Here is a 134501-nt window from a genome sequence, read left to right on the forward strand (position 1 = left end):
ATACTATTATAATATCTGTCATGACCTCAGTAATTGAATTTATGGAAGTATAACTAATAGTTACACTACAAAATTAAGGATGCGAGAAAGGGTTCTGAGGTGTTGGTCTTTTGAAAAATTAAAGCGAAATACAAAAACTGTTATAGGATACAATGAATGTGAGTATATGCCTTCACATAATCACATAGGTGAAAATTAAGTTTAACAACGAGTTAGAAAATCTAGGTAATTGACATTGTTTTCCTCATTTGCCTAACAAACAACAGTAGAATTACGATAAAATATTGTCTAAAATCTTTGGTGAATTATAAGAAAATCCAGGTAATTAATCTGTTATAGGATACAATGAATGTGAGTATATGCCTTCACATAATCACATAGGTGAAAATTAAGTTTAACAACGAGTTAGAAAATCTAGGTAATTGATTTTGTTTCTTTATTTGCTTAACAAACAAGAGTAGAATTACGATAAAATATTGTCTAAAATCTTTGGTGGATTTTGAGAAAATCCAGGTAATGATTCTGTTATAGGATACAATGAATGTGAGTATATGCCTTCACATAATCACATAGGTGAAAATTAAGTTTAATAACGAGTTAGAAAATCTAGGTAATTGATTTTGTTTTCTTCATTTGCCTAACAAACAAGAGTAGAATTACGATAAAATATTGTCTAAAATCTTTGGTGGATTTTGAGAAAATCCAGGTAATGATTCTGTTATAGGATACAATGAATGTGAGTATATGCCTTCACATAATCACAAAGGTGAAAATTAAGTTTAATAACGAGTTAGAAAATCTAGGTAATTGATTTTCTTTTCTTCATTTGCCTAACAAACAAGAGTAGAATTATGAAAAAATATTGTCTAAAATCTTTGGTGGATTATGAGAAAATTCAGGTAATTAATCTGTTATAGGATACAATGAATGTGAGTATATGCCTTCACATAACCACATAGGTGAAAATTAAGTTTAACAACGAGTTAGAAAATCTAGGTATTTGATTTTGTTTTCTTCATTTGCCTAACAAACAAGAGTAGAATTACGATAAAATATTGTCTAAAATCTTTGGTGGATTATGAGAAAATCCAGGTAATTAATCAGTTATGGGATACAATGAATGTGAGTATATGCCTTCACATAATCACATAGGTGAAAATTAAGTTTAACAACGAGTTAGAAAATCTAGGTAATTGATTTTGTTTCTTCATTTGCCTAACAAACAAGAGTACAATTACGATAAAATATTGTCTAAAATCTTTGGTGAATTATGAGAAAATCCAGGTAATTAATCTGTTATAGGATACAATGAATGTGAGTATATGCATTCGCATAATCACATAGGTGAAAATTAAGTTTAACAACGAGTTAGAAAATCTAGGTAATTGATTTTGTTTCTTCATTTGCCTAACAAATAAGAGTACAATTACGATAAAATATTGTCTAAAATCTTTGGTGAATTATGAGAAATCCAGGTAATTAATCTGTTATAGGATACAATGAATGTGAGTATATGCATTCGTATAATCACATAGGTGAAAATTAAGTTTAACAATGAGTTAGAAAATCTAGGTAATTGATTTTGTTTTCTTCATTTGCCTAACAAACAACAGTAGAATTACGATAAATTATTCTTTAAAATCTTCGGTGGATTATGAGAAAATCCAGGTAATTAATATGTTATAGGATACAATGAATGTGAGTGTATGCCTTCACATAATCACATAGGTGAAAATTAAGTTTAACAACGAGTTAGAAAATCTAGGTAATTGATTTTGTTTTCTTCATTTGCCTAACAAACAAGAGTACAATTACGATAAAATATTGTCTAAAATCTTTGGTGGATTATGAGAAAATTTAGGTAATTAATCTGTTATAGGATACAATGAATGTGAGTATATGCATTCGCATAATCACATAGGTGAAAATTAAGTTTAACAACGAGTTAGAAAAACTAGGTAATTGATTTTGTTTCTTCATTTGCCTAACATACAAGAGTAGAATTATGATAAAATATTGTCTAAAATCTTTGGTAGATTATGAGAAAATCCAGGTAATGATTCTGTTATAGGATACAATGAATGTGAGTATATGCCTTCACATAATCACATAGGTGAAAATTAAGTTTAATAACGAGTTAGAAAATCTAGGTAATTGATTTTTGTTTTCTTCATTTGCCTAACAAACAAGAGTAGAATTACGATAAAATATTGTCTAAAATCTTTGGTGGATTTTGAGAAAATCCAGGTAATGATTCTGTTATAGGATACAATTAATGTGAGTATATGCCTTCACATAATCACAAAGGTGAAAATTAAGTTTAATAACGAGTTAGAAAATCTAGGTAATTGATTTTGTTTTCTTCATTTGTCTAACAAACAAGAGTAGAATTATGAAAAAATATTGTCTAAAATCTTTGGTGGATTATGAGAAAATTCAGGTAATTAATCTGTTATAGGATACAATGAATGTGAGTATATGCCTTCACATAACCACATAGGTGAAAATTAAGTTTAACAACGAGTTAGAAAATCTAGGTAATTGATTTTGTTTTCTTCATTTGCCTAACAAACAAGAGTAGAATTACGATAAAATATTGTCTAAAATCTTTGGTGGATTATGAGAAAATCCAGGTAATTAATCTGTTATGGGATACAATGAATGTGAGTATATGCCTTCACATAATCACATAGGTGAAAATTAAGTTTAACAACGAGTTAGAAAATCTAGGTAATTGATTTTGTTTTCTTCATTTGCCTAACAAACAACAGTAGAATTACGATAAATTATTCTTTAAAATCTTCGGTGGATTATGAGAAAATCCAGGTAATTAATATGTTATAGGATACAATGAATGTGAGTGTATGCCTTCACATAATCACATAGGTGAAAATTAAGTTTAACAACGAGTTAGAAAATCTAGGTAATTGATTTTGTTTTCTTCATTTGCCTAACAAACAAGAGTACAATTACGATAAAATATTGTCTAAAATCTTTGGTGGATTATGAGAAAATTTAGGTAATTAATCTGTTATAGGATACAATGAATGTGAGTATATGCATTCGCATAATCACATAGGTGAAAATTAAGTTTAACAACGAGTTAGAAAAACTAGGTAATTGATTTTGTTTCTTCATTTGCCTAACATACAAGAGTAGAATTATGATAAAATATTGTCTAAAATCTTTGGTAGATTATGAGAAAATCCAGGTAATGATTCTGTTATAGGATACAATGAATGTGAGTATATGCCTTCACATAATCACATAGGTGAAAATTAAGTTTAATAACGAGTTAGAAAATCTAGGTAATTGATTTTTGTTTTCTTCATTTGCCTAACAAACAAGAGTAGAATTACGATAAAATATTGTCTAAAATCTTTGGTGGATTTTGAGAAAATCCAGGTAATGATTCTGTTATAGGATACAATTAATGTGAGTATATGCCTTCACATAATCACAAAGGTGAAAATTAAGTTTAATAACGAGTTAGAAAATCTAGGTAATTGATTTTGTTTTCTTCATTTGTCTAACAAACAAGAGTAGAATTATGAAAAAATATTGTCTAAAATCTTTGGTGGATTATGAGAAAATTCAGGTAATTAATCTGTTATAGGATACAATGAATGTGAGTATATGCCTTCACATAACCACATAGGTGAAAATTAAGTTTAACAACGAGTTAGAAAATCTAGGTAATTGATTTTGTTTTCTTCATTTGCCTAACAAACAAGAGTAGAATTACGATAAAATATTGTCTAAAATCTTTGGTGGATTATGAGAAAATCCAGGTAATTAATCTGTTATGGGATACAATGAATGTGAGTATATGCCTTCACATAATCACATAGGTGAAAATTAAGTTTAACAACGAGTTAGAAAATCTAGGTAATTGATTTTGTTTCTTCATTTGCCTAACAAACAAGAGTACAATTACGATAAAATATTGTCTAAAATCTTTGGTGAATTATGAGAAAATCCAGGTAATTAATCTGTTATAGGATACAATGAATGTGAGTATATGCATTCGCATAATCACATAGGTGAAAATTAAGTTTAACAACGAGTTAGAAAATCTAGGTAATTGATTTTGTTTCTTCATTTGCCTAACAAATAAGAGTACAATTACGATAAAATATTGTCTAAAATCTTTGGTAGATTATGAGAAAATCCAGGTAATGATTCTGTTATAGGATACAATGAATGTGAGTATATGCCTTCACATAATCACATAGATGAAAATTAAGTTTAATAACGAGTTAGAAAATCTAGGTAATTGATTTTGTTTTCTTCATTTGCCTAACAAACAAGAGTAGAATTACGATAAAATATTGTCTAAAATCTTTGGTGGATTATGAGAAAATCCAGGTAATTAATCTGTTATGGGATACAATGAATGTGAGTATATGCCTTCACATAATCACATAGGTGAAAATTAAGTTTAACAACGAGTTAGAAAATCTAGGTAATTGATTTTGTTTCTTCATTTGCCTAACAAACAAGAGTAGAATTACGATAAAATATTGTCTAAAATCTTTGGTGAATTATGAGAAAATCCAGGTAATTAATCTGTTATAGGATACAATGAATGTGAGTATATGCATTCGCATAATCACATAGGTGAAAATTAAGTTTAACAACGAGTTAGAAAATCTAGGTAATTGATTTTGTTTCTTCATTTGCCTAACAAACAAGAGTACAATTACGATAAAATATTGTCTAAAATCTTTGGTGAATTATGAGAAAATCCAGGTAATTAATCTGTTATAGGATACAATGAATGTGAGTATATGCATTCGCATAATCACATAGGTGAAAATTAAGTTTAACAACGAGTTAGAAAATCTAGGTAATTGATTTTGTTTCTTCATTTGCCTAACAAATAAGAGTACAATTACGATAAAATATTGTCTAAAATCTTTGGTGAATTATGAGAAATCCAGGTAATTAATCTGTTATAGGATACAATGAATGTGAGTATATGCATTCGTATAATCACATAGGTGAAAATTAAGTTTAACAATGATTTAGAAAATCTAGGTAATTGATTTTGTTTTCTTCATTTGCCTAACAAACAACAGTAGAATTACGATAAATTATTCTTTAAAATCTTCGGTGGATTATGAGAAAATCCAGGTAATTAATATGTTATAGGATACAATGAATGTGAGTGTATGCCTTCACATAATCACATAGGTGAAAATTAAGTTTAACAACGAGTTAGAAAATCTAGGTAATTGATTTTGTTTTCTTCATTTGCCTAACAAACAAGAGTACAATTACGATAAAATATTGTCTAAAATCTTTGGTGGATTATGAGAAAATTTAGGTAATTAATCTGTTATAGGATACAATGAATGTGAGTATATGCATTCGCATAATCACATAGGTGAAAATTAAGTTTAACAACGAGTTAGAAAAACTAGGTAATTGATTTTGTTTCTTCATTTGCCTAACATACAAGAGTAGAATTATGATAAAATATTGTCTAAAATCTTTGGTAGATTATGAGAAAATCCAGGTAATGATTCTGTTATAGGATACAATGAATGTGAGTATATGCCTTCACATAATCACATAGGTGAAAATTAAGTTTAATAACGAGTTAGAAAATCTAGGTAATTGATTTTTGTTTTCTTCATTTGCCTAACAAACAAGAGTAGAATTACGATAAAATATTGTCTAAAATCTTTGGTGGATTTTGAGAAAATCCAGGTAATGATTCTGTTATAGGATACAATTAATGTGAGTATATGCCTTCACATAATCACAAAGGTGAAAATTAAGTTTAATAACGAGTTAGAAAATCTAGGTAATTGATTTTGTTTTCTTCATTTGTCTAACAAACAAGAGTAGAATTATGAAAAAATATTGTCTAAAATCTTTGGTGGATTATGAGAAAATTCAGGTAATTAATCTGTTATAGGATACAATGAATGTGAGTATATGCCTTCACATAACCACATAGGTGAAAATTAAGTTTAACAACGAGTTAGAAAATCTAGGTAATTGATTTTGTTTTCTTCATTTGCCTAACAAACAAGAGTAGAATTACGATAAAATATTGTCTAAAATCTTTGGTGGATTATGAGAAAATCCAGGTAATTAATCTGTTATGGGATACAATGAATGTGAGTATATGCCTTCACATAATCACATAGGTGAAAATTAAGTTTAACAACGAGTTAGAAAATCTAGGTAATTGATTTTGTTTCTTCATTTGCCTAACAAACAAGAGTACAATTACGATAAAATATTGTCTAAAATCTTTGGTGAATTATGAGAAAATCCAGGTAATTAATCTGTTATAGGATACAATGAATGTGAGTATATGCATTCGCATAATCACATAGGTGAAAATTAAGTTTAACAACGAGTTAGAAAATCTAGGTAATTGATTTTGTTTCTTCATTTGCCTAACAAATAAGAGTACAATTACGATAAAATATTGTCTAAAATCTTTAGTAGATTATGAGAAAATCCAGGTAATGATTCTGTTATAGGATACAATGAATGTGAGTATATGCCTTCACATAATCACATAGATGAAAATTAAGTTTAATAACGAGTTAGAAAATCTAGGTAATTGATTTTGTTTTCTTCATTTGCCTAACAAACAAGAGTAGAATTACGATAAAATATTGTCTAAAATCTTTGGTGGATTATGAGAAAATCCAGGTAATTAATCTGTTATGGGATACAATGAATGTGAGTATATGCCTTCACATAATCACATAGGTGAAAATTAAGTTTAACAACGAGTTAGAAAATCTAGGTAATTGATTTTGTTTCTTCATTTGCCTAACAAACAAGAGTAGAATTACGATAAAATATTGTCTAAAATCTTTGGTGAATTATGAGAAAATCCAGGTAATTAATCTGATATAGGATACAATGAATGTGAGTATATGCATTCGCATAATCACATAGGTGAAAATTAAGTTTAACAACGAGTTAGAAAATCTAGGTAATTGATTTTGTTTCTTCATTTGCCTAACATACAAGAGTAGAATTATGATAAAATATTGTCTAAAATCTTTGGTAGATTATGAGAAAATCCTGGTAATTAATCTGTTATAGGATAAAATGAATGTGAGTATATGTATTCGGATAATCACATAGGTGAAAATTAAGTTTAACAACGAGTTAGAAAATCTAGGTAATTGATTTTGTTTTCCTCATTTGCCTAACAAACAACAGTAGAATTACGATAAATTATTCTTTAAAATCTTCGGTGGATTATGAGAAAATCCAGGTAATTAATATGTTATAGGATACAATGAATGTGAGTGTATGCCTTCACATAATCACATAGGTTAAAATTAAGTTTAACAACGAGTTAGAAAATCTAGGTAATTGATTTTGTTTTCTTCATTTGCCTAACAAACAAGAGTACAATTACGATAAAATATTGTCTAAAATCTTTGGTGGATTATGAGAAAATTTAGGTAATTAATCTGTTATAGGATACAATGAATGTGAGTATATGCCTTCACATAATCACATAGGTGAAAAATAAGTTTAACAACGAGTTAGAAAATCTAGGTAATTGATTTTGTTTTCTTCATTTGCCTAACAAACAAGAGTAGAATTACGATAAAATATTGTCTAAAATCTCTGGTGGATTATGAGAAAATCCAGGTAATTAATCTGTTATGGGATACAATGAATGTGAGTATATGCCTTCACATAATCACATAGGTGAAAATTAAGTTTAACAACGAGTTAGAAAATCTAGGTATATAATTGATTTTGTTTCTTCATTTGCCTAACAAACAAGAGTACAATTACGATAAAATATTGTCTAAAATCTTTGGTGAATTATGGGAAAATCCAGGTAATTAATCTGTTATAGGATACAATGAATGTGAGTATATGCATTCGCATAATCACATAGGTGAAAATTAAGTTTAACAACGAGTTAGAAAATCTAGGTAATTGATTTTGTTTCTTCATTTGTCTAACAAATAAGAGTACAATTACAATAAAATTTTGTCTAAAATCTTTGGTGAATTATGAGAAATCCAGGTAATTAATCTGTTATAGGATACAATGAATGTGAGTATATGCATTCGTATAATCACATAGGTGAAAATTAAGTTTAACAATGAGTTAGAAAATCTAGGTAATTGATTTTGTTTTCTTCATTTGCCTAACATACAAGAGTAGAATTATGATAAAATATTGTCTAAAATCTTTGGTGGATTATGAGAAAATTCAGTTAATTAATCTGTTATAGGATACAATGAATGTGAGTATATGCCTTCACATAATCACATAGGTGAAAAATAAGTTTAACAACGAGTTAGAAAATCTAGGTAATTGATTTTGTTTTCATCATTTGCCTAACAAACAAGAGTAGAATTATGATAAAATATTGTCTTAAATCTTTGGTGGATTATGAGAAAATCCAGGTAATTAATCTGTTATAGGATACAATGAATGTGAGTATATGCCTTCGCATAATCACAGAGGTGCAAATTAACTTTTTTTTTATAGGCAAAATATTATAACTTTTATTGAGAAATAAATATCACATTACATCAGCAGCTGCCAAACAGAGGTGCAAAAACATCCAAACCAGCAAAAAGAGAGAATTGCTCAACCGGAGAGCCAAAAAACAGCAGCAGCAGAAACATCGCTTGAATGATTGTGGACGTCCTAGATTCCATACCAGAAATCCAAATGATTAGTAAACCCAAAAATTAGGATAACCTAACCTATCCAACTTGAGGTCTCCACGAACCAATCGTGGCAATTGCAACCATGAATCATACACTATATTGGACTTTAACTCAGTTCCAACCTTAGATAAGCGGTCTGCAGGCAAATTCGCTTGACGATAACAATGAGTGACGGATTGAAAGAAATGCCTAAAAGTGAGCAATTGGTCCAGCTCTCGTTGCAAGCCCCAGGGACATCTACTAACCCCCTTAACCATTTGGACTAGAAGTAAAGAATCTGATTCCAAATGCAAGCAAAAGAAACCTCGTATAACACAAAAGCTTAACTCCAAATAACAAAGCCTTCAACTCTGAATGTAAACTCGACATGACACCCCAATAACACGCAAAACCTAACAAAAATATCCCCGAGCTATTCCTCAAAACCCCCCACCACCACTCCTTCCCGGATTACCAAGAGAACTACCATCAGTATTCAGTTTACATGTCGTCAAGACCGGAGGGATCCACCTAACCAGGATGAACTTAAATGTTTTTTTCCAACTCACCAGTGAAGAGTATAAACATGGCCACGAGTACCTTCCAACTCCTATGTCTGTAAAATGTAATTGGAAAATATCATAGAGATCAGAAAGAACAAAAGCATGAATCTGCATGACCGACAACACCTTGCCTTCCCAAACCGCAGTATTCCTAGCTTTCCAAAGATGCCAGCAAATCAGCGATGGCAGCAGCTGGTAAACCAGTTTAAGCTTCATGTTTTTAGCTGGCCGCAACCACCATTGAATGACTGCATGCTTTACCGTTGAAGGAGTGACAAACTCGCCAATCTCTACTTGAAACGATTACCAAACTTGGCGAGGGACTTCACCTGTACAAAAAACATGATCAATAGAATCAAACCAAGGATTTTGACAGCAAACACAACGAGATGGTCCGCACACACCAAAGCGCTGCAACACATCCTGTACCGGCAGTCTCCAAGATAGCATCCTCATCATAAAGAATGAGATTTTTGCTGGCAAGGCTTTCACCTAAATGTTAGATGAAAAGATTGATGTGTTGGCAACGTTGCGGACCACCTTATACGCTGAAGAAAAGGAAAATGAACCAGAAATTTCTAAATCCCACACCATCCTATCAGGTTGATTAGAAAAAACATCAGGGGGAGTGATTTGTAGAATCGTAGATACAATATTTTCTAGGAGCCATTGTCGAAGCATTGGAATGTTCCAGTGACCATTTGAAACAAAATCCGCCATTGTGTGATCTCCAAAAATCTCGATTTGCTGACATAAAGGACCTGTACCAGTCCAATTCTCATACCAGAAGTTTATCAAGCCATTCTGCAACACCCATTGAATATGGGAATTTGCCAAAGACTGATATGTAACCAATCTCTTCCAAGTTACCGATTGTAATGGCTGAAATTCCGCTTCGCAAGCATGCAATTTATGTAAATATTTAGTGTGCATAAATTCTGCCCAAAGGGACTGACGTTGCCTTAAAGACCACCATAACTTCAATGAAAAGGCATCAAATACATCAGTCAAAGCCCTCACTCCCACACCCCCTTCGGCATACGGCTTACACAATGAACCCCATGCAATCCAATGATACCGAGACCCTTTTTAAGTTGTACCTCATAGAAAATTTGCAAATGCTTTCTCAAGGGTGCGGAGAACACCCTTCGGAGGAGTTGTAGCAGCTAAGACATGTATAGGCAAAGATGATAAAATGCTTTTGAGTAACACTAACCTCCCTCCAGACGACAAAAGCTTCTCCTTCCAAGATAAAACTCTCTTAGCAACTGAAGTGCAGATATCTGAAAAATAACTGCTTTTCCTTCTCCCTGAGTAGAGAGTATAGCCAAGATATCGAAGAGGAAGTGACTTAGCGTGAAAACCAGAGATTTGTGAAATGACACGTTTATGAGGTAAAGTCAAAGCATCATGATCAACAAAGCAGCTTTTTTGAGAGTTAAGTTGCTGACCAGATACACAACAATAGTTCTCCAAAACACTCATAACTTTCTTCAAAGTACGCTTAACTGCACTGCAAAAAATAATCACGTCATCCGCATAAGCTAGATGCGTGACAATAGGGCATGAAGGAGGGACCTTAAAGGGAAGGAAACCTCTCTGTCCTACCAAAGAATTCAGCAATCTAGATAAAACCTTTGCCCCAATAATAAAAAGAGCCGGCGAAATGGGATCTCCTTGGCGCAGACCCCGAGTTGACTGGAAAAAACCACATGGGGAGCCATTAATAAGAACCGAAAACCAGACATTAGAAATCAATCGCCAAATCATATCGATCCACCGCTCACTAAAACCAAAGCGTCGCAGTACTTGCAACAAAAAGAACCATAAGACTCTATCGTAAGCTTTGGCCATATCCAACTTCAAAACCACATTCCCTCCCTGATTAGACTGTCGAATTCCAGAAATCAGCTCTTGAGCCAGCAAAAAATTATCTAAAATTTGCCTTTCTCTGACAAATCCACTCTGCTGAGGAGAAATAATCTTAGGAAGGAGACAAGACAATCTATCTAACAAAACCTTTGAGATCACCTTGTTGATAAAGTTACACAAACTTATAGGACGAAATTGTGTAAAGTCTTGTGGAGAATGCAACTTTGGAATCAACACTATTGAAGTTGAAGAGATACTTCTAGGCAAAACCTCCCCACAGAAAAAACTAATAACTGCCGCATATACATCCTCAGCCACAATGTCCCATGCAAAGGTAAAAAACTTTCCCGAGAAGCCATCTGGACCAGTCGAGCTATCACCATCCATAGAAAACACCACCAACTTAACTTCTTCCTTGGAAGGAATTTTCTCCAACATCTCATTATCTTGTGAAGAAATTAATTTAGGGATAATCTCAAGAGTTTCAAAGGATTGAGCATATGATTCAGCCGTGAACAAACGTTTAAAAAACGATTCAGCCTCTCCCTCAATATCAGATGTACTATCCAAACACTTCCCAGTAGACGACTTGATGCGATGGATTAATGATGTACTTTGTCGTTCCACCACTACAGAATGAAAATACTTGGAGTTCCTATCGCCATCCTTTAACCACTTAATCCTAGATTTTTGTTGCTAGAACATATTCTCAATAGCATGTGAACGCCTTAGTTAGCTGGGCTTGTGCTTCGTGTAATACAACTAAATTTGGCTCAGACGGATCAGCATCATAACTAAACTCAACATTGAGAGCACGTTGTTCTGCCACCTTTACAGCTTCAAAGATATCACCGAAAACCTCGATCGACCACGTTCGTAATGCCATGTTTACATTCCGAAGCTTGGCTGCAAGGACCTTTAATGGTGGGCCTGAAAAATTCCCATTCCAATTGTACCTAACCACGTCCAACAGTTCTGGTTTAGATGTCCAGAAATTCAAAAAACAAAATGGCTTTGGCTTGTTATCAAATTTTGTAAGAGCCGACAATAACAATGGAGCGTGATCTGATGGGTCTCTACACAAATGTTGTACGGCAAAACCTAAGCCTAAATTGGAAGAAACCTGATTCATAAGCAACCTGTCTAATCTCTTCCAAATACGCGCCCGATCCTATCTATTGTTGCACCATGTGAAAATAGACCCTGAATACCCCACATCAAAAATCCCAGCTTGAGACATAAAGTTCAAAAAATCCCAACCTTCCTCTGGTCTAAACGGCACCCCACTCCTTTTCTCCTTCTCCGAGACAATGACATTAAAATCCCCCACAAGAAGCCAGGCAAACTGAGTCGGTTTGTCCACAAGAAGGCTATTCCATAATTCTACTCGTTGAAGGGCAGTACACTTGGCGCGGACAAATGAAAAAATAATAGGGACAACAAATATTGCAGAATCAATTTGCAACGACAAATGTTGATTAGATTCTCCAACTATACGACACAAAATAGTGGCTTTATAAAAAATCCAAATATCACCCGTACTACTAAATATAACGTGGTCCATATTAAGTCTCATCCTGATCGAATGGATCTCTGCAACTTGAATTTTTTGTTCACAAATAGCTACTAGTTGAATGGAATGGTGTTTTACCAAATACCTCAATCTTCGAAAATTTGGGGCGTGAGATATACCTCTAATATTCCAAAACATAAACTTAATCATTGAGACAAGGAAGAGGAAGAGTTTGAGGAAACCTTGGCTTTCGATCGCAGCGAACGATCAGATGAAAATTTAGCCCTGACACCTTTCGGTTTGCCATGCGTAACCACCTGTAAACCTTCCTCATGTTGGAGCTTTTCACTGACTTGTTGAATGATCGGGTCAAGATTAAAGATATCCGCAACTGCAGCTGATAAGAGTTTATTTTACGTATTTTTAGTGTGTTTTATTAGTTAATTTTGGTTTGATTATTTAGTTTGATAACTAAAATAACTAAGGTTTTGGTAAAAAACTACATTTTATGTTAAAATGGCTAAACATTACATTTTATGGATTTTTATGATAAAAACTTCATATTTTGTAGGTTTAATGATTCAATCATCAAATGAAGTGCATTAAGAAGATATTTGGATGATTGAAGATGGATTAAAGTGGTGAAAATAAAATATGAAGTGTAAAAAGGAAAAATGCAATTTGAATCAAGAAAAGTCAGGTTTTGACAACTCTGACACGTTTTGGTATTTTGACTATATCTGGAGCTACACTGATCGGATCAAGGTGATCGTGGTACCATTTTGAAGCTAAGAGATATATCTACATTTGGTATGAAGACATCAAAGTCCAATTCAGCCGTTTGCATAGTCCAAAAGTTGAAATACCGAAATTCAACTCAGCTGTCCAAAGTGGAAAACAGAGTTCTGACCAGTCTTTAGTATTTTGGTCATATCTCAGGCTACAAAGCTCCGATCTGGATGATTTTTAGAGCATTGGAAAGCTAACTCAAAGGGCTACAACTTTGGTGTTTTGTACAAAAGCCAGTTCAGCCTTTATGATAGAGAAAATTGCAGTTGAAGTAAGGACAAAGTGAATACGCGAGTACACAAAACGTGACTTGTAACCGCGTTTTGTGTAGGCGCGTTTTCTGGCCGCAATTCTGCAATTTGCTCAGTCAATTCTCTTATGTTCAAACTACTTTCCAGCTACAATCTGCAAGAGAATTCGGTGCACATGCTTCAGAAGACAAAAGGGCAGACAAGGTGGCTTATTTTCAAGTCAAAAATAATGGTTTTTGACTATCTTAACAAAAGGAGATTTGAAGAATCATAGCAGCAAATTTGGACTGCTGGAAAGGAGCCTCATATCAGTTTTATATAGAGAACAACCAGAGATTAGGAATCATACAGGAGAAGCTTGGAGTCTGCACAAATGTAGCTTTTCCATTCTCTTAGTGTTAGTTTAGCTTAGTATAGAGTAAGATAGTTCATCCATTCTTGTTATTAGCTAGATAAAGAAGAAGATGGAGGATGAAGAAGGCAAGGAAGAAAGCTCATGTGACAAGGGTTGTATTCCTTCCAAATCTTTATCTTTTGTACTTGTTTCCAAGTTTAGTTAATATACAAATTCTGGATTTTATATTTAATATGTGTCTTTAAAGTCTATACCTTGGGTTTGGTTGAACTTTCTATGATTGTTAGTGTTTATCATTTGGCTATTTAACTGCTATGATTTGAGCAAGTTATTTAGCATTTTAGCTCTTTAAATCATGATTAATCTGGTACCATTAATTGTGATTATCTAAGGTGTTATTTCTGCAATGAAAATTGAGATTTAACATTAGTTCAAGAAGTGCTAAACATAGGGAGTACACTCACGAAAGTAGAGGTGCACCTATGTGGTTTTTAGTGATTCATTTCATGTAATTTCACTGAAGAAATGAACTTGTAGCTAATTTCATAACCATGAGATTAGGTATGGATTAGTTATAAGTATAATTGATTCACTACGAAAGTAGGATTCAAATGCATAAGGAAATTACACCATAATTAGCCTAGATGTAGTACTCAATGATCCAAATATAGCACTTGCATGAGTAGTTAGGGATACCACAACCTAAGGAGCTTTTATTTGTTAATTTCTTGTCTAAGTGCAGTAGGTTAAATTTCTTATCATTAATTGATAGTCTAAATAATAAAGAAACTTTAGTAATACCGGTAATTGTTCACTCTTCCTTGTGGGATCGACCCGATATATACCCTAAACTACTAGTTGATCTGTATACTTGCAATGAACGGGTGTAATTCGGTATTTTTTAGCTTGCACGTATGTAAAATACCCGTCAAGTTTTTGACGCCGTTGCCGAGGAAGATTTGGCAATATCGGTGTGAAGAGCAACTTTATTAATTTAGACAATTTTTCTTATTTTTGTTGTTTTTGTTGTTTTTGTTGTATCTTATGTGTTTTATGTCATTTTTTTTTAGTCAACTTTTATTTTTATTTTATTTTTGTTTTTGTTTGTGTCTTGGAATCTATCATTCTTAACTAATCTTACTTTTGAGATTGTTTAAAAGCAATTTTAGGTAATGAGGAGGATAGATCAAGTTGGAGGACAATGCTTGAGAAATGGAAGATTGGCAATGGATGGTTACCAAGTGCAAAACTCTTTCAATAGAGGTAACCAATAAATTACCAAAGGTATGTCTTCTGAAGATGGTTTGAAGTGCTTAAAGGCAAAATTTGATGTAATTATGTTACAAGTTCAAATGGACACAATTATACATGAAATTGAGCAAGTGAGGAATGTTAATACTTTTAATTCTTATCATGTGATTTGTGACTTGTGTGGAGGTTATCATGCAACTAATACATGTATGCAAGCACAAAATGTGGATTACTATGATGAATTAGAGCATTACAATCCTTATTTTGATCAATACAGTGCTAATTGGAGCAATTCTCTTTCTTATGATTGGGAAAATCAATGTGCATATAGTGATTATCCATATTTTTATGATTACCAATCTGAAAATGTCCAATATAAAGCAAAACCATCTTGGGAGTTAGCTATAGAAAAATTAGCTATTGTGACTTCCGACCGTTTTGATAGGATTGAGGAAAGACTAGACGAATTAACTTCTCACTTTGGTAGAATACATGAGCAATTGAATGTATTGTGTGAAGTTATTTCTTCTAATAATTTGCAACATGATCCTAGCATGAATGGTGGGAATGTTGTATGTGAAAATGGGTTACATTTTGATGAAAATGATGAATCTCAATTGTGTTTCAATGAACAAATATCCATTTCACATGATAATACCTTTGAAACTAATTTTGAGCCTCAAGAGGTGAGTTTTAATGACTCATTTTTCACCCCTCTTGAGGAGTGCAGTGAAAGTATATGTTCTAAAGGTATTCCTGCCCAAGATACTCTCATGACATTTTCTTTGGTGAATTCTCAAGTGGTGCATATTCAAGGTAATATTTATGAAACACTTGGGATAGGTAAGTCAATTCCATTTCTCACATCATTAGATCATGTGACTTTTGCTATAAAGTCACCTTTTAATGATCCACCACGGCCTAAAATGGTGGATTATTCGTTAACTAAGCCTCCTTGAAAAATAAGGTGAAATAGTCAAGCTATTGACTTTAAAGAAGCGCTTATTGGGAGGCAACCCAATGTGTGTTTAAGTTTATGTTATTTTGGGGTGATTTTATGTTTAAAGTATGTGTTTGAGTTATTTTGTTATTTTTTATTTGTAGGTATTGGAAATGGAAGCAAAAGTGACCAAATGAGGTGAAAAAGGCGAAATTTGATCAAGAAACTCAACCCCTCGATTTGAGTAATTGTTGTTTTTGATCCATTAAAAGGGGCTAAAATGCATGTTTTTAATGTTTTACATGTGTGCACATTGATAAATTTTACAAACAAATGATTTATGATGCATTTTGAGTGATTGGGGTATTATTTGTAAATTTTCAAAAGTTGAATTTCTGCTAAAATTCGCAGCAGAAAACGCGTTTCTCAAGAAAACGCGCCTCTGAGTCGCGTGTTCACAGCATCGCGTTTTCAATTCTGCACCTGCAGAATAGAAACGCGCCATTAAAACGCGACTTTAAGTCGCGTTTTGAAGGAAGTCGCGTTTTGTTGCCTGGATCAAAGATGAAAACGCGCCATTGAAAACGCGACTTTAAGTCGCGTTTTCTCACGGAACCGCGTTTTCAGTACTGCAACTTTTGGGAAGAAACGCGCCTTCAAAACCGCGAGTTAAAGGTGCGTTTCTACTCGCGTTTTCTGAGCATTTTTTTTTTTGAAAGAAAAAATGCAGGTTCCTTGGTTCTCTTTTTCTTCTTTTCCTCATATATTTTCTTGTACCTTGAGTTGCTTATTGTGTATTTTTTATAGGTACATCACCAAAACAAGGGCTTGAAGTTACGGATAGCCGTTTTGATGTCTTAAGCCTTTGTTATCATTTTGGTTTCTCATTTTCCATTTTTAGGTTTATATCACTAATGGTTATCCAATGGAACTCATGAAGCGTTGGAGATACACGAACAACGTACCTTGAAGCTTCATATTCAATCACATCATAGGGGAGTATTACTTTCTTTATCTTGATTTTCCTTTTTACACATTGAGGACAATGTGTATGTTAAGTGTGGGGGGAGAATTGAGATTATATATATTGTATGTGATTGACTTATTAGTTGCAAATATTGGACTTGTGTTAAAATTCAAAATTTTTCCAAAATCTTGTCCAAAATTGCAAACTTGCCTCAACAATATTTAAATTTTTTAAATTTCATCCAAAGGGGTAACAAAATTCCATACCATTAGTAGTTCAAATTCCTTCTACATTTGAGATAAATATATATGATTTGGAAACTTCTTTTCTCATTTAACTTGGAAATGACTATTATGTGATTATAATTTTTGCATTTGTAGGAAAGTATATCTTTTAAAGTGGAGAAAATTATGCCTATATTTTTTTTGCATATTTGATGAAATTTCTTTTCTTTATTGGATTTTATAAGTTAAGTGATAAATATGGTCAATAAGTGCAATACTCTTCTCATGATTATTTTTTTTAGAAAATTATTATTCTCTTTGCTATTAAAAAAAAGAGAAAAAAAAAGAAAAAAAAAGAAAAAAAAATAAGATTTATTCTACTCCAATGATTCTCGTACTTAGTAACCGGGAGTCTTCATCTACAAATGTCGACTTTCGCGTAAAACGGTACTTGAATTAAGAGTATGCAAAGCAACTTGAGTATGTGAAGTGTTGAGTAACCGGTGATCTTCATCTAAAAATGTCGATTCTCACGTCAAAAGGCATTCTCACAACTTAAGTAAAATTTAGCTATGTTATACGAATAAATATCCTTTTAAGTAGAATAAAGAGATGATCATGAGTTTAGGAAGCATTATTATTGACCATATGAATTACTTGCTTGTGAAATTGGGAAAGAATGAGAAATTGAATTAAACTTGTTATAATTATGGTATAATTGGCTCTCCTTTACTTGATATTATGAGTACTTGAGGTTAATTGAATAATTGTATAATGGTTATTTACTTTGTTTTGAGGAAATGAAGTTGAAATGCTACATATGTTTATTTTCAAATTTTGGATCATTATTGGTTTGTATTTTTTATTGCTTGAGGACAAGCAATGGTTCAAGTGTGGGGGTATTTGATAAGAGTTTATTTTACGTATTTTTAGTGTGTTTTATTAGTTAATTTTGGTTTGATTATTTAGTTTGATAACTAAAATAACTAAGATTTTGGTAAAAAACTACATTTTATGTTAAAATGGCTAAACATTGCATTTTATGGATTTTTATGATAAAAACTTCATATTTTGTAGGTTTAATGATTCAATCATTAAATGAAGTGCATTAAGAAGATATTTGGATGATTGAAGATGGATTAAAGTGGTGAAAATAAAATATGAAGTGTAAAAAGGAAAAATGCAATTTGAATCAAGAAAAGTCAGGTTTTGACAACTCTGACACGTTTTGGTATTTTGACTATATCTGGAGCTACACTGATCGGATCAAGGTGATCTTGGTACCATGTTGAAGCTAAGAGATATATCTACATTTGGTATGAAGACATCAAAGTCCAAATCAGCCGTTTTCATAGTCCAAAAGTTGAAATACCAAAATTCAACTCAGCTGTCCAAAGTGGAAAACAGAGTTCTGACCAGTCTTTAGTATTTTGGTCATATCTCAGGCTACAAAGCTCCAATCTGGATGATGTTTAGAGCATTGGAAATCTAACTCAAAGGGCTACAACTTTGGTGTTTTACACAAAAGCCAGTTCAGCCTTTATGATAGATAAAATTGCAGTTGAAGTAAGGACAAAGGGAATACGCAAGTACACAAAACGTGACTTGTAACCGCGTTTTGTGTAGGCGCGTTTTCTGGCCGCAATTCTGCAATTTGCTCAGTCAATTCTCTTATGTTCAAACTACTTTCCAGCTACAATCTGCAAGAGAATTCTGTGCACATGCTTCAGAAGACAAAAGGGCAGACAAGGTGGCTTATTTTCAAGTCAAAAACAATGGTTTTTGACTATCTTAACAAAAGGAGATTTGAAGAATCATAGCAGCAAATTTGGACTGCTGGAAAGGAGCCTCATATCAGTTTTATATAGAGAACAACCAGAGATTAGGAATCATACAGGAGAAGCTTGGAGTCTGCACAAATGTAGCTTTTCCATTCTCTTAGTGTTAGTTTAGCTTAGTATAGAGTAAGATAGTTCATCCATTCTTGTTATTAGCTAGATAAAGAAGAAGATGGAGGATGAAGAAGGCAAGGAAGAAAGCTCATGTGACAAGGGTTGTATTCCTTCCAAATCTTTATCTTTTGTACTTGTTTCCAAGTTTAGTTAATATACAAATTCTGGATTTTATATTTAATATGTGTCTTTAAAGTCTATACCTTGGGTTTGGTTGAACTTTCTATGATTGTTAGTGTTTATCATTTGGCTATTTAACTGCTATGATTTGAGCAAGTTATTTAGCATTTTAGCTCTTTAAATCATGATTAATCTGGTACCATTAATTGTGATTATCTAAGGTGTTATTTCTGCAATGAAAATTGAGATTTAACATTAGTTCAAGAAGTGCTAAACATAGGGAGTACACTCACGAAAGTAGAGGTGCACCTATGTGGTTTTTAGTGATTCATTTCATGTAATTTCACTGAAGAAATGAACTTGTAGCTAATTTCATAACCATGAGAATAGGTATGGATTAGTTATAAGTATAATTGATTCACTACGAAAGTAGGATTCAAATGCATAAGGAAATTACACCATAATTAGCCTAGATGTAGTACTCAATGATCCAAATATAGCACTTGCATGAGTAGTTAGGGATACCACAACCTAAGGAGCTTTTATTTGTTAATTTCTTGTATAAGTGCAGTAGGTTAAATTTCTTATCATTAATTGATAGTCTAAATAATAAAGAAACTTTAGTAATACCGGTAATTGTTCACTCTTCCTTGTGGGATCGACCCGATATATACCCTAAACTACTAGTTGATCTGTATACTTGCAGTGAACGGGTGTAATTCGGTATTTTTTAGCTTGCACGTATGTAAAATACCCGTCAGCAGCTGATTGTTTTGCCTGCAAATCCTCCAGCACACCACAATGAGATATATCAATGACAAGTGCATTCTGCTCCAGCTGACAAGAAGAACTGGCTTGCTGGTTTTCCTTTCCATCCATAAGTTCCAGTCCATCAACAGTGGGAGCCACCGTTATAGTATCTTCCAGGCCATCAAGATCATGCTGAGACACCACCGCCTGAGTATCAGATGTAGCAGGTTTGGTGAAAATCCCAGTACAAACATTTGCTTCTTGTACAAGAGGAGTCGTGACTTTAGGAGTTTTTGAAGGCCCTTCCTTATCAACCACACCCACATCCTCCTCCGTAGTAGCAGGCACAATGATTGGATGCACCTCTTTCCCAGATTGATCATCCTGTTTGCTGTTTCCAGAATGATCATCCTGTTTGCCTATTGTGCCCAAGCCAGGTGAAGAAATAGGTTGAAAACGTGTATGACCATCCTGTTTCTTGGAAGCTAACGGTCTCTGAATTTTAAGATCCGGATATAGCATATGATAGTCCTCTTGGATATGTCCCTGCTTAAAACAATGGGAACAATATTTAGGCAGGCTTTCTGGAATTAAAGCTTGCCAAAAGCCCTCATGATCACCATTACCAATCCACACCCTAGGAGTAAGAGGTTTTAGCAAGTCTACTTCTACACACACCCTAGCAACACTTGGCCTAGAAGCCACCATGGTTGCAGAATCTACAAACAGAGGATTCCCTAAAATGCCCGCAATTTGGAACAAGCATTCTTTGTTAAAGTAATGCAGCGGCGGTTTTGGTAACTTAAACCAAACTGGAACCACCGAAGGCTCCTTGTCGACATGGAAAGCAGGAGACCATTTAAAGACACGCATAGGAGCACCATAAACATACCATATACCTCTAGCCCAAATCCGATGAAAATCCACCTCATTCCCCAAGTTAATCACTACATGTCTGGAGTCTAAAAGACCAACCTTAGCAGCCTCTTTTAGATCAAGAGATAAGAAGAATTTCCTGAGATCCTCCATAGAGGGACGACCCTTAGAAAATTTACCAACCAAAGCAAATTTGTATGGAGCAGCAAGTGTGGCCAAATCAGTTTGAGAAAAAAGAATCGCAGGTTCCCCCCGATGAGTCGAAGACACTGCATTGATAGTCAAAATGGGCTGAGCAGCTGCATTACCAAAGAGTTCAGAAAAAGATTTCTTTTGGAATGTGGGAGAAGGGCTGGAGAGCAGCTTGACCTGCCATCAACCTCAAGATCACCAAAAGTTATATTGTCTTTTTACACAACTTTGCACAGCTTTACACCGAAAGTTGAGAGAAAGTTATATTGTCTTCACCGAAAGTTAGAGAGAAGGGAGAATGAGCATCTAGTTACTTTTCACAATCTTCCTTTATGAAAATTAAGTTTAACAACGAGTTAGAAAATCTAGGTAATTGATTTTGTTTTCTTCATTTGCCTAACAAACAAGAGTAGAATTACGATAAAATATTGTCTAAAATCTTTGGTGGAATATGAGAAAATCCAGGTGATAATGTCTGTTTAATTAACAAAAATAAAAAAAAAGTTGGTGGTCATTTTCTTCTACTTACCAAGTTAATTATAGATGCCAAGATAGAGCACAAATGAAACATTTTATCAATAATTTTCTTTAAGAAATAAAGATATTTAATTAATAATTATCTTAAACACACATAGCCTTGGGTGGGTGTATTGGACCCTTTTTTGATTTTTTGCATGTGGGAGGTTTTGAATCCAGAATCTCTTACTTATAATTCAGGTGATTAATTTTGTTTTCTTGAAGGAACAAGAGCAGAATTATGAGAAAATACTGTCTAAAATCTTTGGTAGATCTTTAATTTATAGCAGTAAAGGGCAATTGTATAATGCTTGTTTAATTAACAAAAAAAAAAAAGAAAAGTTGGTGGTCATACTCTTCTACTTACCAAGTTAGTTACTGGGGCAAAGACAGAACAGAAATGAACCACTTGATCAATAATTTCCTTTAAGAAATAAAGATATTTGATTAATAATTATCTTAAAAAACACGTGGCCTTGGATGGCTGTATTGGACTTGTTGTTGTCTTTTAGTGTGAAACTGACATGGGAATTTCATTTTTTTTAACAGTATAATGGGTGGGTTGAAGTGGACAAAATTGAAGAACGGACAAAACATGAAGAAAAGGATTGGATATTAAGAGATAATCTTAAATTATGTAGGCCACTAGACTGGAATAATATGAACCCCAAATAGTTAAAGGAAATATGATATTCCATCAGCATCAACTTTTTTTATTAGACTTCCTTCTTTTTTTTTGAAAGAAGTTGTTTTTTAGTTTTGAATGTGTTTTCCAAATATTCAATTTTCCAGACTCTTTTCATTTGTTAATCATCTTTCACTACAGGTTTAAGAGTACATGAAGTTGTATTTTTGAATATATTATCTTTCTTTAGACTAATTTTATCTTCTAGAGTTTTAGAAAACGAATAATTGGCAAAACTCTTCTTTTTCATTTGGAGGATTTGGTGAAAAACTTTTAGTTGTGGTTTATAATCTGTAAGAGCTCAGATTGAATGTTGTGCTGAATTCAGATAAGATACTAACATTTTAGAATCAAATTCTTCATTTAAGTTTCATATTTACTAATTAATGCAAAAATTTAGGCTAAGAATATCATTTTGCATTCAGCAACACAATTAAATATTGTAACACAAATTTTGAAAATTCAAATGTTTATTTATATAGATGAACTATTGTTTCAATTAACTATTCAAAAGTAGTTTGAGAATGGAAAAAATGATATACTATATGTAAAACTTAAAATGAGCCAAAATTTGAAAACGATATGTAATATAAATATGAATCAAAATGAGAATTAGATAGGAGCACTAAACAAAATTTTGTAAACATTTAATATAAAGTAAAGGTAATTAACCAAATTAATGATGGCCGAGGAGGCCTTGGTCTAGATGTTGAGGTTGATACTTTAGAATTTAGAGATTTTGGCTTTTAATCTCCCTTCCCTCTCTTGACTTCTTAAATTCCATCCTCCCTTGCTATAAAAAAAAATTAAAAATACAAATTAACGGTGAGCAGAACATAATAAAAATTGAATCTAAAATTAATTTTGAGACCAATATATAGTCTAATAGACCGATGCATATATTGGGGCAAGAGCAATAATTTCCTTAAGAAAGAAATAAGTGTCATAAGGCGTGATTATCCAAATTTTAGTAGTAGTAACTTTTAACATATAATCAAGACAAATTATCATAATATAAAACATATATGGAAAGAAACACACACACACACACACACACACACACACACATATATATATATATATATATAAGAAAACTATAAATTGATTGCTAAAAAGATTTTGTAAGACATAATTAATACGAATGTATATAAAGCAGAACTAATAAAGTGATTGAAGGTCACTATAAATAAGAAAGTGTAAAAGGAAGGGAATTTGCTGTTATAAAAAAAATAGAAGCACAATAAAAAATAAAAAATAGAAACTCAAAAGATGGTGAAAAGATAGATAGATTGTGAATTTGGCATTAGGCTAGAATAGCTAACTTAGTAACCTACTAATATTAAAACTGAATATTGTTATATATATATATATATATATATATATATATGATAGAGATATTTTAGTACAGCTAAACACATATGCACTAGCAGTGAGATTCAAAACCTTTTCTTTTAATTAATTTTTCCTTCCTAAGATAGTTAATACAACTAGCTAGTAATAGTACTAGTATTTTTCTTCATGTTATCCAGCAAAATTAGTAACCCTTTTTGGTTTAATTCTCCATGTGCATTATATCGTCCAAGTATATAACTGAAACATTCTTTTCCCCACGGAGAAATAAAATTGTTGTAATAACATTTTGCGTTTTTATGAGTGTCTTAAATCTCAAGCAAACACAACAAATTGTGTGTACATGATCAAATTTCATTCCATTCATCCTTAAAGATCACATTTTGTCATATGGAATCAGACATTACAACATGATTTGCTGGTAGAAATTTGTCCGCTAGATAAACTTTTCCAACATGAACTTTTCTTATTTTGTTCTGTGATAATACGACAAAGAGCAATTCCAAATTATAAGTTGATCCGATCCATAAGGGAACTAAATTTTGTAAAGGAATGAGACCATTCGGCCAAAGAATGAGGAGCAATGATGAAAGAAGATGAGGAAACAACAAGAAATTTGCTAATATCGTAGCCAATAATCTGATTTAGGGATTAATTAAACTTCAATTTTGGAGCAAGTATTATTGGCTTATGTCTGCATTATCGTTATCGTATTTGCTATAGTATTTGAATATACAATCACATAATATTATTGGTTTGTCAATTCCAATAAAAAAATCTCTTTCTAAAATACTTAAACCCTTAAGATACTCTTGGTTTGACTCAATTTGTTCATTCCTATTCATGATCTTTCGTTCTTGACTCTTTATGAAGTTTTATTGCCATAAACTTAATGAGTCTGAATTCGTTAACCAACCGTTATAGACCATCTTGAGCAAACTTTAGTTTCTAAGAAGGAAGACCACCATTCTACTCGTACATAGTGTGTTTGGATAGTAGATTATTTGGAATAATTTTGTGAAAAAATACTATTGTACTTTTTTTAATATGATATATGTGAGATAAAAAGATAGTTGAAAAATGTGTTTAGGTAGAGTTTGATTTTCTATGATCTATATTTAAATCTAGATCCAAATCAGATCATACTCAGACCTATTCATAAACAATATAAATATTAGTAAACTTTTGCATCCTTTTTCAGCATTTCCTCCCGCTGAGTACCTGAACAAGATGTCCCATATATCAGAGGGATTCTGAAAAAATAGAAGCATTTTAATACCATCAACAGGAAGAAATTAAGAAAAAGACATTTTTTTTTAATATACAGAAAGAAAGTTTGTGCCATAGAAAGGTCTTTGTACTGCCCCATAGAGCTAAAGATAAGTCAGCTAGCCCATTTGATAAAACAATCCCAAGGAAGAAAACCCCATGAGAGTTACTCTGCCAAAATACACATCTTGCTTAATGCCCTTTATGAAGACATCACATTGGTCATTAGAACACAACTGATACACAAGATGCTAAAACGGAGGGGGATGATAATTCTCACCAGAGCTTAACTCATGAGAGGAGTTCACCCGGACTGACGATTTCCCATGCACTTCCGGCTGTAAAACTAAGCTACCTGTCATGCCTGGATTGCTTTTACCACTTGGTGTGCAATTTTCTCCCGTGAATGGCCTTGAAGTGGTCTTTGGCATGAAGGTTGTTGACCAAGATCCCCCACTGGATCCTGCTAAGGCCATTATAACATCTGCCTGATATAGATTTTGATGCCAGGGTTCTCAACAGCATCAATGATAAGTGACTAATTTACGTAATAATTGAATGACATTTTATGTTATTTTTAGTCACTTTGGTTATATTATTGGAAGAAAATGAATCATTTTGACTATAACTGGGGAAAAATGTTCTTAAGTGATTAAATGAGGTTTTTATCACTTTTACTTGCATTTTGTGCATTTTTGACAGTTTTGACACATTTTCGTATTTCTTGAACCAATTTGAAAATAAGAGATAGATCTACAACTTTGATGAAGACATCGAAATCCAGTTTGAAGGTTTTCTAGGTCAAAAAACCGAATTACAGTAGCCAATTTCTATTGGTCGAAACTGAAATAGGGCCGTGAGCAGTCAAGGGTATTTTAGTCATTTATCAGTTTACACAAATCCAAATGAGGTGATTCTTGATGCATTGAAAAGCTAACTCAAAGAGCTACAAGTTTTATGTTTTGGTCAAGAGTTAAATCAGCTTCTATCATCAAAAAAAGTTCAGTTGAAGTTGAGTCAAAATCGGAGTAGAGCTGGAAATTGAACAAAAATTGCACAAAAAGTCACTGTAGCAATCCGGCCGGAAATTGGCCGGATTGTGGTCAGAAAAGGCTGCTCTTTACACGGATAACTTGATTTCACCTCCAACAAGTCACATGTAATGCTAGACATGTGGCAACCACTTTGCAGTTGTAAAAGGGAGGTATAAGCCTCATTCCTTGACCATTTTTTACCTTTATATAGCCAAAACCATTGCAAGATTGAAGGAGAGAGACATACGGGAGAAAGCTTGGAGTCTGCAGAAATGTAGCTCTTCCATTTTCTGTGTGTTAGATTAGTTTAGTAAAGAGTGGTGTAGCTCATCCACTCTTATATATTGGCTAGATTAGGATGAAGATGGAGATGAAGAAGGAGGAGTTGAATCTTATGTGACAAGGGTTATCTCTTCGCCAACTCTTTATCTTTTGTATTGGATTCTTAAGTATCGTTAATATACAAGTTCTGAATTTTATGTTTCTTATGTGTTTTTAAAGTTTATACCTTGGGTTTGGTCGAATTTCCTATGATTGTTAGTGTTTATTATTTGGCTATTTGATGCCATTATTTTGAGCAAGTTATTTTGCACTTTAGCTCTTTGAAATCATGATTAATTCGGTACCATTGATTGTGATTATCTAAGGTGTTGTTTCTGCAATGAAAATTGAGATTTAACATTGGTTCAAGAAGTGCTAAACATAGGGAGTGCACTCACGAGAGTAGAGGTGCACCTATGTGGTTTTAGTGATTCATTTCATGTAATTTCGCAGAAAAAATGAACTTGTAGCTAATTTCATAACCATGAGAATAGGTATGGATTAGTTATGAGTATAATTGATTCACTACGAAAGTAGGATTCATATGCATAAGGAAATTAGACCATAGCTAGCCAAGATAGTAGTTCTCAATGATCCAAAAATAGCACTTGCATGAGTAGTTAGGGATACCACAATCTAAGGAGCTTTCAATTGTTATTTTGCATAAGTTCAGTAGGTTTCATTTCTTATAATTTATTGATTGTCTAAATAATAGAGAAGCTTTAGTAGTGCCGGTAATTGCAATCTTCCCTGTGGGATCGACCCTTAATACCCTATACTCGCTCACGATTCGTATACTTGCGATAAATCGCGTGTGCGGTAGTTAGAAGTTTATAAATATAAAACTTGATTGGGATGAGCTTAATGTTATACGTATACCCCGCGCACGTCAAGTTTTTGGCGCCGTTGCCGGGGAATAAAAAATTATTGAATTGTTAAAAATTTCATTGTAGAACACGAATTGGAGAGTGTGTTTCAAATTGGGGTCAAACTGAAAATTGCAGAAACTTGTGCAATAAGTGTAGATTCAATGGATTCGAGCTCGGATCCTCGGATCCACTTCTGCAATCAGAATTTTTTTTGCAGCATAATCCGGCCAGAAATTCTGCCAAATTTTGGTCAGATTCACGGCCGGATTAACAGGGAAGGACGAAAAATTTTTTTTCTGGCTCACTGTTCAGAATCCCTCCACGAATCCCTCCAATTTCTGGCAGGATATGAACAGTTCCAGCATAAGAAAAATCCTTGAACGGATTCCTCACAATGTTTCTCCCGTCTTCTGCAACCCCACTCATACACTAACACCTCAAACACGCACCACTCACTAAAACACCACTTTTCACCGTTTAATTTTCAAATAACCTTCACCAAATCACTTTCTCCAATCCTCTAGAGTGAATTTCATAGTTCATATTCTTTCAAAAACAACTCTAAAGTGGTTTCAAACTTACCATTAGTTAGGGTTGTATCTTCTTGAATCACTCAATTAAGGTCAAATTGGAGTAAGTTTTTTGGGGATTTTCACATCATATTCATCTCTAAACATCACCAAACCACCTTGAGGTAACAAATCTTCACCTAACTTTGTTATTTAAATTTTGCCATGATTGAATATTTTCTATTTTTAGGCAATTTTTAATATGTGAAGTTAGGTGTATTTATTTGAACTTATTGATGCTATTGGTGATTGTTAGTGATAAATAAATTTTGTGATTTGCATTTATTGTATTTATTTGGTGAATTCTTGCTAGTTTTATGCTTAATTTGGCTTGGTAACAAAGTTGCATATTAAGTGGCCAATGTAGCATTTTAATTAGCTTAGTAGGAGTTTTTGATATTCATGTGAGTAATATAGATTACCTAATGAATGAAAAGATGCTTGGTTAAATGACTTCTTGAATTCTTAGGTAATTCTAAAAGAAGAGGTGAATTGAAGATGACTTTAATTGATGAAATTCATAAATGCACTTATAATCTTTATGGTTCAATGATTTTTAGTATTTCATGAATTTTCACGAAGGTCATTTATATTTTGTGTTGGTGTGTTTGCCTCCATTTTGAGATTACTTTTGTACTTGAGAAGACTTGATCATTGATGACAAAATGTATAAATGGAACTTACTTTGTTCATAATGGTGCGCTTATTTTGTGAAATTAGCATCCCTTTGCTTTGGATACTAATGTATATATTTGATTAACAAAGATTAACTCATTTCATACTTTTATCCCTTGAACATTGTATGGTTCCATATGCTTGATCATTTTTTCTTTTTCCTTGAATTGCATGTTTTTTTCTTGTTGATTGCAATCTTTTATTTTTAAGAAGTTGATTTTGTTTTTTTTTTAGGGTGTAATAATTGAACTCTCCATTCTTTCTCAAATAAGGTTGAAAATTCATCACTTGGCCATGGATTCGGATTGCACAAGTTCATATGAGCAGTATTTTCTTTACTCTTTATTTATTTTTCTTTTCTCACATTGAGGACAATGTGAAGTTTAAGTGTGGGGGAGGAAATATTTGAATTTGCACTTTAATGCTATGTGATGATATTTTGTGGATTTAAATGATTAGAAATGTTGGAATTGTGCTTGAAAATATTGCCATGTGGATAATTTGCTTGAAAATGGGTTTGTTGATAGGGAGTTTTGTCCATTTATAAGGGAAAATTCTGTCAAAATTTTTCTAAAATCTTATCCAATATTTCACTATGGCCCAAAAAATTCCTCAAATTTTTGCACTTTTATTTAAAAAGGGCCAATTTGTTCCAATTTTAAATGTCTAATTCTTCCATTTGTTGAAATGTTATATGTATTTTGGAAGGTTTAATCCTCATTTAACTTGAAAATGGTTATTATGCAATTAGGATTTTTGCATTTTTTAAAGTAGATCCGGTAAAGTAGGGAGAATTATGCCTATAATTTTGCATTTTGAATGAGATTTCTTCTCTTTACTTAATTTTGTAAGTAAGTAATTGATATAGTCAATAAAAGCTATACTCTTCCTTTGATTATTCTTATTTATTTTCTAAGAAGGAATATCTATTTATTGTCCTTTATTTTTGAAAAAAAAAGAAAAAAAAGGAAAGAAAAAAAAAGAATAAGAGTTTTTCTTCTACTCCAATGATTCTTGTACCGAGTAACCGGAGGTTGGCATCTACAAATGTCGACATTCGCGTAAAAAGGTATTTGAGTTAAGAGTATGCATAGTAACTTAAATGAGTAAAATGTTGAGTAATCGGGGATTTTCACCTAAAAGTGTCGATTTTCGGGTAAAAAAGGCATTCTCACTATTTAAGTAAATTTAGTGTAAATAAATCTCTCTTAGTTGTAAAATTTTGAGAAAAAGATGATTATAAGAGGAGGAATGCTATAAATTGACTATGTGATTTACTTATTTGTGAAATTATGTTAGGGTGAGAGATTAAGTTTAACTTGTTAAAATTAGGGCATAATTATCTTTCCTTTACATGATATTATGAGTATTTAGTGTAATTTGAACAATTGTATAATGATTGTTCGCCAAGTCATGAGGAATTAAATTTGAAAAAGTGCATATATTGTTTCACCTTTTGAATCATTGTAATTGATTATGTGTGAATTGCTTGAAGACAAGCAATGGTTTAAGTGTGGGGGAATTTGATAAGTGACTAATTTACGTAATAATTGAATGACATTTTATGTTATTTTTAGTCACTTTGGTTATATTATTAGAAGAAAATGAATCATTTTGGCTATAATTGGGGAAAAATGTTCTTAAGTGATTAAATGAGGTTTTTATCACTTTTACTTGCATTTTGTGCATTTTTGACAGCTTTGACACATTTTCGTATTTTGGCTATAACTTGAGCTACAATGATCAGATTGAAATGATTCTTGAACCAATTTGAAGATAAGAAATAGATCTACAACTTTGATGAAAACATCGAAATCTAGTTTGAAGGTTTTTCAGGTCAAAAAATTGAATTATAGTAGCCAATTTCTATTGGTCGAAGCTGAAACAGGGCAGTGAGCAGTCAAGGGTATTTTAGTTATTTCTCAGCTTACACAAATCCAAATGAGGTGATTCTTGATGAATTGGAAAGATAACTCAAAGGGTTATAAGTTTTATGTTTTGGTCAAGAGTTAAATCAGCTTCTATCATCAAAAAAAGTTCAGTTGAAGTTGAGACAAAATCGGATTAGAGCTGGAAATTGAACAGAAATTGCACAAAAAGTTACTGTAGCAATCCGGCTGGAAATTGGCCGGATATATGCCGGATTGTGGTCAGAAAAGGCTGCTCTTTACGCGGACAACTTGATTTCACCTTCAACAAGTCACATGTAATGCTAGACATGTGGCAACCATTTTGCAGTTGTAAAAGGGAGGTGTAAATCTCATTCCTTGACCACTTTTTACGTTTATATACCCAAAACCATTGCAAGATTGAAGGAGAGAGACATACAGGAGAAAGCTTGGAGTCTGCAGAAATGTAGCTCTTCCATTTTCTGTGTGTTAGATTAGTTTAGTATAGAGTAGTGTAGCTCATCCACTCTTGTATATTGGCTAAATTAGAATGAAGATAGAGATGAAGAAGGAGGAGTTGAAATTCATGTGACAAGGGTTATCTCTTCTCCAACTCTTTATCTTTTGTATTGGATTCTTAATTATGGTTAATATACAAGTTCTGAATTTTATGTTTCTTATGTGTTTTTAAAGTTTATACCTTGAGTTTGGTTGAACTTCCTATGATTGTTAGTGTTTATTATTTGGTTATTTGATGCCATTATTTTGAGCAAGTTATTTAGCACTTTAGCTCTTTGAAATCATGATTAATTCGGTACCATTGATTGTGATTATCTAAGGTGTTGTTTCTGCAATAAAATTTGAGATTTAACACTGGTTCAAAAAGTGCAAAACATAGGGAGTACACTCACGAGAGTAGATGTGGACTTATGTGGTTTTAGTGATTCATTTCATGTAATTTCACAAAAGAAATGAACTTGTAGCTAATTTCATAACAATGAGAATAGGTATGGATTAGTTATGAGTATAATTGATTCACTACAAAAGTAGGATTCATATGCATAAGGAAATTACACCATAACTAGCCAAGATAGTAGTTCTCAATGATCCAAAAATAGCACTTGCATGAGTAGTTAGGGATACCACAATCTAAGGAGCTTTCAATTGTTATTTTGCATAAGTTCAGTAGGTTTCATTTCTTATAATTCATTGATAGTCTCAATAATAGAGAAGCTTTAGTAGTGTCGATAATTGCAATCTTCCCTGTGGGATCGACCCTTAATACCCTATACTCGCTCACGATTCGTATACTTGCAATAAATCGCGTGTGGGGTATTTAGGAGTTTATAAATATAAAACTTGATTGGGATGAGTTTAATGTTATATGTATACCCCACGCACGTCAATCAACTTTATATATATACCAAGTGCAGGCAAGAGAATGCATTCTATAACCAAAAGTTTTACTAGAAAGCACATATAATGGCCTAAAAAAACCCACAGACATCTAAGTTCCTACACATACTACTTTCAGTGGATCCCCGTAATCAAGTACCAGAAATTAAAAAATTGAACTTTTTCACGGATGAGTTACCATCTAAAATGTTCCATCCTTTATTGGGAGGAAAGGTTTTAAATGAAAAGCAAAAAGTAAAGGAAGTCAAAGTCTAGGTTCATAAGGCTGTCTAACACGGGCCACTATTTCTTGGGAAGAAGGCATAAAACTTCTATAATAGGATCAAAAGTTTATTTGCATATCATATGCACATAACTTGTTGATAAATGCAAAAATCAAGAAATGAAGATGCTCTGATCCTCCAAAAGGACACTGGAACCTTCCAAATGTTTTTCTATACCTTTCTCTGCAGAAGTGCACCACAATGCACAAGCATAAAAAAGAGGAAGAAAGCCATTTCAGATGAATACGAGACATCTTCTCACCCATTTCCTATGCTAAATATGTTTGAAAAGCAGGGCTACCCTCTGACTCTCATCACCCCCCGATTTTCCTTTCTTTACGGATGACTTATCTGCAAAAGAAAGAGGGTGCACTTCTTTCTTTCTTTTTTTTTTAATCAAAAAAGGCAGTAAAAGGAGATTATATGCTCAGATGAGACTAAGCAGCCATTAATCATTCCGACGCGACCTTGACCTATCTAGATTAAGACCAAAAACCTATCTAAAGTGGAGCATTGTTTAAGCTGTCAAACAAACGTGGGCCATTAGCTAATCTGTTTTGTTCTATTTTGCTTTCTTTTTTGATATAGGAAGCACCACTACAAGTAACAAACAAATGCAGATAAGATAATTTATTTTTTCTATATAGCACTGTGTTCATAAGGAGTGACATTAATTATAGATGAGAAAACCAAGCTATAAGGAGGCCAGATCTTTTGATTTAAAAAAAAAAGAAAATCAAACTGTAGATTTGAGATGGAAATAACCTTCCAAGAGCTACATGTTAAAAAAACAGATACATACAAAGGTTTGGAAACAACAAAGACATAAGGTTGGTATTGTTGTTAAATAATTACAGTACGTAGAGACTGCTCTGTGTAAGATATGAAAATTAAACTGGAAAGGAGTTTAGATGTTTACAAATGAATGGCATAACATATCATAAGAAGCAAGGCTTGATTAAGCGCAAAAGTTACAACAAAAGAGTCTCAATCCGCAAGCATCTATCCCCTTCTATAAATTTTGGTTCTTAGAGAACATCCATAAGTACATGCCTCTTACTTAGCGGGTCATGCTGTGGCACTAAAACATTAAATAGTCACTATAATAACTTAATCCAAACATGGAAAAGGGTGTTGTAGAATCATCCGACGCCCATTCATTTTTGTAAGAAGTTACTTAACACGAGTTCCTAAAAAGAGAGAAGGCAGTAAACTTCTGCATGAACGATCACATACATTCAAAAGAGCATTTGGAGGCAGAGGAAAGAACATGGTTAAGCAAATTACGCTAGAGCATATTATTCTGAGTTCAACCAATTTTAATTGATGTAGAGTCCTCAATCTGTAAAAGTTAAACTCCACCGGACATTGCATGAAGACAAGGCATGGCTTAAATGGCAAAGGTGTCACTGTAGAACCATAATATCAAAGAATTTTATGTCTGTGGCAGATTGGTCGATGCTTTTGATTTCATTTTCGGGACTTCCGTAGTGAACATGAATTATATGTGCCTTTTTTGCTACTTTAAGTAACACATAAAAGCTATTTTGGAAAGTCACTTTCTGTGGATTGTGCTATGTTAGAGTATCAGGCCAACTATTTGAGATATGAAAAACCAACAATAATGTGAAACCCCGATCTAGACAACCAAAACACCATGGCTTAGGCAGCGGAAATTTGACCCAACTAATCCCTAGAAGTCACGAACAATTTTGATATTATCTCAACCCGTAACTACTCGAATTAACGAACCAAATTGGAGGTAGTAGAACGCCACAATCAAGGAGATACTCGATTGATAAGTTCGAGTGAATAACTTGAGAAGATTCTCAAGTATTCAAAGGAAACTCTCTTGCCAAAGAGAAAGTGAAAACTCATTAATTGTATTTAATAGCCAAAAACTGATCCCAAAACAAAGAGGAAGTGGGGCTATTTATAACCCTTACAAGCATTAACCCTAATCCAAAAATTGACCAAACTACCCTACATACTTAAGGAAGATTTTGGGCCTCACTTGCTAACAAATGGGCCGCAATTAAACTAGCTCAATTACCTAGACTTTCTAAAGCGAGAAATAACCAAAATCAACGAGGAAAATCAAATAATCCTACTAAACTCAAGTATTCGTGCAATCAACTGGTCTTTACTTGAATCTTCCAATTTTCCATGTGCTTGAATGGGTCTTGGTCTTTATATTCTCATCATTCCCCTCCTCTTAAAGGCAATTTGCCCACAAATTGAAGCACGAATGGTGACAAGACGAGTTACATGCCTTCAACTCAATCTTGTTATGATGGCTACAGATAGCATCCAATTCAAAACCCATGTGCTAAGTTGGAAAATAACCCTTGTCGAACCTTGAATCTCACAAACCATCTTCAATGTATGCTCAACTTGATCGTTTGTGGTCATGAGGTAAGGGTCCTCAAAGTGGTATGAAGTGTATCCCATGAAATCGAACTCCGGCTCGAATACACTTGCAAGGCACCAAGGCGGATTTGGTGATGTTGGAGCTTCATGTGGACTAAGAGCGAGACAAAAATCATAATGGTCATTGAGGTACTTGTTCTTTAAACGAACCCTTGGTACACAACCATCCCAAAATATGGAGTGTTCCCTTCAAGATGAGCTCGAATCAACTCCCCTTTGGTGTGGACTGACAGCTGTTGACATTGTTCCATGAATGGATACCAACGGGGTTTAACTCTTGGAGTACCAACTCCATGGAGGCTTGCAACGTCTACAATTGATTTTGGACTGGAACACACCAAGATCAGCTCAACTTGCCTTTGCTTGATCTGTATAAAAGAAGAAACACTAAACAAAGCAAAGGTAAGTTCGTTAAGAAAATAATAGGCCTTCACCGGGTTGCTCAAGATCAGCCTACTTTCTCTCTTTTCTTCCTTTTTACCACCCATCTCATTAGATTTTTTCATCTCTTTTTCTAGTTCAACAGCTGACCCTTTCATCTCATTACTTTCAACTCCCTCGGATTTTACCTCTGCAGGCACAATTCCCTCATCTAGCTTTTTCTCCATTCTATAATGCTCAAGCTCACTTTTCATGCATGCTAGATCAATACAAAGCTGGTCATAAGTAAGTGATACAAGTGCCAAACGACGACTATTAAAGAAGAAGGAATACTTATTAGTATGTCCGTCATATCTAACTTCTCGCCTCGACATCCATGCTTTGCCCAACAACACATGTGTCACTTGAATTGGGACTACATCACATAACACCTCATCCACATATTTGCCGATTTGAATAGGTACAAGTGTGTGTTTAGTAACCCAAACATCACCATGAGTGCTCGTCAACTTGTATGGTTGAAGATGATCAATGGTTGGAAGATTTAATTTCTCAACCATGATAGCACTTGCAAGGTTGACTTCACAACTCCCATCAATGGCCAAGCTACAAATTTTATCTTTGACACCGCAACGGGTATAAAACCAACCAAGCAACTGAGATTTGACGAGGTCCAATTGCTCATCTATACCACGTAATGCCACTTCTTTGACTCCTTTAGGATCAGGAAGACAATGTTGTGGGCTAACTTTTATGCGTCTTGTATTCGCCATGAAGTATGAGGGAACCTGCAAAAAGTTAGCAACGAAACCAAAGATATTGCCTTTTACGCTCCCTTACATGTATCCACTCGTACTCGTGTATATGGATGTCACTCTAAAGCTCTCCAATGGACTTACCAAACACCTTTACCTGTTGGGTTAGGTAGTTTGAGAAATGCTGTTCAAGCCCAAATAATTGTCACCAACTTCTTTCTCAAGAGTAATCACGGAGATGTAGGAGAAAGTGTAGGGAAGTGTTCCTAAAAGTTAGGAGAAAATATAGGAGAAAGTGTAGGGAAGTGTTCCTAAAAGTTAGGAGAAAATATAGGAGAAAGTGTAGGAGAGTGTTCCTAAAATCTAGGAAGAGAATATAGGAGAGTTTCCTAAAGTGGATGAGAGAATTTAGGAAAGTTTCCAAAAAAAATGAATGAGAGAGTTTGGGAAAGTTTCCTAAAAAGGTAGCAGAGAGAGTGTCCAAGTGAGTACAAAGAGTTATCCAAGTGCTTTACTTAGTTTCCTAATTGATTTTGGAAACAAGTTAGTTTTTGGAAACCCTTTGAAAATCCTTTTCCTCTTGAACAACTTTTGGTAACCTTCTTGAAACAACTTTTGGTAATCTTCTTGAAACAACTTTTGGTAACCTTCTTGAAACAACCTTTGGTAATCTTCTTGAAACAACTTTTGGTAACTTCCAAATTCTACTCCAAGAAAGATTGCACAAATCAGATTTGGTTCCCTATTCAAAACAATTCGGTTGCCATTTTCTTTCCTTTCCTTTTTTTTTTTTTGCCAACCGATTCCTCTTTCCTTTCTTTTTCTTTTCGTTTTTGTTTTCTGTTTTTTTTTCTTGACTACAACTATCAACCACGACACAAAATAAGGAAGTCCACAAATAATAACTACCAAGATCTTTCAAGAACTTTCAAGGAAGTTGTCAGGAACTTCAGAAATTTCAAGATTGTGATCAAGAATGCAAGAAGTTCAAGATTATTGTAAGTTTTCTTCAAGATTCACAAAATTCCAACAAGTTTTGCCAAAATCCAGATTTGAAAACCAAGTAAACAAGTTGGATAACACAAACAACAAGGCTGGACAGATTTGTATTCGGATGAACAGTAACTATGAACAGTGACTCTTTTTTTTTTGGTTCTAAACAAATAACAGATTGGGATAAACATATATGACTCGAAATAAACGAAAAAAAAAAGATATAACCTGGTGGTTGTCGACTAGCTCTGATACCAACTGATGTGAAACCCCGATCTAGACAACCAAAACACCATGGCTTAGGCAGCAGAAATTTGACCCAACTAATCCCTAGAAGTCACGAACAATTTTGATATTATCTCAACCCGTAACTACTCGAATTAACGAACCAAATTGGAGGTAGTAGAACGCCACAATCAAGGAGATACTCGATTGATAAGTTCGAGTGAATAACTTGAGAAGATTCTCAAGTATTCAAAGGAAACTCTCTTGCCAAAGAGAAAGTGAAAACTCATTAATTGTATTTAATAGCCAAAAACTGATCCCAAAACAAAGAGGAAGTGGGGCTATTTATAGCCCTTACAAGCATTAACCCTTATCCAAAAATTGACCAAACTACTCTACATACTTAAGGAAGATTTTGGGTCTCACTTACTAACAAATGGGCCGCAATTAAACTAGCTCAATTACCTAGACTTTCTAAAGCGAGAAATAACCAAAATCAACGAGAAAAATCAAATAATCCTACTAAATTCAAGTATTCGTGCAATCAACTGGTCTTTACTTGAATCTTCCAATTCCCCATGTGCTTGAATGGGTCTTGGTCTTTATATTCTCATCAAACAATTTAATAGAAAACAAGAACTAGCACGAATAATGAGTCATACACAAGAATTAATGTAGTTCGGCTTAATCACCAAGCCTACATTCTTGGAGAGAAAACCTGTTGTTATTTTGAGAGAAAAATACTACAAGATTACAACTTGAATCCCAAACTCAACCCTTGTATAACCATTCTCTCCTATCAAGAACCCTCTCATCCCTTTTCTTGTGTGTCTCTGTAGAATGCTAATCTATCTATTTATAGAGAATGTTACTTGGCCAAGAACCAAATAACAATAGGAAACAACTATGAATTTCTAAACTTATAATAAATAGGAAATAGTTTCTAATTCCTAAACTTATACAAAATAGGAAATAACTTGGCAACTACTTCAAGTAACTAAACAATTAGGAAACTAGTTATTTCCACACAAAGCAAGGAACCTGCCCAAAGAAATTAAGCCAATTTCTTAACATGCTGTATGACACTCTGCTGCATATGTTTAACATGCTGACCATTTTAAACTTCTGTGCTTGTGCAATATATTGTCAGTTGAGTACTATATCATTCTGGGAACTTATTTGATTGTTTAATTTTTACACAATTGATATATTCTTATCCTTCATTTTTTGGTTGTATGTAAACTTGAATAGTTCCAAAACGCCATCACCGGCCCCACTGGCCAAACAAAACTCGTTGATTCCATGAAGGGCATTCTGCAGGGGATTCAGCAGGTGCCAGTGTTATTATTTTTCATGCATGTGAAGAAAACATCAATTTAGCTTGTCTGTCTTACAAGTCAATCAAATGCTTCACAGGCTTATATTTAGTTGCATTGAAAGACCTTAATCATTAGTGAACTATCGAATTTTTAAATCCATCTTTGCCCAATAAAAGAACTTAAGGTTGCAAAAAGCCTTCTCAGCTAGGAAATATTGCTCACAGTAAAGTTATAAAGAAACAAAGAAACATGAGAATCAACAAATTATGTTTTCCTACTGACTTTGTTCAGCGGATACTAGTATGGGGAATATGTGCAATCTTGGGCAACTCTGTGCCGCTTCCTTTATTGCCTTCTCAGCTATGAGCCTTTTTGTTTGTTAGTTTTCCGACTGACTATGTAGTTTGCATTTTATATTTCTTATTCCTTTCATTGTGAGATTTTGAAGTAGTGAAGGGCCTTTTTGTAATTTAACTGGCTAGGTGTATTCTGAGACCTATTGTTACCCTTTTTTGTGGGTACTCTTTTTTCCAAGTTTGATCTTTCTTGCTAGTTCTGTAAGCATCATGGGCATGTTCCTTGCCAAACTGATTTTTCTATAAGTATCTTCAATGGCAAAAGAGGTTAACTGTTGAGCACAGCCTGAACCTGAAAACCTTGATAATACTCAACCCTCGTCGGTTTCGGAAACTTCAATAACATGGAAACTGTAATGTTATTTAACTTCTTCTGGTTTTGTCTGTTGGACTGGTTTCATTTAGCCTACTTTTGCATCTCCATGGCCTTTAACTGCTTGTTACAGAAAGAAGTGAAGATGTAAGAGCTGAACACTTTAATATTGAAATACAAATTTAAGTGCCTAAGATATGGTGTACGAGGATTTAGCTTTTTATCTCTCTTGGCAAGCTGAGGTGAAAAGAATTTAATTGTCAGCTTTAGTTTTTGATAGTCCAAGCTTCTGACAGTTATGCCGATGGGATCTTTTGAATTCATGCTTTACAAGTCTCAGTATGAAGGACTAAATGTAAAAGAAGTTCAATCCGTGTATAAATACTTAAGGAACTATGCACTTCTGAATTTGGCTAGTCTCACAATTTTTTGGGTGGCTAGGGGTATGGTATCATTTAAAATGTCTTTGCTGGGATATAACTTGATTGCCTGAATTAGGGGTTCCATGACTTGTAGAAATCAAGCACTTCCATCATTTATAGCTAGTTTTCTTTGCAGAAACTAGAAAGAGTGCAATTAGCGTGCGAATCTGAACAAAAGGCTTGTGAGGCTCTAAAAGAGAAGCATAGAAAAGCTATTTCAGAGCAAAGACACTACTACTCTCTTTTTGAAGGCTTTCCAGGTGAGGAGTTGAAGAAAATCTCTGTTGTTATCAACATAAGTAGATAACGTGCCAACACCATTCAGCCAAAAGTTTCGTTGTCCTCTCACGTGCCGCGCATGTGGGTTGAAAAGCATTATGTTATTCGCGCATCGCGCGAGGCCTTCCACTCTGTTCTCGTCTGCCAGTATCCCATGTGCCTGTGTTTCTTTTTTTCTGTGCTTTTACTGCATTTCCTCTCTTCCCGCTGGCTTCTTTTCTCCAACTACATTCTCTCTCTTTCTTTTTTTGGACAATGTTGCTTTGTCACTTATCCACATGCTCCGAAACCTATTGCAAAAGTTTGTTTAGGTGTCCGATTCTACCAAGACCATTGTCTTCTTACCGCCCAAGGAGCTGCCATCTTCGCCGTGGGCTGCAGCGGTCCAGATCTTGTGCCATTCGTTTGGTTCTCCTCCTCCTTCGTTGTAAGCTTTCTTCTTCCTTTCCAGTGAGGTCCGATCTTCTCTGCAAGTTTCCTCTGTTCTTTTTTTTGTTTAAGGCTAAAATTCATATATGTTTTGTCCTTTGTCCGGTAAGGTGCAGTTTTCTGTTTTTGCTCAGCCACTGTCTTCTTACTGCCTAAGGAGATGCCATCTTCGCTGTGGGTTGCAGTGGTCCGGATCTTGTGCCGTTCGTTTGGTTCTCTTCCTCCTCCTTCATTGTAAGCTTTCTTCTTCCTCCTGTCCAGTGAGGTTCAATCTTCACTGCAAGTTTCCTCTATATATTTTTTGGCCTAGAATTCATATGTTTTGTCCTTTGTCCAGTGAGGTGCAGTCTTCTGTTTTTACTCTCCGGAGAGGTACATTCTTGGTTTTGGTGAGCTGTATACTTAGATTTCTTCCTTTCTGGTTGCGCTGTGTTTGGGAACCTTGTCTTTCCTTTGTGGTCTTGTTGTTCCGGTATCTGGACTAGAAATGCCTGCTATTTGTCCTCCAAAAAAACCCTATATGTCTTCTGCCTCAAAAAATTAGGAAAGGACTTTTCTATGTCTTTGTCTCCTTTGTTCGTATCTACTGTTTGTAGCTTGTCTTCTTAAAAAAAGTGCCCCTATAGTGTCTGCCTCAAGATAGATACCCCTCCGTCGCTTTTGCTTCCAATCATCTCCTTCCTTCTTTATTATCTTTGTTTTGTTCTTCTGTTTTTCTTCTTCATCTATCTATCTACATAATAGAAAACTTGATCCTTTTCTTCTCCTCGGCCACCACTCCTCAAATCCCCCAATTCCCCCAAGCCCCAACAACAACCACCACCACCGCTTCAATTCTTCCTCGGCGTTGATTTTGAGAGGGGTCAGGTTTTGGTTGGACGGCTTGCTTGAGGTATTGACTTGTTCTTGTTTTTTTTTTTGAGACCAAAGGTCTTGTCCTCGACTATTTTCCACTTCTTGGCTAAATCGGCTTTTGATTGCTGCTTGTTGACCAAAGGTCTTTTGTTTTTTGAGAACAAAGGTGTAGTTGTTGATCAAATTATGTTCTGGATCTGTGCTTTTCTAAATTGTGCGATCTTTTGCCATGCACAAATTTTAGACATATATGTTCAAGTATGATACTGTCCATGGACAATGGAAAAATCATGAGGTTAAGGTTAAGGATGACAAGACCCTTCTTTTTGGTGAAATGCCAGTCAAAGTCTTTGGTCTCAGGTATGGTATTACCTGAACTTAGTTTAGTTTCTGTAATTTGGTCCGAAGATTTGACTTTTTTCATCAAAAAGGTTATGCATTAAGTGATTTTCTGGTGTGTGTTTCGGGAACCCCGAAAAGATCCCTTGGGGTGTTCTTCTTTTTATGTTTTAGAACAGAATGTTTCTGACCTTGTTGCTTCGTTTCTCTAGAGGATTGCTTGTATGCAAGTTAAAAAGTTGTCTGTCATCATTTTGTATTGTGTATTGAGAAAATTTTTGTTTTACCATTTTACCTTTTCTGTGATTTTCGATAGGCTGTGCAATTGGCGTAATTGACGATGATGCTAAAATTTATTGAGTTTTTTTCATTGCTGAACACTTTTGAAAAATATCCTACTATATATAGTTGTTTTGCATCAAATTTTTTCTTTTCTATTTGTGGTATTTGAAATATGAAAGGTGCAATTCCCTAAACAGTCTTTCTGCTTGTTTAGTTTACAGATGAAAATGGACAAAGGCAACATGTGTGGCAGACATCATGGGCTATTAGCATGCGATTTGTTGGAGGTACTATCATGATTCATGGGGATGGCACTGGCTTAATGCTTCCACCTAAACTGGTACCTGTACAGGTATTTAAAAAGGTCTTCTACTGGTTGTTCATTTTATTTCTCTGATACTAATGTTTGCCTGTACTCTGCTTTACGCTAGCCTTTGCTTGTTTTGCTTTTAGATTTAGTAGTTTATGTGACTTTGTACTGGTCTTGAGTGCTAACTGTGATTTACAAATGCCTACGTTGGCCTTGAACTTTTTTCAAATCTTTGTTGCACAAGAGCTTCTCTTTTTATTAATTTTTCATATTCATTACATGCATGGAGAGGAGAATCTTCTTCTGACAAAGACTGATTAATTGTTTCTGAGAATAGGTATCTTGGAGGAAAAATATCTAGTCACCGTATTATGAGTGACCAACTAGTATTTATAGGAGAAAAAATCTAACACACTATTTACAAGAATACTCTTACTAATTTATTATCTATAAGAATACTTATATTCTCCTAACACTCTCTCTCAAGTTGGAGCATATATATCATAAGCACCCAACTTGTTACAAATGTATTTTACCCTAGAACCCTCTAAATTCTTGGTAAACAAATCAACCAATTGATCTACAGACGGTACATGAGATATCTTGATAACTCTGTCCCACAATTTCTCTCGAATGAAATGACAATCAATTTCAATATGTTTTGTCCTTTCATGAAATACTGGATTAGACGCAATATGAACAGCCGCCTGATTATCACACACTAAATTCATAGGCTGTTTATGCTCAAACCCAATTTCAAGTAACATGCTCTTCAACCAAACCAACTCACACACAGTGTGAGCCATAGTACGGTATTCAGATTCTGCACTTGATCTAGAGACAACTGTTTGTTTCTTACTCTTCCACGACATTAAATTACCACCAACAAACACACAATATCCTGTGGTCGATCTTCGATCTGAAGCAAAACCAGCCCAATCTGCATCACTATATCCTTCAACATCAGTGTATCTATGATTTGGATACAGCAATCCTTTTCCAGAAGTACTCTTAAGATACTTGAGAATCCGTATAACAGCATTCTAATGACTAGTACGAGGGGTATCAAGAAATTGACTCACAATACTCACTACAAACGAAATATCAGGTCTCGTTACAGTGAGATAATTTAATTTACCCACAAGTTTTCGATATTACTTAGAATCATCTAGTAATATACTTTGATCTCCTACTAATTTTACATTAGGATATATAGGAGAATCCACAGGTCGGCAACCTAACATTCCAATTTCATTCAGCATATCGAGTACATATTTTCTTTGACATAAATAAATCCCATATTTGGACCGAGCTACTTCAATACCCAGAAAATACTGTAGATGACCTAAATCTTTTGTTTGGAAGTTTGCCTACAGATTGGATTTAAGTTTCTGGATCCCCACAACATCATCACCTGTAATCACAATATCATCCACATAAACAACTAATAATATTTTACCAACATTAGAATACCGATAAAATACAGAGTGATCTACTCCACATCTTGTCAGACCGAATTCCATGATAACACTACTAAACCGGCCGAACCAAGCCCTCGGAGACTGTTTCAATCCATATAAGAATTTTTTCAAACGACAAATCAACCGCGAATTCTCTCCCTGAACAACAAAATCAGGAGGTTGTTCCATATATATCTCTTCTTCCAAATCTCCATGTAGAAATATATTTTTCACATCCAACTGATGCAATGACCAATTATAAGTTACTGCCAAAGAGATAAGAAGACGAACCGAGGTAATCTTTGCAACAGGAGAAAATATTTCTATGTAGTCTATTCCATACACCTGAGTAAATTTTCTAGCTACCAGATGAGCCTTCAATCCATCAATAGAACCATTAGGCTACACTTTTATAGTGTACACCTATTTACAACCAACAACAGACTTACCAGAAGGAAGAGGGACTAGATCCCAAGTACCATTGTGTTCCAAAGTAGACATCTCTTCTTGCATAACTAATCTCCAACCAGGATGATTAAGAGTATAGGTAATAGACTTAGAAATGGAGACAGAATCAAGGGAAGCAACAAAAGAAGAATATGACATAGAGAGACAAGAATAAGAAACAAAATTAGAAATAGGATGTGAAGTACAATGCCTCTTACCTTTGCATAAAACAATAGGAAGATCTAACTCAGAGGAGGGCGTCATACCTAGATTTGAAAATTGAGAGTTAATTGGTGAAGTGCATGGCATATCAGGAACTTGCTCAACCATGGAACGACGAGAATAAATTTGAATATTAGGACGAGATAATCGAGCTATAGAATCTGATGGATTAGATAACTCAGGTAATAAAGAGGAAGGGACTGGTAAAACAGGAGAGGAAAAAGAGGGACACTAGTCTAACTCACAAGGCATACCGTATTTCATAAAATATGGAGTGGATTCAAAGAAAGTAACATCAGCACAAGTAAAAAATCGACTTAAAACTGGACTGTAACATCTATACCCTTTTTACGCTTGTGCGTATTCTAAGAAAACACACTTAATAGCACGACGATCTAATTTATCCACCCCGGAAGAAAGTTGATGAATAAAACACACACATCCAAAAATACGATGAGGTAATTTAAACACAGATTCATGAGAAAAAAGAACGGAGTGAGGTAATTGGCCTCCAAGAATATTAGATAGCATGCGATTAGTTAAATAATATGCAGTTAGAACTGCATCACTCCAAAATTATTTGGGCACATTCATGTGCAACAAAAGTGTCTGAGCAACCTCAATTAAATGTCCAATTTTTCTTTCAATAACTCCATTCTTTTGTGGAGTGTGAGGACAAGAAGACTGATGAATAATACCGGATTTAGTCATAAAGGTATTAAAAGAAGTGAAAAAATATTCTTTCGCATTATCACTGCGAAGTACAAGCACACCAAATTGATTCTTTATTTTTGTAACAAATGCACAAAAAATGGAATATAGTTCTGAACGATCTTTCATTAAATAAAACCATGTAACTCTTGAAAAATCATCAACAAAGATTACAAAATATTTAAAACCTAACTTTGAAGCGACTCGACTAGAACCCTAAACATCAGAATGAACCAGCATAAAGGGTTCAGAAACCCGTTTATTGACTCTAGGAGCAAAAGAAAACACGATGATGCTTTCCTAACTGACAAGACTCACATTCTAACGAAGATAACTGACTCAAAATAGGAACCAATTTTTTCAAATTTTGTAAAGACGGATGACCCAAACGACAGTGAATTTCAAGAGGAGAAACAGTAGCAGGACATGAAATCGGACCATTGAAGTTGTGAAAATAAAGATCATTATACTCATGCCCTCCACCAATCGTCCTCTTTGTTTTCAAATCCTGAATAACAACAAAATCAGGAGAAAAAGTAACTGAATACTGTAAAGACTTAGTGAACTTACTAACAGATATTAGATTAAAGGGCAAATTGGGTACGTAAAGAACAGAAGACAACGGAAGAGATGGGTTAACTTCTACAGTGCCTAGTCCTTTAACTTTAGTGGTAGATCCATCAACTAAAGTAACATGAAAAAAGGAAGTAGACTTTTGAAAATTATCAAAATTTTTAGAGGTACCTGACATATGATCAGTAACTCCGGAGTCACTAATCCATGAGTCATTACCTTTTTGTGCTAAAGAAGCAGAGGGAAGAGATGCGTGATTTATAACTTGGTACTGTAGGAATTTAACATAATCTTTCTCGGATCTAGTAAAAGTCTTCTGGGACCCATGTGCTGAAGAACTTGATTCAACTTGGTCAGTGGTAACTGCATGAGCAAAACTTTCAGCCATAGCGAATAACACTTCAAACCAAAAAAAGGGGTCAAAACTCGATATGAACAGTGCGCGTGAACAGTCATGATGAACAGTGTCTCGTGAACAGTACTAGTGAACAGTATCGTTAACGGTACTTTTTTTTGAATAGTCGCGTGAACGGTAACGCGATGAACAATATCGCGTGAACAAGGCTCTTGCTAGATGTTTAACCCTAACCCTAGAACTTTAACTCTGATACCATGAGAACAGGTATCTTGGAGGGAAAACATCTAGTCACCGTATTATGAGTGATCAACTAGTATTTATAGGAGTAAAAATCTAACAAATTATTTGCAAGAATACCCTTACTAATTTACTATCTACAAGAATACTTATATTCTCCTAACAGTTTCTGAGCATATTGCACGTTTTTGGTTGTTTTACTGGCTATATTTGCTAATGTGTGTTCTCGAAAGATAGAGTGAATAGGGGCTGGGGATGGATGCAGTGTTCTGATAGAGACTGATTAATTGTTTCTGAGCCTATTGCACGTTTTTGGTTGTTTTACCGACTATATTTGCTAATGTGTGTGCCCAAAAGTTAGAGTGAATGGGAGCGGGGGATGGATGCTGTGTTTTGAACCCAATGGGCTAATTAATTTTCTCAAAGCTGATTTTTTTAATCCTTATTTGGTTTCCTAAACTCCGACAGGTTTTGTATTTCTAGCATTACATTAGCTCTGCAACTTTTGTTTTAATTTTGGTCAAGAAATTGGACTCATCAGTGCAGTGAAGTAACAGCTCTCTGCTTTTGTAGCCCTTCCATTTTCCTAGCTATGTGCATTAAAAATTGTCTTTCTTGTGATGGAATAACTCCTATTATTGACTGCTTTCGGGTTGTGATTGTCCCAATATGGAAGAAAGCAGGTGACAGAACTGTAGTTCTTAATGCTACATCATCAGTGAAAGAAAACTCTGCAAGCAGCTAGAATAAAGGTCAAGGTTGATGACTCTGATTAGAGAACACCTGGATGGAAATATAACTTTTGGGAGATGAAGGTTTGCCCTCCTTCTGTAGATGTTCTGTATCTTGCCCAATATCTAGCTTGCCATTGGACTTCTCCCACCACAGAATGAGTGACAATAAGAGAAATTTAGGGAGAGGAAAATTCCAAATGCATGGCCACAAACATTTCAAATGATTTTTTTCCTTAGAATGTTAATGAGTGCGGGACTACATCTAAACTAGCTTCCTTGGAGCTTTAAGATTCCTGAAGGTTAATTGTAATATATCTCACCAAGTTTGGTTACTTTTAAGACTTGTCACCTTACTTCACTTCACTTGAGCATATAGAGGTATTGTTTAAAATTAGTTTGAAAAAAAAAATCAACGAGTGGCTAGGTTCCAATTGTGATTTGCTCAACCAAAACTCTTTGAAGACCGGCTTGAATAATTAACAAGTCAAGTGATATCTATTGAAGGCCAGCTCAACTAGAGCTATTTCAGTGATTGTTGGCTTTGTTTTCTGGAAGGGAATGAAGTTTCAATTTTGCAACGTCTACTGTTGCTATTAACAATTTCATATTTGGAAGTTATGTGTATGGATCTCAAGAAATACTATTTTACAAGTTGAATGTAATACAATTGTGCTTTGAAGTTTACCTAGCTTTTCTGCAGGGAGTACCTCTAAGAATTGAGATTGGACCTCGTGATGTGTCTACTGGGACTGTGGTCATTTCCAGAAGAGATATTCCCGGAAAAAAAGGAAAAGATTTCGGGATATCAATGGATTCTTCAATTTTGGTTGCTTATGTTTAAGGGTTGTTGGATGGGATTCATAGTTGCCTGCTGGAGAGGGCAACCACTTTCATGAGCTTTTTTTTTTGGAATTTTAATTAAACCTGTCCTTCAAGACATTGGTTCTTTTCTTTTGTAAACTTTAATTACTAGTAGATTGTTAGCTAAGTGCACTAGCAATAATCTCTTGATTCTTCTGGTCTTGTGTTACATTTTTTTTTACTCCAGTTTCTTTATCTTTCAAATAATAGTAATGTCCTTGAATATATATGTATTTCCTTAATATAGTATTTCGCAACTATTTATACTAAATTGGGCATACACATTTTAATCTCTACAGCACAGTGCGCGGTTTGTACCTCCTAGTATATATATACATGGCAACCTTTATGTTGTTTTTAATGTTGAAGAAAGTACAAAGAATTAATGGTACACATTGGTCAAGAATATGCTATTTCTCATTAAGATATAGCTATTTCTTAACCAACAATAGTATCTGTACAGATCTTTAAGATATAGCTGAACAGGAGGAAATGACATATTTCACAAGGATAGCTGTCGGAATACAAAAGCCTATGTTTGTTGCAAGTTCCAGACACACATAGGTTAAAGTTACATGTTATTGGTTACCATGACAAAAGGCAGTCCAGAAAAGTGGGAAGTCTTGACAAATAAGAATTGAATGAATGGAAAAATTCTATCTTGACACTTGAAATAGACTTTAGTTTTTCAAAATTTAAGCATTGCTGGAAATTAAAAAAGAAAAGTATAATCTCTTTCTTTTTCACTCTCTCTTGTGTCCTTTTATTAACTGTTTACGATCCCGTGATTTTCACTACGTTGGAACTAGTTTAACTCTTGAAACCAATCATGGATAACTAATTTTTCACTTGTAGCTTGGCATGTCAGCATAATGTATTTCTTCAGACTTAAAGTTTTTTTTTCTTTGTGTAAGAAAAGTTTAGGTGGATTCAGTTTCGGTCATCGCCACGGGTCAGTGTGACGCCCCCACTTCTCCCAAGGGCGAACCCAAGGGTATCGACGAAACGCCTGTCCAACTCTCGCCAGGACTCGGTACTAATTCAATTTACACTCAATAATAACTAATCGATACTAAAAATCGAAGAGAAAAAGGAAGGTCAATTCCTCAATAAACGTTCAAGTCTTACATCATAATCTACCCAATTACCTTACATTCCCAAAATATACAGCTTCCAAAATCAAATTCTAAACAAATACATTCACAATTCTAATCAAGTGGAGCATCAAGTAAGCTTGTCCAGAATTCCTCCCATTTCAGCTCCTGTTAAGGGAAAATAAATCTAACGGGGTGAGCGAACGCTCGTGAGGCCAAGAAAACATGCAAGACAAGTAACTCAATAGCAATAGCACTTACACAATAGTGAAAACTTTAACATTCAAGAAATTCACAATTTATAATAAACCCCCCTGAGTAGGGTGTAGGAGCTCTCAGGAGCCAAATCTTTGTTTACTTTGTCCAAGTTCAATTCAATACATTCTCGTGACGACACCCCGTCACCCAGGTAGATAATTAAATTTATAGCACTTTACGTATTCCATTTATGTTTTTGAGACGACTCGAGAGGCACCTCCCACCCAAATCGGTGTGGCACTTACTATCGCTCAACTTATAGGTCTGAGACGATTCGAGAGGTACCTCCCACCAAATCGGTGTGGTACTTGCTATCGTTCAGAGGTCGACGAGACACCGCTCCAATCGACTTAGAATGCTTAATGGTTTTGAAACGATTCGAGAGGTACCTCCCACCCGAATCGGTGTGGTACTTGCTATCGTTCAGAGGTTTAGGGTACCGAGACGACTCGAGAGGTACCTCCCACCCGAATCGGTGTGGTACTTACAATCGTTCAGTTTATAGGTCTGAGACGATTCAAGAGGTACCTCCCACCAAATCGGTGTGGTACTTACAATCGTTCAGGGGTCGATGAGCAACGCTCAAATCGATGATTCCAAATAGGAATCACATATACGAATAACATATACGAATCACATATACAAATCACATTCACATTACTATGTACAAGTCAAATATGAATTCATATAACAAAATACGAATATAATTTCGTTCGAAAGAGAACGAATGCGGTAACGTACACACTCGTCTCAAAATTTCAAATTCATATAACGGATAAGAAACAGTTAACTACTTAGCAACAAATTCATGCACTTGACACTCACCAATCAAAATAAGAGAGTGAGTACGTAAACAAGCCTTTAGGTGTTCCCCTCGAGATCCTCGTGAAGGTCTCCTTGAGCACCTGAGCAAACAATAGTTATCTATTACACACTATTACTTAAAAATCCTTTCTTACGTACAATCTAGAAAATACCATGGAATGGGGCTTTACTTGCTCAAAATTCAAGGTTCAAAAATAGTGTTTATTAACACAAGGAAAAACTAATTTCCTTCATGGAAACAATTCCAAAATGGTCAATTAGTATTGAAGGATAGGGAAGAGTCTCAAAAACTCAATTCCCGTCAAGTTTGAAAATTTCAGATTTGAGGTTCGATTTTTGAAAAATCGTACCCCACTCTCTATATGTCCAAAATTGAAAAACTTGATACCGTTGGAAACTGCTTCCAAAGTACTAAAAGTTCCTAGAAGACACCTTTCCATGATTCCAAATGGAAGATATTCCAAATTTGGCTCAAAGTTGCTGTTTTGGAAAGCAAGGATAGATTTGGGTTGATTTTCAGCAAAGTTTGAAAATTCGGCAAAATTCACACAATGCGAACTAGTCTCTAAAATTTGGAACTCAAATAGTGTTACAATCAAAGTTTTTAACACAATAAGCGGAACAAGAATTGGAGTTTCGGGCACCAAGATATAGTAGCTCAAAGTTGCTGAAAAAGTGAGACCGTTTAGATAATTTCCAGATTTAAACCATGAACTTTGGGACTTGATTGAGTATCGAAATGGATTCGGAATGATACCAAATTTAGCAGTATTATACTACCATATGAGGGTTATTCCTCTGTCAAATTCATGGAAAAATATGCACGGAAAGTCAGTTAACAAAACTGTTGAAGTTTCAAGAATTTCTAAAGCAATCTGCCTTGTACTTTTGTTTTCCCTTTCTCAAATATTTGGCCCACAAAAACCTCTTAAACATGGTTCATTTGTGTAGACATTGTCTAGGAAACATCCAAGATGTGTTTTATAGGTGATTAACACCAAAATTTCGCAACATCAAGTCCCAAGCAACATTTGCTATAAATCAGTTCAAAGTAAGGGTTTTCAATCCCTGAGTCAGTTTCGAACTTCAGCCACAACTCACTCAATTCGACTTGGAATTGATCGTGGTTGGTGGCGTTGGAAAACACATTCATAAAGCTACAATTTTTCAGAAGAAACCATTTTCAAAATCTGTCCACAACTAGCCCACATTTGAGCATCAACTTGCTGCTCAAAACAGAGCTTCAGTGAACTAACAAAACAGAACAGCCAAGTTCAAACACATGGTGTGGTTCACTCAAGTGGAATCAAGTCATGAATTTTATACCTTTGGAAATATGGGAATGTCTAGTTTCCAGTGCCACAAACGGCACTTGATTTCGACATCGGAGCAACAAGTTATGGCCGAAACAAAAAGACTGCCTGGGCAATCCGGAAAAATTTTCCAGTTTTACTAAACCTTTGAAATCACTACAATTGACCAACCAAATCATGTTATTTTTCCATGAAACTTTCTACACCATTCATATAACATGTATACATCACAAACAAGTCGTTAGAACCTCAAAATTTCGCACCAAAGTGCACGAACATGACAGGGGTAAAATGGTCACTTTTGTTCATTGCACCTTCCTTGAGTTTTTACCAACAACCCAACATTATTCCACTAATTTAAGCACTAAACCAACATTAATAGCATCATCATTCATCAAATCAGTCCATCCAATCCAAGTGGGAGTTCATAGAGCCCACACAACAATTTTTCCAACATAAACAAGCTACCCACATGCATGCATGAGCTTATATATGCTATACTACTTCCATAAGACAATATTTGAGGGCTTGATCGTTGCTTACTTGCTTGGATGAACCTAAGGCAGAAATTTCAGTCCAAAAATGTCCAAGAAAATTGTGGAAAGTGGCCCCCTTTTGTAGCTTAAGATGATCACCAAGTGTTTAGTGATATAAGCTTTTCACTGTGGGCCAAAATTAGAAGTTCTTTTACCGTCATACAGCTAGAGAATAACAAAAATGACAAATACAAAAAAGTGCAGTAGCATGAATAAAAGATTATTTTTCCCACAAATTTGTCTCTAATTATTATTTCATCAGAACAAGAAGAAATAAGAGTTGCACAAAGTCAAAATCGAAAAGAAAAAGAAAGAAAAAAATTGGAAAATGGTGAGCTTTTAGTTTTAGGAGATATACAGCTACTTAGCTAGCTATATGATGCAGTTTCAGTACTCTGTTTGGATTAGGTGTTTTTTAGTGCGTTTTTGAAATATTTTACTGTAGCAATATAGTTGAAAAATTTTTACTGTAAATGTTTTTAATGATGTTTTTGGGTGTTCTTGAAAATATATTTTGGGGTATTTTCAAAAATTTAAAATTTTAATGGGATATGTTTAAAATTTTATAAAATCTTACAACAACTCACCACTACCTCACCTTTCCCTAGCCTCTCCCGCCACCCCCTCTCCGTCCCCCTCCCCCTCCCCTTCTTTCTGGTCGCCTGCCATGACAACCAGATCAAATCTAGTCATCGAGGAGAGAGGGAGGGGGGCAACGGGAGAGATGTGGGGGAGTAGGGAAGAGGAGGGGAAGAAGAGGGAGAAGAAGGGAGGAGGACAGAGAAGGAAGGAGCGGCGGGTGGTAGTGGTGGTGGTTTATATATATATATATATATATATATATATATATATATATATATATGGAATTGTTTTTGATACATTGTATGGATGTGGTGTTTTGGAGTTGTTTTTATTTGTGTATTACTGTAACATTGTATATGAAAAACTTGTTTTTAAAAAATTGAGGAATCGAAACGGACCTCATATTTTTTGGATAAATACATCTTCCAGTGGTCGAGAGTGTGCAGAAAAAAGAGAAATTGATACAACCTACCAAATTGATTTGAGTATTAAGGTAAAACAGTTGTATGTTTGATTTACTTCATTTTCCACACTAATCCAATGCAACAAAGAGTGTGTTTAAGAATTAATTATCAAAAAATTATTTACTTGTATCATAAACATAAATTTACATAGCAAAAAAGAGGAATAACAAATGTTTGCATTGTAATAGGGAATATTTTCAAACATTTTACAAGTGTGTGAGAATATTAATTTATAATTTCAAATTTAATCTAACTATCAAAAATTTTCAATTACTAATAATGATGTAAATAGCAATGTCTACATATTTCAATTCGATAAAATCAAAATCTAAGCAATTTTCAAGGTGGAATATGCCTTCATATTGACTACATACTAATATTTATCATTTGGTCATATGTAAATGTTAAAAAAAAAGATTTAACAAAAGAAAGGTAGTAAATCATATATAATAAGAAAGAGGAACAAAATTAAAGCAACTTTAGGGAAAGATAAATTTTGAAATGAAACAAGCAAGAAAAATGAATTTGTATATAAAACTTACATAAAGATCATGGTGTGAATTTTTTGCTCTAGAAAAGAAATTATTATATAAAGTTTTAATTTGATTTTTAAAAGCTAAGGGTATCAATGTCTAACAAATGTATAGGGTGTAGATTTAGCACAGAGGAATATGGATTTAACCCTTCTCTTTTTAAAAAGTTAGGAATCTCTTCTCTTAATTTCATAATAGTAAAGACCTCCCTTCCATGTGTTCTTCATCCATAATTGTTACTGATAAATGTAAGTGGACAAATTTACCCTTGGTTTTATTTTTCTCTTTGTTTCATTTTCTAAATTCCTTAGTTCTTCTTTATTACTTTTTTCTTTGGGCCTTTGGCTATCTTTCCTATTTTTCAGTTTCTTAAAACATCCATGCCTCTCATTCTTTGTAGTACATTGTAGAACCTGACTTGCATAATAGTTGATTATTGTATGGGAAAGGCATCGCCGAACATGAGACATAGTAGACCATGATAGTTAGCAAGGCTAAAATACGATGAACTAATACAAAACTTTCCTCTAATTAATTGGAACAATTGTTTGCTTATAATTATTCTAGCAGAACTTTTCTACAACTGATATTATCTAAGAGGAGGTGGCCTGGGTAAATTTTGTGCAGCGCTTCTTACATAAATCTACATGTATTTGTTTAAACATAAATTTATATGTTTTGGTCTAATTTCACTCAACACTCAAGATAAAATGCAACTGATAATTCAAAATATTTGTTAAAGATAAAATGTAAGTATTTCTTATCGTGCTATCCATAAAAAGGCCATTTTAGGAAATATATGGAGATATTTGCTGAATGTGTATCGACTCCAATAGAAAGTTAACAAAAGGAGTGGTTTATGATTTTGTCTAACAAACTAGGGGAAGGTTTCTATTATTTTTAAATTAAGTAGGGGCTTTTTAGTTTTTTAGCGGAATTGGTGGGAGGTTGGTGTAATTTACCCTAAAGAAAACTAAGTGACGTAACAACGATGGTTTAATCAGATTTTTTTTTTAAAAAAAAAGAACAAGAAAACATTACAGTTGATATTGTGGTAGGCGGTTCATGATTGGTTTCTTTTTAGCTTCATATGAGGCTACTGCTACTTTAATGTCTTCGGTTGGATATATGCAAATTGTTATCTGTAGGAAAGGTCTGTTTCCAGTTGAATTAATTTTATGTTCAATTTACTTTATTTTTCATAGTTTTTGTGCAATTAACTATCCTTAATTTATCATCATCATCCAAAGCTTCTGTTATCTTTAATAATCTTGTTGATGTAGACAAAACTGATTAGAGGTGCAATGATGATATTGACATTTGCTTACATCCAAATTTCTATTTATTATGGTGCCAATTCTTGTGGAGCACGCTTCTACACAATGAATCCATTTGATTGTTTTTACCGACAAAACCGTGCTAGAAAATGGCGCGATCCATAAAAAAAACACTAATAGTAAGATCAGGTAGAACAAGTTGATAATCAAAAGAAATTACTGAATAATTGAATAAAATTGATATGACTGCGATGGATGGTTCAATACTGAATAAGCGAGCATCATCCCTAGATGGAAGAAGGTTCTCTTTGAAAAGTAATTTTGTACCATCCGTTAGAGTTAAAAAAATTCCTAAAGTGTTATCTCTAGAGCCTAGGCTTCGTACTCCCTTTTTTTTTTTTTCTCTTCATGAGCTGACTTCGCTCATATCAAGTTCTTGTTTGATCTGCTGCTGTTAGAGCACCACCATACTCATCTGTTTAGGGTTAATGCTCTCAATAATGAATTATATACATAAATATATGTATGATTAAAAAATAATGAAGAAGAAGAAAATACCATATTTTGTACCTTTTGAACATATAACACGATTAGGAGATGATTGGCTAGACGGCGTGTTTGGAGTTTTTCAAAGTGTTATATCTTGCCATGTAAAGAGAAAGGCATTACCTCCAAGCCTCTACCATAGGATTCAAGAATGTTGAGGAAAAAATTGAGAGATCCATACATGATTTAGCATATGTTATGTGTCCCTTGATGATGACTGCCATGGTTATCTGTTGTTAATTGACAATAAATATTTAGTTTACTCTATCTTCAATTTTGTTCTCCAATTAAGTATGCTTCTTCATAACCATCCAAAACTTCTTTGTATCATCATCTTTAATAGTTCCTTGATGTAGACAATTACAGATTGGTGGTGCAATGATATTGAAATTTGTTTGCATCCCTTCAATCTTTATTACCTAAAATCATGTGGAGCATGCTGGTACAATATTAAAAATACAAAAAATACAAAAAACCCAAAATAATATAGTATAAAATCAAAAAAAAAAAAGATTTCACGCAATGATAGATTGGATGCAACATGAAAGGTTGGTGTCTTCATTAGCCATTGTCGTTATTTATGGATTCTTGCAACCAATGTTTTGAAAACAGATTGGCAACTTTGAATAGTTGGGCAGCGAATCGATCATGGCACCATACGATTTCATATTAGACCCAGAAGTTGAAAGGATTGAACCAACTTCCAGTGTTTTCTTTAATGGTCATGTATTATCCATATCATGGTTTACCAGATTGGCTAGTAGTCCGAATATTTTACAATGGTCTCACCTATTCAACAAAAACGCATGTAGATGCGGCAGCGGGAGGAGTTTTGATGGGAAAGACAGCTGAGGAAGCTCAACAATTGATCGAAGAAATGGCTGCTAACAACTACCAATGGGCAAACGAACGAGGTAATACAAGGAGAACCGCAGATATGCTCGAAGTAGATCTTGAATATGTTAAGTGCAAAAATGAATAATGTGGTTAAGATGCTTCATAGGCAAGTTGGTTCTAGTTCTAATCAAGGAGTAGTTGTTGCATGTTGTACCACTTGCGGCGGAGATCATGATGATTTTATGTGTTCTAGCAGTGAACAGGTTCAATATCTCAACAATTACAACTGTCCACCCCAGAACAATCCATACTCCAATACCTACAATTCAGGATGGCGTAATCACCCGAATTTTGGATAGAAGGATCAAGGGAACCAATAAAGACCAGTTAATCCACCGGATTTTCAACCGAAACAACCACTTCCGGAGTCCAAACCAGCGTGGAAATTGGCAATTGAGAAATTGGCAAATGTATCAAATGATAAAATTGAAAAGTTAACCAGTGCCACTACTCTACGGTTTGAAAGAATTGAAGGAAAGATAGACCAACTCACCAATATGTACAGGAATGTTGAGGTCCAATTAGGGCAAATAGCAAATGCGGTTAACAATCGCAACCAAGGGGACTTACCTAGCAAGACTGAGGTGTGAAGGCTATAACCCTGTAGTTGAAAGTGGAAGAGAGTTTGAAAGAAGAGAAAATAAGCAATTGAGTGAGTTAGGAGAGGAAAGCAAGAAAATCAAAGGGAAAGAAAAGATGGAGGAAAATGAACCACAAATGGGAGATACAACACCAATTCCTCCACCGGTGCCATTTTCTCAAAGATTGAAGCCTTCGAGAAATGACAAAGAATTTGAGAAGTTTGTCAATATTTTCAAACAATTACATATTAATATACCTTTTGTAGATGCTATTTTGCAGATTCCTTCATACGCAAAATTTCTCAAGGAGATAATGACTAAGAAAAGGAAGTTAGTAGATAGTGAGACAATTACATTAACGGAAGAATGTAGTGCCATCATACAAAATAAATTGCCACCAAAGTTGAAAGATCCAGGGAGTTTCACAGTTCCTTGCACTATTGGTAATGTAGAATTTTCTAAAGCACTTTGTGACCTTGGTGCGAGTGTGTCATTGATCCCTTTAACTGTAGCTAAACAATTGGGGTTGAAAGAGTTAAAACGTACTAACATTTCCTTGCAATTGGCTGACAGGTCTATTAGACATTCAATGGGCATATTGGAGAATGTGCTCATTAAAGTGCAGAAATTCATTATTCATGTTGATTTTGTTGTTTTAGACATGGAGGAAGATGTAAATGTACCTATTATACTTGGCAGACCATTTCTGGCCACTGCAGGTACAATAATAGATGTCAAACGAGATAAGTTCAAGTTCCAAATCGGTGAAGAGGAAGTGGAATTTGATTTGAGTAAAGTGGAGAAATATCTCTCTTTTACCGATCATGTTTATTCTGTTGACATATGTGATGAATTGGCATTAGAGATGAGTCAAGTTAATCTTGATAATGATTCTCTTGAACTTTGTCTTAATGGTATAGGTTTACAAGAGGAACAAGTTGAAGAAATGACTGAATTTTTGCAGGCACAGGTTCCTTACAAAAGGAGAAATGCATATGAGAAGTTAGGACTGAACAAAGGGCTACCTCCACCATCATGTGAGCAAGCACCACAACTTGAGTTTAAGCCACTGCCTAAGCACCTCAAATATACGTTTCTTGGAGAAAAATAGACATTGCCGGTGATTGTAAATGCAGCACTAGATGAGGAACAATTAGACAAGCTCTTACGTGTTCTAAGGAAGCATTTAAAGGCTATAGGATGGACAATTTCTGATATCAAAGGAATTAGTCCAACTATTTGTATGCACAGGATTTTGTTGGAAGAAAACTCTAAACCGGTGGTTGAGACTCAGAGAAGTTTAAATCCAAATATGAAAGAAGTGGTAAGAGTAGAAATCCTTAAATGGCTGGATATAGGTATAATTTTTCCAATTTCTGATAGTGTTTGGATTTCTCCTATTCATGTAGTGCCAAAGAAAGGGGGGATAATCATAGTACATGGTAAAAATGATGAAATAATTTCCTCTAAAGTTGTGGTTGGGTGGCGAGTCTGTATTGATTATAGAAAACTGAATGCAGCTACTAGAAAGGATCATTTTCCTCTTCCTTTTCTTGATCAAATGGTAGAAAGATTGGCCGGATATGAATTTTATTGTTTCTTGGATGGCTTTTCAGGATACAATCAAATAGTCATTGCACCGAAAGATCAAGAGAAAACAACATTCACTTGTCCTTACGGCACTTTTGCATTTCGAAGAATGCCTTTTGGACTGTGCAATGCACCGGCCACCTTCCAACGATGCATGATGGCAATTTTCTCTGATTTTAATGAGAAAATTATGGAAATTTTCATGGATGATTTTTCTGTATTTTGATCTACCTATGATGATTGTCTTAACAATTTAGATCTAATTTTGCAGAGATGTGAAGAAACAAACCTTATACTCAATTGGAAAAAGGTCACTTCATGGTTTGTGAGGGTATTGTGCTAGGCTACAAAATTTCTTCAGAAGGTATTGAGGTAGATCAAACCAAGATAAAGGTTATTGAGAGAATGCCTCCACCTATCAACGTGAAAGGCATTTGCAACTTTCTTGGACATGTGGGATTTTATCGGCGATTTATTAAGAATTTCTCCAAGATTGCTAAACCTTTATGTGAATTACTTGCAAAAGATGTTCCTTTTCACTTTAATGATGAGTGTTTATTTGCTTTTAATAGGTTGAAAAATGAACTTGTCTCCGCACCCATAATAGCATCACCGGATTGGAGCGTGTCATTCGAATTAATGTGTGATGCAAGTGATTTTGCAGTTGGGGCTGTTTTTGGGCAAAAACATGATAAGCGACTTCATGTCATTTATTATGCAAGTAAAATATTAAATGAAATCCAAGTCAACTATGCAACAACAAAGAAGAAGTTGCTAGCAGTGATATTTGCATTGGATAAGTTTAGATCGTACTTAGTAGGATCTAAAGTTATCATTTATACCGACTATGCGGCACTCAAATATTTGTTAAATAAGAAAGATGCAAAACCTTGACTAATTTGATGGATTTTATTATTGCAGGAATTTGATTTGGAGATCAAAGATAAAAAAAAAATCCGAGAACTTAGTTGCTGATCATCTTTCTAGACTGAAAAACATGGCTCAAGATGACCATTCCTCCATTACAGAAGAATTTTCAGATGTGTTTTTAATGGCAATTATAAGTCACCATGTATGCTGATCTAGTTAACTTTGTAGTTAGTGGAGTGATACCAAGTGATTTGAATTCTCATCAAAGGAAAAAGTTCTTAAATGATGCTAAGCATTACTTTTGGGAGGAACCATTCTTTTACAAACATTGTGCAGATGGAATAATTAGAAGATGTGTTCCAGAAGATGAGATACATAGTATTTTAATGCATTGTCATACTCTTGAAACGGGAGGTCATTTTAGTACAACTAAAACCGTAGCAAAGATATGGCAATCTGGATTTTATTGGCCTACTATGTACTAAGATGCTAGAAATTGGGTTAAAAGTTGTGATCAATACCAAAGAACCGGTAATATCTCAAGAAAAATTGAAATGCCTTTGACTACATATTTGGAAGTTGAGCTATTTGATATTTGGGGTATTGATTTTATGGGACCATTTCCTAACTCATATAATAATAAGTACATCCTTTTAGCCGTTGATTATGTCTCTAAATGGGTGGAGACCATTCCTTCACAAACTAATGATGCTAAAGTTGTGCTTAAGTTCCTTAAAAGGAACATATTTTATAGGTTTGAAGTCCCAAAAGCATTAATAAGCGATGAAGGTAAGCATTTTTGTAATAAAATTATTGACACCTTATTGTTTAAATATGATGCAGGCATAAAAAGTCACTTCCCTATCATTCTCAAGCTAATGGTCAAACGGAGTTGGCTAACCGGGAAATTAAAATCATCTTGGAGAAAACAATAAATCGATCAAGAAAGGATTGGTCAAACAAACTTGAAGATACTTTGTGGGCATATAGAACGGCATTTAAAATGCCGTTGGGAATGTCTCCATATAAGCTTGTTTATGAAAAAGCGTGTCATTTACCTGTAGAAATAGAATATAAAGCTTATTGGGCCATTAAAGCTATTAATTTTGATTTTAAATCTGCAGGTGAAAAGAGAATGCTCGAGTTAAGCGAATTGGAGGAATCGCGGTTAACTTCGTATGAGAATGCCAAGATTTACAAAGAAAAACTGAAATTTTGGCATGATAAACACATTCTTCCTAAGCATTTTGAAGAAGGGCAAAAGGTGTTATTGTTTAACTCAAGGCTTAAATTATTCCCTGGAAATCTTAAATCTCGATGGTCCGAACCATTTGAAGTGGTTCGCATGTTTCCTTATGGAACAGTGGAAATAAAAGGAGAAAATGGTGCCTCATTCAAAGTGAATGGTCAAAAATTGAAGCTCTATTTGGCCGGAGAAAAGGTTCCTAAAGGAGTAATTTACTCCTTAGGAAATGCAATGGAGAGTTAAAGAAGTTATAGGAGAGTCGAGCCAACGACTATAAACAAAAGCGCTTGTTGGGAGGCAACCCAATAATAATAATATTGTAGTTGTGTGTTTTTTTTATGTGTTTCTTACATTTTGGTGTGATTTAATTGACTAATTAGATGTATTTCACTTGTTTGTAGGAGGTACAGGAGTTTCATCATCCATCTTGGAGGTGCACTTGAAGAACAAGTGTAACAAGGGAGGTTTTCTTACCAAATTGTGTTTTAAGTGCTTAAAATTTTCATGCATATATACATTGTGCATTTCAACTATATTCAAGTGAGTTTTGGTGATGACATGGTTATAAATGCTCATGGACTCATTTGATGTGCATTTAATGCCCAAAAATGCCATTTTGGTATAAAAGTGCAAAAATGATCAAAGAACCTCACCCCTCGATTTGCAATGTAGATGTGTTTGATGTGTTTTGAAAGATTGGATATTGTGTTTATGGTATATTACATGTGCGTGGGAGGTTGGAATTGATAAAAAGTTTGTCCAATGTATAATTTGGAATTGGCCGGAAAAGGGAGAAAAAGTTTAAAAAAATTGCAGTTTCTGCAATTAATGCAAAGAAATACAGATCTGAGCTCGGATCCGAAAAGCCCAGACGGATCTGACCGCCGATCCTTTGATCGATCCAACAAAACCTAGTTGGATCCGAGGGTTCGGCTGAACTTCTGGAGTGACGGATCCGAGCCCTGTTGGATCCGAGGGCTTCTAGAACCGATCCGAGCTCGGATCGATTCGCAATATGAATGAAACCGAGGGGCTCGGTTCCTCATTTTCTAGCTTTCCCTTTCCCTCTTCTCACCGAAACCCTAATCCCTTCCTCCAATCTTCCATTTTCTCCATTAATCTTCCAATCTTTCACCATAAAAACATTCCTCAACATCTTCTGGTCATAAACCCTCAACAATTTCACATCAAAAACACAAATTTGGGGGCTTTTGATCATCAAATCAGAGAAAAAGGGTCGAACTGAAATCTTCACAATGTGAGCGAATTTGGGCTGTTTTCTTCCTCGTTTTTGCAACAATATCTTCCTCTATCATCACTCTACGCATTTGAGGTAACAATTTGTAACTTTCTTTGAGATTTTATAATTCCCAATTTTACATTTTTTAGTTTTTGGGCATATTCTAGTAATTGCTTATTTGTTAAAATTTCTTGATACAATTGTGCTACATTGTGCTAAAATAAGTTGTTACAACAATTGTTATGCTTAGTATTGAGTCAATTGCAGATTTGGTGATATTTTTTTATTTATTTATTTATTTATATTTTATTTCTCAATTATTAGGCTTGAGCAATTTGGTTCTTTAGACTTGTGAATGTTTGCTTTCATTGAATATATGAACTTGTTCTGAGGAGTATAAGTCACTGTTGTACCAATTGAAAATGATATGTGATTAATAGAACAAATTTCATTGGGTAAAAGAGTGTGTTTATGATTAAGTTAAGCACATTCAACCTTTTTGCTTGAAATCTATTTTCTCTTTGAGTTAGTTTGCAATTGTTTTGGTAAATTTGGAGCTCATTCGTATACACTTTATTAAGAATGTGTATAGCCAATTGTGGTGTGATTATTGGATAAAGTTATGAATATATTGGCATGTACATTCTTGAAATAATAGTTAAGGTTCAAATGATTGAACTCTTTGATGAGATTCTACCTGAAAAGATGCATTTGAGTTTGAAATGAGTTAAGTAGGATCTTTGGTTGCTTTTTGGTACATGTTGGCAGGGAGTTTAACCCTTTTATAAGGGGAAACTCTGCCGAAATTTTCTTAAATTTCTATTTATCATTTGAGAGCAAGTTTATATTGTTTCTAATGAATATTCATCTTGTTTGTGTATGGGTACTATGACTCGCACAAGGAGGGATCATATTCGTACTCCTACACCATCGTCAAGTGAAAAACATACACCTTCTTTGCATGGGGAGTCGCCTGAGGAAGAATCTCCTTCGCCTGAGCAGCCGCCTCGCTCTAGGCATAAGACAACTTCCACTAGCCGTGACGAGCCACTTCCAGACTATGATACCACGCGATTCACTTCGCTTGAAAACCAACAGTGGTATGAAGCCGGATTAGACAAGGAGATCATAATTGAGAAGCATCTGGCACCGGAGGTGGACGATCATTACAAAATCTCCACGGCATTCAAGCGACTTGGATGGGAGAACATTTTACAATTGCCCAAGCATTACTATCCCAATCTGGTCCGAGAGTTCTACGCCAATGTAGAAAACAAATAGAGCCACAGTGGCAACCTCATCGTCTCGTGGGTTCGAGACAAGATAATGGCTCTCAATCGGGATACACTGAGAAACTTCGTCAAACTCAAAGACGAAGGAGTTGATGTCACGTTGACCAAGGAGTTCAAGGTACGTGATCCATGGCAAGTGGGAGAAGCCGTGGCACGTTTTAAGGGTCAGTACCGTGAGCGAGGAAGTGCGAAAAAACTCACGGTATACGCCGACTCCTTCGAGCATCGGTACCACGTGATCTTCTATCTTTTTGCCTTTAATGTGGTGCCGAAAAGGAATGGAAAACGGGAACTCCACAATAGTGACCTATACTTTCTGGATAAGATGATGCATGGAGTGGGTAGACAGTTGACCGGTATTCCTCTACTCAGCATCATCATCAGCTACATGCGGACCACAGCTCGCATGAGGGTCAGCGAGACCTGTTTCGGGTTTTCTCGCCTACTCTCCCTCATTTTTAAGAAGCTCAAGGTTCCTCTTGGAACCGAGCGAGCTATCAGCACTAGGTCTGTCGACGAGATCAGTGTCTTGATACTCAAATCTTTGAGTATCCCTACGGATTTTGGAGCTGCTTTGATTCGGAACACTGGAGAAGTATCGACTTCCACTCAGCCTCCGCCTCACACTGAACCCTAAGCGGAAGCTCAAGAGATGGAGGCACAGCAAGCTCTTCCTCCTCCTATTCCGTGACCACCACCTCCGCTGCGATCCAAGTGGCAAGAGCTCCTCAATGCCATTTGCTGTATGGAGACACGAGTCGTTGAGCGCATTGACCAGACAGAGCGGATGATGATAGAGCGACTTGACAGACATGATCGCCGTCTTCGTGTGATCGAGGATCATTTCCATATCCGTCGGTCACCTACCCCGACGCCTCAGCATGAGGAGGGGCATATTGGTACTTCACATGGTCCTCATGGAGCTGAGGAGGCCGTGGACCCTCGTTCCGAGCAGCCATGAAGCTCCTTAGCGGATTGGATCTTTTATTTCTTTATTTTTCTTTTCTTCTGTTAAGATAAACTTTGTAGATTTTATTTTTCTTTTATTTTTGGATAATCTTGTGCTACTTATGTTTCTTTGTACCTTTTGTTTCACTTTGGCCAGACTTGGGATGATCGTGAGGATTAAGGGTTTCAAATTGCATCACCACCTATTTGAGGGAAGTTTCAGTTTCTTTTACCTTCCTCTACAATGAGGACATTGTAGATTTTAAGTGTGGGGGAGGGATTACTTTATCTTATGAGTGATTGTGTCTTGAAATGCATGATTTTAGTTGTCTATGGCTTAAAAATGTTGGAATTATATTTGAAAATATTGTCATGGGGTTAATTTTCTTGAAATTAAGGTTGTTAGCAGGGAGTTTTGTCTATTTTTATGAGGAAACTCTGTCAAAATTTTTCTAAAATATTTTCCAAATACTTCTAATTAATGGCCAAAATGTTCAATTTTAAGTACCTAATTCTTCCATTGGATAAAATGTTATATGTATTTTGGGAAGGTTTAGTCCTCATTTTGTTTGGAATGAATTATTATGCAATTAGGGTTTTTACATTTTAGAAAGTATATTTGGTTAAATAAGAAAAATTATGCTTAGAATTTTGCATGTTTAATGATATTTCTCATTTTTACTTAATTTTATAAGTAAGTGATTAATATAGTCAAGACAAGGCCAAATTCTTCCTTTAATTATGCTTAGAGGGAAAAGAAAATTGTTAAAAAAAAGAAAAAAAAAATATATATATATTGATATTATTTTTTCTACTCCAATGATTCACATACTGAGTAACCGGGGGTTGACATTTACAAATGTCGACATTCGCGTAAAAAGGTATTGAAATTAAGAGTATGCTTGACAATTTGAATAAGTGAAACGTTGAGTAATCGGGAATCTTTACCTAAAAGTGTCGATTTTCGCGTAAAAAAGCGTTTTCACTATTTAAATAAAATGAAATGTGAATAAATCCCTCTAAATTGTTAAGTTTTGGGATGAGGAAGGCCATAAAATTGACTATGTGATTTACTTATTTATGAAATTAGGATAGAATGAGAGATTGAGTTGAATTTGTTGAAATTAAGGCATAATTATTTTTTTTAATTGAATATTATGAGTATTTAGTGTAATCTGAGAAATGGCACAATGATTGGTTTCTAGGATTTGAGGAATTAAATTTGACAAAAGTATATATATTATTTTATCTCTTGAATCATTGTGATAAATTATGTGTAAAATTGCTTGAAAACAAGCAATGATTCAAGTGTGGGAGAATTTGATAAGTGAATATTTAATGTATATTTTGTACAAATTTGGCATGAACTTTTGGTATGTTTTGAGGAGATTAAATCCATATTTGAACTCTTTTGGTGATAATTGCTTAAATATTGTTTAAGTGTTCAAAATTTGATAAATGAGTGGATTAATGCGTTAATTTGGTGAAATTGTGAAGGATATTGATGTATGAAACTCATGCACGAGCTGAAAGAAATGTAAGGATCGTCCAGAGGATAAAGTACACAAGAAATTAAGAGCAAAAATGAAGAGAAAGGAAAAGAAGAGAAAAACTGGAAAATCACCAGCACGGATCCGAGCTCGGATCCGTGGGAGTAAAGGGCATCCGAGCCCTCGTCTGTACTTCTGGAGCAGTGTATCCGAGGACAAATGATCCGAGCTCGGATCCATCAGAAAAAGACCTCGAATCCTGAAGATCCGAGTTCGGATCCATTTTCACCCCTCGGATCCGAACCTCGGATCTGTCTTTCTCTTCAGCAAGTGGCACAGCCGTTTTTCTTGACCTTTCTCACAACTTTTCCAGCTATTTTGAGAGACAGAAATCGGTGACACATGCTTCTGCAACAAAAGAGAAGACCAAATGAGTTGTAGACAAAAGAAAACATCATATCTTTGACTTCTTTTTACAAAATTTGAGTGGAGGAAATTATGAAGTGAGAGGAATAGACTTTCTACCACCTTTTATGCAGAAACACAAGGAAGAGGCAGGGGAGAACCTTACGTAGCTAGTTTTCCTGCTTGTAACTAGTTTCTCTTTAGCTAAGAGTTCTTGGAGAAGCATTTGGATTTTTCACTTGTAATCATTTTGTACAAGAACATAGCAGAAATTGGAGGGTTTCACCATCAATTGGCTAAACTTTCTTTTATCTTTCTTGTATTTGTACTTTATGATGTTTTGCATTAATAAACTTGTGAGTTTGATTTTTATTTCATTCATGAGTAGCTAATTTTCTTTATCTAGGGAGTAGATGAAACTTATGGCTAAATAACATGAATTGAATGTGATTTACACTTGTTATATCTTGTATTAACTTGTCTATTTATGCAGTGGTTATTACATGTTATTGATTGATCACCAATAGCATGCTTATAGTTGTTATTATTCAATGGGAATTGGTAGTAGCAATGGAAAAACATGAGTAGAGTTTAAGTTGTATGTTCATGAAAATAGAGATACACTTAAGTGGATTACTTATCATTTCATGAAAGAAAACAGAGGGGTATTAGTATTTCACCATGAAAATAGGGAAAACTAAACTACTCTAGGCCATTTCAGCATGATAATGAGACTTGGTAAAATTGGAAATGAATCCTTGGTTAATCGAGAATAATAATAAGAGGTAAATCTGTTCATTTGCATTATTTATGCCATAAGTGGAATCTACATCCCTAGATCCATTTTTGAGTGAAATTTCTCCATTAGCAATTAGCAATTATTAAATTAGAATTGCAGAACAGATTTGTAGACATTTGTAAAATGATTTCTCTACTCAAATTCATTCAATAGTCTAAATAATAGAGAAAAATAAGGGCCTAGTACTTGTTTAATTTGCTCCTCGTGGGATCGACCCGATACATACCTTACATTACGATTTCGGCCTGTATACTTGCAGTCAACGGGTATAAAATCGGATTTAAACTTGCATTGATACAAAAAAATCCTGTCAGTATGCTTCTTCATGACCATCCAAAACTTCTTTGTATCATCATCTTTAATAGTTCCTTGATGTAGACAATTACAGATTGGTGGTGCAATGATATTGGCATTTGTTTGCATCCCTTCAATCTTTATTAGCTAAAATCATGTGGAGCATGCTGGTACAATATTAAAAATACAAAAAAACCCAAAATAATATAGTATAAAATCAAAAAAAAAAAAGATTTCACGCAATGATAGATTGGATGCAACATGAAAGGTTGGTGTCTTCATTAGCCATTGTCGTTATTTATGGATTCTTGCAGCCAATGTTTTGAAAACAGATTGGCAACTTTGAATAGTTGGGCAGCGAATCGATCATGGCACCAAATGATTTCATATTAGACCCAGAAGTTGAAAGGATTGAACCAACTTCCAGTATTTTCTTTAATGGTCATGTATTCACTACAAGAAAATTGTTCATCAGTGACGACACAAATTCATCACAGAACATACAAATATCGTCACAAATACCTTTTATTGACGACTTTTTGATCGTCACAAAGTCGTCACTAAATCCCCGTCGGTAAAAGTAAACAGTGACGACCTAAAATTACGTCACTAAATAGTTCTCATTAGTGATGACTTTAAGTAGAGCATTTTTGACAAAAAATCAAATCGTCAATAAAACACTTCCGGAATGTTGTTACTAATGACAACTATTTAGTGACGACATTTCAGGTCGTCACTAAATAGTTGTCATTAGTGACAACAATCCGGAAGTGTTTTATTGACGAATTGACCTTTTGTCAAAAATGCTCTACTTAAAGTCGTCACTAAAAAGCACCAAAATCCACTGTATAATAACTATTTTACTGATAACAATTGTCGTCACAAATGTAGCTTAGATTTAGTGACAATCTCTGTTGTGACAAGGAGTTTTTATTTTCTATTTTGTGACAACTTTTTTTTGTCATTAGATAATTTCTCAATAGCTTAATAGTCATAATTTGGCCTGTAATCATTGCTAAATCATTGATTTTAAACAAACCATACAAATAAACATGAACGATTGATAACCAAAAGTATTTGCATTAGATTACATGGTAATAATATAGCATTCTCAAATGCCAAATTCAAGTGTACATTACCCAACTAATGCCTACAAAAATAACATTTGTCCAAAATATCACTTGTACATAAGGTACAAGTACAAAAGCAATCACAGTTTAAGAAATTGAAAAACATCTAAATGAACCACTCCATGAGCAAAAGGCAATTTTGTCTTCAACGTTCTTCAACCATAACCATAGATATCTTCCAAAAACTAGTATGAATAGCATTTATCTGTCATAAAAGAGTAAAAGAAGTAGGTAAGGGGAGGAGTACAATAATAAAGAACAAGTAATGAGACTTAAATTATTAAGACAAAAATTACAATTCATTAAGAACCTCATATAATTTGGGCCCACATATTACAACACCAGCAAGAAATTAGAAATCACAGTCCAATCTATACAAATACAACACTGCATAAGCTCAACTAAAGAGCTCTCTAAAACAGTTTTTTTTTTATTTTCTTTGGGTCCAAAATAATGCACCTTTACACGTTTGACTCTGTGTGTGCGTGTTGTCTGGGTATAGAGTTCTCTGCATAAGCATTTGTACACATTTATTCATATACATGTACATTTTATAAAGAAAAGTTTCACTTTTAGGAGATGGAAGATGTAGTAGTTGGTCCCATTGCATCACCATGACTTAAAAAAAAACTTGTCTTTTTTCTTTTTTTACTCATGATGAAACTAAAAATGCTATTACCAGCTATTACCAAAAAACAATCCACAGTGACCACAAGTTACCCAAAAACAGGTCACATCAGCCCCAAAAAATGCTATTATCAAAAACAGTCCACAATGATGCATAACATCAGCCCCAAAATCAATAAGTTAAAGGATCAGAATAGCAACAGTTCACATTAGTATTGTAATTCAATTATTCGTATGAGAAGGATGCATTACCAGCTATTACTACCAGATGCATTTCCATTGCCTTGGTTCTTGGACTGCAATTCTGCTCGTAAAGCCTTAAGGAGTTCCTGCATTTCAAGCTGCTGGTTTTGCATTTCAGCTTGTTGATTCTCAAGCCTTTGCATCAGCTGCTGTTGAGATTGGACTTGAACTTCCAATTCAACTGATCGTTTCTCAGCTTGTTCTGCCCTTTTCTTGAATTCTTCTATCTCTGCAAGTTTTTGTGTAATTAAACTAGCCTTGGAGGGGCCACGACCACGTACATATCCAGTTATACGCCCAGTCACTTCAATACAAATGTCTTCTTCGGTTCGATTTACACCACTAGATTGAGCTTCTAGCTGTAAGTCCTTCATTTTGCTCTACAATCACAGGTTTGCTATTATTGATATATGCATAAGAGACATGAAGCATTGGTATTAAGTTGAAAGTGATATTTTTCTTACCAGTTTTTCAGCTGATGTCTCATCAACCATAGCATTCTTCTTTCGACAAAAATGTGTCATGTCATAAAGTTCAATTGGTTCAACTGTCCTTCCCTCCTTAGCTTCCTATTAGCAAAACAGGTTAAATAACCCAACCACACATCATAAATGAACTACTTTACACGTTTACTGACCCGGTCATCCTTATGACGTAAAAATGATTTTGTTCCAGCTGTATGGGCAGTTTGCTGCTTTGATCTGTTCAGCTTATTTCGCTCACTTAAGGCCTACAATTGTCAATTCTATCTCAGATCTAGATAAAAAAGAGACATTGGCAAAGTATATAGCAAATTAACAAGTATGTGCTACACATACCTTGAATTCTGGACTACAATAGTAATCGCAAAGGTAAATCCAATCTGATTCTTCCACATATTCTGGTCGATGTGCAAGAGCTTCCTCCTTAGAGCCACATTTTTTGAATAGCATGTGAAAATTATAACGTCGACTTCTATACTGTGAATTTAATTGCTTAATTAAAGCTGGTTTCACATGCTCTCCTCCATCATAAGTGAAACTATTCTGAATTAAAAATAGAAGGACATATCAAAATCAGAAAAAATTAATGGACTAATTTAAATTGCATCTAGAAAACCAAAAAAATACTATGATAGCAGATTCTTACATTAGTAATTCTTAGCAGTTGATCTCTATCATCTTTAGGAAGCTTGCCCCATTTAGGTGCTTTCCACTTGCCATACTTTCGAATAACGCAGCTTGCCTCTGAAATGTATCGTTGAGCACCTTCTCCAACTAGTCTTCCACTTATTTCAGAAACAATAATGTTCACCTTTTTTCCAGCTTTCTTTTCATTTGATAGTGCAATATTACGCGTATATCCTCTTTTTCTTTTTAACGTCACTTGGTCTAGTAGATACAAAGTAAACAAGACCATAAGTGCTAACAATAGCAGCCATGGCAGTAATTAGTTAATTAGAGTAGAATTACACGTAAAACTGACATACCTGAACCGTTTGACTCAAGGTCTTGCATACTTCCAGTTTCATTGCTTTCACAACCAATAGCTTGATTAGATCCAACATGCTGTGAAGTAGGAGTTCCATCAGTTTGCATCCCAGCAGCTTCTTGTGATGTCATTCCATTGCCTGAAGATTTTTCAGCAATCTGTCTACTCTCAGCTTGTATACCTGAATTTCTTGTAGCATTTTCTCTAGCAGAGGATGCACTAGGAATCTATAATCCAGCAATTTAAGCCACCATTATACAGCGACATGTAAAAGCTGAATCAATTGCTTTGTCATAAACCAGTTTATCTAAATGGCAGATTGAAAAAAATAATAACTAACCTCAGATTCATCAAATAGACGGATCCTAGAAGACTTTTTTGTTAATACAGGTTCAGTGACATTGCTTGTCTTGGGAATTGCACTATTTTTTGGTTCACTAGCTTGCTACAATAACATAAGAATGCGCTTATCAATAGTAACTAGTTTAGGATGATAATTGCTAGTTTAGGAAAAAAGAAAATATCTGGAAATGACTCTTGTTTCTTTACCTGGCAGCTTACATTTTCTTCAGTTTGCTCCACAATTCCTCGCCCAGCATCCCGACTTTGTCGTAAAGTAAATTTTCCCTTTTTCCCCGGTCCAGCCATCTATCTACATAATCATATAACGCAAGCACCACCAAAATCGTAAACAACACAAGCAGCCATGACAACATATCATAAACTACAGAAAAAATACAAGAAAAAATTTGATTAAGAAATTCAATGAACAACATTGTTTAATCTGATTCATAGTCATTGATTTGTACAAATTGTTCATTTTCATCCTCAGAATTGAATTGTTGCTCAATTTCCTCATCATTATCAATAAAATTGTCATCCAATTGCCTTGCACGGCTAGCTGACAATTCTATAAAAAACATAGCACCAGCCTCTATCCTTTCTTCAGTTTGCACATCTCCTCTCTTCAAACTGACCAACTCAAGATTTTCTTGTACACCAATCAAATCTTCATGATACTCTTCTTGGTAAGCCTCTTCGTTATCAACCAAATCATCTTCATGCTTCTCAGGAACATCATAAGATGAGCGTGGACTAACTAACTCTACAACATGCCAATTACCTCCAAGTTTCATATCTTGAAGATAGAAAACTTGTTCAGCTTGGGATGCTAATATAAAAGGCTGGTCTGAGTACCATGTTTTTGACATGTTGATGCTAGTGATATTGCTCTGCTTGTCTACTTTGATTCCCGAATTATTTCTCAAGTCCCACCAATCACATTTAAACACAACTACTCGATTTTGAGTAAATGAGTATTCAACCTCAACTATATCAGTAATTATACCATAGAAGTATGTTTCTTTATCAGCATGCTCCCCCTTTACCATAACTCCACTATTTTGTGTCTTTCTTTCTCTTTCCCGAGCCTTAATGTGGAATCTAAATCCATTCACATTACAGCCAGCAAATGTATTGACTCGAAAATCAGGTCCTCTAGCCAAGGACAACAATTCATCAGTACATTCTCCACGTGCATGTGTATACATGACCTACATCAGCCATACCAGATTCTTTAATAGTTTACTAAAATAAAAAGTAAAGGAAATTGACAAGTTTTTAACATCTCTTCCAATACTTACACGTTCTTCAAACCACTTTGGAAACTCCGAGTCTAGCCTTTGCTGTACGCTCGATAAATTTTGCTTTTCAAGAATTTGTCTATGCTCCCTAAATTTGTAGTAGTAGAAGTAGTTACATATTCTATCAAATGACTTTAATTACAAGCAATGAAGAACATATTATAGAACACGACATAGATTTATCATTAAAGTATATTATTACCTCATGTAATCATCTACTTCTTCACAATTTTTCAAGATGAACAGGTGTATTCTTTGCAATTCAACCTCACTTAGATAACCAATCAGTGCTGCCCCAAAGGGCCGAGCCAAGCTAGAAAATATAGATAATTTTCCAGCAGCTTCGTGTTTCTCCATATTTCGTTCCGTTTGATTAAACCTGGTCGGAACATCATGCAAATACCTGGAAATGAATGTAAGACATTCATCATCCAAGTAGCGCTCAGCTATACAGCCTTCAGGTCGTGCCCTATCATTCACATAGCCTTTGTATTGACCCATTTTTCTATCCAAAAAAAATTCAGCCCGAGTTGTTAGAAAATAAGAAAATTGGAGGTAAATCAAATAGGCATTATTAAAAATAAGAGGCATGTACCTCTCAAATGGAAACATCCACCGGTATTGGGCTGGTCCAGCAATCTTGGATTCAGTGGGTAAATGGACCATTAAATGGACCATTAAATGGACCATTACATCAAAGAAATTTGGAGGAAAAATTTTCTCAAGTTTGCATAGTATTAAAATAATATTTTTTTCCTGCATTTCCAGCTCATCTAGATAGAGAGTTCGAGAACAAATTTTTCGAAAAAAATTGCTGATCTCTACTAAAATCTGAGATACATCTTTTGACAGCATTCCTCTAGTTGCTAGTGGAAGAAGTCGTTGTATGAACACATAGTAGTCATGACTCTTCATTCCTAAAAGTTGACACTCCTTGGTCTTCACACACCGAGGAATGTTTGAAGCAAAGCCATCCGGGAACTTGATAGTGCTCAAAAACTGGCAGAAATTCTTTTTCTCTAGGCGTGATAAAGTGTAACATGCAGGTGGCATAACTTTAGATGCGCCACCTCCCGGTTGTAGATGCAACTCTTCCCTTAATCCCATTTCTTTTAAATCTTCCCTAGCCTGCCATGTGTCCTTAGTTCTCGAAGGGATATTCATTAATGTACCTACCAAAGATTCACATACATTCTTGACAATGTGCATAATATCCAAATTATGTCTAATTTTATTGGTACTCCAATATGGAAGTTCAAAGAATATGCTCATCTTCTTCCAATTTGAACTGTTCTGCACGCGTTTTCTTTTCTTCTGTTGCAGCAAATCAGGTGCCTTGCCAAACTCAACTTGCTCAATACGAAGAAGTTGTTGGAGGACTTCCTCACCTGATAGGGTCCTAGGAGGCTGTCTATGTTCTCTTTCTCCATTAAATTGCTTTTTTTCTCGACGCCATTTATGATCAATAGGTAGAAAACGGCGATGGCCCATGTAACAACATTTGTGACCATTATTAAGATATAGACTAGTCGTCTCATCTAAGCACACATGACATGCCTTGTACCCTTTTGTACTCCATCCCGACAAATAGCCATATGCTGGAAAATCGTTTATTGTCCACAAAAGTGCTGCACGTAACATGAACTTCTCCTCCCTGAAGGCATCATATGTCTCCACATCAGTGGCAAATAACTCTTTTAACTCATCAACTAGTGGTCTAAAGAATATGTCAATGTCATTTCCAGGTGCTTTGGGACCAGGAATAATCATTGATAGGAAAAAAAATGGATCTTTTAAGCATTTCCAAGGAGGTAGATTGTAAGGAACAAGGATAACAGGCCATATACTGTATGAATTGCTCATGGTTCCAAAGGGATTAAAGCCATCACTAGCAAGTCCTAGCCTCACATTTCTAGGATCTTCAGCGAAGGACTTGTGATTTCTATCAAAATCCTTCCAAGCTAATGAATCAGCAGGGTGTCGCATCATGTTCTCATTATCTACACGTCTCTCCTTATGCCACCTCATATCCCGAGCAATCTCTTTGTTCACAAACAGTCTTTGCAGCCTTGGTTTTAATGGAAAATAACGCAACACCTTTCTAGGTATTTTGGAATTTGGAGATTTATACCGCGGTGCTTTACATTTTTCATTTGGACAATGATCAAGGCCTTTATTTTCATTCCAAAAGAGTGCGCAATCATTTTCACAGGCGTGGATCTTTTCACACTTCAGCCCCAACTCACGGATGAAATTTTTTGCCTCGTAATATGAACTGGGAATCAAAGCTGTAGGAAATACTTGATGCAAGAACTTCAGCAACATATCAGTAGATTTACAAGTCCACCGATTCATTGTTTTCAAGTGGAGGATATGGACAATAAACGAGAGTTTTGAATACTTTTCACAGCCCGGGTATAGAGATTTTTCAGCCTCCGATAATAATCTGAGAAACCTACTTGCTTCTCCTTCTTTCTCGGTACAACCACCCGTATCAAGTTCCGGTGAATGTCTCCAACTCTCACCAAAGTTAGCAACTCCTACATCATTTAACAGCTCCTCCATACTGTCAAAGTCACTATCGTTGTCATTTATTTCTATGTCATCATTCTCATCATCAGATTCAAACCCTTCGCCATGATATATCCACCTAGTATAACTATCAACAATTCCTCGACACAAGTGATTGGCCATGACTTCCTTAGTTTGATCCTCAAAATTATTGCATACTTTGCAAGGACATGGCAGTTTACAATTAGGATCCTTGCCTAGAAAAGCAAACTTAATAAATTCATCAACTCCATCTAAATACTTGGGGTCTAGGTAGTTCTTAATAGACATCCAACTCCTGTCCATATTGTTGCAGCTCTTTATCCTACCATAAAGAATATGACCGCCACATTATATAGAAAACAAATGCAATGTAATATGAACTAAATTTAAACTCCTCAAATACCAGCAATGGGATCCAAGGTGTAAAACACATTTTTAGCAAAAATCAACCATCTCAAGTACAAATGCATTAGTAAGGCAACAAACTAAATAGAATCTGCAGCCACAGTATACATGCAAAAGTTTGGCAAACAAAAGATAAAGCCATAACAGACATGTTTGAAGTTGTGCAATAGAAAACCAGTCCTCAAATTTTGCTTCATTGTACACTAAATAATGTACTCTAGCTTAAGAGGAGCATAGAATATTGTCAAAGTATCTCCACTCCATTAGCTAGCTAGCGCCCAACATAAATGGTGTCATGTCTTCAAACCCGAATCTGTAAAATTGGCTCCTATATTTCATGTCACAACACCATATCAATTCTATGCTGTTTTGGTTACCAAATAAGTTTTAAAAAATTTTGTCCACATCATTATTCTATGTACAAAGCATTTTTTGGTTCATGTCTGCCTTTCTAGTTATTACTACTTCTTTAAACTTGTCATAGCTAGGTTCACTTATGATGCAAGTTACATGTCCTTTGAAGCTATATATATATATGTGTCACAAACCTTTTCAAATTGTTATTTGGTGAATTGAATTCCCCGTCCTGTAATCTTCTGATGTTAAAACACTCCAACGAGCGCTTTCCAATTCTTTTCCAGCTAAGGAATGATGCACAGAAGTTCAGCTCATGCTCGCAAAAATATTATGGATTTTGCTTATTTGAGTTTTTCGATGTCTTGCACACTCACAGTTATACAAGATAAATTCCAAGATTAACTGTTTGCATGCTCACATCATTAATCATCTTCTCTTTAGGTGTGACATGCATGTCAAAGTGCTGTTAATATCTACTCAATTTAAGTATATTTTTTGGAAATTGGATCTTAATATGTTGAGCCTTCCTTCTTGTGCTCATTCATTTTTATGATATCATGAAATCTTGCGGCCGGACAATATCTGCACAAGAAGTTAATACACCACTACAGGCTAATTTATCAAAGTTCTGTATCTTTCTTCTTCTTTTTTTTTCGGTTTTTGAAAATTAAGGTTAGTTTGGGTGCTACTGCATACTAAATTCCATAAAACTGAAATGGGACTTGTAGCCTATAATACTAAAGTTCATGAAAAGAAAACCCTCAATGTAACAAAGACTTGGAATTTTAGCTTGTTATTAACTCCTGTTCTGCTCTTAACATGCTGTAGAGCCACTGGAATCTTAGGATCAAATTAACATTGTTTTTTATGGTTGATTAAACTGCTGAACATATGCTATGTCAATCTGTATATACATATAGATTTGTGTGATTGATGGTATATGTAGCACAAGAATGCTTTGGAATTGTAGCAAATTAATCTACAAGGCAGACTATTGATCAAAAAAAAAAAAAAAAAAAAGAGCCTAGAAGGCAGCCAGACTTTAATAGTATTAAGGATTCAAAGTGGCTGAGCTTGCCCTCATAAGAAAACGAGTATTGACTGAGGGTTGCTTTCTCTAAACAGGCAAGTCTAATTCTTGTACGACATTTTGGATTCTTTCCTCTTTTTTTTTTTGGATTTTTTTGTTCTTTTATCCATGATTATAATGACATTCACCATCTTTACAAGTAAAACGAGCTTGTGATATATATAGTAAATCATAACAGACAAAAGTGCTGTACATAATCAATATAACTATGCTACTTATTAAGCCATCAAAAGTGCAGATTTCAGATATAGGGTGTTAATTTAACCCTTCGAACTGAAAATATTAGACAAAATAGCCCCACTGAGACTAGTGTCTTGGTTGCTGCTAATTCAGAAGAACTGGGCAGTGGACATAAATGATTCCTTCGTCCATTCCCTCAATTTCTGTCCCCTTTCATGGCAACCTTATCGGATAAGGGGATATATACCCAAGATAGTGCTCAAAGATTTTGGTCACGGTTACACCTAACTCTCAACCAAGACATGTATTACGTAATTAGCAATAGGGCCACAGAAATTTAATATATCAGTATTTCCAACGACAGCAAACCAAAACCATGGAAGCTCAAAACTTCGCTTACTGGGTAAGCCTACAAAAATTAATTGCGCTGTCAATGAAATAACCTTGAACTACTCACCTAATTGGCCAGTTATTTAAACAAAACTCGATCCCTTCTCTCGGAATGCCCAACATAGGCTTCCATTCCAATTTTCAACAATTCTGTCTCCTCCCTCTTTAATGCATTCCAGAAAATAAGGAGCACTGGCTCCTCGGACCATCCTAAACTACCCTAACCTGTGGTCAGATAACCCGAAATATTGAAGCTAAAACAAGTAGCTACACAGCTTAATCCAGGCGACTCAGTAGCGATAACAAAAAGGATCTTACATATTAGGGATTTGGAAAAATTGGGGAAAATGTATAGGAGAGAGAAAAATGAACCTTTCCAATGAAAACCTTGTACTTTAATGCTGGACAGCTATGGTGATGCTAGTGAGAAGCCAGAGAACGGATATGTTATGTGGGTGAAAGTATCAGGCCGTGCGGAAGCTCTGTTTTGTGCTCAGTGCGGAAGCTCTGTTTTGGTGCTTAGTGCAGAAGCTTTTGTTTACTTCAGCTCGGTGAAAGTTTGTCTCAAGTGTTCCGTTGCTTTAAGTCAGACCAAGTGTTCCGTTGCTTTTGTTTTCAGAATGTATTCCGCTGCTTTGGTCTTTGCTTTGCTTTGGATATTGTTTTTGTTGCGCGGCACTTTCACTATGATTTGATCAAAATTTTGACTTCACTCATTTTCCCTCCATTTGATACCAAAAATCATGTTTTTTTCTAGATTTGTAATATGGTTTGAACCATAGATTTTAATGCTATAGTATTATTCTTTATTTTTTAGCAAAAAATAAAAATTTTCATCAACATAGGTGACAAAAATTGTTAATTTCATATAATTGAAAATGTACTTTTATAATTTGCTAATATTTTATACTAATTTCTTATAATTGCAGCACTAAAGAACATCTTGTAATTGAAAATAATTAAACTCAAATTATATGGTTATAACATAGTTTCAATAAAAATAATCATTTTCCCAACATTTGAGACCAATCATCATGCTTTTTTTATTTTTAATTTGGTTTGAAGCATAGATTTTATTGCTATAGTATTATTCTTTATTTTTTAGTACAAAAACACAAATTTTCATCAATATAGGTGGCAAAATTTGTTAATTACATGTAAGTGAAAATATACTTTTATAATTTGCAAATATTTTAGCCCTGTAATTTTTTATAATTGCAGCACTAAAGTACATCATTAATTGAAAATAACGAAAGTTAAATTCTATGGTTATAACAGACTTTCATTAAAAATAATCAAATGCTATTAATAAGACATTATTGTTAAGTCAAAATCAAAGAAAATTTAGTGATGACATAATGTTATCACTAATTTATTCAAGATTATAATGACAAGAAAAGTCGTCACTAATTAAATTGCTAGTTTTTAATATTGTCAATTGCTAGTTTTTAATACTTTTGTGAAAATATTGATAATGGTTGAGAAAATTTTGTTACATTACTGCAAGTGATAAATGTACTTTTGTTCTTTTTCAAACATTTATTTTAATGTTTAATTTTGTTTAAAACTATTGTACTAGTATAGATTTGCATGACAAAACTTAAGTTCTCAATAGTTAAAAAATTCATTACAGAGAAAACACAAAGTAGTAGTTGCAAAATGTGTATAAATTACAGATATTTTAATGTGTATAAATTACAGTTTATTTTAATGTTTAATTTTGTTTGAAACTATTTTACTAGTATAGATTTGCAAGACATAGATTTATGGGTAATTTCTTTTTTTTTTTTCTTTCACATATTTAATTTATGTTAAATACAAAACCTACCAGTTTCCCTTTCATAAAAATATTAGTGCAACACTTTTTGAATTTTACTTACAAACATTTATGTATTTAACATAAATTAAATGATTCAGAGTGAAATGCCCATAAAGAGCAGAATATTTGTTCATGTAATGGAGGAAACCCACAAAGAGTTGGTACTTTATGGGCCATTTCTTTTTTAAAAAAAATTTAATTTATGTTGAAAAGATAACCTGCCAGTTTTCGTTTTGTAAGAGAAATCAGTGTAACACTTTTTGAATTTTACTTACAAACATTTATAAATTTATCATAAATTATATGTTTGAGAGTAAAATGCCCATAAAAAGTTGGTACTTTGAATAGATAATGCTCATTTGCCCATAAACTACACTCCCTGAAGGCTATTTTGTTAATTACTTTGTAGTACTTTGTTATTCCTTTGCTAATACTACTTGGCACGTAGTACAAAGGATAAATCTGGCATAAATTTCTTATTCCATTGATAAAAAGACTTGGCTGCCTTATAACTATTGTAATGAAAGATATATCTTTAGAGTTTATAACAAATTATTACTTAAGTTTGAGAAAATTATAAAATATTTATGCATAGTTTATCAACATACCATTCGCAATTTCCTAATAAAAAATAGGGGCTAAATTGTAAAAGCTAGGGTGCCATAATAGAAATAATAAAATTGGTGTATTACATATGGGGGTCAAATTGCAAAAGTTAGAGTGCCATAGTAGAATTAATGAAATTGGTGAATTACATATGGGGCTAAATTACAAAAGTTAGGGAGTAATAATAGAATTAAAGAAATCGGTGTACTACATATGGGGCTAAATTGTAAAAGTTAAGGTATCATAATGGAATGAATGGAATTTTTTACAACATTTGGGACTAAATCGCAAAAGTTAGGGTGGCACAGTAGAATTATTGAAAGTGACTTAGAAATAAGTACTTTAAACAGTGACGATTAATTCTTGTCACTAAATCCGAATCGGTAGAGTTACAGTGACGATATTACAAGTTGTCACTATAAAGATCATTTTAGTGACAACATTTTTCAAGGTCGTCACTGAAGACTTAGTTGCTTTGAGCAATTATGACAACTATACTTGTCGTCACTAAACAACCACTTTTTGTGATGACTTTTGTCGTCACTAAAAAATGTTGTCACTAATGACCATATTTCTTGCAGTGTAGTTTGTGACGAAAATAATGGGTCGTCACTAAATATTTAGTTGCTTTGATGCAATTGTGACAACCTTAAGTATCGCGACTAAAGAAGCTCCTTTTGTGACGACTTATTGTCATCACTAAAAAATGTTGTCACTAATAACTTTTTTTTTGGTGATCAGTGACGACAACATAAAGTCGTCCGTAAATAGGCCAAGCAATAGTGATGATGTTCTTAATGTCGTCACTATTGTGTGTTCTAAACACTCCCGCTCCCTTACTAAATCTTGGCTGGAATTTACTAGTGACGACTTTTCTAAGTCGTCACAAATGAGTTGGCTCCCATTAGAGGTTTGTGACGAGTTATAAAGTCGTCAATAAAGGATCCCCTTTTGTGACAACTTTGTTTCGTCACAGAGAAAAGTTGTCACTGATGACCAATTTTCTTGGAGTGATTATCCATACCATTTAACATCAAAATAAATAAAAAAAATGATCTGGAACTACAATTTGGAAGTTCAATAGGTTCACTATTTAAAAAATAATCATGAAAATTTTTTGTTTCGCTATCAATGTGTTAAGAGTTTTTAGAGACATTACTCAAATAGTTATGAAATTTTTGGTGTCATTATCAAACCCTGTCCTTTCTCGTATTGGCTGGAAAATCTTGGAGTATCTCATAAATCAACCAAAAGAAGAAGAAAAAGAGTTAGAGTTTGTGAATTGAACTTTGCAGATTAATTTAACTTGTTTTAAGCTAGTTTGATTTGTGATGGAGAGTTCCTTTCGCTGTAGTCAAATTTTTCCCTTGCCCTCGTTTTGAGATTTCAAACTTTATTCTAGCCTTTGGTACTAAAGAAAATTACCAAACTCTTTAAGTAACTTTCACTTCATAAACAAAAAAAAAAAAAAAAAACTTTGGACCCTTAAAACGTAGATATGCTCCCACGTTAGTCCTTAAATTTTAAATACTGTATCCTATAAAGTATCAAATTTATCCCGCTTTGAAACATTTATTAGTAATGTAATATTAGGCAAGTGACGCTTGACGTAGAATAAACTATTCCACTAATTTTGAAAATTGTGTAAATGTTCGATTGAAGTAGGGCAAATTTGAAACGCTATTAGAGGTAAAGAGTCCAAGAATGAACTTTAAGAACTAAAGTGGGAGGTGTCTATAGTTTAAGAGACTAAAATGTAATTTAGCCAAACTATTTGGCAGGCCGTCGTATTGATGCGCAAAGAGTCTTCTTTGACGCGTAAAATGGAGTTTAGCCAAACTCTGACAAAAAAGTCTACTACCTTTTGCCCAAAAAAAAAAAGTCTCCTTTGAAGCGTAACCTATTAGTAGTACTTAAAAATACGCCAAGTTTCTCTATGCGCAAATTATTTCTCTGACCTGATTAACTCTGCACGATTAATCATGAGGGCTTTCTTTTGTTTTAAACTAAAAAAGATAATAACAATAGTAATTCAATTCCATCCAAAGATGTGTTCAAATTAACTAGTGGCCGTATTACCTACAAATAATAAGAAAGCCACAAGAAATGAAAATGCAAAATGATTTTGGTGAAACTCGAACTTGACCTTTTTTCATATCAAGATAATAAACCATTGGGTCGGTACAGGGAAGAGCTTTTAGAGTCTTTTCCACTACTGTACGTGACAATTGAAAATAAGAAGGGTGTGAGGACAAAAAAAAAAAAAAGTCAAGACAACAGAAAATTGACAAATTGGTACTTAAATTTAGCTGACAATACGTCTTTTCTCTCATGTACACCAGGTGAATTAACAGTCCGAGCTATGTATGGGGGTAGGATAAACTGTGGTTTCCACTTACTGTATGTTAAAACTGTTTTCTGATATATACAGAGACTTGTATCAAGAATTGTGGTTTACACTAATTACACAATTTAACCATAAGAATACATGTCATACTTTTCATCTTCGAGGTCCAAAACAGCTGCCTAATGCAAACTCCAATATTCTGGTCTCCTAATGCCGATAAAAGACACTAAGAAAATAGGCGAATTTGTTTGTTTTGGACGTATTATGCGTGATTAGACATGAGTGAAATTCGGCTTAAAAGTACCTTTTTAGTTATTAAATTCAAGCTAATGTATACTCAATCCACATGCAGCAGCACCAGAGAGCTAGCTGAAGCTTTGAAGAGATTCTCCAACGATGAATTTGTAGCTGGCATATATTCTCTAGAGTCTAGATTAAATAAGTGTTTTGTTTTTTTATAACTTCAATGGTGTATTTAATTTTTCGAAAATTGTTGTGTTCTTGGTAGCATATTTTACTTGCACTATTTTTGTGCTGAAGTTCATGATTATGATTCTTTTGAAAAGAGGACAAGATTGGTTCTTTGAAAAAACGTAGAAAAGGCAGTGAAACGGGCAAATTTGGTAGAACTGGTATGGTGAATTGCTTAAGCTTTTTATTGAAAAAGAATTGAAGTTATTGAGTAGACCATAATCTGAATTGCATTACAAGATAAATACTTTAATATTGATTACAAAAAATGCTTTAATAGACTTTACCTGTTTACTAGTAGTGGCAGGACGACATGGTGTTGAGGGTGAGCAATTAATTGCCCCACCTTAACTTTTGAAAATTTAGAGAATAGTCTTGAAACTTTATAAAATTTTTAATTTTTACTAATACTTGCTTCCTCTTAATTTTAAAAAACACTCTTTTCTTCTAACACTATCCTCTATATTATGAGAAGTTCTCATTTGCCTCACATTACATCCCTAAGCAATCTATTTATTTTAGATATCTCTTCTGTGGTACAAATGTTTAAAAGTTATTAAATCACAAAATTGATTATTACTTAAATAGGAAATTATTTCAATACTTTTACACTACACAAAAAAAAAAACTCATAATAAAAACATAATCTTTATTCAATTTTTTTTTCATACTAGTGACAGCAATTTGTGTGTACAATATTGCCTCCACTGGTTATAGGTCCGGACTCCGCCACTGTTTACTAGGATCGTCTAGCATGGCAGAAAGCTATCAGGAGTTCACTAGGTTTTTTACCAAACGAATAAAACAGATTACATATGTTTCAGGATTGGGTATATGATATCATTTTATTCTGATCACAGAAAGTGCATCCTCCATATGCTTGGCCCTGATTTCAAGATATTCCTTCACTGTTAAAGAACTATAAATGGGACATTTAGACTTAGCAAATGGTGCGACCTGGGAATCAATTGGAGGATAGCAGAAGTAGGCAACAGAAATCCTGTGCCTAATCTGGTTGACAAAAGCACGATGCAGAATGCCAGAGAACTTGCCATTTGACAATATATCCATAAGATTACCAAAATTGACCACAAGAGCTCCTTCAATGGGTGAAACTGTCACCCATCCGAATCCGTTGCGAAAAATCTGCAAACCCTCTTGACTTTGATGAAGAATGGTAATGAGCAATGAATCTGTGTGAGGGGCTAAACCAATGGTACTTTTGGGATCTGGGCAGGCTGGAAAGGAATTGAGTAACAATGCATCTTGGGACATTGATACTTTCCAGTTCAGTTCATCTTCAGAGACTTCTAGCCACTTCAACATCAGAAGCAAGAGTTGGTGTGCCAAGGAATCCATCATCTTTTGATAAGTTTCCATCACATCACTAAATGTATACATAAGCAGGAAATAATAATTAATTAAAACGCAATCATTTTCGCTTACACAGTAATCTAATAGTACTATACTTGAATTAAATTTCATTTATGTGTCTAATCTAATGTCTTTAGCAAAATTATTTTGAATGACAACTTGGATTTTGCATACTTGCAGTTTAGTATTTAAACTACTTAAAGCGTTCCCTAACTCTTAAACTTGTTAAGGATAGCCTTAACCTTAATCATTTTATCCAAAACTATGCCCCCAAACCAAAAAAAAAAAAAAAAGAAGTGCAACTTAAAGTCAGCAAGCGTGAGGATGCAGTTTTAATACGCTTAGAAGGGAAAAGAGTTAAGACAAGGGGATTAGGATTTTTTTTTATTCATCTTTTGAGTTGATTTTGATAAAAACGGAGATGGATGAAAAATCAAGGGAAATGATGTATTGAACCTCAAAAAAAAAAAATCAATTAAAAGGAATGAAATAAATTCCAGTACAACCTTAATTTTCATTTAAGTAGGCAGTACAGATTTGTCAGTTTGTCGACGTGCATGAAAGTGTATGGACAATTACCAAATACTACCAAATAAACGGACTTACCAAAAAGTTTTGTGGTCATGGGGCCAAAGTACACTAGCGTGCTCAACAGGAGAACCTGCAATAAGGAACCCTTCATGCCACAAATATTTGGTCAAAAACGGTACCATCCGGGCAGCACCGTAGCCGGTGGCTCCGCCGGCCGATCGTAAGGCCTTCAGCTTTTGCTCGGTTGGAAGAGAAAAGAGTCTTCTAGCCTGGGACTCAACATCATGAATAAGGCTGGAGGGAATACCATGGTTGGTGAGATGAAAAATTCCCCATGTTTCACATGCATGGCCAATGAGTTCCACTACATTGGGAGCCATGAGATCAATGACAGGGATCCATGATTTTGATTTTTCATCATCATCAGAGGGGAGAACACGATCAGATAATGGAAAATTTTCTGTTTCTGGCCATATATGTGATTCTGGAACCACTTTTGTGGACTCAAAATCCAGAGGAATAACATGTTTGAGACGCATAGGAACATCTTTGTATGCTCCTGAAACTGTACCCATGATAGCTACTATGCTACTAGCTAGATTGCCAAGCTTGGAATATCAGTTTTAGCAAAGTCAAGATACCATATATATAGGGCAGTGATGCAGGAAATAAAAGAATAAAAAATAAATTGAAAGAAAAAGATACCATTATAAAGTTGTAATCTCAAGGTTTAATATCCTCTGTCCAACTTGTCCAAGTAATTTGTTTAATAGGAAACGATATCATCTACTTTACAAAATAATTGATGACGTGTTTAACTTGGGTTTTGGTCAACATACTATTATACTTTTTCTTTTTTGTAGGGGTAAGTAGGGTTTCTGCATATCCCTTGATGACTTGAACCAATAACGCGTCTAACTTAGACTTTGACCAACATACTATCATATTAGTGTTTTTAAATTTTTTTCAAAGAAATGATTAGAATTCTCTAACCACTTTCCTGACAACTCGAACATGTGACTTAATAGTTATAGATAAATTATTTTACAACCTGAGTTAGTATTTCATTGTCATATACTATTATAATATCTGTCATGACCTCAGTAATTGAATTTATGGAAGTATCACTAATAGTTACACTACAGAATTAAGGATGTGAGAAAGGGTTCTGAGGTGTTGGTCTTTTGAAAAATTAAAGGGAAATACAAAAATTGTTATAGGATACAATGAATGTGAGTATATGCCTTCACATAATCACATAGGTGAAAATTAAGTTTAACAACGAGTTAGAAAATCTAGGTAATTGATTTTGATTTCTTCATTTGCCTAACAAACATGAGTAGAATTACGATAAAATATTGTCTAAAATCATTGGTGGAATATGAGAAAATCCAGGTAATTAATTTATAGAGTTGTATAATGTCTGTTTAATTAACAAAAACAAAAAAGAAAGTTCGTGGTCATATTCTTCTACTTACCAAGTTAATTATAGAGGCCAAGATAGAGCACAAATGAAACATTTTATCAATAATTTTCTTTAAGAAATAAAGATATTTAATTAATAATTATCTTAAACACACACAGCCTTGGGTGGCTGTGTTGGACCCTTTTTTTATTTTTTGCATGTGGGGGGTTTTGAATGCAGAACCTCTTACTTATAATTCAGTTAATTAATTTTGTTTTCTTGAACGAACAAGGGCAGAATTATGAGAAAATACTGTCTAAAATCTTTGGTAGATCTTTAATTTATAGCAGTAAAGGGCAATTGTATAATGCCTGTTTAATTAACAAAAAAAAAAAAAAAAGTTGGTGGTCATACTCTTCTACTTACCAAGTCAGTTACAGGGGCAAAGACAGAACAGAAATGAACCATTTGATCAATAATTTCCTTTAAGAAATAAACATATTTGATTAATAATTATATTTAAAAAACACGTGGCCTTCGGTGGCTGTATTGGACTTATTGTTGTCTTTTAGTGTGAAACTGACATGGGAATTTCATTTTTTTTAACAGTATAATGGCTATAGGATACAATGAATGTGAGTATATGCATTCGTATAATCACATAGGTGAAAATTAAGTTTAACAACGAGTTAGAAAATCTAGGTAATTGATTTTGTTTTCCTCTTTTGCCTAACAAACAAGAGTAGAATTACGATAAAATATTGTCTAAAATCTTTGGTGGATTATGAGAAAATCCAGGTAATTAATCTGTTATAGGATACAAATGAATGTGAGTATATGCCTTCACATAATCACAAAGGTGAAAATTAAGTTTAACAACGAGTTAGAAAATCTAGGTAATTGATTTTGTTTCTTCATTTGCCTAACAAACAAGAGTAGAATTACCATAAAATATTGTCTAAAATCTTGGGTGGATTTTGAGAAAATCTAGGTAATGATTCTGTTATAGGATACAATGAATGTGAGTATATGCCTTCACATAATCACATAGGTGAAAATTAAGTTTAACGAGTTAGAAAATCTAGGTAATTGATTTTGTTTTCTTCATTTGCCCAACAAACAAGAGTAGAATTACGATAAAATATTGTCTAAAATCTTTGGTGGATTATGAGAAAATTCAGAAAATTAATCTGTTATAGGACACAATGAATGTGAGTATATGCCTTCACATAATCACATAGGTGAAAATTAAGTTTAACAACGAGTTAGAAAATCTAGGCAATTGATTTTGTTTCTTCATTTGCCTAACAAACAAGAGTAGAATTACGATAAAATATTGTCTAAAATCTTTGGTGGATTTTGAGAAAATCCAGGTAATGATTCTATTATAGGATACAATGAATGTGAGTATATGCCTTCACATAATGACATAGGTGAAAATTAAGTTTAACAACAAGTTAGAAAATCTAGGTACTTGATTTTGTTTTCTTCATTTGCCTAGCAAACAAGAGTAGAATTACGATAAAATATTGTATAAAATCTTTCGTGGATTATGAGAAAATCCAAGTAATTAATCTGTTATAGGATACAATGAATGTGAGTATATGCCTTCACATAATCACATAGGTGAAAATTAAGTTTAACAACGAGTTAGAAAATCTAGGTAATTGATTTTGTTTCTTCATTTACCTAACAAACAAGAGTAGAATTACGATAAAATATTGTCTAAAATCTTTGGTGAATTATGAGAAAATCCAGGTAATTAATCTGTTATAGGATACAGTGAATGTGAGTATATGCATTCGCATAATCACATAGGTGAAAATTAAGTTTAACAACGAGTAAGAACATCAAGGTACTTGATTTTGTTTTCTTCATTTGCCTAACACATAAGAGTAGAATTACTATAAAATATTGTCTAAAATCTTTCGTGGATTATGAGAAAATCCAGGTAATTAATCTGTTATAGGATACAATGAATGTGAGTATATGCCTGCACAAAATCACATAGGTGAAAATTAAGTTTAACAACGAGTTAGAAAATTTAGGTAATTGATTTTGTTTCTTTATTTGCCTAACAAACAAGAGTAGAATTACGATAAAATATTATCTAAAATCTTTGGTGAGTTATGAGAAAATCCAGGTAATTAATCTGCTATAGGATACAATGAATGTGAGTATATGCATTCGCATAATCACATAGGTGAAAATTAAGTTAACAACGAGTTAGAAAATCTAGGTAATTGATTTTGTTTTCTTCATTTGCCTAACAAACAAGAGTATAATTACGATAAAATATTGTGTAAAATCTTTGGTGGATTATGAGAAAATCCAGGTAATTAATCTGTTTTCGGATACAAATGAATGTGAGTATATATATGCCTTCACATAATGACATAGGTGAAAATTAAGTTTAACAACGAGTTAGAAAATCTAGGTAATTGATTTTGTTTCTTCATTTGCCTAACAAACAAGAGTAGAATTACGATAAAATATTGTCTAAAATCTTTGGTGAATTATGAGAAAATCCAGGTAATTAATCTGTTATAGGAAACAGTGAATGTGAGTATATGCATTCGCATAATCACATAGGTGAAAACTAAGTTTAACAACGAGTTAGAAAATCTAGGTACCTGATTTTGTTTTCTTCATTTGCCTAGCAAACAAGAGTAGAATTACGATAAAATATTGTCTAAAATCTTTGGTGGATTATGAGAAAATTCAGGAAATTAATCTGTTATAGGACACAATGAATGTGCGTATATGTCTACACATAATCACATGGGTGAAAATTAAGTTTAACAACGAGTTAGAAAATCTAGGTAATTGATTTTGTTTTCTTCATTTGCCTAGCAAACAAGAGTAGAATTACGATAAAATATTATCTAAAATCTTTGGTGAGTTATGAGAAAATCCAGGTAATTAATCTGCTATAGGATACAATGAATGTGAGTATATGCATTCGCATAATCACATAGGTGAAAATTAAGTTTAACAACGAGTTAGAAAATCTAGGTAATTGATTTTGTTTTCTTCATTTGCCTAACAAACAAGAGTAGAATTACGATAAAATATTGTCTAAAAACTTTGGTGGATTATGAGAAAATCCAGGTAATTAATCTATTATCGGATACAAATGAATGTGAGTATATGCCTTCACATAATGACATAGGTGAAAATTAAGTTTAACAACGAGTTAGAAAATCTAGGTAATTGATTTTGTTTCTTCATTTGCCTAACAAACAAGAGTAGAATTACGATAAAATATTGTCTAAAATCTTTGGTGAATTATGAGAAAATCTAGGTAATTAATCTGTTATAGGATACAGCGAATGTGAGTATATGCATTCGCATAATCACATTGGTGAAAATTAAGTTTAACAACGAGTTAGAAAATCTAGGTATTAGACTTCCTTTTTTTTTTTGGAAGAAGTTGTTTTTTAGTTTTGAATGTGTTTTCTAAATATTCAATTTTCCAGACTCCTTTCATTTGTTAATCATCTTTCACTATAGGTTTAAGGGTACATGAAGTTGTATTTTTGAATATATTATCTTTCTTTAGACTAATTTTATCTTCTAGAGTTTTAGAAAGCGAATAATTGGCAAAACTCTTCTTTTTCATTTGGAGGATTTGGTGAAAAACTTTTAGTTGTGGTTTATAATCTGTAAGAGCTCAGATTGAATGTTGTGCTGAATTCAGATAAGATACTAACATTTTAGAATCAAATTCTTCATTTAAGTTTCAGATTTACTAATTAATGCAAAAATTTAGGCTTAGAATATCATTTTGCATTCAGCAACACAATTAAATATTGTAAGAAAAATTTTGAAAATTCAAATGTTTATTTATATAGATGAACTATTGATTCAATTAACTATTCAAAAGTAGTTTGAGAGTGGAAAAAATGATATACTATATGTAAAACTTAAAATGAGCCAAATTTTGAAAACGATATGTAATATAAATATGAATCAAAATGAGAATTAGATGGGAGCACTAAACAAATTTTTGTAAACATTTAATATAAAGTAAAGGTAATTAACCAAATTAATGACGGTCGAGGAGGCCTTGGTCTAGATGTTGAGGTTGATACTTTAGAATTTAGAGATTTTGACTTTTAATCTCCCTTCCCTCTCTCTACTTCTTAAATTCCATCCTCCCTTGCTATAAAAAAAATAAAAATACAAATTAATGGTGAACAGAACATAATAAAAATTGAATCTAAAATTAATTTTGAGACCAATATATAGTCTATTAGACCGATGCATATATTGGAGCAAGAGCAATAATTTCCTTAAGAAAGAAATAAGTGTCATAAGGCGTGATTATCCAAATTTTAGTAGTAGTAACTTTTAACATATAATCAAGACAAATTATCATAATACAAAACATATATGGAAAGAAACACACACACACACATATATATATATAAGAAAAGTATAAATTGATTGCTAAAAAGATTTTGTAAGACATAATTAATACGAATGTACATAAAGCAGAACTAATAAATTGATTGAAGGTCACTATAAATAAGAAAGTGTAAAAGGAAGGGAATTTGCTGTTATAAAAAAAATAGAAGCAGAATAAAAAATAAAAAATAGGAACTCAAAAGATGTCCACATGGTGAAAAGATAGATTGATTGTCAATTTGGCATTAGGCTAGAATAGCTAACTCAGTAACCTACTAATATTAAAACTGAATATTGTTATATATATATGATAGAGATATTTTGGTACAGCTAAACACACATGCACTAGCAGTGAGATTCAAAACCTTTTCTTTTAATTAATTTTTCCTTCCTAACATAGTTAATACAACTAGCTAGTAATAGTACTAGTATTTTTCTTCATATTATCCAGCAAAATTAGTAACCCTTTTTGGTTTAATTCTCCATGTGCATTATATCGTCCAAATATATAACTGAAACATTCTTCCTGTGACGACCCCACCTCCCCCTAGGGCGTACCACAGGGTTTTGCGGACCGCCTGCTCAACTCTCGCCAGGACTCGTTCACTCTTAACAAGTAAAATAAGATATAACCTCAAGAATAAGTGAAATAACAGTTTCCAAACTTGGAACGTGTACTTACATTCATATCTATCCCAAACATTCATACAATCCCAAATATAACAAAAGTTGTGAATTCCAGATACATTCAATCCCAACCGAGCACTAGCGCGAGTACAATCGCAAAAATTCAAAAACTAGACTATGCTAGCCTGTACCAGTCTCACACCCTCGCTTGTATCCCCTGTAAGGAAAACAAAAACTAAAGGAATGAGTTAAAAACTCAGTGAGGTCCTGACTCCGCCACTGTTTACTAGGATCATCTAGCATGGCAGAAAGCTATCAGGAGTTCACTAGGTTTTTTACCAAACGAATAAAACAGATTACATATGTTTCAGGATTGGGTATATGATATCATTTTATTCTGATCACAGAAAGTGCATCCTCCATATGCTTGGCCCTGATTTCAAGATATTCCTTCACTGTTAAAGAACTATAAATGGGACATTCAGACTTAGCAAATGGTGCAACCTGGGAATCAATTGGAGGATAGCAGAAGTAGGCAACAGAAATCATGTGCCTAATCTGGTTGACAAAAGCACGATGCAGAATGCCAGAGAACTTGCCATTAGACAATATATCCATAAGATTACCAAGATTGACCACAAGAGCTCCTTCAATGGGTGAAACTGTCACCCATCTGAATCCGTCGCGAAAAATCTGCAAACCCTCATGACTTTGATGAAGAACGGTAATGAGCAATGAATCTGTGTGAGGGGCTAAACCAATGGTACTTTTGGGATCTGGGCAGGGTGGAAAGGAATTGAGTAGCAATGCATCTTGGGACATTGATAGTTTCCAGTTCAGTTCATCTTCAGAGACTTCTAGCCACTTCAACATCAGGAGCAAGAGTTGGTATGCCAAGGAATTCATCATCTTTTGATAAGTTTCCATCACATCACTAAATGTATACATAAGCAAGTAATAATAATTAATTAAAATGCAATCATTTTCGCTTACACAGTAATCTAATAGTACTATACTTGAATTAAATTTCATTTATGTGTCTAATCTAATGTCTTTAGCGAAATTATTTTGAATGACAACTTGGATTTTGCATACTTGCAGTTTAGTATTTAAACTACTTAAAGCGTTCCCTAACTCTTAAACTTGTTAAGGATAGCCTTAACCTTAATCATTTTATCCAAAACTATGCCCCCAAACCAAAAAAAAAAGGTGCAACTTAAAGTCAGCAAGCGTGAGGATGCAGTTTTAATACGCTTAAAGGGGAAAAGAGTTAAGACAAGGGGATTAGGATTTCTTTTATTCATCTTTTGAGTTGATTTTGATAAAAACGGAGATGGATGAAAAATCAAGGGAAATGATGTATTGAACCTCAAAAAAAAAATCAATTAAAAGGAATGAAATAAATTCCAGTACAACCTTAATTTTCATTTAAGTAGGCAGTACAAATTTGTCAGTTTGTCGACGTGCATGAAAGTGCATGGATAATTACCAAATACTACCAAATAAACGGACTTACCAAAAAGTTTTGTGGTCGTGGGGCCAAAGTACACTAGCGTGCTCAACAGAAGAACCTGCAATAAGGTTTCATGCCACAAATATTTGGTCACTAGCAGAAATATGCCGTGCGCAAATGTAATGCCCACAATGAGCATTATAGTGTATGAATTTAATAAAGTAGTATAATTGATATTTGCAGTATGATGTGTATAAATTATGTGGTGTAGGGGAGATAATTATAAAGATGGAAAAAAAGGATAAACTAACCATTACTTCAAATGACACCGCTATCCGAATCAAGAATCCAAAGGTTAGTAGAAATTATTTGTTTGCCATGTACCATGAAATTTGGTAAGCAGCGGATTGCAATTATAAATTAACGATATGGAGAATTTGGCATTAACAAAAAAGGAGATAATTAAGGTAGAATATAATAAACTTAATTATTTATCCCACCCTTAGTGAAATAGATAAAAAAAAAATTTGTAGCCAAATAAAGCGAACACATAACTATTTGTAGGCAAAATAATTTGCTGTGATTAATAGAATTAAAGAACATTAATTACAATTAATATATTTACACAACACGTATAGAAAAAGTTCTTCCTTCCTTTCTCAGGGCATCTCGGCATAGCGTTTCCGGCATTTGGCATTTCGATCCATGATATGGTATGATACGAGACTTGCAAGAGAACTACATAAACGGCTCACAAGCATCTCCAACCGCAAAGTAGGGACATCAGACAAGAAGTAAAAGCAGAAGAAGATAACGTGGCATATACATAAAACGGAGAACAAAGTAGCTAATCATTGTTTGATAAAAGGAGAAGAACAGAGTTGGATCAGTAGACATAACGCCTCAATTACAATAAAAAAGTGTTAAGTACCTTTTGCTGAAGCAAGGAAAATAAGTAGCAACTTGTAGCTAGCAGAACCTGCAGGAAATCAAGAGGGCCAGGAAAAATAGCAATAAATGTCAGAAAACTACAAAGTGTAGAAAAAATAAAAGCATGAAAACGAAGATGACAAAGAAAGCATACGAAACATATAGAACAGAGGCAATGTTTCAGCATGAAAGGCGACAAAAAGGAATAGAGGCAACAAAAAAACTGGGTAGAAGTGAAAGTAAAAATGAAAACTGAAGCAACAAGAGACAACAATGGAATAAAAATGAAAACGATAGTTAAGTACCTTTTGCTGAAGCAAGGAAAATAAGTAGCAACTTGTAGCAAGCAGAACCCGGAGGAAATCAAGAGGGCCAGGAAAAATAGCAATAAATGTCAGAAAACTACAAAGTGTAGAAACAATAAAAGCATGAAAACGAAAATGACCATGAAAGCATACGAAACATATAGAACAGAGGCAATGTTTCAGCATGAAAGCCGACAAAAAGGAACAGAGGCAAAAAAAAAACTGGATAGAAGTGAAAGTAAAAATGAAAACTGAAGCAACAAGAGACAACAATGGAATGAAAATGAAAACGATAGAACAAACAGAATCGTAAAACAATTAAAAATGCAGGATGAATAATAATAGCATCGTCAGGTAGAACAAAGCAGTAAGCATGATAAGTAGAAGAATATGGGGGAAAAAATACAAAGAGTATTACAAGAATAGGGATAGCGAAATTGGAGCAGCACTTACAGTAGATGTAATAACAAACAGCAGGAAAACAATAATAACACTGATTGAAGAAAGACGCACAAGGAAACAGAGGAAAGGAAAAGCTCGAGAAGCGGAGGCAATGCATAAAACGAAGCAAAAGAAGAAGGAAAGCAGGCTGAAATGCAAGGGAAAGAAACTCAAATGATTACCTGGATTCTCTTGCATGCATGAGAACCCGGGAAAGCATGTCTAGAGAGGTGCAAATCTTGCATGGAGACGCCAAAAATTAATGGATTGTAGGCTGAGTATGCTGAGAGGTGACTCCGCCGACCAATAGAAGAAACAGGCAAAGTGTCTACTTATATTGGCTCGATTATTAATGTTTTGTTTTCATTATACTAATCTATCATTAGTATTAGGCTTATAATAATAAGTACTATTATTATTATGATTAATAATATTTTCATCACAATATAGATAACATATTATACTAATCTATCATTAGTATTAGCCTTATAATAATAAGTACTATGATTATTATGATTAAGAATACTTTCATTACAATATAGATAAGATATATATCATATAAGAAAATATATAAAAAAAAACTGGAAAATGAAAATAAAGCAAAAAATATTATGCCAAAGGGGAAAAAGATAGTCAGGCAGTACCCACAATAGAATAAATAATATTAAATACGGGATAAAAAAAATAGTATATTAAAAATATACTAAAGATTTATTTTAAAGGAGGAGAGGAAAAAAAGCATGGGTACTATATAAAGAAGAAGCAAATACTGAATAGCAAAATAATATATACAAAAGAATTTATAACTAATATAAAAAATATAGACTAAATAGAAGATAGGTATGTAATATATAATATAATATAATATAAAAACAAAGAAGGAGCGGAAAAAAAAACAGCATGGGTATATAAAAAGAAGCAAATAATGGATAGTGACCAATCTGAATTCAGGGGAAAAAAATAGAAGATAGATGGTGCAAGGAATGTGAAAAATGACAGTGCATGATGACGGAGGAGCAAAAAGGCCGCAACCCACTTAGGACCAGCAACAGGATTTGCACAGCCACGTGATTTGCACACGAGTAGGAGGACGAAAGACCAGCAACAATTCAACTAGCATTCCCACTTTATATAAAGTTCTTTATATACAATACTTCCAAAGTTAATGAACATTTGATGGTGTTGAGAAAACAATGTAGATGACCTATTAGTCTATTTAAAAACAGAAAAAAGGAAACTATGGAAGGAAATAAAAAAAAAAGGGTATAGTGTTTGTGTCTGATATATATATATATATATATAGAGAGAGAGAGAGAGAGAGGAAGAGAGAGCATTTGTTAAAGAAACAGGGTGGAATACAATTTAGGTTCTCAGGTCGTATTACGAAAGTTTACTATGAGCTCCAACGATTCTGACCTCATTTGGAGACAATAAAGACTTGGTAAATGGGATAATTATCTAGCACCATGCAAGCAAGAGCGTTCTCACCCCGTCACAAGAAACCAAAAGGTGAACCACTGGGTTAGTACATTGTTGGTAGAAAAAGTTTTGTAGTTGCTGGGAAGAACATATTGAGAATCACCTTAACTGAAACTCAAAATTTTTCACTAATAAAGCCAATTCCCAGTTAATTTCTCTAACTTTTCCTTTCTTTCTATTTTTGAATACACAATTTCCTTTTTGCTGTAAAAGTAGGGTTGAAAGCCATAACGCTCCAGTGAAGGCAGCAAATTCAAATCCCAGTATAGCAGGGGAAGTGACATAGCAAAATCTATCCAAATGACATCAAAACCAATATATGGTAGTTCATCACTACCTAAATTGACCCAAATGACATGCATCCTGACATAGGTTACATATCTCAACGTGGTGATTAGAATGAAACTCCATATTTTTAATAGGATACATGCAATCAAAATCCCGAAAGGTAAAAATATTGATATCATAAATACCGAAGAGATGGAGAAGTAGTTATGATTGGTTTTAGAAACAGACAAACTTGAAGTAGCTACTGATTGCTAATTCTCAAGAAAATATCCCTCTATTTTCATTAGATTATCACCTCCAAAAGACCAATTACATGTCAACTTATAGGCAGGAAAAAATATCAGCATGTTGTTTGTAAGGATCGAAGACAACCTAAGAGGGGGGGTGAATTAGGTTTTCAAAAAAACCAGCTAAGATATAGGTCACTTTTCTTCAAAGCCTACCTTTCTTTTCTCAAAGACCACCCAATGGATCAGATTACACGAAAGCACAGGTATCCATAAGATGAAGAGGAGAACAGTTTATATAGAAAAGCTGTAAACGAAAATAGTGAAACAAACCAGGCTTCAAACTCTACTGGAGTTTGAACAGCACTTTTATATACCAGGTTACTTCAAGTTGAACAATCTTGCAACCAATATCCTGTGTGCAAGGGAAGGATCACTTCCTTCTTGCCCCAAACCACACTTGGTCAAGCAAGGAAGTTTTACAAACAATCGAAAAACCCTCACAATGCTACACTATTGAAGAAGCTGTGTCACACTTGAAAAACTACAAGAGAATTGCACAAGCTAAGAATACAAATGTTCCTTTGGAGTATTCTAACACTTGAATCACTCACAATCTGATGTAGACTTGATGTGCAAAGTTGTTCTGAGGTGGTTGACTTTGTTCTTTTTATAGGAGACCAGAAAATTCTTCAATTAATGCTGTCAACGGATAGAAGGCAACTGAAGAGTCAACTAGCCGTTGGTGCTGTCGGACGTCCGATGTTCAGTTTTTATGCGTCCGAACGAGATCAATGAGTTCTGGAAGTTTTCTTGAATCTCTTAGGACGTCCGATCCCTTATCATCATGCGTCCGAGGGTAAGATGCACACTTGGAATTTCCTCTTCAATTCCTTCGGACGGCCGATGTGTCCAGAGTGTTGCGTCCGAAGTGCAGCAACGCTTGTCGGACGTCCGAAACTCAGGTGTTGAGCGTCCGATCGTGATCAGTAATTGTAGAAGCCCTGGCTTGTCTTCTTCGGACGTCCGAGTCTGAGTTCTTCACACGTCCGAAGGTATTCAAAGAATGTCGGACGTCCGATACTCTCCTTTTGTGCGTCCGAAAACTTCCTCAGCACTTTTCATCCTTTTTTATCTTCTTTTATTTGCTTTAAGTCCACAGACCTGTTTAGTGTTATTTCTGAAAAGGATCTCTACAAAGAGTATTAGTAACATCCATTTATTTTGTAATCATCAAAAGATGTGAATTGAGATAAACAATCTCCCCCTTTTTGATGATGACAAAACATTTGGATCGAGCAAAAAATATACGAGCTGGGATATAACAACTCCCCCTAACGAAGTGCATGAGTATTCAGGAAGAAACGCAACGCAACTCCCCCTGAAACTGACTCCCCCTAACTAGTTACTCTATACCATCAGTGCTAATCCAATTCTCCCCCTTTTTGTCATCACAAAAGTGAGTATCAGTTTTGATACCAGCAGTATCAGATAACATCAGTATGATCCATCAGAAACATTATCAATAACACGCAATATCAGATAGTATCAGCAAAATCCATTCATGTTCAGCACAATTTGGAATCAACAGAGACATTCATAACGAACACATTCATTCAGCAGATTCCATAACAAACAAAATATTCATAACAAACACTTAGTTATAACATCCATAAACAGTAGAAAATATCCAGTTGTACAGACCAGGTGTACATCACTTAGCCAAAAGTTTTGCAATAAAAAAGATGAAATATAGTCCTAGATTAAGGTGCAGTGACCTAGTAGTGCATAGATGGTGATTTTAGATGATCCAGGCCTCCTCCTGGCCAGACGAAACTGTTCAGGGTCCTCTTCTTCCTCAGTTTCTTCATCATCATCTTCATATGCTTCCTCAGTTGCTGGAGCCTTGCCTTTATCCTTGGGCTGAGAACTGGAAGCTGGTGTGGTCTCAGTACCAGTAGTTGGCCCTGTGGGCTCAGGTCTTGGTTCTTTCCCATGAACATTTGCATTGTTTTCAGGTATTGGAGGGACAACAAGATTTCTTTTTTCAATGAAGGAGGATTGTTGGGCAGGGGTCATGGTCATCATGAGACCATCTTCAATAAGCATGACATGCTGTTTGAGGTCTTCAAGCAGGGAGATGACTTCAGAATTGGATGCGAAGGACTTGCTGGCAAACTTTCTAGGATGAATGGTGAAGGGAGAGACATAGTCTGACTGATCACGAGGAGTCCTAGGAATGACAGGGGTTTCATGAAAGTTTTTTCTTCTGGATTCAGCCACAGTCTCCTTATAGCACCAATGGCCATCAAAAAATCTTAAATTCTTTCTTTCAAAATAAGCTTTTGAGAAAACTGATGAAGCACTGTCTTTGGGAGATTTTTCAGAAAAAGGTATTTCAAAATGTGCAAAGATAGGAGTCAGAAATCTGCCATAAGAGAGCTTCCTACGACTGTCAGTGCTAATTTTGAGCAGAAACTTGCACATTATAAAACCAAAGTCAATGCGGATTTTTTCAACAAAGCAGTAGAAAAGATAAAGTTCCATTTTGTTTGCATCTATTCTGTGGCCATCAGTTGGCACCAACAGATTCGAAATGATGGTGAAGATGATCAGATTCTGAGGACTGAGATCATCTAATCTTGCCTCAGCAGGAGTATTGACGTGAGTTTGAAAATAGGTTATGAGTTTGGCAATGTAAAAATGATGATAGGCAGAAGGAAATTCCTCATATGAAAAGAAATTTACAATTTTTCCTTTGAAACCAGATTCAATGCTAGTTTTCAGAATGGAATTCACAATGTCAGGAGTTAACGTGATGTCTATAGAGTTGACCCTAGAGATGAGTTCAGTGTGTGATTTACCCTTTCTAAGATTAGCAAAGAATTGATAAAGCATGTCAGGGTAAAAGGCATTAGGAATGGTCAGAAGATGAGTCCATTTCTGGAATTCAAACAGTTTAATGACAGGTTCAAGATCAAGCTTACGAATTTCGTAGGGAAGGATGAGCCTTTGGGTGATGAACCCTTTTTGAGAGACTAACTCAAATCTGTCTTTGGCTTCATCATCAATGAATTTTGGGAGAGGAGTGGGTTCTGTTATGGGCTGTGTTACTGGATATTTCCCAGAACGTTTTCCTTTCGAGGTTTGTGTGGCAGATGCCCCAACATTCTGAGCCTCAGACCTTGTCCTTGGAGATTTCCTGGTGGAGGGTTCAGGTATTTACTGATTCTCAGCAATGTTTCGTTCATTCTGCTGATCAACAGAGGAATCAGCAGATTGCTTTTTCTTGGATTGGGGAGTGCTTTTTCTCTTTGCAGTTCTCTTTCTTTTACCAGATGACCTTGTGACAGTTTCATCACCCTGGGTAGCCTGCTCTGGTTCCTTATTTCCACCAACAATGTTCCCTTCAGAGTTCTGCCCTTCACAATCTTCTTCTTAGGCGCCATAGGAGGTGGTTCCTCAATCTCAATGTCCTCATCTCTAAGCCTAAAGGACCGTCCGGCACTAGTAGATCCACCTCTGATTCTAACCATGATGCAATGTGGATGTGTTTTTAATGCAGAACGTGTTGTACAGAGGAAGAATGCAGTATGAACAAGAATGAGAATGCACTGAAATGCCGCAGGGAGAGAATTATAAAAAGTTAGGGTTTCAGATGTGAATTGGGAACAATTGGGTAGTTGGGGGTTAGGAGTGATTTTTATGAGTGGTTAATGAGCAATAGGGGTGTAATGGAGTTGGTTGAGTCAATTTCTTAGAACTTGGTTTGATGAGAGAGGAATTTGAATTTCAAATATGAAAGGAAACTGAAAGGTTGCGTCCGAGACTATGGAAGGTAATGAATTAGGAAGAATAGGTAACTGCCTTATAGTGCTCAATTTTTGAGTGTCGAACGTCCGATCGTATTGAAGCGTCCGACACATCCGTCCGAACCAGGATTTTTCTGAAACTGGACGAAGAACACTGTCGGACGTCCGTTCCAATTCATCGGACGTCCGATAAGGATTGACCAAAAAACAAAACTTAGAATATTTTTTCTGAGACGCCCAGTTTTGTTTTCAGGAACACAAATTGATCCAATGGAAGAGCTTTTGTGAGGATATCAGAGATTTGCTCTTTAGAACAAACAAACTGGACACGGATTATCCCCTTTGAGACAAGATCGCGAATGAAATGATGCTTTATATCAATGTGTTTAGTCCTAGAGTGCTGAATGGGATTTCTTATCAGATTAATTGCACTAGTGTTGTCACAGTAGATAGGTACACATTCATACACTAAACCAAAATCATTCAATGTGTTTTTCATCCATAGCAATTGAGCACAACAAACACCAGCAGCAACATATTCAGTTTCAGTAGTGGACAATGAGATAGGATTTTGTTTTTTACTAAACCAAGATACCAAACAATTTCCAAGAAAGTTGCATATACCAGTAGTACTTTTTCTATCTATTTTACAACCACTGAAATCAGCATCAGAGAATCCATATAAAGGAAGTTCATGACATTTTGGATACCATAGACCAAAGTTTAAGGTTCCTTTAAGATATCTAAAAATTCTTTTTACTGCATTCAAGTGTGATTCCTTTGGACAGGATTGAAATCGAGCACATAAGCATACAGCAAACATGATGTCAGGCCTACGGGCAGTTAAATAAAGTAAACTTCCAATCATACCTCTGTACTTCTTTTCCTCAACTTTCGTACCTTCCTCATCCTTGTCAAGTTTGGTAGAGGTGCACATAGGTGTTCCAACAGGCTTTGAATCCTCCATTCCAAATCTTTTCAGCAGTTCCTTGGTGTATTTTGCTTGATTTATAAATGTTCCATCTTGGGTTTGAACCACTTGGAGTCCAAGGAAGAAGTTCAGTTCTCCCATCATGCTCATTTCAAATTCTTTTTGCATGATGATGGAAAAGTCCTTGCACAAGCTCTCATTAGTAGCACCAAATATGATATCATCCACATATATTTGCACAATTAAAAGATCTCGTGAGCTTTGTTTTGTGAAAAGTGTAGTATCTACAATGCCCCTTTTAAAACCATTTTCAATCAAAAATCCACTCAGACGTTCATACCATACTCCAGGAGCTTGCTTTAATCCGTATAAAGCTTTTGAGAGTTTAAAAACATGATCTGGATAAGATACATTTTCAAAACCAGGAGGTTGGTCAACATAGACTTCTTGATCTATAAAACCATTCAAGAAAGCACTCTTAACATCCATCTGAAATAACTTAAAATTCTTGAAACATGCAAATGCTAGAAACATTCTTATGGACTCCAGCCTAGCTACAGGTGCAAAGGACTCATCAAAGTCTATCCCCTCTTCTTGAGTGTATCCCTTAGCCACCAGCCTGGCCTTATTTCTAACAACCTCCCCTTTATCATTCATTTTGTTTCTAAAAATCCACTTTGTGCCAATGATAGGATGGTCTTGTGGTCTAGCAACCAGGGTCCAAACCTTGTTTCTTTCAAATTGGATTAACTCTTCTTCCATAGCTAAAATCCAGTGCTCATCATTCAATGCATCAACAACATTTTTAGGTTCAATATGTGATACTAAAGCAAGATTATCTACTAGGTGTCTAGAAGAACGAGTTCTGACCTTTTCAGATGGATCACCAATTATAAGCTCCCTGGGATGGTTATGAACAAATTTCCAGGTTCTTGGTAGATCATTAGGAGTAGCGGTATCTCTGTCATTCACTTCTCCAGCTGGACTGTCTTGAGTATCAGCATCCTTTAAATCAATTTCTGGTGAAGCAGAGTCATGATCATTGATTGCTAACTTCTTTAGTTCTTGTTGAACACCTGTATCATCATCTTCACCACAACTCATAGAAATGTCACCATTAGATTCATCAAACGTAATGTGTATCGCTTCCTCTATGATCAGTGTTCTACGATTATAAACTCTGAAACCTCTTTTGTTTTCACAATATCTCAAGAAAATTCCCTCATCAGATTTTTTGTCAAACTTTCCAAGATGTTCCTTGATATTCAAAATGAAACATTTACAACCAAATACTTTAAAGTAACCAACAACAGGCTTTTTGTCAAACATAAGCTCATAGGAGGTTTTATTCAAAATTGGTCTTAGAAGAACTCTGTTCATGGTATAACAGGCTGTGTTTATGGTTTCAACCCAAAAATATTTTGATAAATTGCATTCACTAAGCATGGTTTTAGCAGCCTCTTGGAGAGTTCTATTTTTTCTTTCTACAACTCCATTTTGTTGGGGGACTCTAGCAATAGAGAATTCATGAGTAATGCCATTATGATCACAAAATTCTGGAAAACCACAGAACTTGAATTCTGACCCATTATCACTTCTAATCCTAACAATTTTCAAGCCAAGCAGATTTTGCACTTTAGCAAACAATGAAGTAAAATTCTTAAAGGCATCATCTTTATGAGCAAGAAATATCACCCAAGTATATCTAGAGTAATCATCAACAATCACAAAACAATATCTCTTACCACCAAGGCTTGTAGTTTGTGTAGGACCAAACAGGTCAAGGTGCAAAAGTTCAAGTGGTTTTGAAGTAGAAACACATTTCTTGGATTTAAAAGATACCTTGACTTGTTTTTCAAATTGGCAAGCATCACATATCCGGTCCTTTTCAAATTTAATTTTTGGGAGACCTCTAACATGATCCTTTTTAGAGATTTCCTTTAGCAAATCCATGTTGAAGTGACACAGTCTTCTATGCCATAACCATGGGTCCTCATTTGCTACTTTGAGACATTTGAGATAGGAGGAATCAATTTTTTCAAGAATAACTACATAGACATCATTAACCCTTTTTCCTTTGAAAATAATGTTGAACTTTGAGTCAAATATGAGACATTCAAGCTTTTTGAACAATACAAACAGATTCCTATCACACAGTTGACTAACACTTAATAAATTGTAGTTCAGATTATCAACGAGAAGAACATTGTGAATAGAGATTTTACCATTCTTACCAACATCACCAATACCAACAGTTTTGGCTTTGTTATCATCTCCAAACGTTACCTTTTCACTTGCTTTTTGCTTGAGTTTAATGAATTGTGAAGCATCACCAGTCATATGTCTTGAACATCCACTATCAATGAACCATTTTGATTCTTTTGCAATGTTATCCTGATTCGCCTACACACAAATCCACAGGATAATACTTGATACCCTTTACATGTTGGGTCCTTGAGAGTTAGTCTTATGTCTAACTATCCACATGCATCTCATTCCATTCCTCATATTTTTCTTAACATAACAGTTGTTATTCATGTGACCAGATTGACAACAAAAGTTGCATACTGACATTGGATCAATCAAATGAACAGGTTTAATGAATCTGACTTGCCTTCTCCTGTGGATAGCAAACTCATTTGCATTTTGATTCAGTCTTATTTGATGAGTATTAACATAAGGTTCAGTGTCATTCTTTTGAAGACGGTTCTGTTTCATATGATGTAACAAATGACATAAATCATCCATCCTTTTTCTTAAGCCACATTGCTCATTTCTGAGTATGTCACATAAATTTTTCTTTTTGTAAAGTTCAGCAATCACATTAGTTTCAGTTCTTTTCAGGTTCTCATTTTCATGCTTAAGGCACTTGTTTTGTCGAAAAAGATTTGCATTATCTTGTATTAGAAAGCAAATTTTCTGCTTCAGTTCCTTGTTTTTAACGTAGGATTCTTTCAAACTATTATGCATTTTTTCTAGAAAAGAGTTAACATCATCATCAGATTCACTATCACTGTCGGTTTGAGAGTTGCATTGTGTTACCTCTTCATCTCCAATGGCCATGAAAGCCACTTGAGCAGATTCCTCTTCTTCTTCAACTTCGCCTTCTGAGTTGCAATCATTCCAGGTAATCTGGAAATTGTTGAACTTTGGCTTTCGTTCAACCTTGTTCTCCTTCTTTTTCTTCATTGGACACTCATTTGCATAGTGTCCTGGTTGGCCACATTCGAAACACTTATTAGTCAGCTTCTTGTTGAATTCCAGTTTCCCTCTGTTTCTGAAGTCATTAGACTGATTTGGTAAGGAATAGCTGGATCCGCCTTTCCTGAATCTTCTTTTGTTGAGAAATCTTTTGAAATCTCTTGTGATGAGTGCAATATCACTGTCATCACCTTCCAAATCATTTTCATCCTGTGAGGCTGTTTCATCTTCGTCTTGTGAAGCTTTCAGAGCAATACTTTTTCTTACTTTTGTGTCTTCTTCATCCTGCATCTTAGATTTAAGTTTCAGTTCGTAAGAAGTTAGAGAGTTAATCAGAGATTCAATGGATAAAGTATTTAGATCCTTGGCTTCCTCAATGGCAGTCACTTTGCTTTCCCATTCCTTTGATAGAGCATTCAGAATTTTTCTGTTCTTCTCACCTAGAGAGTACTCCTTCTCAAGCACCTCTAAATCTTTGATCAGATCATTGAATCTACAATACATTTTGTCAATGTTTTCATGAGGCTCCATCTTAAAAGATTCATACTTAGTGACCAGAATGGATTTCTTTTGTTCTCTCACATTCTCGCTTCCCTCATGGATCTCTCTAAGTTTATCCCAAATTTCTTTTGCAGATCTGCAGCCTTTGACTCTAATAGACTCATTTGAGTCTAGTGCACTGTATAGAACGTTCATAGTCTTGGCATTTAGAGTGAGATGAATTCTATCTTCAGCAGTCAGCTCACTTCTGGCCTTTTGTCTCGGCCTATGAGTAGTTTCATCAGTAATAGTTGCGTCATATGGACCTTCACTAACAATAAACCACAACTCAATATCAATAGATTGTAAGAATATAATCATCCTTTCCTTCCAGCTCACATAGTTTGATCCATTGAACATTGGAGGTCTAGTAACAGATTGTCCCTCAAAGAACATGGCATTGTTGGTTGTCATATCTACTCCCAAGCCGATTGAGCTTAATCTCAAGGAAACCAAACTCTGATACCAATTGTAAAGATTGAAGACAACCTAAGAGGGGGGGTGAATTAGGTTTTCAAAAAAACCAGCTAAGATATAGGTCACTTTTCTTCAAAGCCTACCTTTCTTTTCTCAAAGACCACCCAATGGATCAGATTACACGAAAGCACAGGTATCCGTAAGATGAAGAGGAGAACAGTTTATATAGAAAAGCTGTAAACGAAAATAGTGAAACAAACCAGGCTTCAAACTCTACTGGAGTTTGAACAACACTTTTATATACCAGGTTACTTCAAGTTGAACAATCTTGCAACCAATATCCTGTGTACAAAGGAAGGATCACTTCCTTCTTGCCCCAAACCACACTTGGTCAAGCAAGGAAGTTTTACAAACAATCGAAAAACCCTCACAATGCTACACTATTGAAGAAGCTGTGTCACACTTGAAAAACTACAAGAGAATTGCACAAGCTAAGAATACAAATGTTCCTTTGGAGTATTCTAACACTTGAATCACTCACAATCTGATGTAGACTTGATGTGCAAAATTGTTCTGAGGTGGTTGACTTTGTTCTTTTTATAGGAGACCAGAAAATTCTTCAATTAATGCTGTCAACGGGTAGAAGGCAACTGAAGAGTCAACTAGCCGTTGGTGCTGTCGGACGTCCGATGTTCAATTTTTATGCGTCCGAACGAGATCAATGAGTTCTGGAAGTTTTCTTGAATCTCTTAGGACGTCCGATCCCTTATCATCATGCGTCCGAGGGTAAGATGCACACTTGAAATTTCCTCTTCAATTCCTTCGGACGGCCGATGTGTCCAGAGTGTTGCGTTCGAAGTGCAGTAACGCTTGTCGGACATCCGATACTCAGGTGTTGAGCGTCCGATCGTGATCAGTAATTGTAGAAGCCCTGGCTTGTCTTCTTCGGACGTCCGAGTCTGAGTTCTTCACACGTTTGAAGGTACTCAAAGAATGTCGGACGTCCGATACTCTCCTTTTGTGCGTCCGACAACTTCCTTAGCACTTTTCATCCTTTTTTATTTTCTTTTATCTGCTTTAAGTCCACAGACCTGTTTAGTGTTATTTCTGGAAAGGATCTCTACAAAGAGTATTAGTAACATCCATTTGTTTTGTAATCATCAAAAGATGTGAATTGAGATAAACATTGTTGCATAGTGAAGTCCCTTCATGTTTTTGTTTAGGCAAACAAAAGGGTGAAAGTTAAGAAAAATTTTATTTAATTATGGAGTTTTTACATAGAATTTCCCATAGTATATCTGTATAATCAAGTACATGGAGGCAAACCACGAAGGAAGTGTAGATATACCTCTTGCTATTCAATTTGAAGCATTTACGAGTAAATCAATAAAATCTTGAAGCCTCTAGCAAAATTACCATCACCTCCTGCTCACATTTTCACCTAAAAGGGATTCAAACCAAGATATGTAAGCTGAGTAAAAATAAATTTCAAAAACAAAGAAAAAGCCATTTTTTGGATGGATGCAATGAAGTACGAAAATTTTTAGACTAAAAGAGAATATAATAATGATGTAGCAATATGATCCATTTCCAATTTATAATACATAATTTACAGTCTGTTAAAAAATGATAATGTTATTACCACTCCTACTCATTGTTTGAGACATCTCACAGATTGCCTTTTGTGAGTCAAGAGTTGTATATAAACCTGCAAGGTAGATAACCACGAAAAAGAAAAAAAAATGCAAAATCAGATCAGCTGAAAATCCAGAGTAAAAAAAATAGAAAAAAAAAATACTTAGAATCAAATGACTTTTCCCACTTTCAAAATTTCTAGATAATCTTTTCACAAGTGACCATTTGTTCCTGATCATTCGAAAGAGCTATGGAGTAAAACCACCTAAATTAAAGCCAACAAAAATGCATTGAATATTTACCATACTCTAGAACAAACTCAGGGAATAGAGTAACTTGCTGCTATATTGCACAAGAGCCAAAATTTACAGCCTTAAAGCACCACGTGAAATCAAGAAATCTCTCAAATTTAAAGAAAGATAGCTAACTATTTTCTTCATCGGTCAAAAGGAAATATATAACGAGTACTTTTCTGTTCCATAAAACTTACCATTCATCTGTTGAGGAATGTTAGTAATCCGTGACAAAATCTCCAAACATGCAACTACAACACTAGGAAAAAAAACTAATAACAAATCTAAAAGGAAAAAAAGGTGCCAAGAAAACAGGAGCTTCAACAGTAAGACATTTGCTTCTTTGTTATTCTTGCTGAAGAAAAAATATTGGTTGAAAGGTAAAGGTATTACCTTTTAAACTTGAATTCCACCATTGATATTTAAGAGTAGGGTAGACATTCACGCGAGAAGAAATTATCTGAAATTTGTCAATAATGGTTTGAGATGCTTCGTGCCAAGGAAATATTAGTTAAAAAGGACACATGAAACATATTGCAAGAGAGTAAGTAATTAGGGCATAATGGGAAGAAAAAACAAATTTAGCGAAAGTCTTTCATTTATTATTTACTTGTCAAACAATAAAATTATTTGTTCATCTTGAATTTTACCATTGGAAATTAAAAGCAGTAAAAAAACTCTCGTGAGAAGAAACTTTCTAATTTTTCCCTTCTTTCCTTTTAGACTTCCTAAAATTTTTCTTTAATGGTTTGAAATGCTCTAAGCCAAGGAGAAAGCAGAAGAAAGAAAAAGATAGATAAAAAATATGCAATAAAATAAGAAATGAGGGCATACAAACCTTACCTTTTAATAAATTCTCTAACCTAAATTGCAAACTTTAAATAAACAATAACTGGACACATATTTTTGAAAGAAAAAATATTCCAACAAACCCTGAAAAAATGATATCTATCAACGAAATTGTTTATGAAGGTAAAAAATTTTAGATATGATGGGTACCTATATCAGATTATTCCACATCTTAGCAGAGGGACGAAGGTTCTTGCTCCTATGTTTGCAGAGACTAAATCAAAATAAAGAAGGAAAATGTTACCAAGAAAAAAGCACATTGAGCATAGGCAAAATGGGTGAAAGTTTACCATGATTACATTTGAAAAAAAAGTGATTCAGATGGCTGAGAAGAATCAAACATCTTCCCCCTTCATCCTTGTTTCCCCTTTCCTATTAACTGAAGAGAGTTTGAGAGGAATCGGCCATCAACAAAGAAATGAGGAGGAATGGGTGAGACAAAGGAGTCATCTGCTTTTTTCTGTTCTATTCTGGTGGGCAAACGGATAGAAGCGAGAGACATTGAGAAAATTTCTAAGAGGAGGGAGGCGAAACATATGGAAGTGTAACTGGCACATTGGGCAGAGAGTCACATCAGATGCATGCTTGTTTTTTTTATGCTTTTTATATAGGCATGCTAAGTCCTTTTCGTTCCAAGACAACAAAAGAAGAGCATTTCTATTAATCTGTTTTGGATTCCAACATACAAAAGAATATTCCTCAAAACACACAAAACCACGTACAATGCACACGGAGGACGACCATGTTTTGGCACCCTTTTTCCAGTTTATATATTCTTTAAACAACGGGATTTGGATGGCCACGTGATTTGCACACGAGTAGGAGGACGAAAGATCACCAACAATTCAAGGAGCATTCCTACTTTATATAAAGTTCTTTATATACAATACTTCCAAAGTTAAAGAAAAACGGTACCATCCGGGCAGCACCGTAGCCGGTGGCTCCGTCAGCCGATCGTAAGGCCTTCAGCTTTTGCTCAGTTGGAAGAGAAAAGAGTCTTCTAGCCTGGGACTCAACATCATGAATAAGGCTGGAGGGAATACCATGGTTGGTGAGTTGAAAAATTCCCCATGTTTCACATTCATGGCCAATGAGTTCCACTACATTGGGAGTCATGAGATCAATGACAGGGATCCATGATTTTGATTTTTCATCATCATCAGAGGGGAGAACACGATCAGATAATGGAAAATTTTCTGTTTCTGGCCATATATGTGATTCTGGAACCACTTTTGTGAACTCAAAATCCAGAGGAATAACATGTTTGAGACGCATAGGAACATCTTTATATGCTTCTGAAAGTGTACCCATGATAGCTACTATGCTACTAGCTAGATTGCCAAGCTTGGAATATCAATTTTAGCAAAGTCAAGATACCATATATATAGGGCAGTGATACAGGAAATAAAAGAATAAAAAATAAATTAAAGGAAAAAGATACCATTATAAAGTTGTAATCTCAAGGCTTAATATCCTCTGTCCAACTTGTCCAAGTAATTTGTTTAATAGGAAACGATATCATCTACTTTACAAAATAATTGATGACTTGTTTAACTTGGGTTTTGGTCAACATACTATTATACTTTTTCTTTTTTGTAGGCATAAGTAGGGTTTCTGCATATCCCTTGATGACTTGAACCAATAACACGTCTAACTTAGGCTTTGACCAACATACTTTTTTTTTATCAAATATTTTTTAGGGTTCTCAATTCAAATTTTTTTTTTATCTTGAAAGTCATAAATACAATACAAGTGTACACTATGTTTTTTTTTAAAGGGACGAAACTCCTTGGCAGCAACCCACAATTCAACAACAAATTTAAATCATAGTGAAAATTTTAAGTATTTAAGATCTGAAACTAAGATTATATCTTCCCTTTTCAACTTCAGCTCTTCTAGTCAATCTGAAGGATGATCCTTGTATATCAGCGGTTAATCTCCCCCCTTGATGTCCTCCTAACAGCTGATATGCCTAGCCTATCCAGGCGGGATCCCCTAGCTAGTTTTGGATAATTGTGGATATACTCATAGACAGTACAGACACGTTGTTGATGATAAACACCCTCGTTATCCAGAATGTCTGCCACACAATTAGCCTCTCGGAAACAATGAGAAACCCGCGTTACATCTCTCACAATTTGCCAGATTTGCTCTATTTCTCAACGAATCTGCCACGGGCATCGAAAGCGGCGTTATACAATCCCCACCAATACCTGAGAATTCGATTGGATGTCAACACTGCTGAAACCCTTCTCTACACATAGCTGCAGCCCTGTTAGCATTGCCAGAGCTCCCGCATGCAAACTGGATCTTCTCCCAAAGAATGCCGAGTAAGCGAATATCGGGCTGCCCGAAGAATCCCGCAATATCCCTCCCCCACCACTCCAACCTGGATTGCCTTTGGAACACTCGTCCGTATTCAGCGTTAAACCTCCCTGTTTCTTTGTCTGCCACTGTACAATTTGATAGCTGACGCCACTCGTTTGTTGACCCAACCAGTCTTACAGTTGGGGAAATGTAACCCTTCCCAACCTATGATTAAAATGAATTTTCAGTTTTGCCGCAACGTCTGACATAATGACTTGTCGGATAGTGACCGCGCACATCCGAGTCCCCTGAAATACTGCTTGGTTCATTGCCTTCCATATGTGCCAACAAATATAAAAAGGCAAAATCCTGAAGAGTATGCGCCTTTTCTCAGCTCTCGGACCCACCATCCACCAAGCCACTACCCGAGCCCGCAAAGTTGACACGACAGTCTGGAGCCCACTTAAACCAGTAAAATAGGTCCATACCTCCATCGCGAGCTGTCCCTCCGAGAAGAGATGCTCCAATGTCTCATTTGCTCCATTATGACAGCAGAAACATTTGGAAGGCATATGAAATCCTATCTTATCGAAGATGTCTGGGGTTGGCAGTCGCCCGAGCAACAAGCACAACATGAAAAAGGACACCTATGTCGGAATGCGACAATGCCAGATGTGAGAAAGAACAAACGAGGAGTTTCGGCCTTGCTGTATTTCCTCGAACGCCGATGATAGAGAGAATTTCCCAGATGAAGACAAGCTCCAAACGACCTTATCCGCCCGCCCATGCTGGGGAACCGGATGATGTAAAACCGAAGGGAGAAGGTCAAGAGTAATGACCCGAGAGAGCAAACTTGCATCCCACCTCCCATTTGTAATGAAATCTTTGAAAGAGAGGGTTGGATGCACTGTGGTTTTAAGAAACAATGCGCCAGTTCCCAGCCAGTTATCATACCAAAAATGACAAGTTCCCTCCTGGATCAGCCAGACCATAGACAACTCCACTTGCCGACTGACACTGAACATCCTCCGCCATGTCCCCGAGGCCTGCCGACTCAGCTCAACCTGACATGGGTGAAGATCTCTGCAGTATTTAGCTTCTAGAAAACTTGTCCAAAGCGATGAGCCCGTCCTAAACTGCCACCACAGTTTGCAAGAGAATGCTGCATGCACATCACTTAAACTTCTAATCCCCACTCCTCCCTCCCCAAGCGGGTAATACAACTGAGACCATCCAATCCAATGGTATTTCAACTCTGCCTCCGATTCACCCTAAAGAAAATTTGCACATACCTCACCATTTTGAACACCGAGGTTGGTATCACAGTCGCTGCTAGCAAATGTACTGGAATGGACATCAAAACATGCCTGACCAAGGTAAGTTCCCCCCCCCCAAGAAAGAAATTTAGATTTTCAAGAGATGATTCGACGCAGCATAGCCTGACCAACCTCCTCAAGGTATGACGGTTTACTCCTGCCGATGTATAGAGGGAAACCAAGATATCGAAATGGAAAAACCTGCCTTGAAAATCATGTAACTCGCTCAATCACCCTTCTGCGAGCCGAGAATATGGACGGGTGCACTAGATACCCATTTTTTTGGACATTTACCAGTTGGCCCGATGACTGCTGATACTCCCCCAAAACTTGCATAACATTTTTTAATGCAGCGGTAGATCCATTCAAACAAATTAGCACGTCGTCTGCGAAAGCGAGGTACGTAACAGTAGGACAACCCCTTGGGACCCTAAATCCCAAAAAACTCACTTGCTGAGTTAAATTATTTAAACCGCGTGATAACACCTCCGATCCAATAATAAAAAGCACGGGGGATAGGGGATCCCCTTGCCGTACACCCTTGCTAGATCTAAAAAATCCATGAGACGCCCCGTTAATTAGAATCTAGAACCAGACATTCGAAATTAGGCGCCATACCATGGCTATAAATCTTTCCCCAAAGCCAAATCTCTGCAGAATAGCAATAATATGCATCCAAGACATGCGATCGTATGCCTTTATCATGTCTAGCTTTAAAGCCACATTACCCCTCCCCGACTTCTAACCCATGTCCGTCACCAGCTCCTGGGTTAAAAAATAATTTTTCGTGATGGCTCACCTTTTGACAAACCCCGTCTGTTAAGGGGAGATGAGTTTTGGTAAAATTGGAGCTACACGGTCCACCAATATCCTGGAAATCAGTTTATTAAAGAAATTACAAAGGCTGATCGGTCGAAACTTGGAGAAATCTTGGGGATTCGGAACTTTTGGAAGAAGCACTATAGAGGTAGACGTTACAAACCGAGGTAGTTCTGCTCCACAAAAGAAACTCACCACTACCCTATGGACATCACTAGCAATGATGTCCCACGTAAATATAAAGAACCTGCTCGTATACCTATCTCGGCCTGCAGCATTATCCCCATCTATTGGAAAAGCAACTCGTTTGACTTCCTCCAGTGTCGGCACCTCCTCTAACATCGAATTGTCTTCCCCCGTGATCAATGATGGAATTAAATGTAGTTGTCCACTCGAGGTGTAGGTCGTGTCTCTAGAAAAAAGATCCGAAAGGTGAGCGATCGCCTCATTTGTTATTGCATCGTCATCCTCCACCCATTGCCCATCTGCTTCCTAATTCTGTGTATCATTTCGTGCACTCTCCTCTGTTTAACCACCGCATGAAAGTATTTGGTGTTCCGGTCCCCACTACGAAGCCATTTCACTCTTGCCTTCTGCCGCCAAAATTGCTCTTCGATTGCTAGCGATCTCGTAAGTTCAGCTTGAGCTCTTTGTAGCTCAATCTGCGCCTTCTCCGATGTTTCATTCTCCACAACCGCCTCTGCTCTCAATACTCCCGCCTCTGCCTCCCGGACCGCATCAAATACATTCCCAAATGACTGCTTATTCCAATCTGATGCCTCGCCGTGTCGCCAGCAATTTAGAACACAAGATCCGCAATGGGAAACCCTGCATGTCCTCATTCCCCGCACGTCGAATTACCTCCAATAGGTCTGGCCTTGCTGCCCATACATTCAAGAAGCGAAAAAGCCGTGGTTTATTGTCTAGTCGTGACGCAAAGGAGATTCTTAGCGGAGAGTGATCCGAAGGGTGTCGTGCTAGGTGTACAACAGATATTGCCGAAGCAACATTTAGGCACTTCTCATTGATTAACAGTCTATCCAGCCTCTTCCAAATTCGAGCTCGTCCCCTCCTGTTATTACTCCAAGTGAAACTCGATCCAAAAAATCCCGCATCAAAAACCCCTGCCTCCTCTATAAACGCCAGAAATTCCTCACTTTCTGCCATGGAATAAGACCCTCCTCTACATTTTTCATGGGGAGTTGTTACCACATTAAAATCTAGGGGTGAGCAATTACGGTAATTACCGAATTACCGATCGAAATCGATTTCAATTTGGTAATTCGAATTCGGTAATTAGGTAATTCGGTCGGTAAATCGGGGATATCGAATTAGTTAGAATCGAATTAGGGTCGAAAATGGTTTTATAGTTTTTTATTTCGGATTTACCGAATTCGAATTTATTTCGGTAAAACAGTAAATTATTACCATTTTCAATTTCAAAATTCCGAATTAAGTTAAATAGGAAATAATATCATTATGTCCGGATGTTCCAATTTCAGACTTTCAGTGCCCTAAACTAGCATTCGTTCTCCTCTTCGTCTCCTCTTCCTCTCGTTCCTTTGCACTGCCGCGGCGCCGCCCACTGTAGTCTAAGCCTAAGGCCCTAAGCTGTTTCTGAGTTTCTCCTCTCCTCATTCTCCTCAGTCCTCTCCCTTCCTCAACTACAGAAAGCTCAAAGCTCACCCCTAACTTTCTCCGTTTCTCATTCTGACCGAGCCTCCACCATCACCAGGACCACGTTCACTAGTGCTAAAGGTAAGTTTAGTGCTTTACTTTGTAGATTAATAAGTTGCCCTAATTTCAAAATTTATTTGATTTGAAACATGTGTAATTTTGGGTTTGGTTGAGAAATGTTTGATTGGTGTGAAGCTGAGGCTTCTAAAATTAAATTTGCTACTTCGTATTCAACATGAAATTGCTAATTAGAGTCTTAATAAGAAGTATAGCAGTAGGGCTTCTTCAATTGGTTTTCTTTTCAGATTTGTTTATGTAACTTACTGGCTGCAATCTTGCTTGATATCCCTATTCTTGTCTATCTGTTATATGTTGCTGCACTTTTTGATGTCCAATAATTTGATTAAGCCTTCTAATATGATCGCATTTAATCAAATTTCTATTAAGCAGAGCAACTCAATAGGCCTTTTTTTTCAAATCCTGTCGAACAAGTCTTGAAGTCTTTAGTTGATTGAATGAATGCAGATTTTGGTGTCCTCTGTATTTAGTTCAAATTAAAAAATATAGCACTAGCTGGGTCAAATTTTAGATCTTATATTAATTGAAGGTTGTTATTGCATGCTGGAGATTTATATAGTGGACAACAATCACAAGCAATGGATAGTAGCGAATTTTAAAGTGCAAAGATGTCCTAAGACGTCAAAACAGGAAGAAACTATGTCACTTTTTATGTAAAAGTCTCTTTTCAATTTTGAGGGGAAATGGACCTTGGACTTCAATTTCATACTGGACTTGTGGTTCCTTTGTTCTGGTTGATATGTTTTTTGATTGTCCTGAGTTGGTTCTTGATTCCTGGATCTCTTACAAGTTTTGCCTTTGCTTTCTAGTCTTTTATTTCAATTTTATTGCTAATTGATTGTTGCACTAAATTGTATAATTTATTTGCTTAGATTTTCAAAAAACTTAAGCTATGTCTACTACTGATGGTGAGAGTAATCCAAGTCGCAATGAGCTGGAACAAGAAGGATCATCTCTTCTTCCTAGTCCTACTACACAAAGCTGTGAAGAATCTGGTTTTGTCAAGAAAAGAGGAGAGTACAAGAAGAGATCCAAAGTTTGGGATCATTTTCATGTAAAGCATGTGAATGGAGTTCGTCGTGCAATTTGCAAGTACTATGAGAAGGACATAGCTGCGGATCCCAAAAGTCATGGTACGACTCCCATTAATACTCATGTAGCTAAATGTCCTCTAAATCCTAAAAATAAGCACACTGGCCAGGCTACTTTGTGTTTGGGTGAAACTGAAACCTTAGAGGGAGAGGTTAAAGGGGCACTCATAAGTTAGAAATTTGATGCGGAAGCCATTAGAAAAAGCATAGCTTATATGGTAATTGTTGATGAGTTGCCATTTAAACATGTAGATGGTAGAGGTTTTCAATATATGATGCAGACTGCTTGTCCATCATTTAGAATTCCTTCGATATGGACTATTTCTAGAGATTGCTATCAGCTATATTTAGATGAAAAATTAAGTTGAAACATCTCTTGAAAAATAACAGTGGCAGAATTTGTCTAACCACAGATTCTTGGACATCCATTCAAAGGATAAACTATATGTGCCTCACTGCCCATTTCATAGATAATGATTGGAAACTGAACAAAAAGATCCTAAATTTCTGTCCTATTGCTAGTCACAAGGGAACTGAAGTTGGTAAGGCCATAGAAAAGTGTCAACTAGAATAGGGAGTTGATGATATCCTAACTGTTACAGTTGACAATGCAAGTTCCAATAATGTAGTTGTCAGCTATTTACGAGGAAAACTTCAAAATTGGGGAAAACTGTGTTAGGGGGGAAATGGACTCATGTGAGATGTGTAGCTCACATAGTGAATCTAATTGTTAATGATGGCATCAAAAAACTTTGGGATTCAGTTGATTGTATCAGGCCAGCAGTTAGATATGTTAGACAGTCACCTTTTAGATTGAAAAAATTTAAGGAGTGTGTTGAAATTGAAAAAATTGAATGCAAAAGATTGCTCTGTTTAGATGTCTCTACTAGGTGAAATTCTACATATCTAATGCTAGACACAGCTCAAAGGTTTGAGCAGGCTTTTGAGAGGTTCAAGGAGCAGGATCCTAATATGCTTCAAGAGTTAGAAAATCTGCCAACAAAATCTAATTGGACAAAAGCTATATTCTTGGTAATTTTTTTGGAAAACTTTTATCAGCTAACTATGAAGGTTTCCGGTTCCAAATACGTGACTTCAAATAATTTTTTCACTGATATTAGTCACATTCATGGCATTTTAATTGAAATGACAGCAAGTGATAATGAAGAATTGAGTTCAATGGCAAGATCAATGAAGGAGAAATATGATAAGTATTGGGGAAAGATTGAAAAGATGAATATGCTGATTTTTATTTCCTCCATGCTTGATCCTCGAACTAAACTTGAATACCTTGAATTTGTGGTTTGCCAAATGTATGGTGAGTCCGATGGTACAACAATAGTTGGCATTGCAAAAGATCCAATGTTTGAGCTGTTTAATGAATACAAGATGCTCAACACACCTGTCTCAAATTCTGCGTCTCATGCTTCTTCACTTTCAAGTGAATCTCAAAGGAGTAAAACTACATTTCATGGACATGGGGATGCCTTTAAAACAATCACTGATAGGTACCAGTTGGAGTTTTAAAAGAGAAAAATGGAACTTGGGGGTAGGGATGCAAAATCTGAATAAGAGAAATATTTGAATGAGGATTGTGAGGAAGATGATGAGAGATTTGATATCTTGTTATGGTGGAAGGCCAATAGCCTTAGATTCCCAATCCTTTCCAAAGTTGCTCGTGATGTGTTAGCAGTCCCAATTTCTACCGTGGCCTCCGAATCTGCTTTTAGTACCGGAGGTCGTGTTCTTGATATATTTAGGAGTTCTTTGACTCCTAGAATTGTGCAAGGTTTAATATGTGCTCAAAATTGGCTTCGGTCCTCCAAGACAGAATTAAATGTAGAAGAAAATCTGGAAGAACTTGAAGCCTTCGAATCTGGTAAGCTATCAAAATTTTTATTGCAGAATTTGAAGTATTTCTTTATTTCTAATAATTGCCTTTATGATATTTCATGAATTTTGTTTGTTCTTACAAAGTTACTGAAGACCGGAATTGAATCAACTATAATTGACCTTTGAGAGGTCACACATGCTGAAGTTTGCATTTTGAGCTTCTTACAAGTTGCAGTTTCAACGTAATTGGCTTTCTGGATTGCAACTCTTCTTGTGGCTTTCTGGATTTTCGTTTGTGGATTGCAATTTCTGGATTGTGGATTGTGGATTGTTTCTAGATAATTGGCCTTTGTGGCTTTCTGGATTGTGGAATGTGGATTGTAATTTCTAGACAAGTTAATTTAGACTTTTATTTCTATTGAGTTATGATTTCTGGATTGATTTATGATTGTGGATCAGTGTAATTTCTGATTTCTGGATTTGTGATTTCTGGATTTGTTTGTGATTTGTGATTTGTTTGTGGATCAGTGTAATTCGTTTGTGGATTTGTTTATGATTTTTGGATTTCAATGATCAGTGACTCAGTGTGATTTGTGGATTTATGATTTCTGGAGTGATTTGTCATTTGTGATCAGTTACATTCGATCAGTTTGTAATTTGTGGCTCTGTTTAATAGCGTTGTTGTTTGCTGATGAAAAATGGTCCAAAGAAGCAGTTTTCAGGAATTCGGTTAATTCGGTCAATTTTCGTTTACCGAATTCAATTCGGATTGAATTCGAATTCGATATTTCCTATTTCGAATGCGAATTAGGTCGAATATTTCCAACACCATTTACCGAAAATTACCGATTTCAACCTACCAAATTACCGTCTTTGAATTCGATGCTCACCCCTACCCCCAATGCACCAAGGACAAGCATTTGGTTTATCCCTCAACAAGTGGTACCATAACTCACGACGCTCCTCCACTGTACATTTTGCATGAACAAATGAGAAGAACAGAAGACCCGACAACCACGGATGATAAATCGACAGCGTAATATGTTGAGCCGAACTATTAACAACCGAGCTAATAAATGGGTTACTAAAGAAAACCCGGAGATTTTCCGAAGGGTTAACAACTACTGAATCAAACGACAATCGCATGCGAATGTGATCAACATTACAAATGGGTTGCTTAGGTTCTGATATAACTATAAACTTAACATCATGTAATCGTACTAATTTACGAAATCTACGCAAATTTAGGGCTCAAGCCACCCCTCTAATATTCCATAAAAGTGTGTTAATCATGATGTAAATCCTGGTCAGAGTTATGGGTAGATGTTGCTGACCTGAGCTTTCTATCAGACGGCTGACGGATGCGAGCACCTCTTCCCCTCGGTTTGGTGAAATCGTGTAAGCCCCCAATATGATCAATGTTCAGTTCCACTACCAACGAAGCTGACTCATTTTCAGGTATGGTCACCATCCTTGGCAATAGGTTGCCTGCAACCCAGGGTAGGTGGATGGCCCTTCCTTCATCCGTGTCCATGTTCGTGTTTACCGGCACTTGTTCGGCTCCTGCAAAACCCGAGGAGGTAACCCCTCCATGCATGGCGTGCATCTTAATGCCATGGAGCTGCTCTTGAGCTTCGAAATGATCCCCGCCAGCTGGGTGCGTCAATGCCGATTTAGTAGAGGCTTTCGCTGCTGACCCAGCGTTAACATGGCCTGCATCCACCGCCTCCGCCACGCCTGACTGGTGCTGGGTAGGAGGCTGCTCACCCTCACGCAAGTCAAGCGCCTCACGCAAGTCAAGCGCCTCACGCAAGTCACTCAAAAGAGGCAGTTCACCCTCCCCGTCGACCGTCGCTTTGGAGGAAAGGTGCCTCTAGAGTGCGCCTTCCTCACTGCGCTCCTCCTGCTGCGCATCAACCGGCCGAGCCTCTGTTACGGCCTGCTCGGGAGAAATGCTATCCCGCTGGTTCCCCGCATCACCCTCAGACTCCTGTCCCGTCGACGACTTGGGAGCCTGCCTCTCCTGAGTTTCTTTTCCTGCATCCAGCTGGACATGGAGCGGTACCCGTCTGTCACCAGAAGTGTCATTTGTCTCCTGCGCCATAGCAATGCTCGTCTGGCCGTGCACGTGTGATGATGGGTCGGCTGCAACCTGAGTCTGTACCCAAGGCTGTGCATTGGGTTTCGACACCCCGTGCTCCTTAGCGTTCCTCTTGCAGTCGGCCACCATATGGCCCAGGCACCAGCACCCAGAGCAATATGCGGGCAGGTCCTCAGGCACAAGTTTTTGCCAGAAGCCAAACTCTCCTTCCACTGCCACCCAGACTCTGGAGCAAAGCGGTTTCATCAAATCCACTTCCACACAAACCCGCGCCACGCTTGGCCGCGTTCCAGAAGTTGTGGCTGCATCCAAGAAGAACGGCGTCCCCACAGGACTAACAATCGAGTAAAGAGAATATTTGTCGAAATAATGGACCGGCAACGAAGCAATGAGAACCACACTGGAGCTAGGGAGGACTCCTTATGAACGTGGAAGTCTCTCGTCCATCGGAAAACTTGCATAGGAAATTTGCCCAGCTGCCAAATCCCTCGCGTCCAGATTCTGGTAAAGTCCGATTCTGCCGTGCATCTCAACAACACATGACGATATTTCAACAGGCCAATGGTTACCTGGTCTTTCAAGTTGAGCGTAGAGAAGAACTTCCGTATCTCCTCCAGTGATGGTCTGCCATGGGAAAATTTCCCCACTAAAGCCCATCGAAATGGTGCAGCAAGTTTTTCCGCCTCAGCTTTAGGGAAGAATACCGCTGGCTCTCCTTTGTAGGAAGTCACTTGTCGAAGTTGAATGGGTGAGGCGGGTGGTTGGGTAAACAATTGGGCAAAGGACTTCCTTGTAGATGGGGAGTCCTCTTGCCCTTTAGTCGGAGGCTGAATGTCAGCCATGGTATCCAGTCGTAGCCCCTGGAGATGGTTATTCTAGCAGCCCCTGATATGTCTTAGAATCTCCTATTTCTGCTAATTTGGACATTTTCTCAAACATGTGGTAGGCATGGTTTTAGCTCACATGTTTCTTGAAAATTGTCCAAATTTAAACCCCAAAAATTTTTGCCAGCAATCAAATGTTGAAAAGAAAAAATGGAAAATATGAATTCGAAGTACAAGATGAAGTTAAAGAACCCGCAAGTTTCCCATTTTACTGGTGATCCTCTGACATGAAGAGCTTGTTGAACCTCAGGGAGATTGAAGTAAATCGCCTCTCCAATTTTCGTTTCGATTAGACGCGGTACTTTATTCTAATTTTGCGACCGACACCATCTCTCTTTTGATTACCTTAAAGAAAGTATACCAATTCAAAGTTGGTTTCACAAGTAGTTATCAATTCAATTCAATTGACTCAAGCCATCGTAATAATATTCTTCTATTACTTTGTAATATTAGGTTTTTAAGGGTAAAATGTTACATACTCAGACATGAGTCTTAGCTAGTATTACCAATCAAAGAAATATTCAAGTAGAGGATTTTTAAGAAACAATGGATTTTATGGATTTCAATTACTAAAAAAAGTGTTTTTCAATTTAAACTACACTAAATAGGTATTTCTTGCTCAAAGTATACCAGAAAGCACATGTTTTCTATGTACTTACAAATCTTTCAGTGCAAAAGTTTAACTTTCAAAATCTTTGATGAATGGTTTTATGCATCTATTTTATAATTCTTAGGGTTTAAGTGATTAATTTGGCACCTTATGTTATGCAACGCTTTAAAAACTCATATGCTTGAGGATTCTTTTGAACATCTAGTATTTTTCAAACAATTTTCGGGTAGGAAAATAATTAAAGAATTCTGGTATTACGTTCTTGTGGTATATGCTTATGGGTTCGTGGAAAAAGAAGTCATTGAAATTTTATTTGTGCTACCAACATACTATCATTTTAGTGTTTTTAAAATTTTTTCAAAGAAATGATTAGAATTCTCTAACCACTTTCCTGACAACTCGAACACGTGACTTAATAGTTATAGATAAATTATTTTACAACTTGAGTCAATATTTCATTGTCACATACTATTATAATATCTGTCATGACCTCAGTAATTGAATTTATGGAAGTATCACTAATAGTTACACTACAAAATTAAGGATGCGAGAAAGGGTTCTGAGGTGTTGGTCTTTTGAAAAATTAAAGCAAAATACAAAAACTGTTATAGGATACAATGAATGTGAGTATATGCCTTCACATAATCACATAGATGAAAATTAAGTTTAACAACGAGTTAAAAAATCTAGGTAATTGAATTTGTTTCTTCATTTGCCTAACAAACAAGAGTAGAATTACGATAAAATATTGTCTAAAATCTTTGGTGGATTATGAGAAAATCCAGGTAATTAATCTGTTATAGGATACAATGAATGTGAGTATATGCCTTCACATAATCACATAGGTGAAAATTAAGTTTAACAACGAGTTAGAAAATCTAGGTAATTGATTTTGTTTTCTTCATTTGCCTAACAAACAAGAGTAGAATTATGATAAAATATTGTCTAAAATCTTTGGTGGAATATGAGAAAATCCAGGTAATTAATTTATAGAGTTGTATAATGTCTGTTTAATTAACAAAAATAAAAAAAAAAGTTGGTGGTCATTTTCTTCTACTTACCAAGTTAATTATAGATGCCAAGATAGAGCACAAATGAAACATTTTATCAATAATTTTCTTTAAGAAATAAAGATATTTAATTAATAATTATCTTAAACACACATAGCCTTGGGTGGGTGTATTGGACCCTTTTTTGATTTTTTGCATGTGGGAGGTTTTGAATCCAGAACCTCTTACTTATAATTCAGGTGATTAATTTTGTTTTCCTGAAGGAACAAGAGCAGAATTATGAGAAAATACTGTCTAAAATCTTTGGTAGATCTTTAATTTATAGCAGTAAAGGGCAATTGTATAATGCCTGTTTAATTAACAAAAAAAAGAAAAGAAAAGTTGGTGGTCATACTCTTCTACTTACCAAGTTAGTTACAGGGGCAAAGACAGAACAGAAATGAACCACTTGATCAATAATTTCCTTTAAGAAATAAAGATATTTGATTAATAATTATCTTAAAAAACACGAGGCCTTGGATGGCTGTATTGGACTTCTTGTTGTCTTTTAGTGTGAAACTGACATGGGAATTTCATTTCCTTATACTATATAAGAATAAGTTTAGAACTTGAATTTCAACCGTAAGGGTGGGGCTTTTTTGGAAATATGAGAGTGTTTGAAGTGCAATTAGAGTATTGAATATGAGTCATTATAACTAATTTAGTTTTGTTGTAATTACTTGGATGTCCTTTTAAACATTTAAAACTAGGGGTAAGTTTGATATGTGACAGTGTTTGATATCCGATTAAACATTGGGTACAACTGAATTCGACTTGTGTTTTAATGAAATTACATAAAAGCCCTTCTAATCATTTAATTGTGAATTTCAACTGCAAGGGTGGGGTTTTTTTGGAAATGTGAGAGTGTTTGAAGTGCAATTAGAGTATTGAATATGAGTCATTATAAGTAATTTAATTTTGTTGTAATTACTTGGATGTCCTTTTAAACATTTAAAGCTAGGGATAAGTTTGATATGTGACCGTGTTTGATATCCGATTAAACATCGGGCACAACTGAATTCAGCTTATGTTTTAGTGAAATTACATAAAAGCCCTTCTAATCATTTAATTGTATTAACATCTAAGTCTTTTAATTTCTTAAAGCCTTTCTCATCAGTTATTTGCAAAGTTGTGATATATAGATGTTAAGACACAATTAATGTCAATTAGTAGAGAAGTTGGCCGTTACCATAGTAACCCCCATCTATTCAAATTCATTTCATTTACTTATAGGTTTTGTTCCACCACAATCATGCAACATATTGAATTCGGACATTGCTATATTAGCTACTCCTCTTCCCCATTTTATAACACCTTTTTCAATAGGTATATATGTTTTCTTTAACCAATCTACTTTTTGGTTGTAAACAATATGTAATATTGCAAGTTGTATGTGTAATAATTTTTTAGTATTTTAATTCAATTGTCCATGTTAGACAAGCATGATAAGGAAGAGACCACATTTGTTAATTGTTATTTATGGTTTAAAATAAGTTTATCATCATAAAATTTTCCATTTATAGATTGCATCTACTTCTTTTGTTGTTTTAACTATTAGTTAGGGTAATTTTCAAATCGTTTGCTACTTTATTGACTATTCTATTTAGACAATTTTTCAGTTCATCTGATTTGCCAATATGTTTAACTATCTACTTAAAACTATTTGGCTACAAATCTAAAGTATGCACCTCATTACTTTTAATTGTTTTTCTTGAATTGAAGTGGATTAAGATGCTTTAGTACTTTTTAGAGGTAATTATTCCTCTAAATTGGCATGTTAGTTGTTGTATATCTTTGCAACTAACACAAAATTGATATTTCGTGATTGTAACCCTTATCGAGAAGGAGATGCTTTGCTATATGCTCCAAATCATACAATAAATTATAATTAATTGCTTGCTCAATGTGAAGGCCTCGTGATGATATTTGTCTTTGGAATCAATATAAATTCAAGAATTTGGCTTGCAAGAACCGAAATTCCACTAGCAATGATTTCTTCAAGTATGCTAATTGTTCAAATCTCACTTATATGACAAGATAATGTGGTGGATTGCCCTCATATCAAGATCAAATTCAAACTAAATAACAAATTTTAATATCCCTAAAATGCATGAGCAGATATAAATAGGTCTTTTATTATACTAGGTTAGATGCAAAGTAGTTGATCGTATCTTATAATTATGTTTTATTGCATATTATATTTTTTAACTCAATATGTAACATATGATTTTTTTATTTAATATCACATAATAAAATTGTCATACTTCAATTCTTATACTAGAAAATGCCAAATAATAATTATTAACCATCTTTAATTATAGGCACTAAACTCCCACGCGTTGCGTGGGTTTTTCCCCCTAGTTTTTTAACAGTATAATGGGTGCGTGGGTTGAAGTGGACAAAATTGAAGAACGGACAAAACATGAAGAAAAGGATTGGATATTAAGAGATAATCTTAAATTATGTAGGCCACTAGACTGGAATAATACGAACCCCAAATGGTTAAAGGAAATATGATGTTCCATCAGCATCAACTTTTTTTATTAGACTTCCTTTTTTTTTTTTTTTGGAAGAAGTTTTAGTTTTGAATGTGTTTTCCAAATATTCAATTTTCCAGACTCCTTTCATTTTTTAATCATCTTTCACTACAGGTTTAAGAGTACATGAAGTTGTATTTTTGAATATATTATCTTTCTTTAGACTAATTTTATCTTCTAGAGTTTTAGAAAACGAATAATTGGCAAAACTCTTCCTTTTCATTTGGAGGATTTGGTGAAAAACTTTTAGTTGTGGTTTATAATCTGTAAGAGCTCAGATTGAATGTTGTGCAGAATTCAGATAAGATACTAACATTTTAGAATCAAATTCTTCATTTAAGTTTCATATTTACTAATTAATGCAAAAATTTAGGCTAAGAATATCATTTTGCATTCAACAACACAATTAAATATTGTAACACAAATTTTGAAAATTCAAATGTTTATTTATATAGATGAACTATTGTTTCAATTAACTAGTCAAAAGTAGTTTGAGAATGGAAAAAATGATATACTATATGTAAAACTTAAAATGAGCCAAATTTTGAAAACGATATGTAATATAAATATGAATCAAAATGAGAATTAGATAGGAGCACTAAAAAAAATTTTGTAAACATTTAATATAAAGTAAAGGTAATTAACCAAATTAATGATGGCCGAGGAGGCCTTGGTCTAGATGTTGAGGTTGATACTTTAGAATTTAGAGATTTTCGCTTTTAATCTCCCTTCCCTCTCTCGACTTCTTAAATTCCATCCTCCCTTGCTATAAAAAAAATAAAAATACAAATTAACGGTGAGCAGAACATAATAAAAATTGAATCTAAAATTAATTTTGAGACCAATATATAGTCTAATAGACCGATGCATATATTGGAGCAAGAGCAATAATTTCCTTAAGAAAGAAATAAGTGTCATAAGGCGTGATTATCCAAATTTTAGTAGTAGTAACTTTTAACACATAATCAAGACAAATTATCATAATATAAAACATATATGGAAAGAAACACACACACACACACATATATATATAAGAAAACTATAAATTGATTGCTAAAAAGATTTTGTAAGACATAATTAATACGAATGTATATAAAGCAGAACTAATAAATTGATTGAAGGTCACTATAAATAAGAAAGTGTAAAAGGAAGGGAATTTGCTGTTATAAAAAAAATAGAAGCAGAATAAAAAATAAAAAATAGAAACTCAAAAGATGTCCATATGGTGAAAAGATAGATAGATTGTGAATTTGGCATTAGGCTAGAATAGCTAACTCAGTAACCTACTAATATTAAAACTGAATATTGTTATATATATATATATATATATATGATAGAGATATTTTAGTACAGCTAAACGCATATGCACTAGCAGTGAGATTCAAAACATTTTCTTTTAATTAATTTTTCCTTCCTAAGATAGTTAATACAACTAGCTAGTAATAGTACTAGTATTTTTCTTCATGTTATCCAGCAAAATTAGTAACCCTTTTTGGTTTAATTCTCCATGTGCATTATATCGTCCAAGTATATAACTGAAACATTCTTTTCCCCACGGAGAAATAAAATTGTTGTAATAACATTTTGCGTTTTTATGAGTGTCTTAAATCTCAAGCAAACACAACAAATTGTGTGTACATGGTCAAATTTCATTCCATTCATCCTTAAAGATCACATTTTGTCATATGGAATCAGACATTACAACATGATTTGCTGGTAGAAATTTGTCCGCTAGATAAACTTTTCCAACATGAACTTTTCCTATTTTGTTCTGTGATAATACGACAAAGAGCAATTCCAAATTATAAGTTGATCCGATCCATAAGGGAACTAAATTTTGTAAAGGAATGAGACCGTTCGGCCAAAGAATGAGGAGCAATGATGAAAGAAGATGAGGAAACAACAAGAAATTTGCTAATATCGTAGCCAATAATCTGATTTAGGGATTAATTAAACTTCAATTTTGGAGCAAGTATTAGTGGCTTATGTCTGCATTATCGTTATCATATTTGCTATAGTATTTGAATATACAATCACATAATATTATTGGTTTGTGAATTCCAATAAAAAAAATCTCTTTCTAAAATACTTAAACCCTTAAGATACTCTTGGTTTGACTCAATTTGTTCATTCCTATTCATGATCTTTCGTTCTTGACTCTTTATGAAGTTCTATTGCCATAAACTTAATGAGTCTGAATTCGTTAACCAACCGTTATAGACCATCTTTAGTTTCTAAGAAGGAAGACCATCCTTCTACTCGTAGTACTTAGTGTGTTTGGATAGTAGATTATTTGGGATAATTTTGTGAAAAAAAATACTATTGTAGTTTTTTTAATATGATATATGTGAGATAAAAAGGTAGTTGAAAAATGTGTTTAGGTAGAGTTTGATTTTCTATGATCTATATTTAAATCTAGGTCCAAATCAAATCATACTCAGACCTATGCATAAACAATATATATTAGTAAACTTTTAAAATAATCTAATATATATATATATATATAAACTTTTTGGGAAAAGGAGAAAAACTAAAAACAGACAAATGAAAGATTCTACCCATTGACATGCCTAATTTACACTAATCGCTAATAACTCTGGACATATATTAAGGACCAAAAGATGTTACCTATATTTGTGAAATAACAGTGCCATAAATTTGGAAATGTGAAGGGTTATCTGTGCAATTTCTCCTTAATTTTATGCAGTTCTCTCTAAAAATTGACGAAATGACCACTTGGAAAGGAGTATAAAATTACCTGATCATGGCTTTACAGTTTATTGATTTGAAGAATACGTGATTTCATGTAGAGGTAAAATGCAACTCCAAGAAAAATCAGTGGGAAAGACGGAAGGGGAAAGAGTTGATTACATAACTGGAATGTCATTTTACCCTTTGTTTGGGTTCATGCCCCTTCTACAACTAATAATCCAAGTCACAAGTTAGGCAGTCTTTAAGGGGAAAGAGTAAGGAAAATACAGCTCAGAATGTTTTTGAAAGCTTTATTTGATGTATCTTTTTGTTTTTCTTTTGGGAGAATTATAATTTTGGTCCCCAATCTATAGTATATGCGCGGAATCATCCCCAATCTATTTCAAAAATTATTTTTGGTCCCCAATCTATTCCATTTTGTGCTAAAGTGGACAATTGACGGAATCTCTTCAATTTCAATCGGAACTAAATCACGTGAGATCATGTACCGGCACCTAAAACCCCTTTTCCAATTTTTTAATTTCTAAAACACATTTTTTCTAGTGGCTTGGCTTTTGGCATGGACACTCCTGTCCCTTCAACCAGATCAATCTCCTCCTCGCCAATTTTTTTCCAATCAAAAATCTGAATTAGAGATCCCAAGGCCAAACCCACCACCCGCTGTGCTAGGCTAGAACCAGGGCAAGATCTCCTTCCCATCCCAAATGGAATCAGCTTTGATGGCTGAACCTGCAAGCCTTAAATCTCTCTGGCTTGAAGCTTGTTGGATCATCCCAAACATTTGGGTCCTTGTGAACTGTCCATCCATTAACTAGCAAATTTGTGCCTCGCGGAATATTGTATCCCCCAATTTTACAGTCAACGGAGGACTCATGGGGCAGTAGCATTGGTGCTGCTGGGTACAACCGAAGTGTTTCTAAAATAATGTTATGAAGATAAGAAAGATTGGATAGATCATGTTCGTCGATCAATCGATCAGTCCCTACTTGAGCATCCAATTCAGCTCGAGCTTTCTCTAGCACCTCGGGATGGTTGAGTAAAAGAGACAAGGCCCATTCTATAGTCACCGATGAAGTGTCTGTTCCAGCCGTAAGCATGACCTACCAATAATGTACTAGTGGTTCAATTGAATGCTCATTCCAGTTCAATGGTGAAGAATGGCTAATAGGGAAAGAACATACTTACCAGTATAATCCCTTTGATGATTTGGTCCGTATAATCCCTTTAATTTCCAATTATTATCATCCGCTCTTCTCTCTCGGCTGCTTGCTTGCTTGCTTATGAAGTAGTACTGCTACGGCTACTGCTGCTCCTGTTGTTTGTGCAGGAGAGTTGAACTGGATCCGTCTCTGGCGTTGATTGCAGATTATCTCTATTACTAATGGAGGCAAGAACGAGACTTGGACTTGGAGGCCAAGCTGAGCTTCTTACTCGTGCTGTGGGTTCTGGGGATTTGAAGGCGCCGGCCAACAAGAGAAGTAATTTGGATTGTGAGATTACCCCTTTCATGTCTTTGTTTAATAAAACAAAAGGCAAGAGAAAGCTGAAAATATTAAAAAACGTGCTTTAAAAATTAAAAAAATTGAAAAAGGGGTTGTAGGTGTCGGCACGTGATCTCACGTGACTTAGTTCCGATTGAAATTGAAGAGATTCCGTCAAATGTCCACTTTAGCTCAAAATTGAATAGATTGGGGACCAAAATTGATTTTCGAAATAGATAGGGGATAATTCCGCACATACATTATAGATTGGGGACCAAAATTACAATTCTCCCTTTTTTTTTGGGGACAACATTGGACCCTGATGTAATCCATAAGAGGCAACGGCTTCCATTTCTGGAAACATCACATGATAATTAGTCAATTTATAATCGATAGATTTGCATATAGCCCAGAAATCTTGAAGATTTACATTCTGCTCAAGTAAAATAACATTGTAATGCAAAAGTGGATGGCAAGCAGTTCAAAGTCAATGAACAAAATACAGCCTTATCCCTGTTGCAGGTGGTGGTAGCACATCACAACAACCCACACTGAAATAAAAATGCTGGGCTTGAAACAAACAACTTTTGCTGGTAAATTCTTTGAGACACAAAAAACCAATAACTGTTTTCCTGTTTGGTTATGAATCACAATCATATCAGTCTAATGCAAGCATATTCTTTGCAACTGCCAAAGATCTTACTCTAGAAGTTTAGGTTTGATGAATCAAGGACCCCAGATGCTTGTTATTTGGCATTGTTGTTAATCCCTAGCACTATGGTGGGTGGACTCAAAAGCAGCAGCAATCAGATGAAACAATCAATTATAAGAAACATGAAGCTTAATTAGACAAATTCCTAATTTAAATTTACAAAATTATGTTGGAATTAAGTTGAAGGCGAGCAATTCTTTGTACTAATACAGCACTCAAGAATAACTTATGCTTGCGAGTGCATGGAGAATTTGCCTTGCAAAAGATGATAACTGATGGTCAATTGGACTCCTTAATGAAGTCTCTGCAGATGACAGTTGCTTGTAAATACCTCGTATGAAAATGTTGAAAAATTGAGGCCAAGTGCAGTAAAATTTCATCCTTGAAGAAGAACTAGACTAGTGAGGCCAAGGCAAACGCAAATCCACATCATACTTCATGTTTTTCAAACATCAGCTGCATGATTTGGAGCTTTTGCATCCTTTTTCAGCATTTCCTCCCGCTGAGTACCTGAACAAGATGTCCCATATATCAGAGGGATTCTGAAAAAACAGAAGCATTTTAATACCGTCAACATGAAGAAATTAAGAAAAAGACTTTTTTTTTTAATATACAGAAAGAAAGTTTGTGCCATAGAAAGGTCTTTGTACTGCCCCATAGAGCTAAAGATAAGTCAGCTAGCCCATTTGATAAAACAATCCCAAGGAAGAATACCCCATGAGAGTTACTCTACCAAAATACACATCTTGCTCAATGCCCTTTATGAAGACATCACATTGGTCATTAGAACACAACTGATACACAAGATGCTAAAACGGAGGGGGATGATAATTCTCACCAGAGCTTAACTCATGAGAGGAGTTCACCCGGACTGACGATTTCCCATGCACTTCCGGCTGTAAAACTAAGCTACCTGTCATGCCTGGATTGCTTTTACCACTTGGTGTGCAATTTTCTCCCGTGAATGGCCTTGAAGTGGTCTTTGGCATGAAGGTTGTTGACCAAGATCCCCCACTGGATCCCGCTAAGGCCATTATAACATCTGCCTGATATAGATTTTGATGCCAGGGTTCTCAACAGCATCAACTTCATATATATACCAAGTGCAAGCAAGAGAATGCATTCTATAACCAAAAGTTTTACTACAAAGCACATATAATGGCCTAAAACAACCCACAGACATCTAATTTCCTACACATCCTACTTTCAGTGGAACCAGAAATTAAAAAATTGAACTTTTTCACTGATGCGTTACCATCTAAAATGTTCCATCCTTTATTGGGAGGAAAGGTTTCAAATGAAAAGCAAAAAGTAAAGGAAGTCAAAGTCTAGGTTCATAAGGCTGTCTAACACGGGCCACTATTTCTTGGGAAGAAGGCATGAAACTTCTATAATAGGATCAAAAGTTTATTTGCACATCATATGCACCTAACTTATTGATAAACGCAAAAATCAAGAAATGAGGATGCTCTGACCCTCCAAAAGGACACTGGAACCTTCCAAATGTTTTTCTGTACCTTTCTCTGCAGAAGTGCACCACAATGCACAAGCATAAAAAAGAGGACGAAAGCCATTTCAGATGAATACGAGACATCTTCTCACCCACTTCCTATGCTAAATATGGTTGAAAAGCAGGGCTACCCTCTGACTCTCATCACCCCCCGGTTTTCCTTTCTTTAAGGATGACTTATCTGCAAAAGAAAGAGGGAGCACTTCTTTCTTTTTCTTTTTTTTTTTAAAAGCAAAAAGGCAGTAAAAGGAGATTATACTCTCAGATGAGACTAAGCAGCCACTGATCATTCCGACGCGACCTTGACCTATCTTGATTAAGACCAAAAACCTATCTAAAGTGGAGCATTGTTTAAGCTGTCAAACAAATGTGGGCCATTAGCTAATCTGTTTTTTTCTATTTTGCTTTCTTTTTTGATACAGGAAGCACCACTACAAGCAACAAACAAATGCAGATAAGATAATTTATTTTTTCTATATTGCATACTTGATATAGCACTGTATTCATAAGGAGTGACATTAATTATAGATGAGAAAACCAAGCTATAAGGAGGTCAGATCTTTTGATTAAAAAAAAAAAGAAAATCAAATTTTTGATTTGAGATGGAAATAACCTTCCAAGAGCTACATGTTAAAAAGACAGATACATACAAATGTTTGGAAACAACAAAGACATAAGGTTGGTATTGTTGTTAAATAATTACAGTACGTAGAGACTGCACTGTGTAAGATATGAAAATTAAACTGGAAAGGAGTTTAGATGTTTACAAATGAATGGCATAACATATCATAAGAAGCAAGGGTTGATTAAGCGCAAAAAGTTACAACAAAATCGTCTCAATCCGCAAGCATCTATCCCCTTCTATAAATTTTGGTTCATAGAGAACATCCATAAGTACATGCCTCTCACTCAGCGGGTCATGCTATGGCACTATAACATTAAATAGTCACTATAATAACTTAATCCAAACATAGAAAGGGTGTTGTAGAATCATCCGACGCCCATTCAATATTGTAAGAGGTTACTTAACACGAGTTCCTAAAAAGAGAGAAGGCAGTAAACTTCTGCATGAACGATCACATACATTCAAAAGAGCATTTGGAGGCAGAGGAAATAACATGGTTCAGCAAATTACGCTAGAGCATATTATTCTGAGTTCATCCAATTTTAATTGATGTAGAGTCCTCAATCTGTAAAAGTTAAACTCCATCGGACACTGCATGAAGACAAGGCATGGCTTAAATGGCAAAGGTGTCACTGTAGAACCACAATATCAAAGAATTTTATGTCTGTGGCAGATTGGTCGATGCTTTTGATTTCATTTTCGGGACTTCCGTAGTGAACATGAATTATATGTGCCTTTTTTGCTACTTTAAGCAACACATAAAAGCTATTTTGGAAAGTCACTTTCTGTGGATTGTGCTGTGTTAGAGTATCAGGCCAACTATTTGAGATATGAAAAACCAACAATTTAATAGAAAACAAGAACGAGCACGAATAATGAGTCATACATAAGAATTAACGTGGTTCGCCTTAATCACCAAGTCTACATCCTTGGAGAGAAAACCTGTTGTTATTGTGAGAGAAAAATACTACAAGATTACAACTTGAATCCCAAACTCAACCCTTGTATAACCACTCTCTCCTATCAAGAACCCTCTCATCCCTTTTCTTGTGTGTCTCTGTAGAATGCTAATCTATCTATTTATAGAGAATGTTACTTGGCCAAGAACCAAATAACAATAGGAAACAATTATGAATTTCTAAACTTATAATAAATAGGAAATAGCTTCTAATTCCTAAACTAATACAAAATAGGAAATAACTTGGCAACTACTTCAAGTAACTAAACAATTAGGAAACTAGTTATTTCCACACAAAGCAAGGAACCTGCCCAAAGAAATTAAGCCAATTTCTTAACATGCTGTATGACACTCTGCTGCATATGTTTAACATGCTGACCATTTTAAACTTCTGTGCTTGTGCAATATATTGTCAGTTGAGTACTATATCATTCTGGGAACTGATTTGATTGTTTAATTTTTACACAATTGATATATTCTTATCCTTCATTTTTTGGTTGCATGTAAACTTGAATAGTTCCAAAACGCCATCACCAGCCCAACTGGCCGAACAAAACTCGTTGATTCCATGAAGGGCATTCTGCAGGGGATTCAGCGGGTGCCAGTGTTATTATTTTTCATGCATGTGAAGAAAAAATCAATTTAGCTGGTCTGTCTTACAAGTCAATCAAATGCTTCACAGGCTTATATTTAGTTGCATTGAAAGACCTTAATCATTAGTGAACTATCGAATTTTTTAAATCCATCTTTGCCCAATAAAAGAACTTAAGGTTGCAAAAAGCCTTCTCGGCTAGGAAATATTGCTCACAGTAAAGTTATAAAGAAACAAAGAAACATGAAAATCAACAAATTATGTTTTCCTACTGACTTTGTTCAACGGATACTAGTATGGGGAATATGTGCAATCTTGGACAACTCTGTGCCGCTTCCTTTATTGCCTTCTCGGCTAGGAGCCTTTTTGTTTGTTAGTTTTCCGACTGACTTTGTAGTTTTCATTTTATATTTCTTATTCCGTTCATTGTGAGATTTTGATGTAGTGAAGGGCCTTTTTGTAATTTAACTGGCTAGGTGTATTCCGAGACCTATTGTTACCCTTTTTTGTGGGTACTCTTTTTTCCAAGTTTGATCTTTCTTGCTAGTTCTGTAAGCATCATGGGCATGTTCCTTGCCAAACTGATATTTGTACAAGTATCTTCAATGGCAAAAGAGGTTAACTGTTGAGCACAGCCTGAACCTGAAGACCTTGATATTACTCAACCCTCGTCGGTTTCGGAAACTTCAATAACATGGAAACTGTAATGTTATTTAACTTCTTCTGGTTTTGTCTGTTGGACTGGTTTCATTTAGCCTACTTTTGCATCTCCATGGCCTTTGACCGCTTGTTACAGAAAGAAGTGAAGATGTAAGAACTGAACACTTTAATATTGAAATACAAATTTAAGTGCCTAAGATATGGTGTACAAGGATTTAGCTTTTTATCTCTCTTGGCAAGCTGAGGTGAAAAGAATTTAATTGTCAGCTTTAGTTTTTGATAGTCCAAACTTCTGACAGTTACGCCGATGGGATCTTTTGAATTCATGTTTTACAAGTCTCAGTATGAGGGAATAAATGTAAAAGAAGTTCAATCCGTGTATGGATACTTAAGGAACTACGCACTTCTGAATTTGGCTAGTCTCACAATTTTTTGGGTGGCTAGGGGTATGGTATCATTTAAAATGTCTTTGCTGGGATATAACTTGATTGCCTGTTTTAGGGGTTCCATGACCGATAGAAATCAAGCACTTCCATCATTTATAGTTGGTTTTCTTTGCAGAAACTGGAAAGAGTGCAATTAGCGTGCGAATCTGAGCAAAAGGCTTGTGAGGCTCTAAAAGAGAAGCATAGAAAAGCTATTTCAGAACAAAGACACTGCTACTCTCTCTTTGAAGGCTTTCCAGGTGAGGAGTTGAAGAAAACCTCTGTTGTTATATATATATATATATATATATATATATGGCAACCTTTATGTTGTTTTTAATGTTGAAGAAAGTATAAAGAAGCATCTGTGCAGATCTTTAAGATATAGCTGAACAGGAGGAAATGACATATTTCACAAGGATAGCTGTCGGGATAGAAAAACGTCTGTTTGTTGCAAGTTCCAGACGCACATAGGTTAAAGTTACATGTTATTGGTTACCATGACAAAAGGCAGTCCAGAAAAGTGGGAAGTCTTGACGAATAAGAATTGAATGAATGGAAAATTTCTGTCTTGACACTTGAAATAGACTTTAGTTTTTCAAAATTTAAGCATTGCTGGAAATTAAAAAAGAAAAGTATAATCTCTTACTTTTTCACCCTCTCCTGTGTCCTTTTATTAAGTGTTTACAATCCCGTGATTTTCACTACGTGGGAACTAGTTTAACTCTTGAAACCAATCATGGATAACTAATTTTTCACTTGTAGCTTGGCATGTCAGCATAATGTATTTCCTCCGACTTAAAGTTTCTTTCTTTTTTTTTTATAAGAAAAGTTTAAATGGGTTCAGTTTCGGTTATCGCCACGGTCAGGACATTACCCTCGAAATCATAGGTTGCGTATAGGGTTCTTACAAATTGCTTACAAACACAGTTCTCACATTAGCAGCGAAATTCAAACATAGAACCTTTTATGATAAAGTGACTCGTCCTTACCAATTAAGCCAACTTGTGTTGGGGACTTAAAAGTTTGTTGTTAGCTGTAATGTTGGAATTTGGACTGCTCACAGTGGTGCTTTAGTGTACTATAGCCTTGAACAGAAGTTACTTATCAATCAAGTTGTCCAATTTTTAGGAGAAATGTGCAAGGAATGAGAGATTGCGGCGAGCCCGGACTTTACAACCATCCTCATGATGCTGCACAATCCTCAATTGTTATCTACATGGATTACATAATCGTACCATGTGGGATGGTCAAGTTTTGGATTTACCTGACAGAAGATTGCGCGTGCGTATCTACATTAGATATGACCATCATCTCAACTTGTATATAACTATATATTCCTTGACTTTGTATACCCTATTCTGGTAAATCTTGCATGCTAGCATACAAGATTTCTGAAAATCTCACTCTGATATGGATCACGGGAGCGGTTTTGTGCATTTTGCACGTCGCGTAATATTATTTGCACGTAACGTAATTTTATTTGCATAACATGTAATTTTAAAACAAATTTTTGTAGGTTCCACACATATTGTTAAAA

General features: G+C 35.0%; 7 protein-coding genes and 1 long non-coding RNA gene across 8 annotated transcripts; 2 read left to right on the plus strand and 6 right to left on the minus strand.

Annotated features, from left to right (window-relative positions):
- The first annotated feature begins 56287 nt into the window (after positions 1 to 56287).
- Positions 56288 to 57442, plus strand: LOC113704820 (uncharacterized). The gene has a single exon (XM_027226692.1). The coding sequence runs from the start codon at positions 56288 to 56290 to the stop codon at positions 57440 to 57442; it is 1155 nt and encodes a 384-aa protein (XP_027082493.1).
- A 797-nt stretch (positions 57443 to 58239) lies between these two features.
- On the plus strand, positions 58240 to 60280 carry LOC140012794 (uncharacterized). Its single transcript, XM_072061103.1, has 2 exons — positions 58240 to 58730; positions 59635 to 60280. Exons 1-2 carry the CDS (start codon positions 58240 to 58242, stop codon positions 60278 to 60280), a joined length of 1137 nt encoding a protein of 378 aa, XP_071917204.1.
- A 7389-nt stretch (positions 60281 to 67669) lies between these two features.
- Positions 67670 to 70623, minus strand: LOC113704821 (uncharacterized). The gene is made up of 8 exons (XM_072062136.1): positions 70525 to 70623; positions 70316 to 70420; positions 69974 to 70202; positions 69634 to 69875; positions 69324 to 69530; positions 68970 to 69235; positions 68515 to 68885; positions 67670 to 67840 (listed from the first exon to the last, which is right to left on the minus strand). The coding sequence occupies exons 1-6, from the start codon at positions 70621 to 70623 to the stop codon at positions 69122 to 69124; spliced, it is 996 nt and encodes a 331-aa protein (XP_071918237.1). The 3' UTR covers positions 67670 to 67840; positions 68515 to 68885; positions 68970 to 69121.
- A 1854-nt stretch (positions 70624 to 72477) lies between these two features.
- On the minus strand, positions 72478 to 74474 carry LOC113704822 (uncharacterized). The gene is made up of 2 exons (XM_072061104.1): positions 72568 to 74474; positions 72478 to 72484 (listed from the first exon to the last, which is right to left on the minus strand). Exons 1-2 carry the CDS (start codon positions 74472 to 74474, stop codon positions 72478 to 72480), a joined length of 1914 nt encoding a protein of 637 aa, XP_071917205.1.
- A 7994-nt stretch (positions 74475 to 82468) lies between these two features.
- LOC113703126 (gibberellin 3-beta-dioxygenase 1-like) lies at positions 82469 to 84341 on the minus strand. The gene is made up of 2 exons (XM_027224384.2): positions 83817 to 84341; positions 82469 to 83223 (listed from the first exon to the last, which is right to left on the minus strand). The coding sequence occupies exons 1-2, from the start codon at positions 84314 to 84316 to the stop codon at positions 82677 to 82679; spliced, it is 1047 nt and encodes a 348-aa protein (XP_027080185.1). The 5' UTR covers positions 84317 to 84341; the 3' UTR covers positions 82469 to 82676.
- Positions 84342 to 90570: 6229 nt separating this feature from the next.
- Positions 90571 to 91110, minus strand: LOC113704823 (gibberellin 3-beta-dioxygenase 1-like). The gene has a single exon (XM_027226696.1). It carries the CDS (start codon positions 91108 to 91110, stop codon positions 90571 to 90573), a length of 540 nt encoding a protein of 179 aa, XP_027082497.1.
- Positions 91111 to 111878: 20768 nt separating this feature from the next.
- On the minus strand, positions 111879 to 112593 carry LOC113704824 (uncharacterized). Its single transcript, XM_027226697.1, has 2 exons — positions 112288 to 112593; positions 111879 to 112205 (listed from the first exon to the last, which is right to left on the minus strand). Exons 1-2 carry the CDS (start codon positions 112591 to 112593, stop codon positions 111879 to 111881), a joined length of 633 nt encoding a protein of 210 aa, XP_027082498.1.
- Positions 112594 to 128302: 15709 nt separating this feature from the next.
- LOC140013087 (uncharacterized) lies at positions 128303 to 129270 on the minus strand. Its single transcript, XR_011820164.1, has 2 exons — positions 129030 to 129270; positions 128303 to 128701 (listed from the first exon to the last, which is right to left on the minus strand). It is a non-coding gene; the product is annotated as an uncharacterized lncRNA (long non-coding RNA).
- Positions 129271 to 134501: the final 5231 nt, after the last annotated feature.

This window comes from Coffea arabica, chromosome 8e, assembly GCF_036785885.1.
Source record: "Coffea arabica cultivar ET-39 chromosome 8e, Coffea Arabica ET-39 HiFi, whole genome shotgun sequence".
NCBI lineage: Eukaryota > Viridiplantae > Streptophyta > Magnoliopsida > Gentianales > Rubiaceae > Coffea > Coffea arabica.

Excerpts from the sequence above, each read along its gene's own strand:
- LOC140012794 (XM_072061103.1), top strand. The coding sequence starts at position 58,240 with ATGGTTTGTGAGGGTATTGTGCTAGGCTACAAAATTTCTTCAGAAGGT. Across the intron at positions 58,731-59,634 it reads GCATTGGATAAGTTTAGATC|GCATAAAAAGTCACTTCCCT; the intron begins GTACTTAGTAGG and ends AATATGATGCAG.
- LOC113704824 (XM_027226697.1), bottom strand. The coding sequence starts at position 112,593 with ATGGCAGAAAGTGAGGAATTTCTGGCGTTTATAGAGGAGGCAGGGGTT. Across the intron at positions 112,206-112,287 it reads CAAGGCCAGACCTATTGGAG|GCATCAGATTGGAATAAGCA; the intron begins GTAATTCGACGT and ends CGACACGGCGAG.
- LOC113703126 (XM_027224384.2), bottom strand. The coding sequence starts at position 84,316 with ATGGGTACAGTTTCAGGAGCATACAAAGATGTTCCTATGCGTCTCAAA. Across the intron at positions 83,224-83,816 it reads CATGACCACAAAACTTTTTG|TGATGTGATGGAAACTTATC; the intron begins GTAAGTCCGTTT and ends GTATACATTTAG.
- LOC113704820 (XM_027226692.1), top strand. The coding sequence starts at position 56,288 with ATGCGGTTAACAATCGCAACCAAGGGGACTTACCTAGCAAGACTGAGG.
- LOC113704822 (XM_072061104.1), bottom strand. The coding sequence starts at position 74,474 with ATGGACAGGAGTTGGATGTCTATTAAGAACTACCTAGACCCCAAGTAT.
- LOC113704823 (XM_027226696.1), bottom strand. The coding sequence starts at position 91,110 with ATGGAAACTTATCAAAAGATGATGAATTCCTTGGCATACCAACTCTTG.
- LOC113704821 (XM_072062136.1), bottom strand. The coding sequence starts at position 70,623 with ATGGCTGGACCGGGGAAAAAGGGAAAATTTACTTTACGACAAAGTCGG. Across the intron at positions 70,421-70,524 it reads AAGAAAATGTAAGCTGCCAG|CAAGCTAGTGAACCAAAAAA; the intron begins GTAAAGAAACAA and ends ATGTTATTGTAG. Across the intron at positions 69,236-69,323 it reads ATTGTAGTCCAGAATTCAAG|GCCTTAAGTGAGCGAAATAA; the intron begins GTATGTGTAGCA and ends TGACAATTGTAG.